At 66.2% G+C, this 133,839-nt stretch overlaps 6 protein-coding genes across 10 annotated transcripts; 1 reads left to right on the top strand and 5 right to left on the bottom strand.

Annotated features, from left to right (window-relative positions):
- Nucleotides 1–20,457: 20,457 nt before the first annotated feature.
- On the bottom strand, nucleotides 20,458–56,831 carry KCNQ2 (potassium voltage-gated channel subfamily Q member 2). 5 transcript variants are annotated; one of them, XM_062202427.1, is made up of 17 exons: nucleotides 56,536–56,831; nucleotides 43,561–43,651; nucleotides 42,700–42,826; nucleotides 42,413–42,588; nucleotides 41,941–42,066; nucleotides 39,594–39,704; nucleotides 38,940–39,035; nucleotides 38,051–38,145; nucleotides 37,068–37,097; nucleotides 35,410–35,478; nucleotides 33,194–33,223; nucleotides 27,648–27,871; nucleotides 26,808–26,916; nucleotides 26,378–26,509; nucleotides 24,491–24,598; nucleotides 21,689–21,812; nucleotides 20,458–21,162 (listed from the first exon to the last, which is right to left on the bottom strand). In XM_062202427.1, the coding sequence occupies exons 1-17, from the start codon at nucleotides 56,829–56,831 to the stop codon at nucleotides 20,458–20,460; spliced, it is 2,649 nt and encodes an 882-aa protein (XP_062058411.1). The 5 variants fall into 5 exon arrangements, with proteins under 5 accessions (XP_062058411.1, XP_062058412.1, XP_062058416.1 ...); XM_062202428.1 differs by lacking the exon at nucleotides 24,491–24,598 and adding an exon at nucleotides 30,283–30,326 and having other exon boundaries at nucleotides 27,648–27,878; XM_062202432.1 differs by lacking the exon at nucleotides 24,491–24,598 and having other exon boundaries at nucleotides 26,808–26,913; nucleotides 27,648–27,835.
- A 7,889-nt stretch (nucleotides 56,832–64,720) lies between these two features.
- Nucleotides 64,721–70,220, bottom strand: EEF1A2 (eukaryotic translation elongation factor 1 alpha 2). The gene is made up of 8 exons (XM_062202433.1): nucleotides 70,129–70,220; nucleotides 68,981–69,137; nucleotides 67,850–68,029; nucleotides 67,225–67,521; nucleotides 66,190–66,340; nucleotides 65,662–65,918; nucleotides 65,178–65,412; nucleotides 64,721–64,877 (listed from the first exon to the last, which is right to left on the bottom strand). The coding sequence occupies exons 2-8, from the start codon at nucleotides 69,122–69,124 to the stop codon at nucleotides 64,750–64,752; spliced, it is 1,392 nt and encodes a 463-aa protein (XP_062058417.1). The 5' UTR covers nucleotides 69,125–69,137; nucleotides 70,129–70,220; the 3' UTR covers nucleotides 64,721–64,749.
- Nucleotides 70,221–78,398: 8,178 nt separating this feature from the next.
- On the bottom strand, nucleotides 78,399–83,008 carry SRMS (src-related kinase lacking C-terminal regulatory tyrosine and N-terminal myristylation sites). Its single transcript, XM_062202590.1, has 8 exons — nucleotides 82,674–83,008; nucleotides 80,720–80,841; nucleotides 80,208–80,371; nucleotides 79,825–79,966; nucleotides 79,597–79,752; nucleotides 78,966–79,147; nucleotides 78,715–78,871; nucleotides 78,399–78,592 (listed from the first exon to the last, which is right to left on the bottom strand). Exons 1-8 carry the CDS (start codon nucleotides 82,997–82,999, stop codon nucleotides 78,399–78,401), a joined length of 1,443 nt encoding a protein of 480 aa, XP_062058574.1. The 5' UTR covers nucleotides 83,000–83,008.
- A 4,314-nt stretch (nucleotides 83,009–87,322) lies between these two features.
- FNDC11 (fibronectin type III domain containing 11) lies at nucleotides 87,323–88,279 on the top strand. The gene has a single exon (XM_062202591.1). The coding sequence runs from the start codon at nucleotides 87,323–87,325 to the stop codon at nucleotides 88,277–88,279; it is 957 nt and encodes a 318-aa protein (XP_062058575.1).
- A 5,174-nt stretch (nucleotides 88,280–93,453) lies between these two features.
- GMEB2 (glucocorticoid modulatory element binding protein 2) lies at nucleotides 93,454–119,792 on the bottom strand. Its single transcript, XM_062204475.1, is given in 11 exon segments — nucleotides 93,454–95,916; nucleotides 96,191–96,313; nucleotides 96,459–96,477; nucleotides 96,479–96,597; nucleotides 96,830–96,901; nucleotides 98,279–98,436; nucleotides 100,222–100,325; nucleotides 105,980–106,107; nucleotides 106,614–106,711; nucleotides 116,516–116,703; nucleotides 119,757–119,792. Coding segments are annotated over 10 exon segments (1,593 nt in total). The 5' UTR covers nucleotides 116,647–116,703; nucleotides 119,757–119,792; the 3' UTR covers nucleotides 93,454–95,275.
- Nucleotides 119,793–126,801: 7,009 nt separating this feature from the next.
- Nucleotides 126,802–132,054, bottom strand: STMN3 (stathmin 3). Its single transcript, XM_062204476.1, has 5 exons — nucleotides 132,036–132,054; nucleotides 128,485–128,580; nucleotides 128,093–128,268; nucleotides 127,383–127,574; nucleotides 126,802–126,861 (listed from the first exon to the last, which is right to left on the bottom strand). Exons 1-5 carry the CDS (start codon nucleotides 132,052–132,054, stop codon nucleotides 126,802–126,804), a joined length of 543 nt encoding a protein of 180 aa, XP_062060460.1.
- Nucleotides 132,055–133,839: the final 1,785 nt, after the last annotated feature.

The raw sequence follows: 133,839 nt of genomic DNA on the forward strand, positions 1-133,839 counted from the left end.
GCCGGGGCCTGGCTCTGCATCTGGGGAGGAGGGCTCCCGGCCAGCTGAATGGGCCTCGGCACTCAGCTCGGGCTCCACGGCCAGCTGCTGGCCTGGAGTCCACACGGCGCTGGCAGGCAGGGCTGTGGGCCAAAGCCTGGCTCTGCCCCTGCCGCTGGGGGCCTGAGCAGCTCGCTCACCTCCACAGCTGTGATGGGGGAAAGCCGCTGGCTGCTATGAGAGGCAGAAGTTGGCGCTGGCCGAGCCTCGGCACCGGCACACCTGCACCCGGTCTCTGGTAACTCCTGGCGGTCACTCTCCTCTCTCGCAGCCAGAGGTCCCTGTGCCAGTGATCTTGCCACTGCCCCGGGGGCTGCCGAGCCTTGGCCTTTTGCTCGCTGACCCAGGAGCAGAGCGCAGGCAGTAGGAGAGGACGGGAGCAGTTCCCCCCACCAAAGCAGCCACCTCTGGTCTCGTCCCTGTGGGAGAAACCCCAGCCCAGGCTCCTGGATGCAATGAGGTCCAGCTCCACCTGTCCCTGCCCACCAGGGGAGGGCTGGGCATGGATCCAGCTGGACCTGGCCGGAGGGCAGGACCCCAGGGCTCCCATCAGCCCCTCCACACGCAGGGCGCAGACCCTGGTCCCCACTCCGGGCTGCCTCAGCTTCCCGAGCTGTGCCGGAGGGCACGTGCCCAGCCCACGCGCTGGCCCTGCACCCTGCTGACAGGCTCATCTGTCTCCAGTCCAGATGCTCTCCCGTCAGTCAGAAAGGAGACCAACGGCCAACACTCCCTGGCCGGCCCCGGCGGCACCTCCCTGCCGAGCGTGGCCATGCATTCTCCCAGGCTGGGGTTGCGTGGAGCCTCCCTGCTCACGTCCAGCTCAGCCAGCTGAGCTCCCAAGAGGGGCTCCGTGAGCCTGAACGTCACCCCATCTCCACCTTCGTGACCTTCACCCCCACCCTCCTCTTCCTCTCAGGGATGCCCAGCTGGACCGGCCTCCACCTCCCTCTCTGTTCCCAGGCTGCTAGGGGCCGGCACCGTTGCTCGGTTCCGTCTCTCTCCCCGGCGCCTGGCACAGCCCTGCCGTTTGTCTGGGAGGCCTTGGACCATCTCCCGGCCGGGCGGGGACGACCGCCTGGCGTCCATTTGCAGAGTTTACTTTTTCTGGCTGCAGATAGCTCTGGCTGTGGCCTGCGGCATGCTGGGCCCCGTGACGGGCAGCTGGGCCCCATGACGGGCAGCTGGGCCCCGTGACGGACAGGAGCCAGAGGGGCCGGGGTCCTGGTGCTGTCACTCCCCAGCTGTCCTCTGCTTGGGGACCCAGTGCCCCGCAGGCCCCTCCCTGGGGAGCCCCACCCTGGGGAGGGACCAGAGCCACAGCCTGGGAGTGGGACCCCTGGGACTCCTGGGAGGGGACCCCTAGGACCCCTGGGACCCCTGGGAGTGGGACCCCTGGGACCCCTACAGGCAGGAAGGTGGTGGCCGTGGACTTGAGCTCTGGATCTGCCAGCATTCGCAGGTTTTTTTTTTTTTTGGACAAGCAGAGTGGACAGTGAGAGAGAGAAAGGTCTTCCTTCCGTTGGTTCACCCCCCAAATGGCCGCTATGGCCGGTGCGCTATCAGAAGCCAGGAGCCAGGTGCTTCTCCTGGTCTCCCATGCGGGTGCAGGGCCCAAGGACCTGGGCCGTCCTCCACTGCCCTCCCGGGCCACAGCAGAGAGCTGGTGGAAGAGGAGCAACTGGGACAGAACCAGCGCTCCAACATGGACTAGAACCCGGTGTGCCGGCGCCACAGGAGGATTAGCCCAGTGAGCCGCGGCGCCAGCCAGCGTTCGCAGGTTTGAGAGCCTCCCCAGGAGATCTCACTTCAGGAGGGTCCCAGCCCCCAGACCTCCGGGGCAGGGCAGGGGCAGGTGGAGACTGCCCAGCCCGCCCCACCAGGCCTAGCCGGGGAAGTCCCGGATGGATGAGTGGAGCCACGGGGCCTCACGGAGCCTCTGAGTTCTGCCTGTGGATGCTGGGGACCTGCACCCTTGTTCCGTGAAGCTGGTGCGCAGGGGCTGGAACTGGCTGCCACCCTGGCCAGCAGGAGCCCACGTGGTGCCTGGCCCAGGTCACTGCCCTGCCCCTGCGCACCGCCACCCAGCACACATCCTCCCAGACACCCGTAGCCCCACAGGAAATAAAGCCAAAGCAGACAGGGAGCGCTGTCCTGCAGAGCTGGGACTGCGAGAGCTCGGGCAGAGGCCGGGGGAGGACGGGAGTGGTGTTCTACCAGCCCAAGCCCAGGAGACCCAGACCCCCCCCCCCCAGCTTCTGCTGGGCCACAGGTGCCAGCCCTCCGCCATGGCTTCCACTGGGCCACAGGTGCCAGCCCTCCACCATGGCTTCCACTGGGCCACAGGTGCCCAGCCCCCGCCATGGCTTCCACTGGGCCACAGGTGCCAGCCCTCCGCCATGGCTTCCACTGGGCCACAGGTGCCAGCCCTCCGCCATGGCTTCCACTGGGCCACAGGTGCCAGCCCTCCGCCATGGCTTCCACTGGGCCACAGGTGCCCAGCCCCCGCCATGGCTTCCACTGGGCCACAGGTGCCAGCCCTCCGCCATGGCTTCCACTGGGCCACAGGTGCCAGCCCTCCGCCATGGCTTCCACTGGGCCACAGGTGCCAGCCCTCCCCTACACCTGCGCCATGCTCCGCCCACCCTCAGCACACCTGCCTACTGTCCTGGGTCAGATCTCCTGTGAAAGGCCCCCTCCCCAGAGAGGACAGGCCCCGCTGTCTGCACCCCTGTAAGGTGTCAGTCCCTGCACCTGCGTCTGCCCTAGGCCCTGAACCTGACCCCACCACCCAGGAGAGCGCCTGGCCCGGCGTGAGGACGGGGCAGCTCCTGTTAGGGAGCAGGCCCAGAGCCGGGGCGCCCATGGCCATAGTGGAGGAGTGTGCCTGTGGCCGAGCGGCTCGAGAGGCGGAGTCGAGTTTTTAAGTTAAACTCCCACCTCAGAAGCCCCCGAGCCGGGCAGGGGCTGTCCCCACCTGCTCCCACTGTATGTTTGGAAAGCGTCCCGACGCCAAGGCCCTGGACCTCTGGAGGGGCAGCTGGGCTCTGGTCAAACAGTTGGGAGTCACACATTCCCTGTCTACCCAGGTCAGCAGGTGCCTGGTCCACCCCGACCAGGTCAGCAGGTGCCTGGTCCACCCCGACCCAGGTAAGCGGGTGCCTGGTCCACCCCGACCAGGTCAGCGGGTGCCTGGTCCACCCCGACCCAGGTCAGCAGGTGCCTGGTCCACCCCGACCCAGGTCAGCAGGCGCCTGGTCCACCCCGACCCAGGTCAGCAGGCGCCTGGTCCACCCTGACCCAGGTCAGCAGGTGGCTGGTCCACCCCGACCCAGGTCAGCAGGCGCCTGGTCCACCCCGACCCAGGTCAGCAGGCGCCTGGTCCACCCCGACCCAGGTCAGCAGGCGCCTGGTCCACCCCGACCAGGTCAGCAGGTGGCTGGTCCACCCCGACCCAGGTCAGCAGGTGCCTGGTCCACCCCGACCAGGTCAGCAGGTGCCTGGTCCACCCCGACCCAGGTCAGCAGGTGCCTGGTCCACCCCGACCCAGGTAAGCGGGTGCCTGGTCCACCCCGACCAGGTCAGCGGGTGCCTGGTCCACCCCGACCCAGGTCAGCAGGCGCCTGGTCCACCCCGACCCAGGTCAGCAGGCGCCTGGTCCACCCCGACCCAGGTCAGCAGGTGCCTGGTCCACCCCGACCAGGTAAGCAGGTGCCTGGTCCACCCCGACCCAGGTCAGCAGGTGCACCTTCTGTGTCTGTTCTCTGGGCCTTGCCTGGAATCTGGGCAAGGTGAGTCCTCGTGCCTGACACCTGGAGGACATTTGGTGCTGGGCACAGAGCGGGAGGTGGGGGGGAGTGGGAGGTCCCCAGCCCAGCGAACTCAGGCTCCTTCCCCTCACTGATGGGGGTGCCGCTGCCTCCTCTCTCACCCACAGCACCCACCCTCCCGCCCGCTGTCCCTGATGTCACACTGCCACCCCCTCCCCAAGCTGCACTGGGACCCAGGCTGTGTGGCACATCAGCGCCTCCACTTCACCTCGGCTCAGTCCACACAGCCACTCCTGCCTGCCCCCCTGCTGGGGATGCCCAAGACTGTGCCCCATCTCCCTGGGCTCTGGGTGCACCGGGCGGGGTGGGGGTGCAGCGCCAGCCCCGAGACACCAGGTCTTCGTGGGACCCCGCTCCAGGCTGCACGTGCTGCCTGCAGCCTGTGGGGGGAGCTGGGGAGGGTCTCCAGGGCGGGGCACGTGTCCTTCTGCCCCCACCTCCTGCCCTGCCCCAGAGGCTCTGGGCCTGAGACAGTGAGGATGTGATGATGATGATGGTGAGGTGGTGATGGGATGAAGGTGGTGATGATGAAGGTGATGGTGGTGGTGAAGGTGGTGATGGTGGTGATGATGGTGATGAAGGTGGTGGTGATAAAGGTGGTGGTGGTGGTGGTGGTGGTAATGATGGTGATGAAGGTGATGCCAGCAGTGGTGATGGTGATGGTGGTGGCGATGGTGATGGTGATAGTGGTGGTGGTGGTGGAGGTGGAGGTGGTGATGCAGCCCCTCACACAGGGGACCCCCCTCAGACAGGAGGGGCTGGCACACGTTACCCCACCTGATGTCCCCCACCCTCGTGAGTCTCAAACTGTCCTCCTATGTTACAGGCTCACCTGGCTCCTCGGTGGCTGGGGCAGTCAGGCCCCAGGACAGCTCCTGCCCCTTGACCGTGGGCCACGTGGGACACTCGCCACGGTCACAAACCCAGCTCCATGCAGAGAGTCCTCAGAGTGGCAGAGAATGCCGTCCTCAAGGCACAGCATGACCAGGGCCAGCTCCCCCCACTGCCCCAGCGCGTGCCTGCCTGCACTGTGGACAGCACGGGAGGCTGTGGTTGGCAGGAACCAGAGTGGGAGGGAGTGGAGACCCCCGTCCCCGCCTTGATGCCCAGGGACCTCTCCGGCTACCTCTGTGTCAGCAGCACCGCCCCCGTAGGCACCTGCTTCCTAGCCAGGACGTGTGGCTACAACTCGGACTCCCCCTGCCCTCAGCGTCCAGCAGCCTCAGTTCCCCTCCTCGTCTCCCTCCTCCCTGGTGCACTGAGATCGGCAGCCTCTGCGGTCTCAGGGCCACGTGGCCTTGTCCCAGGGGTCATTCCCCTGGCTTTGGGGTCCCCTTAGCTCTGGCCTCGGTGGAATGACCAACAGGCTCTGCTGACTGCCCCCCCCCCGCCTGCGCCCCCTGCTGTCTCTGTGCCTCCCGTACCTGATGTGATTATAATGACGACGGCTGTCGATTCATCATGGGCTCGTCCAGGGGCCTGGGCTGATCGGCCAAAGCCTCTGAGCCAGCTGGGAGCTCAGCCCAGCAGATGGCAGCTGTCATGGCCAGGATGGGAACCACCAGCACCTCAGGCCTATGGGAGGAGCCCTGGGAGGAGCCTCACCTGGGAGGAGCCATGTGTGGGAGGAGCCATGTGTTGGAGGGACCTCGTGTAGGAGGAGCCATGTGTGGGAGGAGCCTCACCTGGGAGGAGCCTCGTGTGGGAGGGACCTCGTGTAGGAGGAGCCTCACCTGGGAGGAGCCTCGTGTGGGAGGAGCCATGTGTGGGAGGGACCTCATGTAGGAGGAGCCTCACCTGGGAGGAGCCTCGTGTGGGAGGAGCCATGTGTGGGAGGAGCCTCGTGTGGGAGGAGCCTGCGTGTGCGGGGGGGGGGGGGTCTCCAGCAGGAGCGGTAGGAGGAGGCAGGCCCTGCAGGCACCGCCCCCCAGAGGTCTCCCCTGCCAAGGGGGCCGGGACCCCAGGGGGAGGTAGGCCCTGCTCCATCCCCGCCCCTTGGCACCAGCGGCAGTGGCCTCACTTGGAAGACGACCCTGCAGAGGCAGCCGGGTTAACAGGGGTCATTGCTGTGACCCAGCCCGCTGCGGCTATAAATAGACTCACTTCTCCGTATCTGCAGACAGTCCTGCCGATGCTTGGCTGTCGGTCACGTGGGCAGCTGTGTCCCCACCCCTTACTGCATCCGGAAGCAGCTACAAGGGCGCTTGGTTTCCAGCCTAAAAATCCTGCGACTGTTCAGCTCCACGTCTGTCGACCATAGGTGACATTTTCCAGGGTTTGGTTTGGAGACGGCTGACCCTGGCCTGGTGCCTGGGAAACCTGTCCCCCGCTGGAGAGCCTGGTCCACTCCTGGCTCCACCTCCTGCGCAGTGCAGACCCCAGGAGGCTGGTGCTACTGCAGGAGTGAGTGCCTGGCTCCCGGCTGGGCCCCCTCTGCCCTGCGGGGACCTGGGTGAGTGCCTGGCTCCTGGCTCCGGCTTCCTGCCAGTGCAGACCCTGGCAGGCAGTGGGGATGGCTCAGGAAACCAGAGAGCCCGGAGCCCACGGCACGCAGATCTAAGGATGGGAACAAGGGGCCGCGGTGGGATGGAGAGCGGCCATGAAACGGAAGTGGGTTCTTTAACAAGGGCCACAGGCCAGTAGCCTCCGCCTAGGCTGGCCAAGGGAGACCAGCCAAGACCAGGCAGGCAGTGTCGGCAGGCTGTGTGAATGTGGTACCTGCTGTGTAGACGTGGCACCTGCTGGGTGGACCTGGTGCTGCTGTGTGGACGTGGCTCTGCTGTGTGGACTTGGCAACCACTATGGGCAGGCACCGATGTTCTCCAGTGCCAAGCCTACACCATCATTTCATCTCACCTGTGCTGGCCATGAGCCCCGCCCCACCCCGCCTGCCTGCGCTGGCCACTGTGGTCCTTCCCCGCAGACGTCTGGGCCGTGCCCTGCGCGTGAGGATGTGAGCTCGGACTGTGGCGGCTGCCTCACCCTCTTCCGAGTTCCCCGGTCTCCCCTCTTGTCTGAGTCTCCCTGCTGCTGTCCGCCTCTGGCCATCGGCTCTGCGGCCGTCTCTGGGGCTCCAGCTCACTTAACCCCTTCAGCCCCCATGGAGCTGAGCTAATTCCCGCTGTGGCCCCCAGGTCCCTGTGTTCAGGGCCAGGCAAGGCCCTGACACACGCACTGGCCTCGGGGGACCCGGTGATGTCATCCCTGCCGACAGCCGGCAGCAGCGCCTTCGGCTGCGGTTCTGGGCAGGTGCACAGCGGGCGGCCGGCGCCTTTTCCGGGGTTTCCCTCGCTGGGGAACGTCTGCTTCCGAAGGCTGTTGCCATGGACACAGGTGCCCGCTCCCCTCCTGGCCCTGGTGTTCTCTGGGGATCTGAAGTCATTCAAGCTCCTCGCGTGCCAGGTGCTCCCCCGGCTTCCTTCAGGGCCCCTTCGTGCCACGATCCGTGGCTGCCGTGGCATCTGTGGCCTCGTCTGAACTCCCGAGTCATGGCTCTGTGTCGCCGCTGGCTTCCGGAAGCTTCTGGCAGCTCCAGCCTCTCAGGAGCCTCTGCTCCTCTCCTCTCCTTCTGGTTTCCGGTGGCACAGAGTTGAGGCCTCGGGGTCTCCCAGGGCCTGAGGGGCGTCCACCCCCGGAGCTCCCTGAGGGGCGTCCACCCCCAGAGCTCCCTGTGAGGTCTTCCCACTGCCCAAGGAGCGTCCACCCCCGGAGCTCCCTGAGGGGCGTCCACCCCCAGAGCTGCCTGTGGGGTCTTCCCACTGCCCGAGGGGCGTCCACCCCCAGAGCTCCCTATGGGGTCTTCCCACTGCCCGAGGGGCGTCCACCCCCGGAGCTCCCTGTGGGGTCTTCCCACTGCCCGAGAGGCGTCCACCCCCAGAGCTGCCTGTGGGGTCTTCCCACTGCCCGAGGGGCGTCCACCCCCAGAGCTCCCTGTGGGGTCTTCCCACTGCCCGAGGGGCGTCCACTCTCGGTCTTCTTTGCGCCCCTGCTGGCCATGGGCAGTTTCCAGCCCTCGGGCCCCTCTCTCTTTGCCTGCATCCAACACCGAGTCCGCCCCGGGTCTGACTTCGGCCCCTCACCTGCAGTCCTGTCTGCCCTCCTCCTCACGGCCCCCGTCTGCTGGGCTTTCCCTGTTTGTGCTGCTTTGAGGTGGTCGCCTCCCAGCAGCAGCCATGGCTCTGAGGGTCCACCAGGCGCCCCCGTACCCCACTCCCCTGCCAACTGCGTCTCCCCTGGGGTGTGAGGGTGCAGCTGGCTCCCAGCACACAGACCTGCTAGGCTGTTTCCTGAGCTTTTCAAAATTACTCAGCTATATTTAAAAAATTCTGGAGGATTTTTATTTTCTAAATGGATCAGCATTGCTGGGTTCCCGCCAGCCTGGCCGCAAAGCCCCAGCCAGACTTCAGATCCACTCCTCCGGCAGCAGCCGGACACAGCCCTGGCCACGCCCTGCCTGGCACTCCGCCTCCCCGGAAGCAGGCTGGGCCCCCGCGGGCACTGGACACGCTTGTCGCCTGCCCCTCTCGCTGTCTCGGGTCCCGCCCTCCCCCCTCTGACGTTGCCACATTTCCCTGGGCGCATCCACCCTAGGGGAACCACGGCCCCTCCCCGGGCCCAGGGAGGGGTTCTCAGCAGCTGCCTTGTCCCCCCCCACACAGGTGGCACTTGGGGCAGGTCCAGGAGAGGGGAGATGTGGACATTCCCGCGCTCCAGGAGGCCGGTGCAGGGGTCCTCCCAGCGCCCCCTCCGCCAAGCCAGCCTCCCCCAGGGCTGGGGATGTGGGAGGGAAGGGAGCCCGGACCTCGAGCCCCTCCCTTATTTACCACTCCGTGACCTCTGCGGCCGTGTGAGGTGGGCGGGATGCCAGAGCCCCAGGCCCAGCCCTGCAACGGCGACGGCACCCGCTTCCTGCTTCAGCCTGGCCCAGCCCTGGCCACTGCGGGCTTCCGGGGAGTGAATGAGCAGACGCACGCACTCTCCCCGCCCCCACAATGAAGCTCAGAAAATTCAGCTGAAACGCTGCACGTGCTCTGACCCCAGGCTTCTGGGCCCCAGGCACTGACGCTCCATCTCCAGCTCTGTGGGGCATGGGCAGAGCCCTGGGGGCGGGTGTGGGAGGGTGCTCCTGGGAGGAGCAGCCCCACGGCCCCTGCAGGCGCCCGGCCCCAACCCAGGGTTTTCCAGGCTCCACCTGCAAGCAAGTGCAGTCCGGGGTTCCCATCACTGCAGCCTGGAGGGGCCAAAGGCTCCTCCCTGTGTCCTGCTGACCCCGGGACCCCGGGTCTCCTCCCTGTGTCCTGCTGACCCCGGGACCCCGGGTCTCCTCCCTGTGTCCTGCTGACCCCGGGACCCCGGGTCTCCTCCCTGTGTCCTGCTGACCCCGGGACCCCGGGTCTCCTCCCTGTGTCCTGCTGACCCCGGGACCCCGGGTCTCCTCCCTGTGTCCTGCTGACCCCGGGACCCCGGGTCTCCTCCCTGTGTCCTGCTGACCCTGTGACCCCGGGTCTCCTCCCTGTGTCCTGCTGACCCCATCACTTTGGGACGACATCTTGGCACTTGCCGTGTGTAGCTCCATGCACACGACCCCTCAGCACTTGGTGCCCCCCGTGTTCCTTGAACTTATGGACCCTCACATGGCAGTGGGGGTCGCTGCCCGTGCTGAGCTGGCTGCAGGTCAGGCCCTAGAGGGTCTGGAGCTTGTTTCCAAGTGGCTTCAGGCAGTGGCCCTGACCACCATCCTGGCAGGAGCCAGGGGACACTGGGCAGTGGCCACTCCTGTGAGCTTTTCTCCCCTCTTAGAAGACCCCCCACAGCATGAAATGTTGGGGTGCTGGGGCTCTGGGCTCCCCATAAACCAGCTTGCCGGGTGCTCCAGGACCACCAGGAGCAAGGCAGGCAGTGTGGGCGGGGCAGCTTGTCCACAGCCCCTCCCCCTTGGACAGTCCACCCCCAGCAGGGCGGCTTCTGGGGACAGCTGGGCTCCAGGGGGCTGGACCTGCTGCTGGCCAAGGACGTAGGCCACGGCAGGAGAGCCCCTTGCCACAGCCCTGGGCGGGCTGAGGGGCAACCTTGGGTGACCTTACCTCTCCGGCCTCCCTCTGAACTCCCCACCTGGCCCCACCCACCACATGTGTGATTCAGCTCAGAGGGGGTGCGGGGACCTGTGGGACGGCCAGGGAGCTCTGTGGGAGCACAGAGCAGGGACCCCAGGCTCGGGCACTGTCCTGGGAGGGACAGCCTCAGATGGCCCCATCTCCAAGGAGCCCTGGGCCATCAGGAGGTACCCAGTGGCTCCAGGCTGGTGGGAGGGAGGGGGACTGCCCTGAGGGAGTGGGGAAAGCTGCGGTCGAAGCAGGGAGGCCAGGCTGTGTCCTGGACTGGGCCTGGGTCCGTGCAGGGACCCTCTGAGCAGACCTCTCCCCTCAGACCCAGGCCACCTGAGGTCAGGGCTCTGCCCATCATGTTCTTAGGAAAGGCAGAGCTGCAAACCCACGCCTGCAAACTCCACACCTGGAAACCCCAGAACTACAACCTCACATCTACAACCGCCACACCTACAACCTCACACCTATAACCCCACATCTACAACCCACACCTACAACCTCACACCTACAACCACCACACCTGCAAACCCCACACCTATAAGCCCACACCTTCAACCCCATGCCTACAACCTCACACTTACAACCCCACACCTACAACCTCACACCTACAACCCCACACCTACAACTCCACATCTATAAGCCCACACCTGCAACCCCATGCCTACAACCTCACACCTACAACCCCATACCTACAACCTCACATCTAAAAACCCACACCTACAACCCCACACCTATAAGCCCACACCTGCAACCCCATGCCTACAACCTCACACTTACAACCCCACACCTACAACCTCACACCTACAGCCACCACACCTGCAAACCCACCTATAAGCCCACACCTACAACCCCACACCTACAACCTGACACCTGCAACCCCACACCTATAAGCCCACACCTGCAACCCCATGCCTACAACCTCACACAACCCCACACCTACAACCCCATACCTACAACCTCACATCTAAAAACCCACACCTACAACTCCACATCTATAAGCCCACACCTGCAACCCCACACCTACAACCTCACACTTACAACCTCACATCTACAACCCCACACCTGCAACCCCACACTTACAACTTCATACCTAAAACCCCATACCTACAACCCCACACCTGCAACCCCCACACCTACAACCCCACACTTACAACCCCACACCTACAACCCCATACCTACAACCCCACACCTGCAACCCCCACACCTACAACCCCACACTTACAACCCCACACCTACAACCTCACACTTACAACCCCACACCTACAACCCCACACTTACAACCCCACACCTATGATGCCATTCAGTCAGAGCAGGGGTGGTTCTAGGGCATAGGGAGGTCAAGGGCAGCGAGGGGAGAGGGTGTGACCCCCCTGCCAGACGACCTGGCTCCAGGCTGCTCCTGGGGCTCTGGGTCCCTGCTGTGGTCCCCAGGAGGCTGAGGGCTGCTGAGGGCCCCCTCAGGCAGAGCGGGCAGCTCCTCAGCCTCCGGGACACTCAGCGCAGTGGCCAGCTTCCGGCCAGGGAAGGACCCATCTCTGCTGAGTGCCTGCTGCCTGGACCATGGATGAGGGGCCTGGGGAAGAACACAGAGCAGAGGAACCTGTCTGCCCCCGCTGCAGAGCTACGTGACCACCAGGGCTTGGCCCCAGGGGCCCGGCGGGCTGGGGCGGGGCCTCTGTCCAGGGCTTCCCCAGAGGAGAGTTGGCTATGGGCTGCGCAACAGTGGCCAGGAGCCCCTGGGAGAAGCCGAGACATCAGGTGCTCCACGTGGGCCAAACGGACAGGCCCCACCCTGCCTCCAGTGCACAGCTCCGCTCGGAATCTTTCAATACCGCATCTCCAGACCCTCTGGGACCCCTCCCCCACCCGAACCGCCCATGTGTTTCCATAGCAACCTGTATGTGCCGATGTCCATGGTGTTTCATCGCCCATGAGCTCTGAAGCTGCAGGCCTGACTTGAATTCTTCATGAGCACAGCATAGAGGGATCCCGGAGGGGACAGGGGCGGGGCCTGGGATCCAGGCAGGGGCAGGGGACAGGGGACAAGGGCAGGGGACAGGGGCAGGGCCTGAGATCCGGGCAGGGGCAGGGGACAGGAGCAGGGGACAGAGGCAGGGCCTGGGATCTGGCCAGGGGCAGGGGACAAGGGGCAGGGGCAGGGCCTGGGATCTGGGCAGGGGGCAGGGGGCAGGGGCAGGGCCTGGGATCCGGGTGGGCAGGGGACAGGGGACAGGGAACAGGGAACAGGGGCAGTGGATGGGGGCAGGGGACGGGGGCAGGGGACAGGGGACAAGGGCAGGGGACGGGGGCAGGGGACAGGGAACAAGGGCAGGGGACAGGGGGCAGGGGCAGGGGACAGGGGACAAGGGCAGGGGACAGGGGCAGGGGACAGGGAACAAGGGCAGGGGATGGGGGCAGGGGACAGGGAACAAGGGCAGGGGATGGGGGCAGGGGCAGGGGACAGGGGACAAGGGCAGGGGACAGGGGCAGGGCCTGGGATCTGGCCAGGAGCAGGGGACAAGGGGCAGGGGCAGGGCCTGGGATCCAGGTGGGCAGGGCTGGGTGGCAGCAGCCCCCTGCCACTCTCCCCGTGCCCCAGACCTCCAGCCTGACTTTGCTCACCACAATGCATCTTGAGCAGGGTTTACATCATGTGTCAAATGGGGAAATTGAGGCCCTTCTGATTCAGCCACAGTGCGAGGGGGTCATGCTGAGGCCCCCCGGAAAACAGCACAGGAGACAGCGCCTGCTCGCAAGGGCCGTCCCGGCCACCCACCCCCACGCTGCTGCCACCCAGGAGCAGAGCAGCAGCTCAGCCCTCCCCATCCTGTCCCAGACCCCAAGGCCAGAGGCCCACCGTCTCTTCCCTCCTGCTGGACTGAGCCTGGGCAGGGAGCGTGGGGACAGATGGAGAGGTGAGGAGGAGGGGAAGGAGGTGAGGGTGGGTGCAGGGCCAGGCTGGCGCAGGTGTGACACAAATGTGCACGTGTGGTGCAGGTGTGGAGCAGGTGTCTAGGCCATCTTCCCCCTCACAGCAAGACATCCTGGCTACTGGGACTACAGAGGCCGTGGAGGGCAAGGGCCGGCCCGGGGCCTGGGTGTTGGTTTCCACACCCTGGAGCGGGGGCAGCCTAGCTTTCCTCCCCAGAGACACTGGAGCAAGCAGGTCATGCAGACCCACACAGGCGCCTTAGAACCTTCTGGAGTTTACTTGCACGAGGGCGTAAGGAGCGGGGTGCAGCCCCACCTCTTCACTCTTGCTGGTTTACCCACTCATACGTCAAACCCTCCTGCACGAGACAGAGGGGAGGCCAGGCTCCTGTGCCCTCGGGACCCCTCCCCGGTGGGCTGGGGGCGGGGCTGGAGCTGGAGGGCTGGGCCTTTGCTGAGAGCTGGGCACCGGGTGTGTGGAGCTGTCCAGGGTGCTGATCCCGCCTGCTCTGTGCTGGGCCCACCAACAGCTGCTCAGCCCACGCTCTGGGCACTGTCCACACCCCCAGCGCCTGCAGGCTCTGGCCTCCGCCCCTGGCAGGAGCAGCATCTGCCACCCCGAGCCAAAGTCAGGGCCCAGGACGGGATGTCCTAGCTGTCACTCAGACTTCCCACTGCCTCCCTGGCTGGTCAGTCCTGTGTGTCCAAGCTGTCACTCAGACTTCCCACTGCCTCCCTGGCTGGTCAGTCCTGTGTGTCCAAGCTGTCACTCAGGACTTCCCACTGCCTCCCCTGCCATCCCTGGCTGAGTTTGGAAGCAGGGCTCTCAGTCACCAGCACTGGTGAGCCTGACAGTGGAAGGAGGAGGGGCCCAGGCCCCAGTGTTGCCCCCGGGGGCTCTGACACCCTAAGCTGCGCAGACAGCAATGCCCCTCCCCCTCCCAGACTCCCAGGCAGGTGTGCAGTCCCAGCTCTGCCTCCACTACCCCATGTCCCACCTGAAACGCCAGCCAGAGGCCGGCCGGAGCAGAGCCGGGCTGGAGTCCACTGCCTTGGTAGCCTCTGATTCTCATACGGACCCCGCTCGTCACTTCAGCTCCGAAAAGCACCAGCCCCAGCCATGGGCTGCCTGCCCTTCCTGCGTGATTCCAGGGGCAGCTGCTGCCACGCCACCTCCCTGCCCCTCCCTCCGCCTGGCTGAAAGCCCGGCCTGTCTTCTCCCTCGCACCTGCCTCTTCCAGCCCAGGTGTGATCTAGGGCTGGGGGGAGCCGCTCCCCGATGGACAGCCCCCCAGACCCACGTCCTGTCCGAGGAGGGAGGCTCCTGGAAGGTGGGGCAGACCCCTGCTGAGAACCCAGAGCCCAAGACCCAGGACGCCCTCTTGTCCCCAGTGGCTGGTTGGCTCTGACTGGACGCTGTGTAAGCCGAAATGCATTTCAATTGGGCAGGAAGCTGACTGCTGTCCAGGGTGGATGACCCTCTGGCCTCCCCACACTCACGCTCCATCCAGTTGACTCCAGGGAGAGCCTGACCCAGCCTGGCCCAAGACACCAGCCGGCTCCAAGCCCCAGCGAGCTGGATGGCAGGTGGCCCTGCAGCGCCACCTGCTGGACCACTGAGAGTGGACAGGAGGACCTCTGGGTCACCTTGTGGAATGGGTCACGAGCCCGCGCAGGTGTGGGAAGCCCTGGGCAGGCCTGAGCCTGGGCGGCTTGTGGCTGCGAGCAATTCTTGCTGCCCGCAGAAGGCAGAATGCGTATCCACACCATGGGCTGCTCACAGCCCCCGCAGACCCCCACTGAGGTGAGACCACCCCCACTCCGCCCTGCTGAGGGCTCCACCTCCGGCCAGCCCGGGCCTGTGCCGTGGGTTCTACAGCCTCAGCTCTGCTTCGGGTCTCTATCACTCTGCTTCCCTGTGCAAAACCACGGAGGATCTGCTTGTTGCTGGTTTAATCATGAAACTGACACACGGTGGCTGAAACCCCACAAGCAAGGGGAGTCCCCGTCCCTGTCCCCACTGCCTGCCAGGCATGGAGCCAGGGAGACCCCGCAGCTCCTGGGTCACGAGCTTGTCCCTGTTGTCTCCAGAGACCAGCATTGAAGAAGTGGGTGCTCGGTGTTGGGGCACAGAGCTTGGCCATCCAGGAGCCACGTGGCCCCACTGGCCCTGCAGGAGCGAGTGGGCAGGTCTGAGCCTCAGGGTGCAGGCTGGCAGGCGGCTTTCCCGGGACAGTCAAGTCGCCTGTGGGGACATAGTCCTCTGGGCCATTTCAGTTGGGGACCTCAGCTGCCCCTGCAGGTCCCTCCTCCAGGTGAGTGCTGCCCTCTAGTGGACACCAGGACAGGCAAACCTTGAGCTCCCCCCGGAGCCCACTGGGACAGGGGGCCCCACCCACACAGCACCTGCTGCTGCATGGACCTCAGTCCCCCCCCAGGCTGTCCCACCCACACCTCTGCTGGGCCCCCAGCACGTGGGAGGGCCCCCAGGAGGTGTGAGCACCCAGGGGTGTCCTCAGAGTGTGGGTCACCACATGGAGCAGCGTGGGTGTGGACTCTGGGGGACGCACTTAGAGATGCCATCGCATCTCCCCACTGAGGGGGCCCAGGACGGGGGGAAGCTGAACAGGCAGGACCCCTATGTGCCCAAGTCTCTGCTGCCCTGAGGAGGGGTCTCCAGGCATCGCCCGCTGCCTGCCCGTGGCGGCCCCTCCTGCCGAGGCCCCAGGTTGCTCTGGACACAGCCTCTGCATCCCTCCTGCCCACCAGGCCAGCAAGCACCAGCCTGATCCCTCAGTGGCCCTGGGGACACAGCTGATGGGGCATGGGTGAGGGCAGGGGACATAAACTGTCCCAGAGCCCCAGGGAGGCTGAGCCCCTGGGCAGCACAGCGAGGACTCTGGGAGGGGCAGTCAGGACCCACAGCCCCTTCCCGCCTGCTCCCTGCAAATCACATCCTCACCTGCGGATGTGGGCGGAGCCAGGCTATACCTGGATCAGAGCTACAGGGCGATCAGGATGGCCTGAGTGTCTCAGGGCCACACCGACATCCACCCACCCATGGGCCAGTGGCCACCTCGTGTGTGCTGACCTGTGACGGCCACAGCCCCAGTGCCCCCGCCCTGCAGCAGTGCCAGGAAGTCCGGGAGAGGCTGCGGGGAGCAGGGGCAGGGCCAAGGGGCTTGTGTCCCAGCAAGCTCGGCAGGGCCGGGCACTGCCTCTGGGGCCCCAGCCTGGCCGAGCTCCCCATGCACCTGTGCCCAGGGCTGGGAGGTGGGGATTGCCAAGGGCAAGGGCCTCAGGCAATGAACTCAGCCTGGCCCTGGTCCCAGGGGCTCCTGCGGGACACAGGGTGGGCAAGAGTCCAGCCCCCCACCCTGCTGGGAGCTGCAGACGGGGAAGGGAGACGGCTGGCCAGCACAGACAGTGGGCAGGCGTGGGCCCACCTGGGAGGCGGCTCACTTGCCATCCATTGAAGGGCTGGCCACACCCAGGCTCCCGACCCAAGCCCCGCACAGGAAGCCCTGCGCTCGGCCAGGGCTGCGTTTCTGGCCTGCAGATGCTGTGGTCGCTGGCGATGGTGGCCCCCACCCCGAGACAGAGGTCTGGGTTCCGAGAACCATGGGGACAGCCCTCGGGCCAGCTGCCCAGAGCTGGCGTGCGACAGTGAAGAGGACACACGGCGTCCAGGTTGAATCGCTGCATTTTACTAAGTGCACAGGTGCATGGGCTTCCAACGTGGGCTTTCCAGAACATTCTGCCTCCACAGCCCCCCTTCCAGATTCACTCCGACCGGCCCCTGGTCAGCCCATCCGTGTCCAGCAAGGCAGTCTCTCAGCTGAACCAGAGGTCTCTCCCTGGCATCAATGCCCAGAACAGGGGCGTGCACGGGCTGCGGCGTGGGGGTGGGGCCACGCGGCCGGCGGTGCTGAAGGCAGGTTGTAGAGAATCTTTGGAGCGAGGACTAAGTGCAAAGACAGCAAGGCCACGGCGTCCAGGGCAGCAGCAGCCACCGCCGCGGGCACCAGGCAATGAGGCGTGGGGGCAGCGTGAGCGCTGAGCGGGCTCCAAGCAGGCAGGCGGCATGGGGGTGGCTCTGAGGCTTCTGCATGGGCTGGAGGGGGCCCACCTGGAGGCGGAGCTGGGGGTCCATGTGTGGCGGAAGCTTCCAGAGTTCTGCCCGTGTGCGTTAAGGCACCAACTTGCGAGGCCCACTGGGAGCCGGGTGCTTGGTGGCTGGGGCCAGGCACCGCCCCTCCATTCTGGACCTGACTCAGGACAGGGCCACTGGCTGGACTCAGTCTTGGGTCACCCAACCCCACACATATCCCTCCAGCCGCCTCCCCCCAGGGCTGCTCCCCCACACCCCCACAGCACAGCGAGCCTCAGCAAAGGTGGCCCCTGCCCCACACCAGGCACCTGGCTCCTTGAGGGCTCTCAGAGGGGAGAGGGGCCCCCAACACCACCGCTCCACCTCGCCAGGAAGCCCTCTCTGGTCTTTCTCCTCCTCCTGAGCACTGGGCTGACCCAGGAGCTGGCCCGAGCTGGCCAGAGCCACCCTGGGCAGTGATTCTGGCCTGCAGCCCCTACGAGGCCATTAGAACCCCACACCCAAGGCGCTCCCCACACAAGCAGCCTCCACACCACAACCCAGGGCAGCTGACTGCATGCCAGGCGAGGGTTCTGAGCCAAGGCACCAGCAGCTCTGATGGCCAGGACTCAGCCCCCTGCTGGGAGGCACAGCTGTCCCCACAGTGGTCTCCCCGTCTGGCCTGGGCCCCTCAACACTGGGGTCAAGGGCTGGGGTGATGTGGAGGAGGCCAGTCTCCAGCAGGAGCCCAGGGATGACACCCACAGCCCCTGCCCCGCAGCCACAGCCACCATCAGCTCTGGGGGCCTTCTGGAAACAGCTCAGGGACTTCTGGTGGGGTCTGAGACACCCCCTCCCCTCCCGGGCCTCCAGAGCAGCACAGGGGAGATCATCTCCAAAGCAAACGCACCAAGAACCGTGAGCTGCTGGCCAGGGATACCTCTGGGCAGGAGCCTCCACGGGGCCTCAGTGGGCTGGTCGAGGGCTGCTGTGGCCTCCCCAGGGAGGGGCCCTTGGCCACCTGCCCTGCACTGACCACCATGTGACAGGAGCAAGGGCCTGGCAGGCACTGGGTCAGGAAAAGCCAAGGGCGGACGGGTGCCCCCACTTAGGGCAGGGCCTGGGAGGCTCCTCCAGGGCAGAGCTGGACACCCACCCAGACAGGGAACCTTCCGGGTCCCGGCCGTGTCCCAGCAGAGGGAGAGGGCAGTGTGTGACCTGCAAGGGTGCCCTAGACAGCAGGGACCCAGCCCACTCCTCGACATAGAAACACCTGTGACTCCTGAAGTCATTTATTCCAGGGTTAAACGGCAGAGCGGAGGCAGGAAATCAAAGGGCAGCTGAAGCCAGGACTGTGGGGGGCGTGTGCGTGCCCGGGAGCTCACGTGTCCATGTGTGCGGCTGGATTGGCACTGTGCACATGTGCAGCTGTGTGCACATGTGTGTAATTGTGTGTGCGCTGCATGGCCTGTGTTGCACACATGTATGAGTGTGTGTGTGTGCAGCTGAGTGGGCTGTGCCCATGTCTGAGCATGAATGTGCACATGTGCAGCTGTGTGCACATGTGTGTCATTGTGTGTGCGCTGTGTGGACTGCGTTGCACACATGTATGAGTGTGTGTGTGTGTGCAGCTGAGTGGGCTGAGCCCATGTCTGAGCATGAATGTGCATATGCAGCCGTGTGCACACATGTGGAAGTGTGTGGGTGTGCACACGTGTGTGGGTGTGAGTGGACCGTGCACACGTCTGTGAGCATGCATGTGTGCACGTGTGCAGCCATGTGAGCACGTGTGTGCTGGTGGACATGTGGGGATGCATGCTCTGGCAAACATCTCGTTCTGGAAAACCTCTGCCCACAGTTGCACAGAGACCCCTGGTGGCTACTGCCCTCCTGAAGGCGGGGCCAGGGCGCCCACTGTGCTGTTCAGGCCAGGGCCAGGGCCCTTGGAGGGGCTCCCACCTTAGCACCCCAGACGTGGGGCTCCACCAGCCCCCAGAAGCCTGCCTCAATGCCGGACACGCCCACCCAGCCTCTGTCCTTGGTGTAACCTAGGCAAGACCCTTCCCACCTGACCTGCTGGGCAGCCAGGTTGGGGGCGGGAGCTCGCCTGTCCATCACCCTTGCCCCGCTGCCTCTGTGGTGGGTGGGGTGGGAGGTGGGGCCTCATCAGAGGCTCAGGGCCCAGAGCCTGGACCGGCCGAGCTGGGGGTGCGGGGGCTGCAGCCAGAGCCAGCCCTCCTGGCCCCGCCCGGGCCTCCAGCTGGAGCCTCCCTGGCTCGGGCCCTAGTCTCGACCCTATCCAGTGGGGTAGCCCCTCACGCTGTCCCACCAGGGGACTGCTCTCAGCACTACGGGAACCCGAGTGTAGAGTGGACGTGTGGGCCCGAGTGGGCAGCAGCATCCAGCCAGGGCCTCATCCCCACAGCCAGCACAGGGCGGGCGCCCAGCAGGGCCCGAGCAAGGGCTCCCCAAAGACCCCCGCGTGGCCAGGGCCTCTGACAGCCGGGGACATGGGACCCTCAATGCTGACTTCACAGTTCCCCCCAACCCCCGTGGAGTTCAGGGGTGCACGGAGCTGCCCACACAGCGAGGGCCTCGATGTTGCTCCAGACGCCGGTGCTGGGCCCACACTGCCCCTCAAAGCTGGGACTGAGGGCTCTGCTCACCGGTCCTGGGGGTCCCTAACACCCGAGAAACCAGGGGGTCACAGCCTAGAGCCGGTCAGCGAGGAGGGGTGGGGCTGGCCAACCCCCGGTGCTGGCACCTGCAGGCTTCTCCCGCTGGCCACACGTCTGTCCGGGCATCAGTGGGGGCTGAGCGAGGCGGGGCCCAGGCCAAGGACAGTGCTCACTGGCTGGGCCTCTCACAGTGCCAGCCGGAGCAGTCGGCAGAGAGAGGCCGCTGGGTGCTGTTGGCCCTCGTGCCCCAGGACGGCTCCCAGGGCTCCCCGTCAGGACACAATGTGGGGCCTCCCAAGAGAGCCTGAGGCCTCACCCCTGCCTCCACTCCAGGAGAGGGTCCTGCGCTTGCGGCAGCCCCTAAAAGACCCTCAGAACCCAGAGGGAGGGGGGAAAGACGCTGACCGGCAGCTGTCCAGCCGGCCACTGCAGGTGCGAGGGCGCTGGCACGACCACGCCTCCGTGGGGCAGTCAGGGACCGAGGGACACGCTGGCCAGGTGGTCAGGGCCAGGGCAGTCCACGCCACCCCCGCCCATCACAGCCCCCCCAGCTGCCTCCGGCCAGCAGTGCTAAAACCCAGGCCCCCTCACCCACACCCTGCCCTGGGCTCTGCTCCGGGGACCTCTCCTCCTGCTGACCGGGGCCCTGGTCCTGGCACCAGCCCCTCCTGGAAAAGCACTCCTGAGGACGGCCCCCGCCCACCCACTCCAGGCCTCCCCGAGGTTCCCAGGGTCCCTGCTCCGGCCTCCAGGGTGGCACCAGGCGGGCGGGCATGCAGGAGGCCTCATTTCCTGGGTCCAGCCCAGCCCACGTCGCCAAAGGGGCCCTCGCCGGTGGCAGAGCGTGGGGGGGGCCCGCAGGGGGTGCAGAGGTCCGAGTCCGTGTCCGACTCGCCCTCGGCGATGTAGGGCCTGACCCTGGCCCGAGGTGCCACGGCCGCAAAGCCGCCACCCAGCGCGTCCAGGTTCTCCTTGGACTGCGAGATGCTGAAGCCGCTGAAGGAGCGCTCCAGCTCCTCGTGGTCCACGGACGGGATGGAGATGGACGTGTCGCTGTCCCGCAGGCCGGCCTCGTGCGGCCTGCCGCCCGGCGCGTCCTCGTGCCTCAGGAACTCCGTGCTGGCCCGGTTGCCCCCACTGTAGGCTGACAGCGACCGCTCGTGGGCGGGGGGCGGCGGGATACGCACCAAGGAGCCGTGGTCGCCCACGGGGGACGAGCCGTGGCCCTGGCGCTGCCAGGAGGTGGAGGGCGGGGCCTGGGCGGGCGGCGCCGAGAAGTTCTTGTGGCCAGTGGAGCTGCTGGAGCGCACGATCTTGATGATACAGCCGTGCTTGTCCACCTGCTGCCGGCTGTCCTCCGGGCTGTGGTATGGTGGCGCCGGCTCCGGCTCCTTGGCCCCGAAGTAGGCTTCTGTCTCGGTCGGGGGAATGCCCATGCGCTGTGTGTAGACGCTGACCAGGAAGTCCAGCTTCTTCTCCATGGACAACACCTGCAGGGGACCGCGGGGTGGGGCTGTGCTGACTGCTCCAGGAAGGTGGCTGGGGAGGGAGCCCAGCCTCTGCTTGGAGCAGCCCCTCACCCATCCCAGACCCAAGCTGCTCAGCGTGTCGGGCCCAGCTCAGGCCCGGCTCCCAGAAGCAGACCCCCCCATCAGGGAGGGAGCTGGGGGTGGGTGAGACTGGGAGAAAGGCCAGCAGGTGCAACCTCCAGTGAGCACCGAGGCGGATAATGGCCTTGCGGGCACGACCTGCCTCACAGTCCTCCCCCCGGGACTCCATGAACCCGGCCCTCCCCACCGGGGACTCCACGAACCCGGCCCTCCCCACCGGGGACTCCACGAACCCGGCCCTCCCCCACCCTGGGGACTCCACGAACCCGGCCATGCCCCCAGAGACTCCATGAACCCGGCCTTCCCCCCCAGGGACTCCATGAACCCGGCACCCTGACCCTCGGTGCCGCGGCCGGAGGGGCCTGCAGGAGCCTGGGCTGCCCTCGCCGCCCCCACGTGCTCTCACCTGCTTCTCCACCTTGCCCAGCCGGCCCATCATGCTGGGGTCCTCAGGCAGCTCCGCCTCGGCCGGACCCTTGCCGCGGTCCTTGTCGGTGACCGCCGGGCCCCGGCCCACGATCTGGTCCACTCTACCAGGAACAGAGACCCCGCCCCCAAGCATGAGCTCGGGTGGGCATGGCTGGGCCTCACCCCCTGCTCCAGGCCCAGCGCAGAGTCCCCGGGGCAGCAGGTGTGAGGACAGGCAGACGCCCTGCCTCTGACCCTTGGGGTCCTGCTCCCTCTCCCCTATGCGCTCCGTCCAGTGGGGTCTGGCACAGTAGGAAGGATAAAGCGAGGGAGCGTCCTGGGCCACCCACCCCTCGCCCCCCTGGCGCCCCTGGCCGTCGGCGTGCTGGCCCCGGAAGCCACACTCATGCCCAGGCCCAGGCCCCGCCAGCCTGGGCTGCACCCCCACCTGATGTGCCGCCGAGACCCTCGGGGCCCTGGGGCCCGCAGCAGAACAGAAGCGGGGCAGTGAGAGCCAGAGTCCATGCACCAGGACAAGGGGACACCGCGCAGCACAGGGAACGGCAGAGCACAGACCAGAGCAGGTGAGACGGAGGTACCAACAGGGGCTGGTGTCACGGCTCTGCACACATACGTGCGTGTTCATGCACGTGTGTGTTCATGCATGTATTGTGTGCATGTTTCCGGTGCCGTGTGTGCACACACGTGTAGGCGTGTGCTTGCATGTGTGCACATGGGGTGTGCATGCAGGTGCTTGAATGTGCGCCGTGAGTGCATATGTGCTGTGTTCACACGTGTGCAGTGGACCTGCGCACATACTGTATCTGTGTGCATGGGAGTGTGTGTGCACACATGTCCTTGTGTTACGTGGGTGTATGCATCCGTGCTTGTGTTCACACTCGTGCACAGTGGGTCTACGAATGTGCGTGCATGTCGGGGTGCAGGACTGATCTGAGACCGTGGGTCCCTGTGCCAGTAAGAGGAGGGCAGCTCCTGCACCCTGGGGGCATGGCTCCCACAGATCCACACGGAAGTGGCCACATGGCCTGCGGGTCCCCTGGGGTGGATGGCCACTCGGAGACAGAGGCCCCGCAGGGAGCCTGGGGACACATGTGGCCAAGCACGCAGCCACACAGCTGATCGCCCCCCTCGGCATCGAGCCCCCCATACCGTGGCTGCCTCCTGCTGCCGGGGCTGCCCTGTCTCGGGGTGGGCAGGGCTGTTCCCTTTTTGCTGTGTGAACAGAAGAGGGGTTCAGGCTCGCGCCAGCCGCCGTGCAGCCTCGCCATGCTGTGCGGGGCTCATGCTGACACATGCATGGGGGGGGCCCTCTGGCTCCAAGCAGACGCCAGCGGCCACGAGGGGACAGGGCTCCTGGTGACCACGTGTCCACACAGTCCAGGCACAGAGGCTCAGCTCCTTCACCCCTGCCACATGACGGGCGCCTGCCCGGCCAGTCCCCGTGGGAGACCCGGCCCAGGGCCCCGCTGGAGCTGCTTCTGGGGGCTGGGAAGGGTCCTCCCCAGGACCCTGCGCCTCCCCTGCCTTTGCCTGTCCTGCCTGGTGGGGGGAGTGGATTCCCAGGCTGTCCTGCCTGGGTGGGGGATAGTGGGTGCCCCGGGCTGTCCTGACTGGTTGGGGGGGGAGTGGGTGCCCTGAGCTGTCCTGCTTGGTGGAGGGGGAGTGGGTGCCCTGAGCTGTCCTGCCTGGTCAGGGAGGAGTGGATACCGTGGGCTGTCCTGCCTGGTGGGGGGTGTGGGTTCCTAGGCTGTCCTGCCTGGGCGGGGGGTAGTGGGTGCCCCAGGCTCTCCAGCTTGGCCCTTTGCCTGGTGGGGGTAGTGAGTGCCTCAGGCTGTCCTGCCTGGTGTGGGGAGAGTGGGTGTCCTGGGCTGTTCTGCTTGGTGGGGGGGAGTGGGTGCCCCGGGCTGTCCTGCTTGGTGGGGGAGGAATGGGTGCCCCGGGCTATCCTGCCTGGTCGGAGAGGAGTGGGTGCCCTGGGCTGTCCTGCCTGGTCAGGGAGGAGTGGGTACCCTGGGTTGTGCCGCCTGATGTGGGGGGAGTGGGTGCCCTGGGCTGTCCTGCCTGGCCTTTGCATACCCCCCAGCTGCAGGTCTTCCCAGCCCACAGCCATGCCTGGAGGGACGGTGCTCCTCCTTGGGGCCCAGGGGTACACACTGGCTGAAATGCAGGTGCCCCCCGCCTGCAGCCCTGGGAGCCCTTGCGAGACCTCGAGCCATTGGCCAGTGGCCTCATGTACAGACCTGGCCGGGAGCCGTCAGACCCACCCCTCATGTCCGCACCTGCCCCGTCCCAGGGACGCATCCTCCCTGTGTCTGTGTGGGTCCAGCTCGCCCTTGACTGATGGACATGGGGGCGCAGGGGAGCAAGGAGGTCCTCGAAGTCCCACAGAGGAGACAATGTCCGCCACCCGCCCTCCCTCCTGCCATCGACGGGAGCACTCGGAACAGAGCCCCTGGGCCGGGGTCCCCTCATCTCTTCCCCGACAGTGCCAAGGCTGTGGTGAGGAGTAGCTGCGGCACCAGGCCCAGGTGCAGGGCGGCCAGTCAGCTGCCTGGGGTCCCTGGGCCGAGGGAGGGGTGTGTGGGGGGAGGGGACGGTCTCACGCATCCTCGCCGTGCGTCTGACCCTCGGGGCCGCCCTCTGCCTCTGCCCGGGAGCTGCCCGGCCCCAGCAGGCGTGGACAGTCCCGTCCCCTTGGGGAGCGCAAGGCACTGCGTCATGTGGCCTGGGCGAAGGGCTGTCCACTCCACAGAGACAAGGCGGGCGCTGGCATCCTAACCTAGGTGAGTACTGGGGTGACTCTCTCGGAGGGGCCGGGGGCCCTTTGCTGGGGTACTTCTTGTGCCGGGGAGTTGAAGGGGGCGGGGGACCCACAATCATATCTATCCTGGCAGAGTAGACAAGAAAAGAGACACCAGCAACGCATCGTAAAGCAACAGGAGCGAGTCGGCGGGGGCGGCCCGGCCGGGCCTCGGGCCGCACAGAACACGCGTGCAGCTGGGAGCAGAGTACCAGGCATGGCACGCGCGCGCTTCCCAGGGCCGGCTCACTGGTTTTGCTTTTCCAGACAGAAGGGGAAGGAAGAGGGAAGATTTAGGACGCAAGATTCTGGTGACAATACAGCGTCATGAGAGACATGGAGAGACACACGAGTCAAGGCCCTGTAGCACACTCCCATGCACACGCACGGTACACGCAAAGCACATGCACCCACATGCACAGTACCCACACACAGCACACGCACCCACACACAGCACACGCACCCACATGTACCCACACACAGCACACACAGCACCCACACAGAACACACACCCACATTCACACAAAACACGCACCCACATGCACAGTACCCACACACAGCAATGCACTAACACACAGAACACATAACCACACATAGCACACACATGCACACTCCCATGCACACGCACGGTGCACGCAAAGCACACGCACCCACATGCACAGTACCCATACACAGCACACGCACTCACACACAGCACACGCACCCACATGTACCCAAGCACAGCACCCACAGCACCCACACAGAACACACACCCACATTCACACAGAACACGCACCCACATGCACAGTACCCACACACAGCAATGCACTAACACACACAGAACACATAACCACACATAGCACACACATGCACCCACACAAAGCACACAGAACATGCACCCACACACAGCACACACACTGAACACGCACCCACATGCACAGCAGACAGAACATGCACCCACAGAGTACACGCACCCACATGCACAGCACACGTACGGACACACAGCACAGACAGAACACGCACTCACATGCACAGAACACATAGCACACGCACCAACACAGAGAACACGCACCCACATGCACAGAACACTCACCCACATGCATGGCACACACACAGCACACCACGCACCCACACACATCTAGTTGCTGCTGGGTGGGTGGAGGCTGAGCCTGGGAGGAGGCCAGATACCACCCTGGCCGCTGCCCAGAGGGACACCTTCCCCAACCTCCGCACAGCATCCCTGCAACCAGGGCTGAGGGGCTACCGACCAGCAGGTGCACGTGACCTAACAACACACGGCTCCAACACACACACGTCATACCTGTGTCTGCGTGTAACTGAAGGTGCGCGCCACTGAGCATGTGTGTGCACCTGCACATGTGGGCGGCATGAGCGTGTGCTCAGGTCCCCACACGTGTGTACAATGCACACACGTGTGACTCTGAACACAAACGAGCAGAGTCACTGATGGCCCAGCTGTTCCCAGGGCCGGGACAGGTGTCCTGCCCAGCTTCGCCTCACGTCCTGGACGAAGAGGCACCAGGTAGCACAGCTGTGGGGGGCCTTGGGCTCCCAACAGAACCCCATTCCCGACACACATGTGCACGCGCGCACATGCACATGGACGCTTGACACACAGGTGAACACAGCAAGGCAGGCGTGTGCACCACATACGCCTGAGCACACGTGTGCACCATGTGCCTGTCCACACAGTACATGCATGTGCACACATGTACGCGTGTGGGCACGCACACACACTTGCCCCCCGCAGTGCAGGTGGGGGCAGGGGAGGGATGACGGAAACACTAGAAACCACGTGGACACGGCAGAAAGCGGCCGGAAGTGGGCGTGGGCGCCCGCCCTGTCGCTGCCCCGGCCGGCCCTTGCCTGGACTGCAGGCTCTTGATGCGGGACAGCATGTCCAGGTGTCCGGCCGAGTACTGCTCAATCACGTCCATGACGTCATAGGGCCGCAGGCTCTCCTTGAACTTCCGCTTGGACACCAGGAACCGCATGACGCTGCGGGGGAGGGGCAGAGCCATGGCCACGCTCAGCGCGTGGCCACACGGGGACCCTCGTCCACCCTGGGGCCGGCAGCCTCCCGGTCACCGCACCCCCGAGGGCAGAGTCCAACACCCAGGTGGGGAATAGGGGAGGAGCCTCAGCTTTCTCCTGGCATCCGGCGGACTGCCCGCAGCGGCCACAGCCACGCCCCGTGTCCATCTGCACTTTGTCCCCGGGGTCCCGCCCTGCCCCCGGCACCCCGCAGACAGCCCGCGCCCCGTGTCCCTCCGTGCCCAGCCCCCGGGGTCCTCACCACACAGCCCGGATGCTGACTTTGAGGCCAGGCGTCAGGTCCTCGGTCACAAACTCACAGTTGCAGCTCTTGTTGTCGTCCACAGCGTCCTCCCCAGGGAGACTGGCTTCTGGGTGGAAGTAGACACGGCCGTGAGGAGCGGGGCTGAGGCTCAGACCCCACCCTCCGTCCCGCCTCCCTGCGGCCCTTGGCAGACACTGGACACAGTGGAGGTCACTCAGCCAAAATGCATGCTCTGGCACCCATGTGCCCGAAGGACGGGGCGGTTCGGAGAACACGGTGGCACTGGACAAGCAGACAGGGGAGCAGGCGGCCACAGCCGGAGCTGGGCAGGGGAAGGGGTGGCCACACTGGGCACAGGTCTTGCTCTTGGGACGTCACCAGCTGTGCTCTGACAGTGGCTGATCTCGGGGGCCGGTGCCATGGGAAGCGGGTTAAATGAGCCACACCCGCGATGCCACCTCCCATGTGGGCCACAGGTCAGGCCCAGCTGCTCCACTTCCAGTCCAGCTCCCTCCTGCCCCACGTGGGAGACCCGGATGGAGCTCCTGGCTTCAGCCTGGCCCAGCCCTGGCTGTTGTGGCCATTTGGGGAGTGAACCAGTGGGTGGAAGACCTCTCCCTCTCTGTGTCTCTTTCTTTCTCCAAAACTCTGCTTTTCAAATAAGCAAATCTTTAAAAATAAATAAAATGGTTCGTTTTACATGAATTTTATCACAGAGGACACAGACGGGACCTCCCTGCTCCAAAAGCAAACACAAGATCCTGATGCTGAGAGGGCCCCAGGCCCCGCCCCCACCCCGCCGAGGCCCCTCCCCAGCAGCCGCTCAGCCACACCCACCTTCCGAGTTCTGCCTCGAGGCAGCGCCCTTGATCCGGAAGGCCTGGCGGGCCCGGCTGCGGTCCCCGAAGCTCCAGCTCTTGGGCACTTTGCTGGGACTGTCCTCAAGGCTCTGGCCAGCACTGGGCGAGCGCCGGACGGTCTGGGCCTGGGGGGACCCCTTCCCCTTGGCGGCCGCGCCACGGGGGCTGGAGAAGACACGATCTTTCAAACTGAACTTCTGACTGCTCCCGCGGGGACCGGCAGACGGACAGACACAGAGAGACAGCAGGAGGGGTCACTCCAGAATGCCCCGGGTGTACGTGTGCCCAAGGCCAAGGCCACCCCTGCGACAGGAGGGAGACCCGGGGCCGCGAGAAACCAGCCCCCGGGGGGCTCGGAGCCACCATCGGGGAAGGAGGTACAGGCGGGGGCACAGGACAGAGGGGAAGGGCTGGCCGCTGTGTCCATCACTTCCAGCTGCCACGCGTAAACACTGAACTGCCGAGTCCCAAACGCCCGGTCCCCCCTCCAACCGCCCCCTCCCTGGAGCACCTGCTGCAAGAGGCACCAGGAGGGCACTGCCCCACCCCCACCAGAACGTGCTCACAACTCAACATCCTGGCTCGGCTCCGTTCAGGCCGCGGCCGTGATGGTCTCCCTGCCCCGTGCCCTGGCCCTGGCTGTGGGCACTGAGAAGTCCAAGGCAGGAAGCCAGAGATACTGGTTCTGGCCAGGCTGCCATTTCTGGATCCTCAGCCACTTGATGACCACAGCGACAGGTCTCATACGCCACGCTCATGGGCTCTGACGCCCCCTGGTGGCAGCGAGGGCACCGCTGCGGTCAGGAAAGCCCTGTGGCTGCTCCCTGCTCCCACTGGCGTCCCCACTATCAGCTCTCCTGAAGGGGGACCTCGCTCGTGGAGGCCACTGGACAGCTGGTTCGGCTCCAGGCAGGGCGGGTACGTGGCTGGGTGTGCCTGCCTCTCAGAGCCCTGGAGGCTCACCCGGCCACAGCGAGGGCTTGGTCCCGCTCAGCGGCCGCCAGCAGGGAGGCAGGCCCTTCAGATGTGCAGGGACGACCGGCCCACAGCACCCGGTCTCCCAGGAAGCGGCCGTGCCAAGACCATCTGTGCCAGTCAGGGTCTCGGAGGAGCCCCCGGGCATCCTGCGTCCTACAAGCACCTGGGGCAGGGGCAGTGGCTTGGAGAGGCCAGCATGGGGGTGGGGACCGGGACACCCACCCCAAGGGAAGCCTCGTTGTCTATGGAGAAGCCATGCCGGGGGCCACACCAAGGGCGGCCACGGCTTCCAGGGCTCTACCCTGCCGTGGGCTCCTCCTCACCACAGGACCAGCCCAGGGCCCTCCTGGCCGCAGTGGGCACAGCTCCAGGCCCGGTGGGAGGTTCCAGTGCCCCGAGTACTGGGTCCGACTCCCTCTCCACTCACCTCCACCTCTGGGCATGTCCAGGTAAGACAGAGTAGATGGACTCAGACCCAGGGGCAGGCTGGGGCAGAGGCCAGGAACCCATGGGTGTGGACGAGTACAAACTCACTCGGCCACACAGACGCACGGGGCCAGGAGGTGGAGCTGCACAAGGGGGCCGCACATGGACCCCCAGCTTCCAGGCCTGAGGAAGGCCGGGTCCACGGCTTCTATTCCCCAAGCACCACTGGAGGCCACAACCCGGCCCCGACAGACCTGAGGCCACCTCGGGACCCTACCCGACATGGCTGCCGGGGCCATGGCAGAGCGTACAGCCTCTGGGTTGTGGCTTTTGGACACTCAGACCCGTGGGGGGGTGTATCAAAGCAGGGACCTGCGGTTGAGCCTGGACACGTGCCTCCCACCCCTGGGCCCCCACTCAGCCTGCCTCCCAAGCCAAGGACAGAGCCGATGCACAGCGGAGTTCCCAGAGTGGCCAGGGCCTAGGTGGGCAAGGGCCATGGCCACAGCCTCCTTCCACAGGCAGGACTCTACAGTGCAGAAGCTCAGGAAGGGGGAGCCAGGGGAGCTGGGGTGGCCCCAGCCCTGGGCAGCTCAGCCTGGGCCCACAATGCACCGGGAGAGAGGGACACTCCCGAGGCTGCAGGGCAGGGCAGGGCTCAGGACGTGGACCTCTCTGGTGAGGACTCCTGCCCCTGCACCCCCACACCTCCAAACCCTCCTGGGCCCCAAGCAGACCCGGCTGTGGTCAGAAGTGCCCTGCACACAGCAGCCACACCCCGGGTGTCACCAGAGCCCACATCCCTCCCTGGGACCGCCTCTCCACTGGTAGTAGACAGCGTGTGACAGCTGTGGTGGGCAGGCGACTGACTGCGGGTCCTCCCTGCTGGAGGGGGGCCCAGGGAGGGACTGCGGAACAGGACGGAGACACAGGGACGCATGGCCTTCCCCCCTCACTCCTCAGTGCACCCCGAGCCAGGCCCACGCTGGCCAGAAACACACCCCGAAGGGCAGTCGGGCCTGAAGCCCGAGCCTCACAGCCCCAGCACCCAGCGCGGCCCCTCCCCTGCCCCACACAAGGCTCTGCTGGGCAAGGCCCCCTCCCCACACTTGAGGCTGTGGAGCTGGGGTCACCAGTGTCCCCTCGCTCGCCCGCAGGCCCTGGCGGAGGAAGGGAGGTGCTGCCGGGCACTGTCCATGGTGCCGAGTGACTGGGCAGCATCCCACAGGGACCCTGGCATGGGTGGCCTTTGCTGGGGACCAGGTGAGCCCAGGGAGCCCCAGGACGGCCGGGGACAGGGACAGGGACAGGGACACGGCGGGCTGGGCGCCGAGTGGGCTCCTGAGAAGAGGCGCCATCTTTCATGGTGTCCTGGGCCAGGACTGCTCTGGTATAACAAGCGGCTTGCAGACGCCTGGATGCAGAAGACTCTGCCAGTCCCTCTGGGGTCTCGGGGACCCCACCCTAGCACCCAGCCCCCTGGGGCACCCCAGAAAAGGCTCAGCCAGCGAGGGACGCCAGCCCTCCCCCAGCACCCTGGGGTACATTTCTGCACGTTGTTAACCAAAACCTGCAAATAAAGAAAAACTGCCAGGCTCCCCATCTCTCCTCTTCAGCAAGCAGGCCCCACCTCCTCCAGGCAGGCCCCACCCCCACCCCACCCCCGGAGCTGGGAGCTCTCGCTTCACCTGGCAGACCCTGCTGCCACCAGGCCAGGGGCCCCGGGCCCCTCCCGAGGGACCTCAGTGCCTGGGGCACTTCCTCTGCAGCCGAGGCTTCAGGGCCTGAAGGAAGGCGGCCAGCGCTAGGCCAGCGAGCTCCTGGTGCCGGCGCCGGTTCACAGAGGCCCCTCCAGGCAGGCTGTGGCATGGGAACCCCTCGCCCACCCAGGAGTTCCCAGGTGCAAACAAGCCCCACCCCCGGGACAAGAGATCCTGCTCCATGCACAGCCTCACCGCAACCACATCCCCCAAGAAGTGGCTCCCAGTGCGTGGGGAGCCCATCTCGGCCATGCAGTCCAGGGGTGGCCGCTGGGCCCCACAGGCGGCGGCGCTCACTGCCTCATGGGAGCCAAGGACCACGATTCAGGCCAGCAAGACGTACCCGGCCCCCGGCCTCCTCCCCGCCCTCCGAGGACTGCCCGGGGGGACGGGCCCAAGAGGGCAGGGCAGGGAGCCCTCTGTCACTGAGACAGCTTTGCACCGAGCGCTTGTGCCTGTGGACAGGAGAGCCCCACGGACAGCGACAAGCCAGAGCCATCACCACCAAGGGCACACCGAGTGCGCCCACCCCGCTCCTCAGCACGGAGCCCCCCACAGCCAGCCGGGGGCTCGCCACGGTGCATTGTGCCAGGACCGGGAGGCGGTCTCGGTGGCCGAGTGGGGGTCCCTGTGTCCACACCATCTGCTGGTCCAGTCCCCGCAAGGCAGGGAGTTCCCATGGGACCCGTAGAGCCTGGGGGACCGGGGTGCCCTGGGAAGCCAGCCCCACGCCCCGTGCTCCATGGAACCGGCCATCCCACTACAGCCACAATGGACAGAACCACTTCCTGTGCACCTACTGGGTGCTGGGTGCTGGAGCGAGGGCCGTGACTGCCCACGGGGGACAGAAACCTCCGGGAACAGAAGGGAGGAGACCGCCCTCAGCCCGTGGACCAGGCCCAGGCCCCCACCCCTCAGCTGTACACCAGGCGGCAGGGCAAGGGCACGGGGAGGCACAGGTGGGCGGGGCCACTGGACACCAGGGAGAGACAGAGGAGTGGGGGGCAGGGAGCAGGGGAGCCACGGAACATACCGGAGAGCCGGGGCCCGTGGGTCCTCACCTGGAGTCCTGCTTCCAGGGTCAGCCTCTCATCCCCAAAGACAGAGCAGACGAGAGAGGGGCCCGAGAAGGGCAGTGACAGTGATTAAAAGCACTTGGGGGCAGCAAGATTTCCCAGAGGGGGCAGGAGAGGGAGAGAGAGAGAGAGAGAGGCTGAGACGAGGGTCGTCGAGGGGCAGCCCCGGCGACAGCAGCGAGGGCGAGACCGCCAGCAGCCGGCCAGGGCGGGCAGAGGAGCCTCCATCCCGCCGGGCGCTAGAGGCCGCCTCTGTCCACCCTTCGGTCCAGCTGGCTCCTGGGTCGTGAAGTGAGAGTCGGGAGAGGCCACTCGCTTGGGCCCCTGGCCAGCCGCGCTGGGCACCCCTGCCCCATGTCACCGCGGCGCCTCCCCAGGGCCGACTCCCAGCCACACTGCACTGGCCGACCCACGCCTGGCCCCCGGCTCAGCTTCCTCAGCTGCTCTGCAGGTCTCGTTCTAACTGCTGCTCAGCTTCTGAGCCACCGGCCACCGGCCCCGCCAAGGGGCTGGGGACAGGGCATGTCCCCCACGCTGGGGCAGCCCCTGAAGCCCTGGTCGGCCAGGCCCCTCCACCCCGGGAGGCCCTGGCAGGCCGGGTCAGGCCGGATGTGGGGGACCTGTGGCTCACAGGCGCTCGCGAGCCCAGCAGGGAGTTTGTGAACGACCTTGGTTCTCCTTGGCCAGGCGAGCAGCAGGTCCCACCTTTGCCCCACGCCAGGGCCGGCCCCGTGGCCCCCACACGGGGGTCCCGGCCTTCCCCTGCCTGAGCAAGCAGAGCCGGGGGCCAGCAGGCACACAGGGAGCGAGAAGCAGGTTCAGCACCTGGCCAGCACCTTGGCTGGGGGAAGGGCCATCCCCACCTCCCCAGGAGCACAGGGGCCCCTGAACCTCGCCACAGAGATGCTCAACAACCCAGATCCTCTGCTAGGGGTGCTGGCAGGCCCTGGACGCTCCCATGCCCGCCCCAGACTGGCAGCCGCCCACCCACAGGAGTCTGCCGGGCTCGGCAGTGCCTGCAGGGACAGCCCCCTTGGAAACCTCTGCCTGGGGGGCTGGGTCCTGGCCAGGTGGGGAGCCTCCCAGAAGCCCCCAGGTGGGCCCAAAGCGCAGGGTGGCGGCCGTGAGCGAGGGAGTGACGTAGGGACCCTGGGCGCCCCAGGGAGCACGCCCAGAGCCCCCACCGCAGCCCCGCCCCGAGACAGGCGCTGCACACAGAGCAAGACGGGACGCTGTGCAAACACACCCACGCCAGAGGCAGCGGGAGGCAGCAGGGCACTGACCTTGGCGACGGCTCGGGCTGAGGCTCCTTCCTTCAAAGAGAAGAGACGAGAGAGTTAGCACCGGGTCGGGCGCCCCTCCCCCAGTGCCAGCCCCACCCCTTCTGAGGGAGGCGCAGGCCCCACCACGTGAGGTTTGTGCTCAGAATCCCAGTGCAGGCTCCAGCTTCCTGCCCGTGTGCACCCTGGAGGCGGCGGGGATGCTCAGGTAGCTGGGTCCCTGCCACCTGCGTGGGAGACTGGGCTGCGAGCCCCGGCCTGGCCTGGCCCGCCCCCGCACCGCCCCCGGGCCCGCCCCGGCCCCACCCCGCCCAGCCGCAGCTACTGCAGACATCTGGGGAGTGGCCCAGCAGAGGGCAGTTCTGTGTCCGTCTCCCTGCCTGTCTCCCTGCCTCTCAATTACACAGATAACCAGGCTCTGCCGAGAGCTCGCTCTGCGGAGGCCGGCGGCACCCCAGCCCTTCGTGACCTCATGGATTTCCCCATTCTGGCTGATTTTGCACCAGGAGCTGAGTCGGCCACGAGTCCATCGGTCAGGTCCCCCAAGGCCAGTCTGCCTGGCCTCGTTCTGCCCGGCCCCTGCTGGGCCTGGGGTGGACTGCTCCTGCCAGTCCCCTGTGTATGACGAAGACTGGCGGCCGGGCCCCTGCCTGGCTCTCGCTGAGGGGCTGGGGGCGGGGGTGGTGCTGCAGGTGAGCCGCGCAGAGGCCCTGGGGGCTGTGTCCACGGACGTCCCCGTGCCAAGTGGGCTCTTGGGCGCCGCTCCAGACCTGCTGCACAAGCCCTGGCTGCGTGGGCGTGTGCACAGGCAAGCATGTGGCTGCTCTGTGAACCGCGGCCACCTTGGCCCCCTGGCCCTCTGCTGGGCAGGGTCCCTCCCTCCCCTCAGAGCAGCTCTCTCTGGGGAGAGCCCAGAGCAGGACACAGGGGCAGCGGCTCCCCCGCCAGCCCTGGCCTTGGGCACAGCTCTGGGCCCTGTCCAGGGCCCTGCACTTCACCCTCACTGGTTTCTGGGAAGCCTGGCAGATGCCCCAGGCCTGGGCCTCCTCCAGCTGCCGGGGGCCGGGGCAGCTGGGCTCCGCGCTGCTCCTTCGTTTCTCCCTGGCTCTCGTCTGTCTGACGAGCACAGGGGCTGGGCTTGGGGCCCACCTGGAGAACTTAGGACAACCTCAGCCCCACATCCTTAACTGCACGACCTCCGTGAAGACCACCCCCAAGCTCTCAAGTCCCGGTTTCTCCCTCTGCTCTAGAATTCACCGCCAACAACAGGAAGTCGGTCGCTGGGAAAGCAGCCGAGCTGCCACTCACCAACCCACACCCACCAAGGGAGCACCCACGGCTCCCGGAGTCCTTGCCAGAAGCACCCTGCCCCCCAGCCTCCCCCGCCAGCCTCTGCCACCGCCTCCCAGACCATGCTACCCAAGACAACGGATTCTTGACCAGCCCTGGAGGCCAGAGGTCTGAGCCCCGCCCCTCCCAGCCCCCAGGGCTCCAGGTGACCCCAGGTGGCAGCAGGTGCTCTCCGCCTCCATCTCCCTGGGGCTTCCCCCATGTGCACTCCACACCTGTCTCTCCTGGCAAGGACCTGGGACCTGGACTTGGGGTCCACCCAGGCAATCTGGGGGGCTTTCCTCTTGAGATCAGGCACAGGTTCCAGAGCACAGAGCTTTCTCTGGGGGGCAGGGACCACCCTCCTGCCTGCCGGTCTGCAGAGACGCCATGGTGCCCTCAGCACAGGACCACGGGACGCTCACTCTCCAACCTCCCACTGAGCAGACCAGTCCTGCTGCACCCCCATGTCTGTACCTCCCAAGTCTGTACCCCATGTCTGCTCCCCATCACTACACCCCCATGCCTGCACCCCCATGTCTGTACCCCATGTCTGTACCCCCGTGTCTGCACTCCCCATGTCTGTACCCCATCACTACACCCCCATCACTGCACCCCCATGTCTGTACCCCATGTCTGTATCCCCCGTGTCTGCACTCCCCATGTCTGTACCCCGTGTCTGCACTCCCCACTCCCCATGTCTGCACCCCTGTGTCTGTACCAGCCACTCCAGGTCAAAGATTTCGTGACAAAAGGAGAGCCAGCAGCCCGTGGCTCCCGCTCCCAGGTCCCTGTCCCTCCCAGCCAGCGGCCCCCCAGAGAAGGGTCCTGGCCAGGTGAGCAGAGGCAGAAGCACGAGCAGGCTGGCTGGGCCCGGAGGCCCGGCTGACCTGAAGGCGAGCCCGGACTTGCTCTTGAGGTTCCTCAGCAGCTCCAGCTGGTTGAGTGGCGGGATCAGCCTGGGCGAGAGGAGGCGGCCGTGAGCATCCACCCCATACATGCGGGCACGGTGTGGCCCCTGACCCCGGCAGCCAGGGACGGCAGTGAGCAGCAGCGCCAGGGCCCCCGAGCAGAAAGGGGACCACCGAGCCGCCCCACACAGCCAGGGTCCCCGGCCCTCCCTGCAGGCAGCCCCACCTGTGCCCAACATCTGATGGTGCCACAGCCACGGCGGCAAGACCAGAGACAGGGCCCGGGGCCCCAGCCCTCCCCGGAAGATGAGGCTGTGAGTCCCCTACCCAGGTGCGCGCCACCCTCCACCCCGCCCACCCGCCCTCTGCACCTTCACTGCCAGGCCCCACCCCTGCCCGCTCCACCCCTCTTCAACCCCTCAGCTCCCTGAAGGTGCCACCCACAGCCCCGAGCACCCCCAGCCTCGAGAGGCGCCCCTCCTCGCACCCCCTCCACTCCTCTCGGCCCCCACCCCGCCCAGCATCCTGGCCATGCCCCTGCTCAAATACTTGGTGGCCCCTAAGAGCAGGGCTGCTGGCTCCAGAGGGCCTCTGTCACACCCAGCTGCACTCCTGGCTCTGACCTCCCCTGCCCCTCCACCTGCCCAGAGGGCGGCCCCCCGGCCTGCGTGCCCCTAAGCAGGCTGAGCAGGGCCCACACCTGGCCCCATGGGACCCTCTGCAGGCCCCACAGACCTGTGAGCCCACCCCCACCTGCTTACCCCCAGGGCTGCCCACCTCCCAGGGGTCAAGCAGGACACAGGCAGTGGGTTAGTGAGCCGGCGCCACGCCGAGCAGAACCCCAGGTGGGCGGAGTCTGCCCAGGAGCTCAGCAACCTCCCCATCCCCACCCGACAGCTCCCTGCCCCGCCCACACAGGCCTGGGTTAGACAACATCAGAGCCGGACGGGCACCATGCCTGGACACTCAGGGCAGCAGGGGCCGACGTGGGGGCCAGGGAGGGCATAGACACGGGGACAGCCACAGGGTCAGACGCAGGGGACACAGACGCGGGGTCAGATGTGGGGGTGGGGCCTTGGCAGGGCCAGACACAGCCCCGGTCACCGGGGTGGTGGTGGAGGGCGAGGAGAACGTGCCACACTGGGGCTCTGTGGGCACTGGGGCCTGACCGTGGCACTGCAGGAGCCGACAGGGCCTGAGACAGGCCTCCCATGGGCAGCCTGGTGGGGGGAGGTGCTGGGTGCACAGCAGGAGCGTGCTGGGTGGGGGTCACTCGGGGAGGAGCCCACGAGGGCTGGACAAGGTCAGCCACAGCCACGCCCATCCCACGGTGCCCAGGGCTGGGCTCCAGTCGAAGCTCCTGGCACCCTCCGGAGCCAGGCCCCAGTATGGCCTGGACAGCTGCCCAGTGGACACCAGTGGAGCAACGGGACTCCCCTCCCTGCTGCTGGGCAGCTGGGGGCCCCAGTGCGGGGGGCTGAGGTCAGGGAACGAAACAGGAAGCGGGACTGGGGGAGGGGGGAGGCACAGGGACCAGGGGAGGACACGGGGTGGGGGGGAACCAGACGCTGGCCGGGTGCAGGGCCACGCCCAGACCACAAGGACCACACACAGCTTCCGGCCCATGCAGCTCCTACCTGGAGGCCCCGTAGGTTTGAGCTTGCGAGCTTTACAAGGGGGGAGCGGGGATTGTGGAGAACGGGATAAGAAAAAGAAAATGGAAAAGAGCGGGGGGGGGGGGGGAGGACAACAGAACAAAGAGAATTAGCTCCGGGTTGGCCAGGCCAGGGGCGCTGTGCCCAGGCCCCGGGCGGGGTCTCCCAGGAGGTGGGGGGTGCAGGATGCTGGGTGGGGGGAGAGTGGCCCCCACCTTTGCCCCAGGTGACAGTGCACGGAGGCATACAGGTGGGGGTTCTGAGGCCATGGCCCTCAGACGACCTCCCCACCTGCTCCGCACCTGGGACAGGTAAGGGGAGTCCCTGGTCTGAGAAGTCGGACCCAGCCCCACACGCCCCAGAACAGGGCAAGGAGGCGGCCTGCTGCGCCCTCAGGGGCTCTGGGCCCTGGACACAGCCCCAGTGTGTGCTCCGTGGGCCTCGGCCCCTGTCCCCGGCCTCAGCCTGGCCCAGCCCAGTTGTGTCACATCCGCCGGCTACTGCGGAAACAGCCAGAAACAGCTGGGGGCTCTGAGCAGGGGCTGTGCCCACGGCCCGGGGCTGCTCTGCCTGCTCCCCCAGGGAGGCTCTGCTGTGTACCCCAGGTTCCTCTGCCTGCACCCCCAGGCTGCTCCGCCCCAATCCCCAGGTCTCTGGGTCCTGGCTGGAACCTGGCCGCTCCCCTGTGCCTGCGGGTCCACCAGGCCGTTACCTGGTCCAGGCCCTCGGGGGCGGGGCTTGTCTTCACGCTCACCACACCCACAGCCAGGGACAGAAAGCAAAGGGGCGGGAAAATGAGGATGAAAAACGAAACGCTACAAAACAAAGAACAAAATTAATACCCGGAAATGAGGCACACACAGCTCCTCTGTGAAAAATGCATTTCAAAGAAAAAAGAACCAAAAATCAACAAAGCGAAAACTGAGCGATGACCAGAGGCGGGGTCCAGGCAGCGGCGGCGGTACCTGTACATGGGCACGGTCACCGTGCGCTCGTAGTACTGCCAGGTCGAGTGCAGGTCCGTGCGCGACAGGTTGGTGGCATAGAACCTCCAGGCCGACTGAGGGACACAAGGCCCAGGAGAGGGTCAGCGGGGCCTGGGCACGCAGGGCAGGGGCCGCCGCACCCCCAGGACAGCCGCAGGGTCCACCCACAGGGCCGGGCTCCGGCTGCCTCCCGTGCAATCTCCCCCACACACATGAGCCTCATCCGTGCCCAGGGCGGCTCCTCCAGCTGCCGGGGCTGAGTGAGGGGCGGCCAGCAGCAGCCGGCTGCTGTCCTGCTGGTCATCTCCTGCCCCGCCCAGCACCGCTTTGCAACTGGGTCACCCAGGCCTCTGGCCCCTCCAGGCCTGGGGCGGCTCAGACCCCGGGCAGGTCAGCTGCCCCCAGAGGAAGGCGCTTGTGGGGGAGGGGCAGCCAGGTCCCCCCCCCCCTCTCTCATTTCCATGGAGATGACAAAATCCATGGGCAGAAAGTGCAGGCTGGACACAGGGCCAAGACCACGTGCACCAAGGCCCCAGTCAGCGAGGACAGGAGAGCCCAGGGCCTCTAGCCAGCAGGAGACCCTACGAGAGGCCTGGTGGGTGTGGCCGAGGGTTCCAGGCCTCGGGACACCCCAGCCAGGCCAGCCCCACCCCTTCGACACCCGGCTGAGCGCAGCGCAGGCCGGCACAGTGCCTGCCGCCCAGAGCCTGCTCACCACCTGGGGGCCCCTGTGCTGGGGGCCGTGGGGATGGGGCTGCTGCTGTCCCCCCACCCGGTGTCTGAGGTCTCCCAGCAGACTGAGACCTCCTTGCCGCACAGGGACAGGGCGTGGCCCCGAGAGGACAGGCAGGCCCCAGTGCCGGCTCACCTGGATCAGGCCAGCGGCCGGGTTCCGCCTCTTCTCGAAGTGCTTCTGCCGGTGCTGCTCCTGCACCTTCAGGGCAAAGCCGGAGCCCAAGATGCCCTGCGAGGGGCAGGGTCAGCCCAGGCCCAGGGCCACCCGCCGCAGCCCAGCCCGCACCAGGCCCCTGGGCACCGCCTTCCTGCGCCCCCAGGCCGTGGGACCAGGCTGGGTACCCCTCGGGCATGGTCAAGGAGGAGCCTCCAGTCACAGAAGCGCTGTGTGAGCCGGTGGAAGGAGCCCCTGGAGGCCACAGCCCCCCGCCCCGCCCTGCTGCAGACAGGGACCCGAGTGAGCCTTGGGTCCCCTGGAGACCTGGCAGTGCCTGGGCGGAGCCACCAGGGACCAATAGCCGAGTGGGAAGGCAGATGTGGGGAGGCCTGGGGGCCTGGGGGCCAGGAGACCAACCCCAGGGCACGGCTTCTCAGGCAGCCCCTGCTCGGGCTCTGTGGGGAGGGGGCCTCCTGCACCGCAGCAGACCCTGCTGGGGAGCCCCTCCTCTCACTGCTCTCCCAGGGGGACCCGACCAGCAAGGGCGGCTGTGGCCACCCTGGGAGCCTGCACGACCCCCGGGAGAACCAGAGGCCCCCACCCCAAGGGTGGGAGGGACCCAGGACTCACTGCAGGCAGCGCGAAGAAGGAGACCCCGATGAGGGTGAAGGTGGCGGCCAACAGCCTCCCGTTCCAGGTCTGGGGGTACTTGTCCCCGTAGCCGATGGTGGTCAGGGTGATCTAGGGACAGCGCATACTGGTCATGTGGCCAGGCCCGCAGTGGCCACCACGGAGACCCATGACCCTCAGCCAGTCTGCTCCATCGCCCAGGGCCCACACGAGGCTCGGTGGCTGACCTTCAGGGCACCTGGACTCCACCTGGGCCCTGGGCTGGGGCAGATAAAGGCCACCCGCTCCCTGCTGTCCACACGAGGTTCCATGAGGCCAGGGTCAGCGCCGGCCACCTTCACCCCTACAACACCACCGGACCCCCACGTCCCCTCCCCTGCATACTGGAGGGGTGGTCACCCCGAGGGCCAGGGGAGCAATGACACAAATCCCACCGGGGGGCAGAAGTAAGGGGAAGTCCCCCCAACCCAAGGGCTGGGGTCGAGCCTGCGACAGCTCCGAGGTGGGGTGGGGGCCCAGGAGAGGCAGCAAGGCCGGAGAGACCTGGAGGGCGGAGGTGGGGCCGCACCAGGGCCGGCCGAGGCCAGAGAAGCAGCTCGGGGACACCTGGCTGGGAGGTGCGGGGAGGCTAGCAGAGGCAGACAGGAGGTGACCGCGGAGGGGCAGGAGGTGGACGCCCCCCAGAGAGGAGTGTGGGGGCTCTCAGGTCCCTCGGGAGGTCCTGGGACCCTGATCTCTCAGACACATGAGGCCAGGATGGGCCTCCCTGCTGACCCACAGGAGCTGAAGCAGCTCCCCAAGGGTCTGGTGGCGAGCAGGGCCCAGGTGGACAGGTCTCCAGGACCGGACGATGGGCACAGGAGGAGGCAGGGAAGTCGGGCGTCAGGCACAGCCCCTCACCCAGACAGACCCTGCCAACTAGAACTGAGCACGCAGGAGACTGGCCACAGGCAGCAGGTGAGGCCAGGGAGACCCCTCTGACCACAGAACCTCCCCTTGGCTGGGATCCCAGCACGACCTGGGTCACCCACTCCTCTCCACCCAAACATCTATTCTGAGGACGCAAAACCCTAATCCGCTGCCGTGCCCCCCAAAACCTCAAGTCTGACAGCAAAGGAGACCAAAAGGTGGGGTGATGGGAGAGGCAGATGGGGCCAGGGGTCAGCCTGTGTGGATGGGAGAGGCAGATGGGGCCAGGAGTCGGCCTGCGTGGACAGGAGCCAGGGAACCCCATGGCACCTGAGCTGTGTCCCTGGAAATCTGCACCAGCCTGGACAGCCCCACCCCAGTCACGAGTGCACCCACTTCTGCACCTGCTCCCTCAAACCAGGAAGACCCCAGACTGAGGAAGTCAGGGCCACAGCCAGGGCAGGCCCAGCTGGGGAGGGTGAGGGGTGGGACCCCCAGTCCTGGGACCACAGCTTTGGGGGACTCGGAAGGGGCCAGCAGAACGTGGACAACGAGGGTCACTGTGTTGGGCACTCCAGCGCGGCCTGCTCTCTGTGACCCAGAGATGACCCCGAAGAAAGCCGGAGTGGGCATGGCGGGGCAGAGTGTGCCATGGGGGGCAGAGTGTGCCACGGAGGGGGGGCAGTGGGCCTTGGGAGGGACAGAGGGCTATGGGGGGAGAGTGGGCCGTGGCGGGGTTGGAGTGGGCGGTGGCGGGGTTAGAGTGGGCAGTGGCAGGGCAGAGTGTGCCACAGTGGGGCAGAGTGGGCCGTGGGAGGGGGCAGAGTGTGCCACAGGGGGGCAGTGGGCCATGGTGGGGACAGTGGGCCGTGGTGGGGAGAGTGGGCCGTGGCGCAGTTGGAGTGGGCCGTGGCGGGGAGAGTGGGCCCACTCTGAACAACAGGGCAGCAAGGCCTTCTCAGAAACCCTGAGCAAAGCACAGATGCTGGGGTCCACAGGTGCAAGGGCAGGGGCTGGGCCGGGAGCTGGTGGCCCTGAGTGGGGGCTACAGCCTGGAAGGTGAAGCCTGGGGGAGCCAGAGAGGCCCTGCCCATGAGGAGCTGGACTGGGGCCAGGACAGGGGCAGCTGCAACGCCACAGGGGCCCCCAGGACGGAGCTGACTCCACCCAGGCCCCTGCTCCAAGTGCTGCCCTTCCCCTGTCTTGGTCCTGCACCCCTGGCCCCTCTCTTCTTGTCCAGTCCTGCGTGAAGCAGGCGCAGTGGGTGAGGGGCACGGTTAGTGCGGCGGGGGAAGAGGACCCCACGGCCTCCCCCACCGAGGTGAACCGCAGCCAGCACAGCCATTGTGGCCAGGGGTGGGCAGGATCCCCCAGTGGACCGAGCAGGCAGAGCAGGGTGGGTGGCAGGAGGGCGGGGGAGTGAGGGCAGTGGACTCACCAGGCCCCACCAGAGCGCGTCCGCGTAGGTGTCAAAGTGGTCATTCTCCCCCTTCTCGGCCAGGTACACCAGGAACGAGGCCAGGATCAGGCAGAGAAAGCCGATGTACCAGGCGGTGACCAGCTCCTGCCCGGCAGGTGCACAGCTGGCGTCAGCACACCCAGCAGCTGGCCAGTGCCCTGCCTGCCCGCTAGGAAGGAGATGCCCAGCATGGCTGCACCCCACATCCACGGCGTCCAGGGAGGGATGGGAGTCCCTCCCCCCGCTGCCTGTCCTGAGATGACTCAGGCAGCAAGTGGGGAAGGGGCTGCGTGGGCAAGCAGAGCCCACCCGGGGCGGCCTCAGCACAGCCAGACCGGGCAGGACCCTGGGGCAGGGACGAGGCGGAGTCTGCACTCGGGCTGGGCGCGGGCAGAGCGCCACGGAGTGGGCGTGAGGCCAGGCACCCCCGGCCCACCCCAGGACCCCTCACCTTGCTGTGGGCGTAGACCACGGAGCCCAGCAGCTTCCAGGTGCCGCCCCTGCGGTCCATACGGATCATGCGCAGGATCTGCAGGAACCGCAGGCTGCGCAGCGCCGAGGTGGCGAAGACGTTGCCCTGGGAGCCGGCGGCCAGCACCGCGATGGAGGCGACGAGCACCATGATGTCTGCGGACGGCGAGGGCGCGGCTGGGCCATGGCCGGGGCCAGGACGGACCCCCGCCTCCCCTCCTCCGGAAGCCGCCGTCCCCGCGTGCTGACGCCCCCGCCGGGACTCACCAATCACACAGAACGGCTTTCGGGCAAACTTGAGCCGCCCCCTCCAGCCGCGGTACCGGCAGCAGCAGCCAGCGGCCCAGATCCGCACAAAGTACTCCACGCCGAACACCACGATGGTCACGATTTCCTGCAGGGAGGGAGCCGCTGGCGCCACGAGCAGGGACGGGGCCACGGCGCCCGGAGCCTCAGAGGACCTGCTCAGCCCCCCCCCCCAACTCAGCCTCCGTGAACGGGGCGGGGCCTGTGCCAGGCTGGGCTGAGGGTCCGGGTGGCAAGGGCACCACCTTCTGAGCACATGCAGGACAGGGGGCAGGTGGGCAGGGGCGGGGCTTTCTGGTGGCCCTGAGGGGCCATTTCCCGTTACCAACAGCAACACCAAAATCACACTCCCGTTGCCATGGCGCCCACACAGGGAGCTGCTGTGAGCATCACAGCCCTGCCCCAGGCTCCCACCTCTACAGGGAGCACCCCCAGACCCTGGGGGAGGGGAAGGCGGGGCCAGAGTGGAGGGTGGGGTTGTTGTGTGGTGTGACATCACCAGGAAGAGGGGATGCGGCTCTCAGGTGCTGTAACATCACAGGGAAGGGAGGGGGAGCGATGACATCATGGGGAAGGGAGGGCGGGGCTGCCAGGGCTGTGACATCACCAGGGAGGCGGGGCTGAGTTACTCGCCCACTGGGTGGCTGGGGCTAGCCTGGTACTGAGGGTTTTGGGGGGAGGGGAGGCTGCTGGGAAGGGGCTAGGGGCCACTGTGGGGGGCCGCTGGGTCAGCACAGCCTCCTTGTGCGCAGGGCCTGGTGGTGCGAGGGGGTCCGTGCCCCAGGACCACCCTGGGCCCTGGAGGTGGGGGCGGGGGCTCACCAGGATGTAGAGGGCGCCCTCGGAGCTCTTCTCGTACTCCTTGATGGTGGAGAAGACGGACAGCACGAGGCAAGAGAAGACCAGGAGGAACCTGGGGGCGGGGAGGGGCTCTCAGGGCCGGCGCCAGGCACGGGGACCCCAAGGACGCACTGTCCCCACCCCCTCTGCTGTCAGCCCTGAGGGCCCCGGCTTAGCCACATCCCCAGGACTGGGGCAGAACGGGAGCCCTGTGTCCGCCCTGCCCAGGGCACAGAGCTCCACCCCCGTGCTGGCCTTGTCCTGGAGGGCAGCAGGCTCGGGTTCGCATCCGGCAGGAGCCTCGTTGTCCGCCAGTCTCTCCTCCCCCCACCCTTCACCATCCTCTACTGAGCCCAGGTCCCGCCAGAGTGCTCCCCGGCGCCCTGGCTCCTGCGGGCCTGCAGTGGGCTCGGCTGCCTGCCCCGCCCCAGGGAGCCGCAGAGGGAAGCAGGACCTCGTCCCACCCACGGTGCGCCCCGGGCGGCCGGAGCTGGCCGGAGTGCAGGGCGAGGAGGCCAGGGCTGCGCTGGCTGGAAAACCTGCGTCATCCACAGGAGTTGACCTGGGATGCGACAGGGACAGGTCCAGGCGGTCAGGGAGTCCTCCCAAGTGCTCCCTGTGGCAGCGTCGGCCAGTGTCCACACCAGCCTGCCCCACCGTCCTGCTCTGGGCTCCTGTCCTGGAGTTCGACAACGGAGCCTGCCCCTGCCCTGGGGTCACCAGAGGCAGACCCTCCCCGACTCACAGAACCTCCCTTCGCCCCGCCCAGCCCTGACCCAGCCTGTTCTCCCTCACTCTGGCCCTGCCCACAGTCCACCTGTCCTGCCTGCTGGCCCCGCCCACCCACGGCCCAGCTGACCTCCCTCCTGCTGGCCCCGCCCACCCATGGTCCAGCCTGCCACCCTGCCTGCTGGCCCCGCCCACTCATAAGGTGGAATGTTCCCCAGACCCCCCCCCCAGCAGGTCTGGGCACTGACCATGATTAGGGGGGCCCCCCAACCCAGGTGACTTGAGCCCCTGGGCAGCCACAGTGGACAGAACACGCCCACCTCACTCCCCACAGTGGGCTCTCGATCTGGGACCTGGGTTGTGTGGGGGACACAGGAGCCCACCCTAGACCTTTGTGGGAACAACCACTGGGCGGCTGCGGGACTGGGGGCTGGAAGAGGCTTAAAGACAAAACGTGAGGCTCACAAAACGTGCGCCCCGGACACAGCGGGGCCCGGAGCCTCCTCCTTGGGTGACGTCACGCCAGCCCTGCTTGAGACACGCTGTGGTCACTTCCTGTTCCCTCCATGACCCCTCCCCGGGCAGACGAGCCAGCGAGGGAGGGGGGACAGACCCCAGGCACAAGGAGCTATCGGGACCAAGTGAAAGGTCAGGACCCCCCAAAGGCTGTGGCAGTAAGGGCCTGGAGGGACCTGGGGGGCGGCCTCTGCGCCCCCACCTGAGCCCTGGGCGTGGGGGGAATGCAACTCAGCAGGACAGCACGCCCCCTCCCGCCCCCAGCAGGTCCCCCACAGCCCACCAACACTCAGCCGGCTGCACCCATCTCTGCCGATCTGCGGGGTCCCCGCTGCACCCAGCGTCCACCGACTGAACACACAGCCACATCTGATTCCTGCCCAGCCACTGGGTGCCACGAACCTGACCGGCACCAGTGAGCGAGGACACGGGGCCCTGGCAGCAGGACCGGCTGACTCAGCAGTTGGGGCGGACGCGCCCTGATCAGCGCCCACGGACAGGGCCGTGGGGAGGCGGGGAGCAGGCGCCGCCCTCGCCCCCAGCAGGTCCCATCCACGCCACTAGCAGGAACCGGGGCTCCTGTGCCAGCAAGGACGTCAGGGCCGGCCCCGCCCGAGGCCCCAGCCTGGGAGCAGGTGGCGTCAGGGTCCCTGCAGGCCGAGGCTGAGGGCCCAGGGCTGTGCGGGAACCGACTCGAGCCCACGACATCCGCAGCTGGACAGCCTGGCCCCGTACCACACCCCTCCCTCGTCTCCCCAGCTCCCCGGGGCCGCCGCGCCTGCGCCCACAACGGCTGACTCGGGGTCTCTCCCTTTCTGGCCGGCGTCCAGCACCCAGGGCCCAGGGAGGCGCCGCCTGCTTGCTGACCACCTCCAGCCCCAACGCAGGCCAGCAGCTGAGGGTCCCCTGATGCTGTCGCCCGAGCTTCCCGGCCCTGGGCGGAGGCGCTGGCAGCGCCCGCTGGCACAGACTGAACACCGCAAAGAAACGGTCACATTTCAAACTGCAATTAATTTCCTTCGCTCATTAGGCGATTTATTCAATTACCCGGCCCTGAGCACCGGCGACCGCCCCGCGCCTTCTGCTCTGACTCCCGGCTGCCTGCTGGTGTCTTCTCTGACGCGGTCAGTGGGCAGGGAGCGGGGTGGACAGGGGCTTCCCGGCCTCAGGTCGGGGCCCAGGAGGACTGGGCGGTGGCGATTTTGGGTCAGGACACAGCAAGGGCACCAAAGCTTGGCTCAGTAGCGTGGACAGGCAGACCTGGCAGGCTTCCCGGAGGAGGCGTCCACAGGGCAGGACCCTCAGGGGAGGGGAGGGGTGTGGCTGGGAAGACCAGCTCCTCCCACCAGGAAGGCACGCCTGCAAACTAGGAAAGAACCAAGGTCCCACGATGACCAGGCCCTGTCAGACAGGCATCCCAGAACATTCCGGAAACTGGAGACAGGCTTCGTGTGGACGAGGCCGAGACGTTCCCGTCGGAGCCGTGGAGCACCCTGGAAGGTCCGGCTGCGGCCTCAGAGCCGAGCTTCATTTTCCACTTTTGGGAGAGACGGCTCCACACGCAGGAGCACTCAGGGGGCTGGGGGCTGGGAGACTTGGGGGGACACATCGGGAAGAGTGCTTGGGAAAGACGAGGTGTCCGGGGCTGGCGGTGTCGCACAGTGAGTAAAACCGTCACCTGCAGTGCTGGCATCCCATATGGACCCCGGTTCCAGTCCCGGCTGCTCCACTTCTGATCCAGCTCTCTACTGTGGCCTGGGAAAGCAGTAGAAGATGCCCAAGACCTTGGCCCCTGCACCCACGTGGGAGGCCCGGAAGAAGCTCCTGGCTCCTGGCTTCCTATCAGCTCAGCTACAACCATTGCAGCCATCTGGGAAGTGAACGAGTGGATAGAAGACACCTCTCTCTCTCTCTCTCTCTCTCTCCCCTGCCTCTCTCTATGCCTCTCTCTAACTCTGCCTTTCAAATAAATACATAAATCTTAAAAAAATAGACAAGGCGTCTGTGCCCAGAGTCGGGGTGGTGCGCGGGGCTCTGCCCCCCACTCAGATCAAGCGAGAAACAGACCACCTGAAAAGCCAGAGGTTCCGTCTGCCCCCTGGGACCTCCCACCTGGGCCCCGTCCCAGGACCCCCACCACAGGGCCAGGGACAGCCTGGGTGCTCAGAGGGCCGAGTGTCCAGGGGCCTTCGGCTCGGCCCGACCCCCACGGGCCCCGACCTGGCCAGGGGGGCAGGTGAGGAACAGGAGCTCCGGGCCACAGAGCCACGGCCACCCGCTCTGGGCAGGAGAGGCCAGGCAGGGCAGCCAGCAAAAGCCGATTATGATACCAATCCCTGGAGATGTCGCCAAAGACACAGGCACAGTCCTGGGGCCCAGATGGGGAGGCGGGGACCTGGGACAGTCCGGGCCACGGCTGTTGCGTGGGGAACGGGCACTGGGAGCCACTGAGTCCCACACATACAGCCACGTCCAGTGGCAAGAGGGACCACAGGGAGGGCGGAGGCCACTCTGCAGGGCCTGAGCTCCAAGCAGAGCCAGGGTCCCCTAAAGAGTGGGGCTGGGGCTGGGGAAGGGGCGTGGGTGCTGTGGGCACACAGTGGCCAGAGCCCCATCAGGCCAGAAGCACCCCCAGGGGCCGCAGGAGGGTGTGGGGGTGCACCCCGTGTGCCTGTCCTTGCCCTCGAGGGAGCCCCCAGGGACAGACGCCTGCTGTCCCCACCCCACCATCCCTGAGCAGGCCGCTGGCCCCTCGCGCCGGATTCACTCACCAGGTCGGGCCTGCAGCGGCTGCTGCCCGGACACCACCTTCTGTGACCAGGGACTGCGGGCCAGGCTGACCCACCTCCTGTCACAGGTATGATGAGAACTGTGATGGGGATGGCAGGGTGGGCGGGCACTCGGCCCCAGCCCCCCGCTCTCAGACACCACGCCCCCCAGGCCAGCCGTGTCTCCGTCCTGCTCAGGTACAGGGGTCACGGAGCCTGAGTGGGCAGCAGCACCCCTCTTCCATGGCAGGGGACCCCCCAACACAATCGCAGCTCCCAGGGCCCCGGTGAGCGTGCGGCCAGCAGGAGGCCGAGGTAGGCGCCTCTGGCCCAGAGCCACAACCAGGCTCCCGGGGGACTCCCGCCCCCTCGTCCCTGTCCATTAGGGCCAGCGGACGCCGCAGCCTGGAATCTAATTTCGCCACCTAATGAACTGCGGTGCTGGCCGCGTCCAGCCTCAGGAGTGAAGAAGGTGACGCTGAGGCCGCTCTGGGCAGGACCCCCACCCAGAGCAGCCACGGGAGAGCCCACTGGGTCTGGGAGGGAGCAGAGCCGCGCCATGTCCAGCCTGGGCCCGGGCCCCCTCCCCAGAACTGGGTCCAGCCTCAGTGGTCTCCAGCCCACGGCAGCTGTGGGGGCCACATACCTGGCGTGCCGAGTCCACCTCAGGCCCAACTTCGTGTCGCTGGCACCCACCAGAGCCCAAGGCTATGTCCCCACTGCAGGCTCGGCTCCTGGGACCTCCAGGACGGGTCTGGGCCGGCCAGAGCCCACCCTTCCCGCCTGCCACCAGGCCCCCACGCAGCCCCTCGAATGCCCAGGAGGAAAGGTGCTCTCAGCGCCCCCGGCCACGATGGGGCTGCACGTCACTCCGATCTCACCCCTTGGACCCCCACCCCGCAGAGTTCCCCAGCACTGAGGAGTGGGCGGCCCTTCCCCCAGGCTGAGATCCCCGGAGACAGGCAGCTGCATAAGCCAATCGACTCCCGCTTGGTGTCTGACGCCACAAGTGTCTCCCACAGGTGCAAAGCCCAGCAGGTGCGCTGGGAAGAGTGCTCCCAGTGCCGCGACCCCCATGACGGCAGCCCCTCCCGAGGCCCGCGGCCCCCACCTGGGGCCCTCCCGGACTCGCCTCTGCCACCGAGGACCCCTCCACAGCCGCCGTGGCACCCCCAGAGGCACAGGAAGGCGTCCACACCCTCATCTCAGTTCCAGAAGCAGAGAACCACGGCGGAGACCACAGCCAGTGTGATCCAGGCCCTGGTCAGGCGGCTCCTGACTCCAGCCACCTCCCCCTCCCGCCTGCCTCTCAGCCTGAGCCACCCTCCTTGCCCCAGCCAGCGTGTCACGGGGCCACGGCCCTCCCACCCCAGCAGGTGGGCACATGCACACTGCAGGAAGCCCAGTGCCGCGTCACTCCACCAGGGTAAAATGACAGACAGGGGGCCTGGGGGTGGGGGCGGGGCCTGAGGGTCGCAGCCCACGGGGAAGGGTGTTACAGAGGCTCAGCACCATGGCACATGAGAATGTAACGGCCATGGCGGGGGGTGAGGTGGACGACGCCTCGCTGTCCAGCGCCCGTGTGTGGCTTTGTGCCCTGGGTTGTCTAATGGGAGGGAGTGCAGGTAGGAACCGCCCAAGGCCAGCCCCACGGCCACCCTCTATGGTCAGAGGCGGGGCCTCTGGGGGTCCCCCCAGTTTGTCAGGATGAGCTTGGGCACCAAAGGGGGAGGGCCTTTCTGACCCTGAACTGGGGAGCCCCTTCCATCCAGGACCCACCTCCACCGCCCCAGGGCTCCCCTGCCACCCGGGTCCACCCCCGCCCGCCTCCTGCCCCCGTGGCTCATATCCCAGCATGCCCAGCTCCCAGCAGCCCCAGGAAGCACAAAGCCCGGTGCACATGGATGAGGGGTCGGCATGGACGGCCGCCCACCGGAGGTGCCCCATGCTCCCTGCTGCGCCCCAGCCCGCCCAGTGTCCAGGGCTCTCCTGACCCGGCCTGGGAAGACTCCAGGCTCACAAGCACAGCCAGGCCTGGCTTGCCGCCACTTAGGTCAGCGCCTCACTGGGCCCACAGCTCGCAGCCCTCCCCCTGCCAGCCGGCCGGACGCACAGGAGAGGCAGAGCGGGGACAGGGCCCCCTGGTCACCCCCTCACTCGCAGGCAGGACAGGGCCCAGGGTCAGCACAGTGAGCTGGCCAGCCTCCTGCGTGTGCACATGTGCACGGCAGCTGGGGGAGGGGAGAACACAGCCAGCGCCGGCGCCTGCACTCCCGGGAAGAACGAGGCTCTTTTCTGTGTGTCCAGCATGTCCTAATCCCTCTCCACGGCCATGTCCTATCTCTGCAGCCAGAAAAATCAGGAACCACAGCTGAGCATCTCCAGGCAGCATGGCAGGGCCGTGTGTGGAGCCGCCACGGCCCGCGGCTCCCCTGGAGCAGCACAGCCTGCCCCTGCCAGACCCTGCACCCTCCCTGCCACGGCCAGCCTCGGGGACCAGATCACCACGGATGGGGAGGAGGGAGGTCCCAGGTCCCTGCCCAAACCCGTCAGGGCCTCCCAAACACCAGCGTCTTCCCCCCGGTGGCCAGGGACACCCACACCTCCCGTTCTCTGGGGGCCTGGGCTGGTGCCAACCTCAGAACCGCAGGAGGGGCCCCTGGCCCACGGGAGGAGACAGCGAGCTCGTGTTCAGGACCACGGCCAGCACCCCGCCTTTGCCTCTCCATATCCCAATCCCATGTCCTGGGGACCCCCTCCCCGTGGGTCAAGAGTCCAGCCCCTGGGCCAGGCCTCCCTGCAGGTCCGGCAGACACCCGAGCAGCAAGAGCCCCAGCCCCCTCCTGCCCCGCCTGTCAGCACCCCAACTCTGCCCCAGAGACAGCCAGGGACCCTGAGCCCCACTCCTCTGCCCCTTGGTCTGAGACTCACAGCTTCCGGGAATGTGTCCCCCACTTCTGGGAATGTGTCCCCCAGACCTGCACACGCTCGCTGCAATGCTGGTGATGACAAAACCCCAGGGCACCTCAGGCCCCAGTCACCAAGGCCCAGAGCCACACGGGCCCAGGAACGGACAGCACCCATGGCCGGCCGGGGCCACACCAGACTGGAGGAAGCCAGGCAGGGGACGTGGAGTATTTTCCCTAAATGTTATACAGTCCAGAGTTTTCCATTGTGTGTGCACGACTGAACATGGGGTGTGTCTGCATGTGTGTGTGCATGTACACGTGTGAACGTGTGTGTGCTGTGTGCAGGTGCACTGTGAACGTGTGCTGTACGCGGCACAGGTGTGTGCGGGTGCACTGTGTGGTGCGCTTGTGGATTGCATGTGGATTTGATCTATTCCAGGAGGAGGGCTAAGGGCACCGCACCCCCTTGCTGCCGCCCCACTGACCGGCCTGTCCCCACGCCACAGCGCTGACCCTCCCCGGGGTTCAGCCTCTGTGCCCCCAGCAGCCCCTGAGCCCTGCACCGGCCCTCTGCACCCACTCTCAGGTGGAAACGCGCAGCCCTAACCCTCTGCACCCTGGCCTTCGCCCACTCGGGCTTGAAGAGCTCCAGCGCCTACAGAGGAGCAGCACCCTGCCACAGGCTGCTGACCCCCAGGCTAAGAGCTGTGGAGGGGGCAGAGCCAGACGGGACCGAGGCCGGTCCACCCCGCCTGCAGACCGGGAGGCGGCGAGCGGGGACACTCCCTGGGCAGGCCAGAGGTGAAGGGACACTGGGCGAGACTGACAACCACTCTTCCATGATTTGCAAAATTGTTCCCAGGGATCCAAACGTGAACAAATAAATGCAGACCTAACTGTGCTGCTGCCAGCACCCAGCAGAGGCTGCGAGGGCCAGTGCTGGCCGCCTGTGCAGTGGCCCACCCTCCCCCCAACTCCTCTGCCAGATGCTGCCAGGGCGGTCCTGGCTCTGCCCTCCGGCGTCCACCCCCATGGCCAACCCAGGCCCCGCTGGGGAAGTGGCCAGGAGGGCCGGCCGAAGAGTCCCCGCAGCCCGGGGCGCAGACCTGGGCCACACTCCTCAGCCCCTCCCCTCGCTTGGGGTCTGGACACTGAACAACAAAAGCACTTGACGCCTTGTGAGGACCGGTCACTTCCGGGTCACTTCCCCAAGCCCTCATCCCACACACAGCAGGGGTCGCCTCGCCCCTTCCCATGGGGACCCCTTTCCGAGACCAGCACCCCCCCAGTGATGCATGGCCCCACACAAAGCACAGCCTGGGCCAGCGGTGGACACCAGGAGGGCACAGGCTGGAGCCCCTGGGCACCTGCACAGAGAGAGGGAAGAGCCTGGCACTGACAGTGTGCCGGGAGTGGGGCAAAGGTGAGTCTTCTAGAACAGTCTCTGGGCCCATCGCAGGTCTGCACGTGCCTCTTCTTTCCACCTCAGAGCCCACCAAGCAGTGCCGGCCTTTGGGGGCAGGCTGGACAGGGGCCCCTGGTCTCGTCCCGGACGGCGCCCCTCCTGGGCACGGCCTGCAGCATGGCCACAAGACGACGCTCTGGGAGCAGTCAGCAAACTGCAGCCAGAAGCAGCGCCGGGGCAGCAGAGGACCTGCCTGACCGGGGGGCAGCGCCGGGCCGTGGCCGGGGACAGCAGAGGCCCTGCTTGACCGGGGGGCGCAGCGCCGGGCCGTGGCCAGGGGCAGCGCCAGACTGTGGCCAGAGACAGTGCCGGGCCGTGGCCGGGGGCAGCGCCAGACTGTGGCCAGAGACAGTGCCGGGCCGTGGCCGGGGACAGCGCCAGACTGTGGCCAGAGACAGTGCCAGGCCGTGGCCAGGGACAGCAGAGGACCTGCCTGACCGGGGGGCAGCGCCGGGCCGTGGCCAGGGGCAGCGCCAGACTGTGGCCAGAGACAGTGCCGGGCCGTGGCCGAGGACAGCGCCAGACTGTGGCCAGAGACAGTGCCAGGCCGTGGCCGGGGACAGCAGAGGACCTGCCTGACCGGGGGGGGCAGCGCCAGACTGTGGCCAGAGACAGTGCCGGGCCGTGGCCAGAGACAGTGCCGGGCCGTGGCCGGGGGCAGCGCCAGACTGTGGCCAGAGACAGTGCCAGGCCGTGGCCAGGGACAGCAGAGGCCCTGCCTGACCGGGGGGCAGCGCCGGGCCGTGGCCGGGGACAGCAGAGGCCCTGCCTGTTGCATCAGAACCGCGGCTGCTCCTCACAGAGACAGGACTGGCCGGGGCAGGGGGCTGAGGGACCTGTCCTAGGCAGGACCGGCCCGAGCCTCGTGGCCGTCCCCACTCTATCACTGTGCTAGCCTCACAGTGGCCAGGACCCCACCCATGATGCAGGAACATGGCATGTGCCACGCACAGGGGCTGGCAAGTCCATGACACCACAACCAGGAGGTGAGACACAGAAGAGGATCAGGACCCCGGAGCTGCTGGGCGCAGCAGGATGCCAGCCAGAGCCGTGGGGTCCAAACTGCCTGGACACCAGCCCCAGCAGGGGCCTCAATTCAGGTGACACACCTGCCGGGGGAGCAGAGGACACACCTCAGAGCTGCCTAGAATGTGCACCTGCGAGGTGCTCTGTGGGCGCCGTGCGCGGCAGCAGGCCCTATGCCATGGCCCCTCGCCAGGGCGGCTCAGGCTTCATCCCCTTCTCACAGGGCAGCGTGGCCAGCATAGGGCCCACCCCCACCCTCCTTGAACGGGGCACGTGGCTCTCACTGGACCCTTCAAAGCCGCAGCCTGGCCCTGCCCGCTCCAACCTCAGCGGACACTCAGAGGGTCCAGATCACAGCTGCCTCTCCCCAGGCCCACCGCCTGCACCTCAGCCAGGCCCTGCTGGCGGCACCGTCCGTAAAGTTTCCCAGAGTTCCCTGTGGCCTGGACTCAGCTCTGGACACAGCACCCTGCGGGCTGAGCCAGTGGCCCTGGTGGGCGTGCATGTCCCCAGTCAGGCCTGGGGGTCCCTTTATCCACAGAGCAAGTGGGGACTGTGCCGTCCACAGATCCCCGCACCACACGCAGCTCCGCTCCTGGGCCCAGGGCTCTGTCAGCACCACAGCCTGGCGCCCGGGCCTGGCTGTGGCCAGCAGCATCCACGTCAGGCCTCGAGGCCAGAGCAGCTGAGGTGGGGCGCCTCTGACCCCCGGGGACACTGACCTGAGCATCTCACTTGTACTGATTCCTAACACCCTGGGCGGACGACCTGTCCCTCGGCCGCCTGGGCCTCCTCTGGGGCCCGCAGAGCGCTCGGAGGCCGACTCTGCAGTGTCACTGGACACAGCGCCACAGCCACCGTGTCATTCCCAAGCAGCTCCAGGATGGGGCGGCCAGCCCCAGAACCCTGTCTCCCTGGAAACCCCTCTCTCCGTGGCGCCCTCACCTGCTGGGACGTTCCCACACGGCTCTCCCATGCCCTCCCCTGGGAGGACACTGCCTGCCCAGAGGACTGGGGGCAGCACTGGAAAGAAGGCTCGGACACGAGGTCCAAATACCAGACGCTGGTCCTTCGAGACGCAGCCAGGCCAAGGACGGGAGCGGCCGACATGTGGTGCCAAGGCCCTGCCCCCCAGGCAGCCATCCCGCCCCCAGATCAGTCTGGGAGGGGAGGCGAGGGTGGGGGGGCCCAGGGCGGCACAGGGCCACACGGACAAGCCCCGGACTCCCACCCTTGCTGCTACAAGGGGGACGGCACCTGGCCACACAGCCCCAGCCACAGGCCCAACTGGGGAGGAAGGGGCCCTGGTGACCCCAGGAGCCAAGTCCCCAGGATGCTGCCTTCCGACACCAGAGTTCCACCTGGACTCTTCCAAGTGCAGGCTCAGTCCCGCCACTGGACACGCCCGGACAGTGTGCAGGCAGGCGACCTGCACCCCCACCTCCTCCCCAGGCACAGGACACCCTGCTCGGCCAGCATCCCCTTCAGTAGAGCCAGGGCAAAGCTCCAGCGAGAGACCAGCACACAGCAGGAGCTGTGTGCTCAGCGTGGCGCCCCCTCTCGGCCCTGACTTGAGATGTTGAGGTCTTGCGAGAGCAGCTGCCAGGCTATGGCCCTGGGCACGTGGCCGGCTCTGGTCGTCGGCTCTGGTCCAGTACACGGTCAGCCCCAGCTGTGCGCAGTTGTATGCACCAGATTCAGACTCTAACAGGCCCTCCCCACGCAGCGCTCGTGGGAGGAGCCCCCAGGACACAGCCGCAGGCAGTCTGGGGGCCCCCTGGGGTGCACGCCCTCTTTGGGAGGGGCTCCTCCAAGCAGTTTCTGCCCAGGCAGCTGCTACCGCTACCCCTACCTCTGCCTCCAGGTCTGGCCAAGCCGCCCAGGCAGAGGGGGTGAGGCTGTGGCCTGCAGGGAGGGGCACCCACAGACAGAGCCCCTGCAGCCCTGGGCCCAGCTGACACCTCACGGTCTGGCCCAGTGACTTCTCAGAACCCAAGCTTTGGTGGCAAAGAGCAGAAGGGACAAGGACCGGGAGACCCCACTCTGTCCAAACCCAAGGCCTCCCTTCCACTGGGAGCCTGGCCCCCCAGCCCCAGGCCCACAGGAAGGGCTCAATCTTGCTTAATTAAGGAGCTGGTGCACAAGCTCGGACCAGGATGCCTAGGGCAGCCTCGCACTGGGCACCGGGGGCAGCTGGGGAGGAATGACAATGCCAACAGGTGCCTGGGTCCCCAGACCAGACTGTACCCACCTACAGACAGAGAGACCCAGGCCCAGACTCAGGGTCCAAGGCAGAGACCCCGTTGTGAGCACCCCACCCCCAGTTCAAGCCACCTGCTGGGCGCTGGGAGCCCAGGGGAGCCTACAGCAAAGGGTGGAGCTTCCTGGGAAGTGGGGTCTCGCCCCCCCAGTTCCCACACACTGCAGGGGCGGGAGCTGCTCCACAGCCTGGAGACGTGAAACCCAGCCTGGGACGCTGGACAGGAGGCAGGAACTCCACTTGGCCAGGGAGTGCTCCTGACCAACAGGCGAACCCCCCCAGCCATGGACACGGCCCAGAGCAGGCAAACCATGGGTGGCACTGGCCCAGGACGACCCTGGACAGCCAGGCCATGGGGGTGGGCCCTGTCCCCTTCAGGCCCCGGAAGTCACCTCAGGCCACGGCCGCTGGCCACAGTAGGGTCCATCGGGGTCCCTTGTGGGCCAGGCAGGGACGTGATGGTGGCCACAGATGGCCTCAGGGACAACAGGCCCCTCCCAGGACCCCGGTTCTCCCACCCTGCCTGGGGAGGGGGCCTTGGGCCTCTGCCTGGGGGAGTCTCAGGAGAAGCCCCTCCCTCGCTGCGCAGGAAGGGACCCCAGGTGGCCTGGCTCTGCCCTCTGAGCCTCTTCACCCGATCCCCAATCCTCCCTGGTCACACTGGCCGGGCACACGCGTGGGCGCTCGCCCCTCCCCCAGGCCCCCCGCCCGAGCCGCTTCCCTCGCTCCCATCCTAAAATGCCTCTGCCACACAAAATGGCCGGGTCTGCGCTCGCGTCCCCGTGCAGCCGGGACGGGGAGCAGACGCCCGGCCCTGGGGGCGGCCGCGCTCGCGCTCGCGCGGGGACCCCAGGAGGCGGCAGCAGCCCAGCACCGGGCCTGGGACTGCGGCGGCCTGGCGGGTCCCGGGCGGGCTGCGCCAGGAGGTGTCCGGCCGGGGAGGGGGCGCACAGGGAGGGCGCAGGCACCTAGGGGGCGGGCCCGTGTCGGGGCCGGGGGCGGGGTTGTGCCGGGGGCCCCCTGCTCCCCTACCCTCCGCGAAGACCCGAGCTGGAGGCCCAGAGGACGGCGGGGGAAGGTCACTCGGCCGGGGAGGCCCAGCCTCGGGGGCCCGAGAGCCCAGCCGCGGCCGCGCCGGCCTCCCCGCCCCCTCCCCGGCCGCCCTTTGTTCGGCGCCGCGGCCGCGGGGAGGGGAGTCTCGCGAGGAGGGGGCGGGGGCGCGCGCACCCCGACCGCGACGGCTGCGGGCTCCGCCACCGCCCGCCCGGCGGGCCCCGCACTCACACGTAGGCGTGGTAGATGAACGCCCAGCCGCGCGGCCGCTCCAGCACGTTGTACAGGAAATTCTGCAGCTTGCGGTACAGGGCGTTGCGCTTCGGGGGCTTCCCAGCGCCCGCGCCGCCCGCGCGCGGCTTGCTAAGGATGCTGCCTCGCTTGGGCGCCTCGGAGCCGGCGATGAGCAGCGCGCCGTCGCGGCTGGAGTCGGGCGCGCCGGGGTCCAGCCCCACGAAGCCCACCTTGAGCTTCTTGTCTCCGCCCGGGCCGGGGTAGACGCCGCCGTTGCGCGACTTCTGCACCATGGTGCCGGCGGCGCCCGGCGAGCGGGTCAGCGCGGGCGGCGCGCTGGGGGCGGCGCGCGCCCCAGCCCAGGCCCCCGGCCCCGGAGCCGCATGGCCGAGGCGGCGGCGGCGGCGGCGGCGGCGGCGGCGGCGGCGGCGGCTCCGCGCTCCTGCCGGCCCGGGCCGCGCGCGGGGACGCTGCGGCCACCTCGCTCGGCGCGCGCCTCGGCGCCCGGCCCGCGGCTCCGCCCGGCGTCTCGCCCCGCCCCCGTTAACCCCTGCGGCGCCGCGGCCGGGGAAGGAGGGCCGCCCGGCCGGCCAGGGCCCCGAGACCGGCTCCTCCGCGCCTCCGAGCAGTGGATGCACAGGCGCGGAAGTCCAACGTGGTCACCTCTGAGGGGGGCGGGGCCGGGCGAGGGGACTGGCCAGGATCGCTGTCCGTCCTTCCCCGCGGACAGTACCCCACCTAGGCCCCAGGGGTACAGGCCCTTGCCAAGTGCCGTCAAGGCTCAGGAGTGCGCCCTCATGCCCTTGGTGTTGGGGGGCCAGGGTCTTAGCGCCGCCACAGCCCCCGCGGTGTAGGGGAGCCCTGACCTGGAGAAGGGGTTCCAGGGGAAGGGGCAGGGCAGTCAGGTGAGGCCAGAACTGGCCTCGGATGTTTCGGGGGAGGAGGAGGGGCAGTCGGTCCGGAAGGCAGTGCCACCGCTCAGGGCAGAGGCGGCAGGTGGGAGCGGATGTCCTGAGGGAGAGTGGACAGAGGCAGGGTCCTGGGAGATGGCCCCTTGCCCTGTGGCAAGTCTCCCAGACCTGCACGGTGCCTGCCCTCTGCACACACCCCCCCCATCCTTCCTAATATACCTGGCCACAGGTGGCAGGTGCTGCGCCCGCCCACACTCCGCCCCTTCCCAGCCTCCCCTGCAGTACAGGCCCCACAAGGCCTCTAACAGCTGCCCCACCCTGCAAGGTGACATGATGGTGACACGCCAGACCTGGGAGCCAGAGGCTAGGAGGGCCCATGCTGGCACTGGGCTAGCTGGTCAGCTACCCAGACGCCGGTTCTTCACATGCACACACGCGTGGCACACGGGACCACCCTGGGGCACACCCTGGTCCTCCCCACCTGCACTGCCAGCGCCGGGGGGCCTGCCCGGCTCCCAGCCTCCTATGCCAGACCCAGATAAGGGACGAGGCGCCAACCCAGTCCGTTCCGGGGGAGGGGCGGACCTCAATGTGCCCTCACCCCCTGCACCAGGCCCCGGCTCTGCTCATCTAACCAGGGGTGACCCTCGTTCAGCCTCGTGCTTGCTCCACAGAAAACCCCAAAATGCAGCCCCTCCTCAAACGCTGCGCCATTTCACCCTGCTGAGGGTGGGGTCAGCTCACGGAGGACGAAGGAGGAGCTGGGCAGGTGCACGAGCTCTGAGCTGGACCTACGTGGGGGGAGACACCCGGCTCACTTCCTGTCTCACAGAGAAGGGGACACAGCCCTGAAGTCTTGGGGAGCCCTCAGCTGCAGCCACAAACCCCTCGCTCCAGCAGGAGCTCCGGAGCCGGCCAGGCTTCGCTCCACAGCCCTCCCTGCTCCAAGTACGGCACGGCAGCCGTGTCCCCCTCGGCTCTGGAAACGGGTCTTGCACGGCTCTGAAAATCTTTGCTTCCCCTGCTCCGTGTCCTTTCGGCAAGCTAGCTCATGCATCATTTATGTTTGAAACTGGCGTCGCACACGCCGGTGAAGCCGTCTGAGGACCCGCGTGTCCCCACCCAGCCCTGCGTCCCAGGGGAAGGCGGCACCAGTTAGGGTGCGCTCCACGCAGGAGCAGGAACTCCACGTTTCCACAGCAGACAGGAAGAGACCGCAGGCTCAAGCCATCTTTGCCAAGACTGCGTCGACAGGATTCCAAAGAGCAAGAGTGGAAAAATTCCAGCTCCCGCGGGGAGATGCGGGCGGCATGGCCAGGCCGGGCGCTGTCCCTTCAGCACCTCTGGCCCTGGCTCTCAGCAGGAACCTCCTGGCATAGGCAGCCCAGGGCATGGGCCCCTGCACCGTGTGGGCTGCTGCCATACAAGGGCCAGCTCCGAGTTCCCACACGTCCCCCCGCCACGGGGGACGCTGACCTGCTTCCGCGCCCGGCTCCCTAGAACCTGTGTCTGCTTCCCAGGCTCCTGGAGTCCAGCAATGATGGGGCCCCTGGCCGGCGGAGGCTGTGGCTGCTGGGGGTAGCGGGTCAAGTCAGGCACATCTGGGTTTTTGCCTGTGGGGAACCCACACAGGGCAGACCCTCCCCATAACGGTGCGGGTCCAGAGGTGGGCTTAGCACCCTGCCTCTCCCAGAAACAGCCACACTGCTGGGTCAGCCTCTGGTCTCACAGACACAGAGCTCGTGGGAGGGGACAGGGCAAGGCAATGGCCTCCACGGGGCCCCCCTGCAGGCGAGGAAGGCAGGGGGGCGGTGGCGAGGGGCGCAGTGGGGAGCAGCCTGACCCCAGCTTTGTGGAGCCCCTGCTAGCACCCAGGTCACGTGCGCGGCACTTGTGTCCAGGAGCAGCAGCCACTGGCACAGGTGGACACGGGGAGGCAGCGCGTCCTGGACCACCGGGGCCGGCTCCTCCCAGCAGAGGAGCAGGGAGCACCTTCCGGAAGACTGATGGCCCCGCCGGAGCCCAGCCGGGAGAGCAGACTCGGTTGGGGGAGGTGAGAAGAGACAGGTTCCCAGTCCCCACACTGGAGATGGGGCCCCGCCCCCAGGGGACGGAGGAAGGGAGGGGAGACTTCAGAGACACAGCATCGATTTCCTTAAACATCTTACTCTAACGTCTATTGACTGCAGTCAATAAAAATTTAATTTGCTGTTTTTTAAAAGGTCCAGAGCTCTCAGCGAGCTTCCCAACCCCGGGTAAACCAGCCAATTGCCCTGCAGACCAGGCTGGTGTGCTCGCCGTGCAGCCGGGCTGCAGGCTGGGGATGCACGGGCTGGTGAGGTCCAGGAAGCTCAGGGGCAGCAGCTGCCAGCGCCCTCCCTGCCCAGTGCTGTGCCACCGGGGCCCCACGTGTCGGCATTCCTGGCCCACGATTTCACAGGTGACACCCACACACCCCTGCAGACACCTCTGGACAGTGCAGGAGCTTTGACAATCGTCCCCATTCTGTAGCAAAGAGCCCTAGATGACCAGGCCCTGCCGTGGATCTACCCCAGCCATGCTGCCCTGGCCAAGCCTGTCCTCAATTCAGCCTACATGCTGGGGATGTGGCCCTGCCAATAGTTCTCGGAGCAGCCGGACCTCACCCTGGCCACCTCCACGTCCCCTGCACGGCGAGCACTGGGGCTGCTCTCTGGGGGCTCTGCCTCCGTCCCCCCCCAATCTGAGGGGCCAGTGCAGACTCGCTGCCCTGCTCACCAAGTGACTGAAGGGCCGCTTGGACCTACACTTGGGTGTAGCTCAGAGCCTCCAGCCAGATGGCCCTCCAGGACTGGCCTGGGCCTGCCAGGGTGGACGCGAGGGACATGGGCAGTGCGAGCTGGCAGAGCCGTCTGCCGCCTGCCCTGCCGGGCCCGTCAGCATCAGAACCCTGGCTGCCCGCCCGCTGCCAGCCTGGGCCTTCTTCAGTGACTTGCCGGGCCAGATGTCCAGCAGGCTCTGGACAGAGCTGTCCAGCCTAGGGCTGACCCCAGGGGCTGTCAGGGTTCTCACCCCACCACCCTGTCACCAGAACAAGGCCACCAAATGCTCGCTGCCAGTGGTTCAGGAAGGCAGCAGGGCCCAGGACCCCTCCCCTCCCACAGCGTCCCCCACGCCCAACCTCCTGACACCCACGGGCACCTCTGAGCCCAGGACCTCCCACAACGTTCCCCAGGCCCACCTCCTGACACCCAGGGGCACCTCTGAGCCTGGTACCTGCAGTAGGGCCCAGGACCCCTCCCCTCCCACAGCGTCCCCCACACCCAACCTCCTGACACCCACGGGCACCTCTGAGCCCAGGACCTCCCACAACGTTCCCCAGGCCCACCTCCTGACACCCAAGGGCACCTCTGAGCCTGGCACCTGCAGTAGGGCCCAGGACCCCTCCCCTCCCACAGTGTCCCCCAGGCCCACCTCCTGACACCCACGGGCACCTCTGAGCCTGGCACCTGGACACCCAGCTGCCCCAAAACCTGCTGGGCTCGGAATGATGTGTCCCTCCCCCACATGCTGAAACCCAAACCCAAGTGCAGGGGTTGGGAGGTGGGGTTTTGTGGGAGGAGCCCTAGGTGCAGAGCTGCCCTTGGGATTAGCACTCTGGGCAGCAGGGGGCGGGAACGAAGCCAGCTGCAGGCTGGAACTGGCAGCCCCATCTTGAGTCTGGCCTTCCAAACCACGGGTCCCGCCCCCCCGCACCACGGGCCCCGCCCCCTAGAGCTCAGCGTGCCCCTCCCCCTGCACCACGTGCCCCTCCCTCCTGCACCACATGCCCCTCCCCACTAGAGCTCAGTGTGCCCCTCCCCCTGCACCACGTGCCCCCGCTCCCTAGAGCTCAGCGTGCCCCTCCCCCCTGCACCACGGGCACCACCCCCCACCACTATCTGCTCTTGGACAGAGCCAGCTGCCCCAGCAATGCCCACATCCCAGACTCAGTCCTGGCTCCAGCCAAAGCACAGGCAGAGTCATTTGTGTACATACCCACGTACAAATGCACATGCAGACCCTACACAGATACACGTGCACAAATATGCACATACGTGCGTCCATGCATGCATGGTCTACGCACACACATGCACGTGGGTGCACCGGCACTGCCCACCCACACCCCAGCCAGCCGTGCACAGCTCGAGGCCCAGGGCCTGCACTAACACTGCGTGCCCACAGCGCGCTGATTCCCCCAGACCCAGAAGGCAGTCGCACCCCAGGGGGGCCTGACCTGCACAGGGCCCACGTGCAGAAGCCGCTGTGCACAGCCAGGCTGGTCACTGCCGGGACACCCAACCTCCTGGCCACCCTGGGAGCCCGGAGAGGGGGAAGCTCCTGCCCACCTGGGTCACGCAAGGGCACCGGGAGCCCCAGGGACGTGGGGGTGGCGGACGGCGCAGATTCGGCCAGCACAGCAGGGCCTCTCAGGGCCTCATCAATTTTTCAGAGGCGTCCAAAGTACAGAGTGAAGCTGCCGTCGGGAGTCCTGGCAGATCCTGCTTTAATTATTCACCAGCCCCGTGCAGGGCGCAGTGTCCCTTGGCCCCGACCCCCACGCTTGACCGCAGGGCCCAGCAGCGGCCAGGCAGGCCCCCTTTTCTGGCCCGGGTGCCCCAGCAGGCATGGGCAGCACCCGTGTCCTGAGGCCCCCAGTTCCTCCACCCAGCCCCAGGGTGCTGTTGGTACTGAGTGCCCCAAGCCCAGCCACCGACACATCCAAGTGACCCACAGGGCTCCTTGTGGTGATGTCCAGTGGCAGTCCTGGGTCTGCTGGACTGGAGCCCCTTCCCCAGGTCCTCTCCCCCACCTGCCTGCAAGGGCAAGGGCCACCCCCCACTGCCCCCCAGCTCCCTCCTGCCCCAAGTCTCAGCATCCATTTCAGCCCCTGGTGGACAGCATCAAAGCCTTGGAAGGGCCCTGGTTGCTGCCCACTCACTGCCCAGTCCCTGCCCTGTCACTGCCCAGTCACTACCCACTCACTACCCGGTCACTACCCACTCACTACCCGGTCACTACCCACTCACTGCCTGGTCACTGCCCACTCACTACCTGGTCACTGCCCACTCACTGCCCAGTCCCTACCCTGTCACTGCCCCATCACTTCCCACTCACTACTCACTACGTGGTCACTGCCCACTCACTGCCCACTCACTACCTGGTCACTGACCACTCACTGACCACTCACTACCTGGTCACTACCCGGTCACTGCCCACTCATTGCCCACTCACTGCCCACTCACTGCCCGGTCACTGCCAGCACTACAGGTTCCCTCCTTCAGCCCTGGTGATGAGGCCTGGGGCAGGTGCCCTCTGACCCCGTGCAGGACTCAAACCCACACCTTGTCCACCCACCGCCCCCGAGCTGCGATCCCAAGGCGTGGTCCAGCCACTCGGGTCACCGGCGCCCTGCAGAGGCCTCGCAGGCAGCACGGTCCGCACCGCACCAGGTCCCCAGAGACGCAGACGGCCGATGCTGCTCCCTGGATCTGTCACTCCTTCCCCCACGGTCCCCTCACGGCTCCAACCAAAGGCACGAGACCCCCCAAGCACCCCCAGCCCCTCCCCTCCCAGCACGGGCGCCCCAGGAACTCCCCAGAGCTGGCCGTGGGTGGACCGAGTGGCACCCCCGCCTGGTAGACCCTAAGGGGTCGCCGCGTGTGCTGCCCCCAGACGGTGGCCGCTGGCCACTCAGCCCACATCTCCGCCTCCCAAGACCCCCTCCTGACCCAGGCACAGGGACGCAGCAAGGCCCCCTCCACTCAGAGACCCTCCCCAGAGTCGCCCACTACAGCAGTGACCCCTGCTGGCGAGCCTGGGTCCTGGCAACCCAGGGGTCCCTGCGGCTGTCCACTGCACCCCCCACCCCAGCAGCGTGGGTGACCAGGGGCCAGAGGGGCCAGCATTTGCAGCCAGGTCCGAGGCAGGGGAAGGGCAGGGCGACCGTCACTCTCCTCTCTCAAGCTGGCAAGAGTTCTTGAGCTCAGCCCTAACCAACCAGGGTGACCCCAGGGGGCAGCTGGGCTGCGAGGTCCCACAGGTGCCTTCTGTCGGCTGGGGGCCCAGGGAGGGGCGGGGGACCAGGGCTCAGCAGGAGCGCCTGGTGCCCAGGTGGACTTCAGATAAAGGAGAATGTTTCCTGAGAACCGTCCCGAATGCTCTACACTGAAAACCGCGGTGTCTCTGCGGCCCAGGGCTGACCAGTCTGTGCTCATCTGCCGATCCTGCTGCCCTCCCAGGGGGCCGTGGGCCACCACCGTCCCCCACCCCGGGGGCAATGGAGCCCCCAGACCACACTGCTCCTCCACCCCAGTTTCCAGGGGTCCACCACCACATGGGGGCGGGCAAGGACACAGAAGCCCCCAAGGATGTCCAGGACTGTGACCCCACCCACCCCAGAACTGCCTGTCACTCAGGATGCACCACCCCTGGGGCGGGGGCACCCCTGGACTGTGGCTGTGGCAAGAAAGGGGGTGCAAACGCCATCGGGGTGAGGGTCGTGCGGATCCCTGGAGCAGAGGGAGAGCTGGCCCGCAGTGTGCAGACGGGAGGGGAGGGGTGACGCGGTGACGCGGACCCCAGCGGCTGACCCCCGGACGCGGAGGGAGCCACACCGCCGTCCTCACGCGAGCACCTGCCGCTGACCAAGGTCCTGGCGAGCCTGGCCTCCCAAGAACCTGGGCCACAGCCTCGGGGGCGGGAGCCCCCAGGCGGCGCAGGGGGCTTCCAGACCAGGGCACCTGCGGCGGGGGCCTCAGGCCGACCCCCAGCCCTGAGCCCCTACACTGCGGGCCGAGGCGTTGGCTCTGCGTCCTGGGCTCCCCGGGGAGGCCCCCCAGCCCCTCACGGCCTCCGCGGGAGGACACTGTACTGACACCTGCCCGCTCGCCCCGCGCGGTGGGCCGGGGCCCCGGCGCCCTCCCCCCAGCAGCAGGCGCACACGGCTCGGGGGCTCGGTTTATTGGAAACACGGGCACGGGGCGGGGGCGCGGGCGCGAAGCCGGGGCGGCGGCGCTTTCCGCTTGAAGAACTTCCACTGGACCTTGATGGCGAGCATCCAGTCGCTGACCGACAGCCGCCGACAAGCGGAGGTGCAGACGTGCGCCTGGCGGGGGCGCGCGGCGCCGGGGCCGCGCCGGGGCGGGGCCGGGGGCGGGGCCGGGGGGCGGGGCGGGGCGCGCGGCCGGGGCGGGGCCGGGGGGCGGGGGCGCGGCCGCGGCGGGGGCGGGGGCGGGGGCGCGGCGCCGCCGGCGGGGGCCGCGCCGCGGGCGCCCGCGCTTCACTTGCCCGCCTTCTGCGCCTTCTGCGCGGACTTGGTGACCTTGCCGGCGCCGCCGCTCTTCTTCTCCACGTTCTTGATGACGCCCACGGCCACCGTCTGCCGCATGTCGCGGACGGCGAAACGGCCTGAGGAGGACGCTCGTCACGGGCCAGCGGCGGGGAGGCAGCGCGCAAGCGCACTGGGCGCCCGGCCCCGCCCCCGCTGCCCCGCCTCGCCCTCGGGCCCCGCCCCTCCTGCAGACCCCGCCCGCCGGCCCCTCCCCGCCTTCGGGCCCCGCCCCTCCTGCAGACCCCGCCCGCCGGCCCCGCCCCGCCCCAGCGAGCACGTGCGCCGCGCCCCAGGCCACGGGCTGGACACGCCTGGCCGCACGCGTGGCGCAGGGCTCGCCCGGTGGGCGGTTCCGACCGGAGCCCAGCGGCGCTCACCGAGGGGCGGGTACTGGGAGAAGCTCTCCACACACATGGGCTTCCCGGGCACCATCTCCACGATGGCCGCGTCCCCGGACTTGAGGGACTTGGGGTTGTCCTCCAGCTTCTTGCCCGAGCGCCGGTCGATCTTCTCCTTGAGCTCGGCGAACTTGCAGGCGATGTGGGCCGTGTGGCAGTCGATGACCGGCGAGTAGCCGGCGCTGATCTGGCCGGGGTGGTTCAATATGATGACCTGCGGGCGGAGCGGCCGGCGGCGGTCAGGCTGCAGCCCGAGTGCCCGCCGCGGAGGAAGCTCGGGTTGCGGGGGACCCACGCAGGGCCCTCCTCGGGGGTTAGCAAAGCGCGGGGGACCGTGGGGGGCCGGCCGCCCCTGCCCCGGGCCCGGCAGAACCGGGGCAGACACTAGGCCCGGCCTCGGTCCCGCGCTCCATGGGGAGCTGCGAGTGGATGAACGCCCACCCCACCCGCCCCGGCCGCCGACCTGGGAGGTGAACTGCGCGGCCTCCTGCGGCGGGTCGGACTTGCTGTCCCCGCACACGTTGCCCCGCCGGATGTCCTTCACGGACACGTTCTTGACGTTGAAGCCCACGTTGTCCCCGGGCAGCGCCTCGCTCAGCGCCTCGTGGTGCATCTCCACCGACTTCACCTCCGTGGTGATGTTCACGGGGGCGAAGGTCACCACCATGCCGGGCCGCAGGATGCCAGTCTCCACACGGCCCACGGGCACCGTGCCAATGCCTGCGCCGGGAAGAGGGGGCTCAAGGGAGCCGCCGTGCGCGGGAGGGGCTGTCGCCCTGCAGGGACCGCTCCCCTCTCGGAGGACCCCTGCCTGGGGCTCTGCTGACCCCCCCCTCTCCCACAGAGCAGCTGTGTGCTTGCTGGGCAGGTGCTGGGGCCTCCCAGGGCGGCTGGAGGTGAGACCCCCCCACACCCGCACACAGAGCCGCCTGTGTGCCTGGCACAGCCTCCAGCTGGGAGTTGGGGGCGGGGCTTGGCCAGGCTCGCTCACCGCCAATCTTGTACACGTCCTGCAGGGGCAGGCGCAGTGGCTTGTCCGTGGGGCGCGTGGGGGGCAGGATGGTGTCCAGCGCCTCGAGCAGGGACACGCCGCTGGCATTCCCCTCCTTCCGCTCCACTTTCCAGCCCTTGAACCACGGCATCTGGCCAGGAGGCACGCGGACAGAAGGAAGCGTGAGAGAGCCCCTGCAGCCGCCCCGGGGAGCGGTGACCGTGGGCCCTGCCCCCCCACCTCCAGGAATCAGGGTGGCCGGGGGAGGGGCTGGCAGATGCAAAGCCCTCCCCTCCACCCCCAGCCCAGCCAGCTCCTCCCACCTCCAGTCCTGGCCATCAGGTCCTGGGCAAGACAAATGACCAGAGTGGGAGGGGCAGAGTCAGGCCGGCAATGAACCCATCCAGCCGCAGCCACGCCCACAGCCTCCCAGCCGCTGCCCTCTGCCTCCCGTGGCACTGTCCACCCCACTCCCCACTGTCCTTTGCCTCCACAGCCGAATCAGACCCCAGGGCCAGCAGAAAGCTCTGCGCAGGTGAGTGGGGGCGGCCCTGAGGGCTGCGGCCTCCAGAGAGGGGGTGGGGTCTGCCCCACTCTGTCCCCAGCCCTGGGGCTCTGGGCTCCACGCTGCTCCCAGGGGCCCCGGCTGCACACTCTCCGCCTGCAGTGGGCAGCGGCAGGCCGTCCAGCTGAGCCTGCGGTCCCCTGGGGCTTGATCGAGCCTAGGAGCAGGTCTCGGCTCCAAAGCCATCGCCTCGGGCCAAGTCAGAGCCCAGCTGACCGGCGGAGAGGCAGTCCTGAGCCCTGCTGGCCTGCTGCTTCCCAGACCCAACCCTACTCTAACCCTCTGCCCCTACCAGAGTCCAGGAACAGGACACTGGCCTGGGGGAGACCATGAGAACCCCCACAGGGCACCTGGAGGCCAAGCAGGTGAGCCTGAGCCCAGCGGCCACGGCCTCCTGGCCAGAGAAGGGGCCCCAGCTATCGTGGGACCCCCGAGGAGGACGGACCCCGCCAGCACCCGGCGGCACTCACGTTGGGGGAGGGCTCCAGCATGTTGTCCCCGTGCCAGCCCGAGATGGGCACGAAGGGCACGGTGGCCGGGTTGTAGCCGATCTTCTTGATGTAGGCGCTGACCTCCTTGACGATCTCGTCGTAGCGCTTCTCACTGTAGGCCGGCTCCGTGGAGTCCATCTTGTTGACACCCACGATGAGCTGCTTCACGCCCAGCGTGTAGGCCAACAGCGCGTGCTCCCGCGTCTGCCCATTCTTGGAGATGCCGGCCTCAAACTCGCCCACGCCCGCGGCCACGATGAGCACCGCGCAGTCCGCCTGGGGCAGGCCCAGCACTGTGAGCCCCAGCCCGCGGGAGCAGAGCTGGGGTGGGCAATCGCTGGCCCCAAGCCCTGGGGCCCCGCCCCACCATCAGCGCCTGTGGCCCTGTCCCTCGCTGCAGGGGCCGAGTGTGTGGCCTCCTGGGTGCTGCCCGGCTCTCTGCCTGCCCGGGCCCACTGCCGTGTCACCCACACCTTGCTGTTCCTGTCCCGGCCTCCACAGCTGCTGGGGGGTCATCCCGGGTCCCCACCTGTTCCCCCGCAGCTGGCTGGGGCCAAGAGGGGGAGCAGGGGAGGAGCCCCCTCCACACCCCCGCCCCACCCACCTGGGATGTGCCCGTGATCATGTTCTTGATGAAGTCGCGGTGGCCGGGCGCGTCGATGATGGTGATGTAGTACTTGGTGGTCTCGAACTTCCAGAGGGAGATGTCGATGGTGATGCCTCGCTCCCGCTCGGCCTTCAGCTTGTCCAGCACCCAGGCGTACTTGAAGGAGCCTTTCCCCATCTGCAGGCAGGACCCAGGGCCCGGAGGTCACACCCAGCCCAGGGTGGAGCCTGGGCCGGGGAAACAGGGGTCCCCTCAGTCCTCCCTGCAGCAGTTCACATGTCCACCAGCAGGTGGCGTGAGGGCCCGGGAGCCGACCCCCAAGGAGGCCGTCAGGATTAATCCACTCCCAGGGTGGGGGCCCCTCATCTGAGGTCGGTGACACCCCCAGACCCTGGGTCACCCAGAGGCACCGCACTGGGTGTCGGCTGCCAAATCAGTAGCCCCTCTGTCATTTAAAAACAGAAAAAAATCTTGGGAAATTTCCAGCTCTTTCCACGGCCTGTGAGGCTCCGCCTCCTCTTCTCGCCTCCCAGGGGAGCTGGGCCGGGTGCAGCTGGCAAGCACCTGGGAGACCCCCACAGCCTAGGCCAGGGCTGCAGCTTGAGGTGCAGGTGCTGTCCAGCCGGGCCGGGCTCTGGCAGGAGGGCTGCCCACCCAGGGCTGAGCCGGCACCGGGAAACGTGCGGGCAGGGAGGCTGCGGCTCAGAGCACCCCTCCCCCCCCAGGGGCCCAGCCCAGGCTCTGCCGCACACAGTGTCTCCCAGAGCCGGGGGTGGGGACCGGGGCCACGGCCCACCCGCAGGTCTCAGCCAGGAAAGAGGCAAGGTCAGCTGAGGGCCGTCCTCCTGGACACGCGGCCCTAACAGGTCAGTAGGAGAGCGCGGAGCGCTCGGCCGCCTGCCCGTCATCCCGCTATTAATAGCAGCTGTGCCTGGCCAGGCCCCGGGACAAGTGAGGGCAGTGCCACCTCCAGCCCCAGCCTCTGCCCTGGGGGCAAGGAGAGGGCTCCGGAACCCTCTGTGGACCCCTGCAGGGCAGGCCCGCCCCTCCCCAACAGGGACCTGGCAGCTGAGGCCGCCCTGGCCCCTCCCTGGGTCCTCAGGGGGCGCTGCTGGGGCCCGGGCTCACCTCGGCCGCCTCCTTTTCAAACTTCTCGATGGTCCTCTTGTCGATGCCCCCGCACTTGTAGATGAGGTGGCCGGTGGTGGTGGACTTGCCCGAGTCCACATGGCCGATGACCACGATGTTGATGTGCGTCTTCTCCTTGCCCATTCTGCCGGGGGCTCTGCCAGGGAGGGGGTGGCTCAGGGAAGAGCCCCCAGCCCCCACCTGGGCCTGCCCCAGCTGAGCCCCCGCCCCCGCCCCCGTCTGCCGCAGCCCCCGCCCCTGCTCCTTGCAAAGCCCCCACCTGGAAGACAAGGGGCACCGCGCCTGGGAGCCCAGGACCAGTGCAGCCCGGTGATGAGTCACCCTGCCGGCCCCCCAGCCGCCGCAGGGCCAGGGACAAGCGCCCCGCCCCCACCTGCTGGAGAGGCGGTCAGTGCGCCATCTTCCGTCGTCCCTGCCCGGGGGCTGGCACAGGGGACGCAGGCCCCATGTGGTGCCTGGCTAGGGACTCCTCCAGACATCAGACAGCCCCCAGGGGACAGACAGCAGGGCCGGAGGGGGTCCCTGCTCCAGCTGGGGTGGGGGGAGGCTCCCGCCAGCCAGCTCAGCGGCCGGGCACCCTGGGCTCTCCCCTTCCCTCTGGTCCAGAATCTGGGGTTCAGCGCCTGCCCATCCTGGAGGTCAAGGAGAATCCCCCCACACCACTGCTGACCCCAGAGGCCAGGAGGCTGGGGGAGGGGAAGACAGAGGCTGCGGCACCCTGGGGGTGGGAACACCGGCCAGGGCCCTGGAAAAGCTCCCTTCTTGTCCTCCCCAGACTGCCCCGCACCGGCACAGGCCAGACCGCCCCCACCCCCGACAGCTCGCTGCGACCCTCCCCAAACCCGCAGGGCCCTGGCGGCCCAAGGTCACGGCGGCTGGGCGGCATAGCCCCCCGGAGCCGCCGCCTTGCACACCAGAGCGCTTCGGTCCCCTCCCCACCGGCCGCCCGCAGGGACCGACCCGGGCACGGGGGTCGGCCACAGACCCAGCCCCAGCCCCAGCCGAGCGGCGGGGCGTCGCCAGGCGCACGGAGCGGCTCCGCTCTGCGCCCCGGGCCGGTCCCCGGGGAGGGGTCCCTCGGCGAAAAGCCGGGCCTGGGGCGGGCCCCGGAGGCCGAACGTCCTTACCCGGAGCCGAGGTCTCAGCCAGAGGGACTGGCGGCGCCGGCGCCGGCGGTTTTATGTCTCCGGGAGGGGTCCACCTATTGACGGTGCGGGCGCAATGCACCGCGCCCTGCAGTACGGCAATGCGGCGCGCGCGGGCGGGCGCAGCCGGGGCGAGCCCAGGGGCGCGCGGGAGCGGGCGCGCGGGAGGTGGGGGGAGGCGGGGGGAGGGAGCGAGCACCAGCGATGGAGGGAGAGCGCGGGATGCGGCGAGGCGGCGGGGGATGGGTACCGGGACATAGACAGAGACCCTGGCTGACACCGCGGCGGGGCGGGGGAGGGTGGGGGGGGGGGGCCGCGGCCTCTGGGCAGATGGAGGCCCGGATGGGCGGGCACAGCAGAGCAGGAGCCTGCAGGTGAGGAGGGGACGGGCAGGTGAGCAGGCCTGAAACAAGCCCAAGTCCTGGTCTGTGTCCCAGTCGGGGTGGGGGCGCTCCAGGCCTGGCCTCAAGAGCCTGTGTAGGTGCAGCCCCTCTGGGTGGGACCCTGCCCACAGCAGGCCCCTGAGGCCCCGGGAGGAGCCTCTGTCCCCGGCTCCCGGCTGCTCCCAGCACCCACTCACATCGGTGACAGTTGTGGGGCAGAGTGGGCTTTGGGGAAACAGCCACAGCCCCGAGTCCTAAGGGAGCCAGCCCCCAGCCCACGGCCTCCCCTGGTGAGCCAAGCCCTTGCTTGCTGGCTTCAGAGGGCCTCCTGCTGGAAGGGAGAGTCCCTGAGGATGGACAGCTCCCGGGCTCCAGGCGGGGGACCTGGCAGCCGCAGATGCTGTGCAAATCACGGTGGGGGCCTCTCGCTAGCCCCTGCCCTCGCCACGTCCCCAGACTTTGCTCCCCTGCTGCCCCCCCACCCGACTCAGGCCTTGGTCTGCAGGGTCTGGGGGGAGGAGGGGTGGATGCCAACAGTGTGGGGAGTGAGCCCTCTGCCTGTTCCCTTGGCCGGCGGGATCCCCTGGGGCTGGCCAGGGGCGGCACCAGGTGGGGGCCCCTGCACCTGCTACTGGGGTGATGCCTGTGGCTGGCCGCGGTGAGGACAGTCGGGGTGGGGCCCTCCTGGGGGCTGCCCCTGTGTTTGCAGACCGCGAGTCCAGGGACCCCTGACCCCACGGCCAGGGATGCACAGGAGAGGCAGGCAGGGCCTCTGGGATGACCCAGCACTTCCAGGCGCTGCTGATACGGTCAAACAGGAGCCAGGACTTAAAAATAAAAGCCTGGCTAGAAAACACCAGCCCCTCCTCCCCAGCTGGTCTCTATATTTAATGCCTCCCCGCCTGCGTGGGGGCGGGGCCAGCACGCAGAGGCCAGCTTGCTGCGGGCGCTGCGATTGGCTAAGGCTGGGGGCTCAGATGCGAGGTCCCCGCCTCCCCTCAGGGGGCAGCCCGCAGCCTGGAGCGTGAGCGAGCCGAGCTGCCGCCCTTGCGGAGCGTCTCCGCTCGGGATTCACAGAGCTTGGTCTGGGTCGGGTAATCACCCTGCACGGTGACCCAGCAACAGTACCAGGTAGCTGCTGGTACTGGAAGTACTGAGCAGCCAGCACCACGGAGACTCAATACTGACCTCTGGATGCTGACCACCACCAGCGTCCCCCGTGGAGAGCTGTGGCTGTGGCTGGAGTGTGTCCCCCAGACCTCCTGTGGTGGGCGGGGGGGTGGAGCCAGCTGCTGTGAATAGGCCTGGGGAGGGGGCTCCCTCACTGCCCCTCTGCCTCCCCCAGGGGCTGGTGCAGCACAGGCCCTGCCCGCTGCCAGACCCCTACCTTGAGCTCCCCAGCCCTGGATCTAGACAAGGGCAGACTGAGACCAACACCGAGCAGGGCCTGGGGGTCCGGGGCGCTCAGTACCCTGAGAGCACATCACAGGCTCCCAGTAGCCCCAGCCACGCCCGGTCACTGGCCCTGGTCACTGGCCCTGGTCACTGGCCCTGGTCGCCTGTCCTGGTCACTGATCTGGGTCACTGGCCCTGGTCAGTCACTGGTCCTGGTCAGCGGTCCTGGCCCAGGTAGCAGACACAGGGAGGGGGCGATGGGAGAAGAGGTGAGTTCAGCCCACCAGGGCTGCTCCTGGGAGCAGGACAGGAGGAAGAGGCACAGGCCCCGCCCACCTCAGCCCCCTCCCATACCAGGCTCATTCACAAGTCCCTTGGGCAGGCCCCCTCTTTGGCTGGGGTTTCACAAGCCTGGGGCAGGAAGATCCGGCTAAAATTAACCATTATCAAGCCGTCAGCCCTGGAAATAAACCTGCCTCCCATTGGCTGCTGGTGACGTCACTGGTGGGTTAATAATAGTCTGTGAATTCATAACCACCTGTGCTCGCCTTCCTGCGCAGGGCAGGTGGGGACCGGCACCCAGGATGACCGTGGCCGGCTCGAGAGAGCCCAGACAGGCATGGGGCAGCGTGGTAGGGCTGGGGGGTGCCCTTTGGCCTCAGGCTGACCCCCACCCTGGCCTTGGCTGCGGGTGGCCTTCTGATCCCAAGCATGAGTGATCCAGGCACTGGGGGGGGGGGGGCACCCTTGTCTGCAGGGTCCTGGACGGCCACCAGGACAGGGTCTTCCCTGCGGCCACTCTCAGTGCGGCTGGGGGCGGTTTGGGGGCGGCCAGGCCACTCCCCCTGGACCCCTGAGGCTGGGCAGGGCCCCCCTGGGAAGCCAGCAGGAAGATGCCAGGGCCACCGCAGGACCCAGTTTCCAGGCAGCCTGGCAGGGAGCTGTTGCCATGGCAACAGGCTCCTCCCTCCCCAAGGGCAGGCTTGCCAGGTCCAAGCAGCAGAGGCACAGCAGGGGCCCGGAACTTCCTCTCCTGGCCACCAGGGGAGCCAGAGGCCCGAGTTCTGGCCTGGGCGGGTGGAGGAGGTGCGGTCGGGGCCTCCTGGAGCCCCCAAGGCTGGGAAGCCACACTGGAGGCAGGAGTCACCGACCAGGGAGGGGAAGAGTCAGCATTTTGACCCCACGACAGGGCAGCCCCTGGGGCCGGGGCAGGGACGCTGTACCCACCAGCGCCCCAGAGAACCCGAGGTCAGCGTCCTCTGCCCTGTGCAGTGGGCAGCCAGGGTGGATCAGGAGCCATGCCTTCCACAGCTGGGGCCAATGTGAGACAGGGAGGGCCCCACTGGCAGCAGAGAGCAGAGCCCCACACACCATGGGCACCACTGCCCCTCCCTATGGACACTAGCACCCTGCCCCTCTCCCTGGACACCACTGCCCTGCCCTCCCCCGTGGACAGCACTGTCCTGCCCCTGCCCCGCCGCCTCCCCCAGGCCTCCCTCTCCTCCATAGCGGACCCCAGGTGCTGGGTGGGCAGAGACATTGCCCTGGGGCCCAGGAGCTCCTGTGCAGGGGGCGCTCAGGCAGCAAGGGATGGCCAAGGCCCCTGAGTCTCGGAGGAGGCCACCAGTGCCCACGGCACTCTCCTCACCTAGCGGCGACCCGGAGCCCCTGCCCACCTGCCCACCTGCCCAGAAGCGACCCCCACACCTGGAGAGAGCACCTTTGCACTTTTATGATTTTTTTTAAAGATTTATTCATTATTTGAAAGGCAGAGTGACAGAGTCAGAGATCTTCCACCCTCTGGGTCCCTCCCCAGATGGCCGCAACGGCCAGGGCAGGGCCAGGCCGAAGCCAGGAGCCTGAAGCTTCTTCCAGGTCTCCCATGTGGGTGCAGGGCCGAGCACTCGGCCGTCACTGCTGCCCCCCAGGCTGGGAGCAGGGAGCGGAGCAGCGGGGCTGAGCCTGCGCTCCCACGTGGACTGCACCTCCACGCCAGCCCCGGCCTTGGCCTCTCGGAGGAGCCTGGCTTTGAATCCACTTGGAGAAAAAGCTCATGAGACGCACGCGTGCTCCGTGTCCAGGGTGCATTTTATTCCAAGAAGCCAGACAGCGGCCCCAGGCCCCACCAAGGCCGCTCAGAGCCAGTTCCCATCACTGCCCAGGCCTGGGGCGAGGCCTCTGCTCCAGGGTTAGGGCTGCAGCGTGTGTCACAGGGCACAGGCGTGGCGGGGCGTGTGGCCTGGGCTACCTGACTGCAGAATCACACGTGCCCGCACGTCGCACTTCTCTGCATTTTCTGGAATCTTTCCAGGAGCCACTGGAGCCGGTCGCTTCTCAGCCAGCGATGGCCATGCAGTGTGCACTTCCTTCTTCCTGCGTTGTTGTGGCCTCCAGCACGCCTGGGTCCCTGGCATTGCTGGGTGCCCCACCTGCTCACCCCACACCAGGCCCACAGGGGCCCCGGGGCCTGAACTCCTGACAGTGTACACAGGCTCCCCTGGGACACCACAGCCACCCACAGCCCCATCACGGCTGGGATCTCCGACCGCTGTGTGTGTAGGGACTGGACAGGGACCTCGGTGGGGACAGGGACTGGACAGGGACCTCGGTGGGGACAGGGACTGGACAGGAACCTTGGTGAGGCCGAGCCACAGGACAGGCGCTGGGCCTTGTGGTCCAGAAGCTGGGGCAGGTTGGGGAAGGACACCGCCTCGGTCAGTGGCAGCCGATCCCGTGTGCTGCCAGAGCCTGTAGCACGCCCACACGTGAGGCAGGGGAGACCGTGCAGGCAGGGGCCACCCCACCCCACCCCACCCCACCCTGGCTGGCCGTGGCCTGCGCCACACAGATCCTGGGCAGGATGGGGGATGGGGACCTGTGCAGAGGGCACCTCCCGGAGGGGAGGCTGCAGCCGGGCTGCCCAGGACTGCCCCCAACGGTGAGCCAGACGGAGCCCACCACGTGGCTGGGAGCGGCCGGGGCCGAAGGGCCAAGCAAGGCTGGGGAGGACTTCTCCCTGGCCCTGATCAGGAAGGCACCCGGTGCCCTGCCACAGCCTGCAGGCATGAGACGCAGCCCAAGGACCACCTGCTGCCCCCACGCCGACTCCCACCCCACGACACCTGCACCCACTGAGGCTGTGTCACCCGTGCCCATCCCCAGCCCTGAAGGTCCCTAACGAATGAGTGCTGATGCCAGGAGAGGTGGACGTGGCCCAGGCACTGCCCACCACCCTGCCCTGGGTGACCTCCATCCGTGGCCAGAGCCCCTCCCACGTGTGGGGAACCCCAGCCCCCGACAGAGCACGGACACACTGGCTGGGGCAGGGTCTGAGCAGCAGGGCTCCTGCACACACTCACACACACGCGTGTGCTCATGACACTCACATGTGCTCACACACAAGCACACAGCCTACACTCACACACCTGAGGGGGGGCCCTTGCAGGTGTCGACAGGAACAAGGTCCCTGGGGAGCTGAGGGTCGTGGGAGGGGCTGGTGCTGTTGAGGGCGGAGGCACAGAGCAGGGCCTGGGGGGCACCTCCCCTCTCCCTGGAGGGCCCCGTCCCCTCCTCTGCCACACGCAGGCAGGCAGGCAGCAGAGTGGACTCCAGTCCTGGGAGCCGCCTGCCTGGCCAGAACCCGCAGGAGGGGAGCAGGGGTGAGGCCCGGGGCAGGGAGTGCCCCAGACACCTGGGGTTGGTTTGGGAGACTTCCTGGAGGAGGAGGCCTCCCTGGCTGGGGGAGGCGTGGCCCAGGGACCCTTGGCTGAAGGGACACTGCCCTCCCCGGCACAGACACGAGGGGGCGTCCAAAGACCGCAAGTGGGGCCAGGCCTCCACACCCCCCCCATCCCCACCCCCGCCCACAGCTCAGAGCCTCTGCCCCTCCACTCGGCCTAGTGCCCCAATCCCTGCTGGGACCCCCATGGCCTCCGCTGACCCTGCCCCATCCACCCTGGGCTGGACCAGCGGCCACAGGCAGGAGGGGCGAGGGCAAGCAGGGGTGGAACCTGGAGTTCAAGGGTGAGCTCAGCGGGGGGGATGCAGCCAAAGGCACGGCTCCTTGAGGGTCTGCACAAACTCCAGGACCCCTCTGGGCCGGGATTTCTGAATTTTCACCAAAACAACGTTTAACTCCGTTTTCCACCCACGCAACTGAACCTTTTTGCCAAAACCAGGAATGATGGTGGCATCCCTGGCTTCCCTGAGGGGCTGCCCAGCAGGGCAGGTTCTGTGGCAGCCCCAGGGTGGGGTGGGGAGTAGCAGGTGCACCTGTGTGGGAGTCTCCGAGCCACACCAGGGAGCAGCAAAGGCCCTGCCCCCACGGTCTCAAACCTGCCCAGCTCCCAGCTGACGCGCCCAGGACCACACCAGCCCATGCTTCACCACCCAGCCTGCACCGTCACGCCCCCGGCCGTGCCCACCCAGCCTGCACCATCCCCCCCACCCCAGCCTGCACTGTCCCCCCCCCAGCCGTGCCCACCCCAGCCTGCACTGTCCCCCCCGGCTGTGCCCACCCCAGCCTGCACCGTCCCCTCACTCCCCCCCAGCCATGCCCACCCCAGCCTGCACCATCCCCCCACGCCCCCCCAGCCATGCCCACCCCAGCCTGCACCGTCCCCTCACTCCCCCCCAGCCATGCCCACCCCAGCCTGCACCATCCCCCCCGGCTGTGCCCACCCCAGCCTGCACCGTCCCCTCACTCCCCCCCAGCCATGTCCACCCCAGCCTGCACTGTCCCCCCCAGCCTGCACCATCCCCCCACGCCCCCCCAGCCATGCCCACCCCAGCCTGCACTGTCCCCCCTGGCCATGCCCACCCCAGCCTGCACTGTCCCCCCCCAGCCGTGCCCACCCCAGCCTGCACTGTCCCCTCACTCCCCCCAAGCCGTGCCCACCCCAGCCTGCACCATCCCCCCACTCCCCCCCAGCCATGTCCACCCCAGCCTGCACCATCCCCCCCGGCTGTGCCCACCCCAGCCTGCACTGTCCCCCCCCCAGCCGTGCCCACCCCAGCCTGCACTGTCCCCCCCCAGCCGTGCCCACCCCAGCCTGCACTGTCCCCTCACTCCCCCCCAGCCGTGCCCACCCCAGCCTGCACCATCCCCCCACCTCCTGGCCATGCCCACCCCAGCCTGCACCATCCCCCCACGCCCCCCCAGCCATGCTCACCCCAGCCTGCACTGTCCCCCCCAGCTGTGCCCACCCCAGCCTGCACCGTCCCCTCACTCCCCCCCAGCCATGTCCACCCCAGCCTGCACCATCCCCCCCGGCTGTGCCCACCCCAGCCTGTACCGTCCCCACCCCTGCTCTGGACTCAAGGCAGCCCCACCCCCCAGCAGCACAGAGTGGGGACTTCAGTGCCCGGTGTGCTGGGCAAGTCCCCAGACTCACAAGGCCAGTCAAGGTCTCACCTTCCAGGCCCAGGTGCCAGAGCCAGACCCAGGCTCCACCCACACCCCCAGCCCTGCTGTCCCTGGGGGTCAGAGCTATCCCCGTGCCTGGACACCACCATCCAAGGCCTGGACACCATCCAAGCTGCTGCTGCCTCTGCCTTTAACACCCACCCCTAGAAGCCCCCGCCCCCATCTCTGAGAAGTTCCTGCCTCCACCTCTCTCTGGAGCCCTGGCCTGCCTGCCCCTGCTCTGAGTGGGAGAGGCCTCTCCTTTACTTAGGGGTCCCTGCTGTGCCTGCCCTCGCCAGGGTCCGAGCAGGTGGGCGATGTCTCCTGGTAATCCACCCCCAAGAGCCACACCCTATGGGGCCCAGCTGCCAACCTGTGGCTCCCGAGGGGTGGGGGTCTCAGGGGACCCTGTGCAGACCCCGCCCCCATGTGGTCCCCCTGGGGCCCCCAGCCACTGGTTTGTCTCAGGGTGTCCATCTCTGCCCCATGCAGCAGCTCCGAGCAGTGACCCCTGGGCGCTGCACCCACACTGTCACCCCTGCCCAGGCCTGCTCAGGGCCCTTCTTCCTCCCAGGCTGAGGAGGGCCTGGCAGGCCGCCTGCCCCCAGGGACAGCTCCGGCCACCTGATCCTGCCCAGGGGTCTCGGCGGCACTGGTGCTCCCAGTGCCCCCAGCTCTGGGCTCCAGGTTGGGGGGCAGGGGTGTGACTGGTGACTGTGTGTGTGTCTCCACCAGTGTGCATTTATTGAGCCCTGGTGTGCACAGGTGGCTGGATGGTGCCTCCCCTGACACGTGCAGGGCACACACGTGTGGGGCCAGTGCTGCTGGGACGCGGGCACAGCGCCCCCCTGAGTCTCCACCCACCCTCTCTCTGCACAGGGTTCCAGGGCCACAGGACACACCAGCCACCTGCTATCCGCGGTGTTAGAGCCTGCACGTGAGTGTACATGCATGTTCATGCCAGCATGTGAGGATCAGGCCACGGTTTCCAGCTGTGCAGTGCCCCTGCCCCGGCCCGAAGCGACTTTGTCCTGGGCGGGACACCTCTGCAGGCAGGAGCAGCGTCCAGGTCAGGCGAGGGCCGGGAGCAGGCGTCTGTGGACAGCGGTCAGCTGCTCCCACAGCAGGGCGAACGCGGGCCGCTCCTCGGGGCCATCCCTCCAGCACCCCAGCATGAGCAGGTACACCTCCGCTGGGCAGGCGGCCGGGCGCGGCAGCCGGTACCCCCGCGCCAGCTGCTGCAGCGTCTCCTGGTTGGTCATCCCTGGGGAGGGCGCCCGTGAGGGGCGGGCCAGTGACTCCCAGGGCAGGGTGTGCCCTTTCCTGGCTGCCCTCCCCCCTGGCTACCCTCCCCCCCAGCGGCCCTCCCCCAGGACTGCCTGGCACCTTCGTAGGGACACTGGCCATAGGCGAACACCTCGTAGAGCAGGACACCAAAGGACCAGACATCAGACTTCTGGGAGAAGATGCGGAAATTGGCTGCTTCAGGCGCCGTCCACTTGACAGGGATCTTGGAGCCGCTGCTTGGGGAGTAGACGTCGTCCTGGGGACGGGGGGAGGGCAGGTGGGTGGGGGGCGGAAAGAGCGTCTCCCCCTCCCTGCTGTCCACCACCCTCGGTCCTGGAGCACCTGCTGACCTTGAGCAGCCGAGCCAGGCCAAAGTCGGCCACCTTGCAGCTGAGGTCGTCACCCACCAGCACGTTCCTGGCGGCCAGGTCCCGGTGCACAACGCGCTGCTGCTCCAGGTAGCTCATGCCCTCGGCCACCTGGCAGGCGAAGCCCAGCAGGAGGGGCAGGCCCAGGGCCCGGCCCTCGGGGCCTGTGGGGGCAAAGGCGCAGAGGCCGAGGGCTGCAGGGCGTGGGGCCGCTGGCCAGGGAGGCAGAGTGGGCAGTGCCATCCCACCTCCCGGCCGGGGTGAGGGCAGCTCCACCTGCTCCGGGGTGGCGGCCAGTGAGCAAGTAGGATGAAGGGGCTCTGGCACCTGCCACTGGGGCCTTTGGCAGAGACCAGAGGGGGGATGGGAGCCCTGGGGCTGGGCTGGGCCCAGGGGCTGGTGACCCAGCTGGGACACCCCCACACACTGCCTGGACTGCAGACCCAGCCCTGGAACCCAAAGGCTCCAACGGCTCCAGAAAAAGCCCAGGCCTGGCCCAGCCCCCAGCCCCCAGCCCTCCTTTGGCCCAGCCTGGACAAAGGTCAGCAGCCAGGGCAGAGACCCCCAGGCCCCACGGGGAAGGGCAGTGAGGACGCTGGGGGCGGGCACTCACCGGCCAGGAGGGCCTGCAGGCTGCCCCGGCTCATGAGCTCGGTGACGATGAAGACGGGCTCCCCGCTGCACACGGCCAGCAGCCGGATGAGCCGCTCGTGCCGCAGGCCCTTGAGCACCTCCATCTCCTTGGCCAGGTCGGTCAGCTTCATGGCTGCTGCAGGAGACCAGGCCGCTCCAGGACCACCCAGGGCCTCCGAGGGGCCCCGGGGACGGGGCGGGGCCTCACCTGCCTTGACGACCTTGACCGCCACGGGCGCGGAGCCCAGCCACAGGCCTTCCCACACCTCCCCAAAGCAGCCTTCACCCAGCTTCCTCCGCAGAGCGAACTCCCAGCGAGGCCGCTCCCACGGGTCCTGCTGCTCGGGCCCCTGCAGAGAGGGGCGCTCAGTGCCCGCCTGGGGTGGGGCAGGGCAAAGGGGGCGGGGCCAAGAGCTGCAGGGGCCCCGTGCTGTGCTCGCCCAGCCCATGTCCACAAACACTCATTACTGTCCCAGGGGACGTCATTATGAGACCGGAGTGACAGGTCCCCGCTTTGCCTCCAGGCTCTCCCTGCCGGCCGGCTCCGGGCTCCTGGGGCAGCCTGCAGGTGGCAGGGGCGCAGGGGCCTACCGGGGGCAGGCAGGGCTGCAGCAGGGGGTTGTGGATCAGCCTCCAGTTGGCCTTGTAGTAGTTGAGCAGCGCCTCCAGGCTGGGGAAGAGCCGGCCTTCCTGCAGGTAGAGGCCCCCGGGCACACGGCAGATGCGGTAATGGCAGACTCTGGCCTTGGCCCGGACTGGGGGGAGGGGAAGGAGGGGGCCTCAGTTGCAGCCTGGCCCAGACCCCACCCCACCCCAACCTGACGGCAGCCATGGCCCTCCCCAGGCATCTGGTCCAGATCTGGCCTTGGGGACACTGAGGTGGTCAGCCCTGGGGCTGGGGGTGAGAAGAGCCCCAGGTGGCTTTGCTGCTGCCCATGTGCATACAGTAGGCGCTTCCTAGCCGCTCGTGGGAGGAATGAGCCCCTGACCCCGTGCACGAGCGGGTGGATGAGCAAGTGAGAGAATGCAGGCAGCGGGCAGCTGCGCGGGACTGGGCTGGGCGTGAGCCGGGTCAGCGTCGTCTGCCCGGTGGGGCTGGGCACCTGACAGTGAGTAGCCGCCGGGGCTGCTCTCGCTGGGTCTGATGAGGTAGGCCCCGGGCGCGTTGGCAGGGGACAGCAGCAGCTGCTGGGCCTGGGTCCGGGTGATCCCACGGAAGAACCAGCTGCAAGGGCAGGAACCGGCTCACCTCATGGCACAGCCCACGTAGGCGGAGCCCCAGCTGCTGCCTCCCAGCGCCCGCCCCAAGCTCCTTGCTCAGCCCCAGGAAGCTGGGCGAAGGCTGCTCTGGGGAGGTGTGGGAAGGCCTGCGGCTGGGCTCTCGGGGAGGCAGGGCAGGACCAGGGCTGCTGCGCTCCGCAGGTGAGCAGCCGAGCCACTCACCTCGGCCGTAGTGTGCAGGGACCTCCACCTCCCTGCTCATCACGTGATCACCAGCCCTGGCCACAGGCTGGACCCTCCAAGCGTGAGCCCTGTGGGAGGTCCACAGGGAACTGGGGACCTGGACAAGCTGCCCCCAGAGCTGCTGGGCTGCCGATGTGGCTGTGCAGGGTCATGGGTACCCCCTGAGTGGGCACGGCCCTCTCTCCTTGAGAGGCCAGCTGGAGACTGGCACAAGCAGGTCCTGGTCCTGGGGTGGCCGGGGAAGGACACAAGCAGGCGAACCGGGCAGGGGCAGTGCTGGGCATTGGCGGGTCGAGTCAGGGGACATCCAGGACACAGCCAGAGCCTGGACTGGATCATCCAGTGGCCATGGGGCCCCCTGAGACAAGACTGCCCAGCTCTGTCCACTGCAGCCGGGGTCCACCAGCAGGGAGGGGAGGTCCACTCGGGGCTCCCTTCCCAGGGTGCCGGGACCCTGGCGGATGCAGGCTGGGCCCCGGGCACATCCTGCGTGGTGGGGGATGTGGCTGGGTCTCCCCTGGGGCATGGGGTGCTAATGACACAGGAATGGCGCCAGCCCTTTCATCTCTAGGCCCAGGCAAACAGTCATTAGCTCCGGGAGCAGCAGCCCTGCCCTGTCCTTCCCAGCGGCCTCCGACGAGCTGCTCACCGAGGGCACCTCCGGTGCCCCCTCCCCTCAGAGTGGCGGCTCAGCACCCCACTAGGGAGAGCAAGGGGGCAGGCGTTGGGTAAGGGTCCCCGGCCGGCTGTGTCTGAGCAGGGAGTGTCCCCAGGAGGGGGCCTGAGCAGGCGGAGACCTGATGCTCGACTGAGGGAGGCAGGCCTGGGGCTCAGGCCTGGCTGGACGCCAAGAGCCAGGGTGGCTGCCCGCACCACTGCCTTCCAGCCGGTCCTGCCCACCGTGCTCCCATCGCACGGCTCAGCCCCGCGTGCTGGTGCCGGGCGAGGCGTCTGTGCCCCAGGGAGGCCCCCAGGTGCCGGGTCATCACCAGAGGGGCTGGCACGGAGGGGAGAGGCGGGGCGGGCTCTGCAGTGTCCACCACCCTGCGGGCTGTGCCGGAAGCTGGCACACCTGCCATGCTGCAGAATCTGTCTGAACCAAGAGGTCACCTCCTCCGAGGAGCCGCCCGGGAAAGCCCAGGCCCTCCCTCTGCAAACAGCCAGGTACCTGTCCTGGCCCCAGCCCCAGGGGTCCCGGGTGCCGTCAGGGGACAGTGACACTCCCCCCTCATCTGTGCCTACTCCACCGACAGAGCAGCCTTGCAGGCCAGGGCTACATCCGCCCCGCACCTGGACCCAGCTCAGGTGCCCAGGAAAGCGTGGACAGGTGAACCCACGGCTCACCGGGCTTCTCCGTCCCGCACTGCGGGAGCCTGAGCCTCTGCCTCCCCCCTGCGGCCCCCAGCCTCTCCCTCCAGCGACTCTCAGGGGACACCTGACTGGACCCCCGGCTGGGGTCATCAAGGCTGGGCGCCGGGCCTGTGGGTGCAGTCTGGGCCACGCCTGTCCCACAGATCCGCGCCTGCCTGCGGGAAAGAACGAAGCAACCGAGGCACGAACCAGCCGCTCCCCAGCCCCGGACTCGCTACTCACGGTTGGTCCGAGCGCAGCTCCGGGGCGGCCGCGGCGCCCTGGGCGAGGGGCAACGGCCCAGAGCTGGGCTGGCCCGAGAGCCTGGGGGCCGGCACGTAGTCGCCGTCCTGGCGGGGCGCGCAGGCCCGGCCCCCGCGGCCGCCGTTCAGCTCCGCGGCGCTGCGCGCTGGGGACTCGGGAGTCGCACGCGGCGCTGGGGGCCGGGCCGGCTCAGCGGCAGGGGGCTCGGGCGTGAGCCCCGCGCCCTCGTCGGGCTCGCTTGCCGGCCAGATCTTGTCCCAGAAGCAAGACAGGAAGGCCAGCCGCTGCCTGAGAAAGGGCTCCATGCGGCCGGGGCGCGGCGGGCCGCGCTGGGGACCGGGTCCGTGGGCGGCCTGGGATTCGGACCGTCCCCCGAGGGCCGAGACACCGGATGGGCCGGTCGGACGCGGGGCAGCGAGGCGCACAGCCCAGGCAGTGTCTGGCCCTCAGCCTCGGGCCGCACGGACAGCCTCCTCTCCAGGACCCAGCGGGGTCTCCTGCCCTGACCCGGACCCAGGCCGGGGGCACTCGAGGGAGGGGCCGCAGGGGCGGGGCCTGGGAGGGCCGGGGGCGGGGCCGGGGCGGGGTCGCCGCGCTCTCCTCCCCCGCCCGGCTGCGGGCCACCGACTGCAGTCTGCTTGGCGACAAAAACGTCTCTTTATTTTAATTTTGCATTCATTCACTTATCTGAGAGACAGAGCTCCCCCCTCACCCACGGGTTCATTTCCCAAATGCCCCCAAGGACCGGGGCTGGGCACGGTTGGAGGCCAGGGGCTGGAACTCTGCCACGTGAGTCTCCCCATGCCTGCCTGCCAGAGCCATCGCGGAGGCTTTGCGGGGTGTGCGTCGGCAGGACGCTGGAACCGGCAGCAGAGCCGGGACGCACACCCAGGCCCGGGACCGGGCGTGGGTATCCCAAGCGGCCCCAGGACCATCTGAATGGCGGCCAAATCTTGCTCCTCAGACTCCTGTGCAGGGCAGAGGGCAGACCCCCACCCGGCAGAGGCACACAGCACTCCGGGGCTCAGCCGAGGCGGCACCGAGGCAACCCAGACCGGTGCTCCGGGGACGATGCAAAATGCCCCCTGGGCCACTCCGGGCCAGCAGATGCCCAGTGGCCAGTGCAGAGAGGCGCGGCTCTGGACTGCTGGCCTCCCAGCTCCAGGCAGGCTGTGGGCTGTGGAGCATCCTACTGGGCGTGGAGTTCAGGCAGAGAGGGGAGAACCATGGGAGGGGAGGCCACCAGCCAGCGTGGGTTCTGCCCGCATCTGTAGCCTTGACTGCCCCCCCCCCCGGGAAGCTGGCCGTCCCCCCTGGGAGTGGGCACTCCCAGTGCTGACCACAGTGGGGTCAGGCCCTCGAGGCCCTAGGCACTCAGCACCAGCTGCAGCTGGAGCCCAGGCCAGCCCTGAGCCACCCTCTCTGCCCCACACCTGGTCCCCAGGTCTCTCGAGAACATGGGGACCCGGCATGGTGGATGTCCAACCTTGCCCGTAGCCGAGGCCCCATGGTGGGGGTGGGAGCCCCCTCCTCCTGAGATGCAGCAGCGAGGCTCCCCCCACCCCCAGTCGGACAGGAACACTCTCCAACAGGAAACCAGACCAGGCAGTTGCCGTGCGTCTGGGCGTCCAGGCCGGGGCTGTTCCACTTCGCTCCCTGCCAACGCCAGGTAAGGCATCGAGAATGACCCATGGCCCTGCCACCCATGTGGGAGACCTGGATGGAGTTCCTGGCTCCTGGCTTTGGCCTGGGAAGTGAATCAGAGGATGGAAAACCTAGGTGTACCCCCACCACCCCCACACACCCTGCCTCTCCCTCTATCGTTTGCCTTTCTAATTAATCTTTTTAAAAGAATGTCCCCTGAAAAAGACCCATTTGGGGGCCCCAGAGTCCCCTACCCCAAGGAGGGAGGCCTGGAGCGATGGAATCGGGCCTCCTGCTGGACTGCCCAGCGGCACCCCTCCCACCCCCAGCTCCGACTGCCCAGCCCCTCCTGAGCCCTTCCCCCACCCCAGTACCCGCAGTCCCCCCACGCCCCAGGTGAAGGCCCCACTGCCCTGTGCCTCCGGCTGGGCTCCGGCCAGACTCCTCCCTGCCTCACCTCCTCCTGTGATGCCACGGAGACACCACCGCAGCCTCAGCCCCACGGCGGCCCCAACCACGGAGACAGCCCCGGGCGGGGGCGCAGAGGGACCGGCCGGCGGCCCTGGCTGGGAACCCGTCCCTGACGGTGGGCCTTTCTGTGGCTTGTCTCCCCGGCTTCCACGGAGCCTGCCGCGCCCCAAGGACACCAGGGACCGGACGCTGTGAGGAGGGGGCTTCCTGGGTATGAGGCTGAGGCTGGCAACCGTGCTCCTGGGTTCTGGGGAGTCAGACACGGCGGGGGGCGGGCTGTGGGGCCGGGAGGAGGTCAGGTCCGCCAGCCCCTTCCCCGCGGGCTGCAGCTTGGAGTGGGGTCTCCCCCCACCCAGGCCCAGGAATGGGTGTGATCTACCGAGCCCTTCTGAGCGCCCAGGCTGGGTGGCGGACAAGGGGCAGTCACACACCCCCAGCCCCGCTTCCAGGTCTGCTCTGGCTTGGGGTGGGGTATAGGCCTACAGGGGTCCAGCCCGGAGCCCCCTTCCAAGGCTGGGATCACAGTCAGGAATGGGGGAGGGAGGGTGGGAGTTGAGCCACTTAGCTCTCGGCAGGGGAGGCCGCGGGTGGGAAGGGGCTCCCTGCTCCTCCTCCTTCCTGCGCAAGGTGGCTGAGGCGGACCGCTGGGCGCAGACCCGAGCTGGGCACTCCGGAGGTCCCGAGCGCGCTCGTACACACGCACGGGACACAAGGGCCCAAGGACCCCTCGGAGGAGCCCCTGCAGAGCGGGCCCTCCCGCCAGGGTCACCCCGGTTCGCAGGTCGCTCCCTCCCCAAGTCCGCCGAGGTCGCGCTTGTGGGCGTCGAGCAGGAGCCCCTGCCCCTAACCTGGGCGCGTAGGGGAAGCGCGGTGCGCCGACGGACGCCCAAGGAGGTCTCCGCCCAAAGGGGTTCTCCGCCCAAGGGGCCCCCAGCCTCGGCTGGCTCAGCCCAGCTTTCGGACCCGCGGCTCGGGCCTCCTAGGAAGGGCGCGGACCCGACCCCGCGCTCCCTAGCGACGGAAGCGAAGACCCTGGGTCCTGCAGTCCCGTGGAGCCGGTGGGCGGGTTCTGCGCCCGCCAGTCCGCGCCCCGCCCCTCAGGTCCCTGGCTTCCCCCGCCCCTCCGCGGGCGGAGTCTCCCGGCACCCCGCCCCCCACCTGGCGTCACAAGGGCCCGTGGTCTCCTGGCAACCCACTGGCCGGCAGGTGCGAGGCTGGGTCCCCCCCTCGCGCACTGGGCAAGTGGCTGAGCAGCTGGGCTTCGCGACGCAGGGCAAGTGTGCTCAGCCTGGACGGCGCTGGGACGGCAGAGGAGGCGGGGGGTGGGGGGTTAGACGGGCGGGAGGAGGCGGCCTGTGGCAGTTAGGCGAGGGCGAGGGTGGGGTCTGGGGAGGAGGCGCTCCCAGCAGCCTTGCCCAGCCAGCCCAGGTTCTCTTCCGCGGAGGGAAACGTGTAGGGTGGCCTCAGGCCTGGGCGCTGGGTTCTGGCTTCAGCTTGTCCTCCCCGAGATGCCCCCGTGGTCCCGGCAGCCTGTTCTAGATCCTTGCCCCAGAAAGGTCACCGCCAGCAGGTGGCAGGCACTGCTCCCCCCCACCAGCACCTGTGTGGCCTGGGCGAGCTCCTGGGGGTCGGTCTCTCCCTTGTAACTCGCCCAACCAGCCAGGGGTCGCAGCCTGAGGTTCCCCGGCCTGAAGCCCGTGGCCCAGCTCAGGGGGTTGCTTCAGCCCTGGGGGCCCCGGGCCCAGGGTGGCACCTGGATGCCGGGCTGCAGGGCCAGCCCCCCGCTGGGCCAGGGACCACAGCTGCACCAGCCTCTCCCGCTGACTCCCAGGGCTGGCACCCTGGGCCTGGGGACAGGGAGGACGGGGCAGGCTGTGGGGCTGGGCGTGGTGGCTGGGTTCCAACCCTGGACAAGAGCAAGCCACCAAGAGATTTAGCCTCAGGCCCCCACCTGTGAGACGAGGGATAGGTCTGCCCCTTGTGGGACCTTCGGTCACTGGACCCCAGCACCCGGAGAGCAGCAAGCCTGAGTGTTCTCAGAGTGGGGGCCTGGACCCCTCCTCCTGCACCCGCCCCACCTGCCTCTGGCTGAGCCCTTGTCCCTCTGCACTGTAAGCGATGAGGCGTTGGGGTGCCCAGGGAGAACCCATGGGGAGAATGTTCCCCAGGTGCCCCCCCGGGGGGCCCATGCTTCTCGGGACCAAGGGTGACGCTACCCTGCCTCAGATCAGGGCCTCATGGCTGGGCAGCGGCCATTGCAGCCTCCACAGCCCACTCTAAGCCCCATGTCATCCCCACGGGAGACAGCCGGCCCCTTGGCACGCGCTGTCGTCCAGCCCTGTGTCTGGCTGCTGGGTCCGCCAGGCAGCCCTCCCCAGACTGACGTGGGGGACAGAAGTCCGAGTCGAGGGGTGCGGGCCCAGGGCCACCCCCTCGCTCGCTGAGGCCGCCCATGTGTGCGGCCTGGTGGCGGCTCACCGGCGGCCCTCCGCCCCCTCCCCCAGCTCCCAGCCATGAACTTCCAGGTGAGGGGTCTGGGCCTGGACAAGATGAAGCTGGACAGCCCGCAGTCCTGCCTGGACCAGGAGGAGGTGGAGGAGGCCGAGGAGGCCGAGGACCAGCAGCTGCTGGAGCCCGAGGCCTGGAGGACCTACGTGGAACGCCGCAACGCCCTGCGGGAGTTCCTGGCCTCGGACCTGAGCCCGCACCTGCTCAAGCGCCACCATGCGCGCGTGCAGCTGCTCCGGAAGTGCTCCTACTACATCGAGGTCCTCCCCAAGCACCTGGCCCTGGGCGACCAGAACCCGCTGGTGCTGCCCAGCGCCATGTTCCAGCTCATCGACCCCTGGAAGTTCCAGCGCATGAAGAAGGTAGGGACGGCGCAGACCAAGATCCAGCTGCTGCTGCTCGGCGACCTGCTGGAGCAGCTGGACCGCGGCCGCGCCGTGCTGGACGCCCTGCTCGAGTCGCCCGACCCGCGGCCCTTCCTGGCCGGCTGGGCGCTGGTGGAGCAGCGGCTGACGGACCTGTCAGCCACCATGGACAGCTTCCTGGCCATCATGGTGCCCGGGCGCCTGCACATTAAGCACCGCCTGGTGTCCGACATCGGGGCCACCAAGATCCCCCACATCCGGCTCATGCTGAGCACCAAGACGCCGGTCATGTTCGACCGCAAGGAGTCGGTGGCCCACCAGGACTGGGCCAGCCTGCGCTGGTTCGTCACCCTGCAGCCCGCGGCGCCCGAGCAGTTCGAGCTGCGCTTCAAGCTGCTGGAGCCGCGGACGCAGCAGGAGTGCACGCACTGCGGCGTGATCCCCGTGGCCGCCTGCGCCTTCGACGTCCGCAACCTGCTGCCCAGCCGCTCCTACAGGTTCACCATCAAGAGGGCCGAGAGCTACACGCTGGTGTACGAGCCCTGGCGGGACAGCCTCACCCTGCACACCAAGCCGGGCCCCCAGTCGGCCGGGTGAGCCGCACCCTCCACAGATGATTTTCTAGTATTTATCCACTAATAAAGACGAGTATAAATGCAGAGAGCCTGGGGGCCGAACCCCTGCCGGGGATGAGGGCGGCCTCAGCCCGATCCGCACTTCCGCCTCCCCGTCCCCTCCACGGAACCGGAACCAGAACCGAGCCCTGGCCGTCTTCCTTCCTTCCTTCCTTTTTTGAATTTGAGAGACAGACAGATCTCTCCCAACTGTTGACTTGCTCCCTGAATGCCCACAACAGCCAGGACTGCACCAGGCCAGAGCTGGGAGCCAGACACCCGGCAGGGACCCATGTCCCTGGGCTGCTGCCCCCCACTGCCCCCGGCCCCCACTGCCCCAGCCCCCTCCCCCGGCAGACCTCAGCACACCGGAAGGGGGCGGAGCTCTGTTACAGGTCTGTGCCTGGTCTTGTGCTGTGACTTGTAAAAGCTGCCAACATCACACAGGCCCGCCTCCTGGCTCCGACAACTGGACCTGGGAGGGGATCGGACCTGCTCCTCTGGTCAGTGGGGGGGGGGGGGGGCGGGCGGGGCAGGTGCCCTGGCAGTCTTCCTGCCTGGGCCATCTGTCCCACGGCTCAGGACTGATGGCTGGGACTGGCAGAAGCAGAGCCGTCTCTGAGGGAGGCCTTTGGCCGCCGGCTGGGCTGTGGCCCCTCCCAGCAGCAGACACTGGCACCAGGAGTGCCCTGAGCCCTGGGGGTTCCCTTGCTGCCCCCACACTTCCCAGCAACAGCCACCCTGAGAGCCCCCTAGGAGAGCGTCCTAGGAGAAGCCACATGGAGGAATCCGTGCACCTGCCCCTGGCCGCCAGCAGCGGGGGAGGAGGTGCTCAGATGTGAGGGCGGGAGCCAGGGGGCCTCCTTCATCCTCCCCCAGCCCTGAGCCCACACCTCCTGAGCCTGGCTGTGTTCCCTCGGGATCCACAAGGCCCGGAAACTTCCTGAGCCTGCTCAGTCCCCACTGGTCCCGGCTGCGGCCAGCGCGCGTGGACACAGCTCAGCAGCTGGCGGCAACACCTGCGCCCTGGGCTCTGCCCCGGCACACCAGGAGCTTGCCGCTCTGCAGCCTGTGTCCTTTCAGGGTGTGGGGATGGCCCAAGGCCTTCTGGGAGCCGGTGAGGGGTGCCTGTCCTGGCAATGGAGCCGCCATCCAGCCGTGGTCTCCGTGCAGGTGGCCAGCTGGGCCTGCCTCCCTGGAGAGGGCTTCGTGCTGGGAGTGGGGCAGGTGCAATGCTGGGGTCAGCTTCCAGCTGGGGGCTGCTGGGTGCTGTGACCAGGAACTCAGCCACAGCACCCAGCACACTGTCCCTGTCCAGCTCGTGGACAGGCACTGGGGGCCCTGGATCTCCTCGGCTGCCTCCCATAGGACAACGAGGGGTCCAAGCAGACCACGGAAGGCACGAGGTGCAGGCTGACCGGGCACCGCCCTTCTACGTGGAGACCAAGAGGCAGATGGCGAGGCACGTCCAGCACACGGTGCCTTGTAGGCAGGACTCCATGTCCAGTGCCCCATTGCTGGCTTGAAGCTGGCCACGTCAGCCTCCTGCACGGTCCCCTGAAACCACAGAGAGCACCCTGGGGGCCCACAGTGCAGGCCAGGATGCTGTGCAGTGCCCTCTGTGGCCAGCGGCCGGCCAGGCTCCTCACAGTGTGTCTGCAGTGCGTCAGTGCTGGGGACATCCTCCCCTCCCATGCTCCATTGCGTGGGAATGTGCCTGAAACTTTCTTGCCTAAGGGGCTTGAACAACCTGTTGTTAAGCAAAAGAACATTCTGTGGTAACACTGCAGTGAGTAAACATCCTGCTACCCTCCCTATTTGTGCAACTGTATCTTTTTTTTTTTTTGACAGGCAGAGTGGATAGTGAGAGACAGAGAGAAAGGTCTTCCTTTTTGCCGTTGGTTCACCCTCCAAAGGCCGCTGCGGCCGGCGCATCATGCTGATCCGAAGGCAGGAGCCAGGTGCTTCCTCCTGGTCTCCCATGGGGTGCAGGGCCCAAGGACTTGGGCCATCCTCCACTGCACTCCCGGGCCACAGCAGAGAGCTGGCCTGGAAGAGGGGCAACCGGGATAGAATCCGGCACCCCGACCGGGACTAGAACCCGGTGTGCCGGCGCCGCAAGGTGGAGGATTAGCCTGTTAAGCCACGGCGCCGGCCTGTGCAACTGTATCTTAAGCCTGTATCCTGCCACCTGGCCTCCTGCCTGGACAGTTCCCCCTTCCCACCCCCTTCCGAACCCCCCGCTGAGTCCCTTGTAGGATATATAAACCGTGTGTAAAAAAGTTTGCAGCTTGAAGAGAACTCTCGTCTTGCTGCCTTCCGTCTCCTGTCCCCCATTCCTCCCTCTAGGTCCTTGGCCCTAGTCTCCTGTCCCCCATTCCTCCCTCTAGGTCCTTGGCCCTAGTCTCCTGTCCCCCATTCCTCCCTCTAGGTCCTTGGCCCTAGTCTCCTGTCCCCCATTCCTCCCTCTAGGTCCTTGGCCCTAGTCTCCTGTCCCCCATTCCTCCCTCTAGGTCCTTGGCCCTAGTCTCCTGTCCCCCATTCCTCCCTCTAGGTCCTTGGCCCTAGTCTCCTGTCCCCCATTCCTCCCTCTAGGTCCTTGGCCCTAGTCTCCTGTCCCCCATTCCTCCCTCTAGGTCCTTGGCCCTAGTCTCCTGTCCCCCATTCCTCCCTCTAGGTCCTTGGCCCTAGTCTCCTGTCCCCCATTCCTCCCTCTAGGTCCTTGGCCCTAGTCTCCTGTCCCCCATTCCTCCCTCTAGGTCCTTGGCCCTAGTCTCCTGTCCCCCATTCCTCCCTCTAGGTCCTTGGCCCTAGTCTCCTGTCCCCCATTCCTCCCTCTAGGTCCTTGGCCCTAGTCTCCTGTCCCCCATTCCTCCCTCTAGGTCCTTGGCCCTAGTCTCCTGTCCCCCATTCCTCCCTCTAGGTCCTTGGCCCTAGTCTCCTGTCCCCCATTCCTCCCTCTAGGTCCTTGGCCCTAGTCTCCTGTCCCCCATTCCTCCCTCTAGGTCCTTGGCCCTAGTTTCCTGTCCCTCATTCCTCCCTCTAGGTCCTTGGCCCTAGTTGACGTCCCGCGGGACGGGACACCTCAGCCATGAAGGCTGGGTCTGTACTGCAGGCCAAGGACCCAGAGGCCCTGCTCCCAGCCCGTGGCCTCAACAGGTGGTTCCAGGGTGATGGCCAGCAGGCAGCACCTCTGCATGAAGCCCACCCAGAAGGGCGGGAGCACGGGTCCTTCAGCCCAGTGTGACCAAGCTGCCGACAGGGACCGGGACACGGGGTCGCACTCTTGCAGCCCTGCAGCGGCCCCCATTTTAAAAAGTGAATATTCAAAAGAGGGCGGGGTTTGGGGCCATTTCCATGCCCTTTGTAGGAGAGATGGGAGGTGCCACCGTATCAGGAGCAGGGTGGGAGTGGGCGTGCCCCTATGGTAATTGTATTACAATGACATTATAATGACCTAAAGGACATGGGAGGGGACACATCCTGCAGCCATACTGAGGGCTTCCAGCCAGCAAGGGTGCCAAGTTCCCACCATTGAGGGACAGGGGGCGGGGCCACCTGGAGGGGTGGGGCCCCACAGCACACAGAAAGGGGAGGGAGCTGCCAGACCTCAGCTCCTGTCCCTCTCTGCCCACAACAGTGACCACAGCCACAGCTCGAGCCGCCAGACACAGGTGCCCTGGGCAAATTCACTGTGGCCTGTGCCCAGAGAAGTGAAAACACTTCTTTGTTTTTTTTTGTTTTTTTTTTTTTATTTACTTGCAAGGCTGTTACAAAGAGGGAGAGAGAGAACGGGAAGAGATCTGGTTCACTTCCCAGAGAACCGCCATGGGAGCCTGGAGCCCATCTGTCTCCCCCGTGGGCGGCAGGGCCCCAGTCCTGAGCCCCTTCCCAGGTGCACTGGCAGGAAGCTGCGTCGCAAGTGCAGCAGCCGGGACTTGCTTGTGTCACAGGCAGCGGCTTGACCCGTGGCTCCCCAGTGCCGGCCTCCAAAATGCATCTTCCTGGGTGATGAGCCTGACTGGGAGGGTGACCTCACACAGACACACACACCTGCAGGTTCACAGGGCCACACAGTGGAAACTGATGCCATCCCCAGGGGCAGACGGACAAACCCTAAGGCATCGGGGAAGAACCAGAACACGAGTGACACACACCAGGCTGCAGGGCGCCGGCCACCTGCCCAGTGAGAGCGGCCAGGCGCGAGCACCGGACACTCAGGACAGAGCAGCCGTTGCAAAGCCCGGGCCGGCAGCTGCAAGGGGCCCCCACTGAGTGCTACCCCGCGGCCCCCGACCTGCCCCGGCCTGCGGCTCATCAGGCTCTGTGAACCTGCGCCGAAGCAGTGGTCAAGAACAGAGGAAGGGGCAGGGGTCATGGCGCAGCCCCTGTCCAAGTCCCAGCTGCTCCCCTTCAGTCCAGTTTCCTGCTAACACACCCGGGAAGCCACAGAAGATGGGGCCCTTCCGCCACCTGGGAGACGGGATGGCGTGGCCCTCGGCCCACACCGAGGAGCTGGGTCTGCCTGTGGAGCTGAGCTCAGATGAGGGAGACGTGGCCAGCTCCACCCCAAGAGTCTGAGCTGCTGGCCCTCCCTGGAGATGGCCCCAGCCCTCGGTGGGTGCTGCTGGACGAGCCGCTGCTCAAGCAGGCACAAGGCTGCTCGCAGTCGACTGCTGCCCTGCAGCAGCGTGCACACACCCTCCACCACACCCCCAGACGCTGGCCCCGCACCCCAACCTGGAGCATCTGTCCTCCAACACCGAGCAACCCTCAGCACCAGGTCATCTTGTCAGCAACCCCAGCGCACAGGCAGCCACGTCCACCTGCAACCACGTCCACCTGTCCACCTCCAACCACATCATAGCAGCCACGGCCACCTGTCCTCCTCCAGCCACGTCACAGCAACCCCAGCGCGCGGGCAGCCACGTCTGCCTGTCCTCCAGCGACCACGTCACAGCAGCCTGAAAGCACAGCCACGATCCACCTGTCGCCCCCAGCAATCACCATACGCTCAGGAGGGAACAAGGAACCAAAGGGCCCGGGCCCCAGAGCTCACTGCCCTGGAGACGTGTGGGGCACTGCCCACTGTGGGTTTGATGGATTCCCTTCACCGCCAGTCATCACGAGACAGGAAGTTATGAAAAACGTGTTTATTTTAAATCAAAGTACCAAGCAGATACTTGCAAACAACGTACAGAACAGAGCTCCCACGCCATGCCCAGGGTGCCCGTGACAGGCACCGACACACTCTCCCCTCTGTGCCAAGACCAAACCCAACCCCACGTCCTCAGAAAGCCAGGCAGAGCGGCCAGGCGGGGGGTGCTAGCCTTCCTGTCTCTCCAGGTCCCTCCTCCAGCGGGGGCTCCAAGCCCCTGCCAAGAACGGCTTGAAGGCCGAGCTGCAGGCAGGGACGCCCCACGTGGGTCGGGACTGCCCCTGAAGCTGCCTCGTGGCTGTTCTGTATGGCTCTGAAATGGTCAGCTCTCAGTGGACAAAAGGGGCACGGGCAGGAAGGAACCCAGCCTTGCTCTTAAAAAGAAAGAAAATAGACCCCGGCCACGGCAGTCCAGCTGCAGACTGCAGGCCCCTGGCTCCCAGCTCGGACGTGGTTCACTATGGTCTGAGCTGGGGGGCAGGGACTGCCGGGCAGTACCACCTGCCACTCACCGCCCACTGGGTGCCCACAGGGCCACACGGCTGCATGTAACAGGACTCACAACTCGAGTAAAAACGAGTGTAAAAAAGGAGTATGCATACAAACAGGTAAACAGCACGCTGGGCCGGGCGGCTCCGGCCGCGCGAGCACTGACCTAACAGAGGAAGGGCAGGGCCTGCGGCCGGACTCCAGAGCAGGGCCAGCACGGCTGGTCAGCCAGGTCCCCTCAAGGCAGCAAAGTGGGGCAGCAGCCCCTTAGGACACAGGAACCGGCAGGAGCGTCCCAGGACACACCCTGAGCTCCCTGCTCCTGGAAGTCTGGCCCCGGGGCTTGGGCCTGGAGGGCACCCCCCGCCCAGCCTGGTCTTCCTCCTGAGTCCAAACCAGACCCACAAGCAGCCCAGGACAGCCCCTCAAGGCCAGGTCCCAGGTGCCCCCTCTGCCAGCCCTGACCTGCTGCTGTCCCCCCACCCCGAGCAGCTCCCACACCCCAGGGCTCCCTCAGGACAGGGAGCTGGGCGGGGCTCAGGGCACTGAGGGCTGCTCTCCGGAGCGCCTCGTCCTCCTGACGCGGCCCCACCCAGAGCTCTGACTCCTGGGGGGCAGCTGCGGGCAGGGTGCCGCCCAGGACGCCCTGCACCTGGGCAAGTACATGCATCGGTACCGCAGGCCTCTTCCCAGAGCCCCCTGGGGAAGCCGAGGCACTCGGCACTGTTTGGTTGAAAATGCTGTAAACCTGACTCTTCCTGGAAGCCTACCGAGCAGCTCCCTCAACGCCACCGCGGGACATGCGCGGCCTCGGTCCCCTGAGCACCCGGGCCTGCGCCCCAGCCCCAGCGCACGCTCCCACGAGGGCGGAGAACGGGGCGCAGCCACACTAACCCTACAGAAAACTGTGGGAAGAAGCCAAATCCATAGGATCCATGGGTTTCCACACTTGGGTACGGTCCCCAAGACGTGTGTAGTAATGTCCCCCAGGCTCTGACCCCAGGGGCCAGGCGGGGGCGCAGGCACCAGGGCCGCACCAGCACCCGCTCCTGCTCGTTGTCCTCCAGCGGCTCCCAGGGAAGCCCAGCGTGAGCAACAGGTGGACAGCACATTTCCCAAGAGCAGGGGGAGGGAGGTTCGGGTCTGGAGACCAGCGGTCCAGGCTGCGCCGCCCCTGACCCTCTTCTCTTTGCCGCGTTCTGGCGATCTCTCTCTTTGGTTCAGCCCACGTGACCCACCTGGGCTGAGCCAGCCCCGTGGCCTCTGCCGTCCGTCTGTGGCCTGAGGAGAGGCAGCCAGCTCTGTTCCCCGAGGGCCCCGCCCTCCTGCTGGCTACTTCTGCTCGTGGTCCTCTGCCACGGCGGCCACCTCAATGGTGGCCGTGTGCTCCTCGGGCCCTGGGGCGGCCCCCGTGGGCACTGTCACGATCGTGCTGCCCCCAGGTGAGGCCTGGGCCACGTTCTGCAGGGTGGGGCCGAGGCCAGGCAGCGTGAGCAGCTGTAGCGGGCTGACCACCTTCAGCACTGTGCTGCCGTCCTGCATGGCCGCCGTGCTCAGCACGGTGAGGCTGGAGGCGTCCGGGTGGATCTCCACGGTGCTGGGGAAGGTGGGGCCCGAGGAGGCCAGGACCGTGTATCCGCCCAGGAGCGGGGAGGCTGGGGAGCTGGCAGGGGGCGCCTGGGAGGAGCCTTTGCCCAGGACAGCAGGCGGCAGGGTGGACACCACTTTGCCAAGCGGCACGCTGGTCAGCTGGGACACGGGCACGCCTGTGCCAAGTGCGATCTGTGCGGACTGAGTGAGCACCTGCGAGGCCATGGCGGCCGGGCCGGATGTGGCCCGTGCGAGCCGGGGCCGCTTCATGGGGGGCGGCAGGGACACCGGGGTCAGCGTCATGAGCACGTTGCTGAGGTGCTGTGACTTGTGCTTGAGCTCCCGGGCACGGCGGCGGTGCTCGTCACACTGCTGCTCCAGGGCTGCAGAGGGGACAGGGACACGGGGTCACCACGGGGACAGGGACATGCACCATCACCAGGCAGCTGTGAGCTGTGGCTGCCACGTGAGCTGCCCTACGCAGCAACCCCCGACAAGCTGTGACCATGCCGCAGCAGAGGTCACACAGGAGCACCCACCCCCCCGCCCCGGCCTGACTGCGGCGAGGGCTCCACGAGGGGCTGCACCGGGCCAGGGCCGCTCTTCCCACTCCTCTTCTTCCTCTGTGCCTAAACAGCCACTGGGCTCCGTGCGCACCTGCCAGGTCGCGGGCGTACTGCTCCCGGGAGCGGTCCATCTGGCACTTGTGGCTGGCCAGGACCTTCTTCACCAGGTCCAGCATGCCAAAGTTCTGCACGATGTTGTTGAGTAGCACGGCGTCTGCGAGGCAGCACATGGTGAGGAGGGGCGTCCCCAGCCGTCCCCACGGGCCGCGCCCCCAGGCTGGGCCAGTTCCTCGGCTCTGGCTCAACAGAAGCCTAAGGAGCTCGCCCGGCAGCCCCGCGCCTCGGTGGAGGCCCCTCACCTCGGAGCTGCAGGGGGGGGGTCCTGGACGCGCTGCTGCAGGCCCTTCATGGTCTCTACCAGCTCCTGGTGGAACTCCTGGATGACCTCGTCCAGCAGGCCCGCGTCCTTCAGCCCCCGCCAGAAGGCAAACGTGTCGTCTGTGTGGGGAGAGGGCGGGGCACAGTGCGTCACTGCGCGGGCATGGCTCCAGGTGTCAGCGCACAGCCCAGCCACCGTGGGGTGCCTGCCAAGCCCGGTCACAGACAGAGCCTGACCACGGAGACGGCTTCCAGCCCACAGGGGCCACCTGGAACCTGGGAGCCCTGCGGAGGCTGTGGCAGGTGCTGGCCCACTGCCCAGCCTCCACACTCAGCGCCCACAGGGCCGTACCTGCAATGGCCGTGGTCCAGTCCCCAGGGTCCTCGCAGGTCTCTATGGTGATGGTAGCAGGGGAGCCGTTCACTGCAACCAAAACACAACGGCGGTGAGCGCTGCCCGAGGCCCTCGGGGCCGGCCGCCTGCTGACGCTCGCTCTGGATCCCCTCGCAGTGGGCATGGAGCTGCCCAAGGGTTGCAGCTCAACAGTCCGGATGCGGTCTCCACAAGCACCCTCAGCCCAGGGCCTGCGGGTGCAGCTGTGTCAACGAGCCCTGTGGTTCGCCGTGGCCGTGCCTCTGACCTACAGTCCTCGTGACCTGACTGTGCTAATGGAGATTCAGAGATGGCTCCGCAAATCTGGGGCTCCTCCTGGGCCTGCCCCACCCCCACCATCCTAACCACTAGGAGAGCACGGCCTGCTCTGGCTCGTCCTTGGAGTCCACTTCCTGCCCGCCACGACACAGGAGCCTGCAGTGCCCACGTGGTCACCGTGGACACTCCGGTGAGGGCCTCACACACTCTTCTCAGACACAAACGCAGACGTGGCGTGTGCTCTGCTGTTTCTCCACATCCCGCTGGCCAACGCTGCTCCACACTCACCTGCATCATCTGGCCTGGCCCCCAGGCCTGCACCGACCACACGAGCCCGGAGCTCTCTGTGACTTAAGGCTGAAGGAAGAGCCAAACCCAGACCTGGCAGGCAGGGCCCAGGAGAGCTGGCCCTGTCGGTGCTCACGCATCTGCAGGCCACTCAGGGCCAGCCACAGACAGGGCCTGAGGATCAGCCAGGAGGCCTGACCGCCTGTGGTGTGGAACCACGAGAAGTCCGACAGTGGACGCCCTGTGGCCACGGACCAGTCAGGGCCCGCTGGCCTGCATGCCCCTGGGTCTCTCGGGTGCCTGGAGTGGACACCAGGATGGACAGGGGAGAACCCCAAGGCTCTGTCCCCACTAGGGACAGAGAAAAGCCTCACCACTGACCCGCCTGGTCAGTGACAAGCACAGCCCTGACCACACAGTACACTGACGCCATGGAGTGACAGCTCAGGGACAGGCCATCCCAATGCCCCAGGAGCCCTAACCACACAGTACACGGACGCCAGCTTTAACAAGGAATTTCTCTATTTAGGAAGCTCGAGAATGTGGACGCCTGTTCCATCTGCAGCCACGGATGTCAACACAGACCACACCCCGAACGGCCACCCGCGGGCCCACGTGGGCACATTGCAGGGCCGTGCACACACCAGGCAGCCTTGTGGGGGGGCTGGGGGCAGGTTAGGGTCTTCCTCTCGTCATTCCTTAGCCTTCTCGATGTGTGACTATTTTATAATAAACGCGGCTCTAAGATGCAAGTCCCTCGACTTGACTCGGCTGGACGACACGGACACCTGGGAAGACTGCCTCTGCGAGGACGGAGCAGGGGTCGGGGGTCGCGTGCCAGGGCAGGACCCGCACACCTACCGTCAGCCGTGGCGGGCGTGAGCGGGATGTACTCCGCAGACGTGGGGCTGCTCAGGGACACGCGGGCCCCCGAGAGGTCGATCTTGGTGCTGCGGCAGGTGTTGGAGCAGACTTTGTCGTGCTGGTAGAAGTCCAGCTCCCCCGAGTCCATGATCTTCCTGTGGCAGGACACGGGGACGGGACCCACGTGAGGTGGAGGCCCCAGATGCTGCACCCAGCAACCCTGACCAGAGCTGGTCACCAGGGCCAGGGCCAGGGCCAGCAGAGGGACTCACTGGGGCCATCTCTCCCTGAACATAAAGCCCTGGGAACCCTCTGCAGACGGCTCTGACTGCAGGAAGGACGTGGACACTGGCCAGTGGGTCGACCACACTGACCAAGGGTAACACGGCCCACCCACTTCGTGAGGAAGGTGAGAAATCATTTCCGGAAGAAGCCTGTCCTCCTGTGGGCATGGACAGGAAAGGACACTGAGCAAACCCAGAGACGCTCCCGCTGTGGCCCCTGCTGTCCTCAGCCACGCCCCGGGGCCCCTCCCGCCTCTCCCCGAGCTCCTGGATCTAAGCTCAGCACCAATCTGCCAACCTGCTCTGAGCCAGGAAGAGGGACGAGGCTTTGGCCTCGCTCGGCCTCCCAGCAGTGCCACACCACAGGGCTCCCACCAGCCACTCTGACAACACTAAGGCAGGATTGGGGGGTTGGGCAGTGTATCTGCCCAGGAACAAAGAGGCCAGGCCGATGCTACCTTCCCGGCCCCCAGACTGCTCAGGGCTAAGAATGCGTGCCAGGACGGCCACTCAGCAGCCAGGCGCTCTGCACACACAGCTCAGAGGAGGAGGAGGAGAAGGTCAGAATGAAGAATCGCCCTGGGGCCGGCGCCGTGGCGCACTTCGTTATCCTCCACCTGTGGCGCCGGCATCCCACATGGGCACCAGTTCAAGTCCCGGTTGCTCCTCTTCCAGGCCGGGAGGGCAGTGGAGGATGGCCCAGGTGCTTGGGCTCTGCACCTGCATGGGAGTCCAGGAGAAGCACCTGGCTCCTGGCTTCGGATTGGCGCAGCGTCGGCCGTAGCGGCCATGTGGGGAGTGAACCAATGGAAAGAAGACCTTTCTCTCTATCCCTATCTCACTGTAACTCTACCTGTCAAATAAGTAAATAAATAAAAATCTTTTTTTTAAATAGAACAACCGCCTCGGGCACAGCCGGGGTTTGCGCCAGCTCCACGCCCGATCCCAGCCTCCTGCTGAAGTGAGGACTCAGCCACCTGGGCCCTAACGCCCCTGGGGAGCCCAGCGGGGTCCGGGCTCCTGACTTCAGCCTGGCTCGGCCCACGGTTGTGGGCACTGGGGAGTGAGCCAGCTCACGGAAGAGCTCTCTCTCTCTCACGGTCTATAACTCTACCTGTAAAACAAACAAACAAACAAACAAAAAACCAAAAAAACTATCCCCTTATCAAAAAAATGAGAAACAAACAAAAAATAAAACCGAAAAAATATAGCACCAGAAGCTATGCCCATAGACTAACCCTGGCACACACCCTTAACTCCTGACTTGAAAGAGCCCCCAGTGTCTCTGGGTGAAGAGCTGGGCTGACAAAGGCTCCAGGAGTCCGCTCAGGCCTGGACGCAGGGCTGCGGGGCGTGCATGGGGAAGGACGCTGCCCGGTGCAGACACCTGCAGCCCACACTGCAATACCCGGTTCAATCCCCAGTTCCTGCCAGTGTAGACCCTGGGAGGCAGCAGGTGATGGCTCAAGTCGCTGGACCTCTGCTACCACTCAGGACACCAGCCTTAGCCTGGCGCAGCCCTGCCCCTGAGTGCACCCGGGGAGCGAAGCAGCAGGAGAAACCCCCGTCCGTCCCTGTCCCTGCTTCTCCAGCGAACACCACGGCGCGCCGTGCACTGTGCCGTGTGTGCCTGGAGCGGGGACGGCCGCGGCCCACCTGAGCATGATGCCGTTCATGCGGATGGCCCTCTTCCAGTCCTTCAGCGTGGACTTGCCCGCCAGGTGCACAAACTCCTTTGGGCTGATCACGTGCTCGTCGTACTGTGGAGGGAAACACAGCAGTGCAGGGCAGGCTGCGGCGGAGCCACGGCTCACCCCCCCCCCCCGCCTGATGCCACGTGGCGTTCATGGTGGGGAAGAGGACCATAGCGTGGCTGGAGGGCCTGCCTGCCCAAGCCACAGGTTCTGGGCTTGTCAGCTGCCCGCCGTGGGGCCTCAAAGCACCTGGGAAGGCATATCGCCCACTCCACCTCGCTAAACAAGCAATGCTGGGACTGACAGAGGCTGTGAACCTGCTGCGGCGGGCGTGCTCGCAACACACGCGCTCTGCGCTCATGGCATCTGCGGCCTGCAGAGCGCTCCCTCCACACGGCACCCTGGGCCTCAGCAGTGGGGTCACAGCTGGGGTGACCACCTCAGGCAACTCCTGGGGAGCACTGTCAGGGGGACATGGTCTCCCCGTTTCCTGTGGAGGGGGCGTGGTCTCCGTGTTCCTGTGGTGGGGCGTGGTCTCCATGGTTCCTGTGAAGGGGTCGTGGTCTCCGTGGCTCCTGTGGAGGGGTCGTGGTCTCCGTGGCTCCTGTGGAAGGGGTGTGGTCTCCATGGTTCCTGTGAAGGGGTCGTGGTCTCCGTGGTTCCTGTGGAAGGGGCGTGGTCTCCATGGTTCCTGTGGAGGGTTGTGGTCTCCGTGGTTCCTGTGGAAGGGATGTGGTCTCCGTGGTTCCTGTGGAGGGGGTGTGGTCTCCGTGGTTCCTGTGGAGGGGTTGTGGTCTCCGTGGTTCCTGTGAAGGGGTCGTGGTCTCCGTGGTTCCTGTGGAAGGGGTGTGGTCTCCATGGTTCCTGTGAAGGGGTCGTGGTCTCCGTGGTTCCTGTGGAAGGGGCGTGGTCTCCATGGTTCCTGTGGAGGGTTGTGGTCTCCGTGGTTCCTGTGGAAGGGGTGTGGTCTCCGTGGTTCCTGTGGAGGGGTTGTGGTCTCCGTGGTTCCTGTGAAGGGGTCGTGGTCTCCATGGTTCCTGTGGAGGGTTGTGGTCTCCGTGGCTCCTGTGGAGGGGACGTGGTCTCCATGGCTCCTGTGGAGGGGATGTGATCTCCCCGTTCCCTGTAAAGGGACGTGGTCTCCGTTTCCTGTGGAGGGATGTGGTCTCCCCGTTTCCTGTGCAGGGGGTGTGGTCTCCGTTTCCTGTGGAGGGGACGTGGTCTCTGTGGCTCCTGTGGAGGGGTTGTGGTCTCCGTGGTTCCTGTGGAGGGGGTGTGGTCTCCGTTTCCTGTGCAGGGGGTGTGGTCTCCGTTTCCTGTGGAGGGGACGTGGTCTCCGTGGTTCCTGTGGAGGGGACGTGGTCTCTGTGGCTCCTGTGGAGGGGTCGTGGTCTCCATGGTTCCTGTGGAGGGGGTGTGGTCTCCATGGTTCCTGTGGAGGGTTGTGGTCTCCGTGGTTCCTGTGGAGGGGGTGTGGTCTCCGTGGTTCCTGTGGAGGGGGTGTGGTCTCCCCGTTTCCTGTGGAGGGGTTGTGGTCTCCGTGGTTCCTGTGGAGGGGGCGTGGTCTCCGTGTTCCTGTGGTGGGGCGTGGTCTCCATGGTTCCTGTGAAGGGGTCGTGGTCTCCGTGGCTCCTGTGGAGGGGTCGTGGTCTCCGTGGTTCCTGTGGAAGGGGTGTGGTCTCCATGGTTCCTGTGGAGGGTTGTGGTCTCCGTGGTTCCTGTGGAGGGGGTGTGGTCTCCGTGGTTCCTGTGGAGGGGGTGTGGTCTCCCCGTTTCCTGTGGAGGGGTTGTGGTCTCCGTGGCTCCTGTGGAGGGGTCGTGGTCTCCATGGTTCCTGTGGAGGGGGTGTGGTCTCCGTGGCTCCTGTGGAGGGGATGTGATCTCCCCGTTCCCTGTAAAGGGACGTGGTCTCCGTTTCCTGTGGAGGGATGTGGTCTCCCCGTTCCCTGTAAAGGGACGTGGTCTCCGTTTCCTGTGGAGGGATGTGGTCTCCCCGTTTCCTGTGCAGGGGGTGTGGTCTCCGTGGTTCCTGTGGAGGGGACGTGGTCTCTGTGGCTCCTGTGGAGGGGTCGTGGTCTCCATGGTTCCTGTGGAGGGGGTGTGGTCTCCGTGGTTCCTGTGGAGGGGACGTGGTCTCTGTGGCTCCTGTGGAGGGGTCGTGGTCTCCATGGTTCCTGTGGAGGGGGTGTGGTCTCCGTGGCTCCTGTGAAGGGGGTGTGGTCTCCCCATTTCCTATAAAGGGGGGACATGGTCTCCATTTCCTGTGGAGGGGATGTGGTCTCGTTTCCTGTGGAGGGGACGTGGTCTCCGTGGTTCCTGTGGAAGGGGCATGGTCTCCCTGTTTCCTGTGGAGGGGGTGTTGTCTCTCCTGGTTTTCGAAGCAGTGGCATTACACAGAGAGAGGGACAGAGGGATCTTCCGTCAAACTGGTTTGTTCCTCAAATGGTTGTTGACAGCCAGGCTGAGCTGATCTGAAGGCAGGAACCAGGAGCTTCTTCTGGGTCTCCCATATGGGTGCAGGGGCCCAAGGACTTGAGCAGTCTTCCACTGCCTTCCCAGGAGCATTAGCAGGGAGCTGGATCTGAAGTGGAGCAGCCAGTCGTCCATCTGGAACACCAGCACCCCAGGTGGTGGCCCTGCCCATCATGCCACAGTGCTGGCCCGTGCTGGCCATTCCACCTCATGGTTTGGGACATCTGCACGCCACAACAGGCCTGTGTTCAACTCCCAGGCTCCGCTCCCAACTGCAGCCCCCTGCAAATGCAGACCTCGGGAGGCAGCAGTGACAGCCCAGGCACTCAGGTCCCTGCCACTCACATGAAAAACCAGGACTGAGTTCCTGGATCCCAGCTTTGGTCCAGCCCAGCCCCAGCGGCTGTAGTCATCTGGGGAGTGAATCCACGGAGCGGTGTGTCTGTCTGCCTCGCACATAAAATTTTTAAAGGTTTATTTTATTTGAAAGGCCTTACAGAGATGGAGGAAAGGGGAGAAGAAGAAGAGATGGAGGGGAAAGGGGGAGACAGAGAGAGAGAGAGGTCTTCCATCTTCTGGTTTATTCTCCAAACGGCTACAACAGCCAGAGCTGGGCTGGACTGAGCCAGGAGCCCGGAGTTCCATCTGTGTCTCCCACGCTGGGGCAGGGCCCAAGCACTCAGCCATCTTCCACCGCTTTCCCAGGCCATCAGCGGGAGCTGAACTGGAAGTGGAGCAGCTGGGGCTTGAACAAGTGCTCATTTGGGAAGCCAGCACCGCATGTGGCAGCTCAACCCACCAGCCCCAACACTGGCTCCTCAGAGAATATCAGAACAGACATGTGGCACAATGCGCTAAGCTGCCACGTGGGACATCCCCACCCCAAACTGGAGTGCCTGGCTGGGGTCCCAGCTACTCCACTTCTGCTCCACCAGCCCCAACACTGGCTCCTCAGAGAATATCAGAACAGACATGTGGCACAATGCGCTAAGCTGCCACGTGGGACATCCCCACCCCAAACTGGAGTGCCTGGCTGGGGTCCCAGCTACTCCACTTCTGCTCCAGCGTCCTGCTCATGCTCACCCGGAGGCAGCAGGTGATGGCTCAAGTATTTGGGTCCCTGCCACCCCTGTGGGAGGCCCGATGGGGTTCTGGGCTCTTGGCTTTGGCTTGGTCCAACCCTGGACTTTTGGGGATTTGGGAGTGAATTGGTGCAAGGAAGATCTCCACCTGTTTCAATCTCTCCCACTGTTGTCTTTCAAATAAAATTAAAATTTAATTTTAAAAAGGAAAAATGGGGCCAGTGCTGTGGTGTAGTAGGCTAAGCCTCTGCCTGCAGTGCCGGCAGCCCATATGGGCACCGGTTCAAGTCCTGGCTGCTCCACTTCCGACCCAGCTCCCTGTTATAGCCTGGGAAAGCAGAAGATGGCCTAAGTCCTTGGGCTCCTGCACTCGGTGGGAGACCTGGAAGAAGCTCCTGGCTTCAGATCAGCTCAGCTCCGCCTGTTGTGGTCCTCTGGGGAGTGAATCAGCAGGTGGAAGATCTCTCTATCTGTAACTCTACCTCTCAAATAAATAAATCTTTAAAGAGGAAAAAAAGTAGGCATCCTTCAGCAACGACCGGGGGTAGCCAATGTCCACGTCCAGCCCAGTCTTCAGGACGACTTGCTGTGCAGTCATTCCCTCTCGGCACAGGGAGGACCGAGCTCCCCCACTCGCGTCCACAGGGGCTCCAGGGGCGCACAGGCTGCTGGCCTGCCTCAGGGCCGTCTGTCCATGCTCAGCCGTTTCAGGATCTCTGTCCCTGCTGCTCTAGGATTTCACCGACGCCATCAACAGCAAACTTCACTTGGCTTCTAACTTCCGACTGGACACCACTCTAGATACCCCAAGAGCTACAAGGCACGCCTAAGCAGCCCTTACACCCTCTTCCTCTTCCCAAACCCAGCAGCAGCTCTGCCTGCCCTCCTGCCCCTGGCCCTCCACCTGGACACATGGTCACTCCTGAGCTACCTGGCACGAGGGTCACTGGGGCCCAGGAGCACCTTGAGCTCCCCAAGAACGAGGTTCTTACACGGCTGAGAACAGTTCACCATCACGGCCACAGCCACTCCTTCTGACGCGGGACCTGGCCCACGAGAGGGGCTCCTGGCACCAGAGCAGCTTGCTGGACACTCTGCAGCATGCGCGCGGGCATCAGGTCTTCAGTGAGCAGGGCAGGCGACAGCACTGGACGGGAGCACCACAGAACTGAGAACTCCGCTCCCATCAGAGTCCTCGGCGGGGCCACGGGATTTAGGAGCCAGACCGCAGCGACCACAGGCGCAGCTGGCTTCTCCCTGCACGGAGCGCACACGGTCCGTCTTTGTCTCTGTGGGCTGTGATGCGTGACGTTCATCATTTCGCCCGTGCTGAGCTGCACTGGCCAGGTGTCCGGCGGGGTGGCTGCGCTCAGCCCCTTCTGTCCTCGTGGCTCAGACGTGTCAGACCTCCTCTCACCTCGGGGCTGTTTTCCAGCTAAGTCCTTCAGTCCCGGCCTGCTGCAACCCACCTGCTGGTGCCGACCTCGCTCTGGCTGTGCCCCCACGCTTCCCCCTTGCTCAGGCCTCGGCCTTGACACAAATCACACGTCAGCATGTTGCAGTCTGCGCCCGAGGTTCCTGCGGCCTGACTCGCTGTCCACCATGGCTGGCTGTCTGCCGAGAGCTGCTCCTGCCCTTGGAATGTCGTGGAAACCGCCTGGACCTTAAGACGGACTCAGAGGCTGCTCACACCGTGCTGGGCTGCCGGCAGTGAGCCCTTCCAGGGGCCGCGGTGAGGCTGCTGCACGTGACCAGTAGCCCCCGGGAGTGCCACCTTCAGAGGGATGGTCCCACCCTAGGGGCCCTGGATCCCAGCCCTGCAAGGCAGGAAACGCCCACACCTCCCACAGTGGGCAGGCCACGGTGTAAAAGCTCCCAGTCCTACCCTCACTGGGGCCTTCCTTGGGCCTCAAGACATTGCCTCGGGCGCCTGCTGAAGGAGGCACCTGTAAGACTGCACTGTCAGCTGTTTCCACGTGGCGGGGCCCGGGTCCCTTTCCTCATCTCACGCCCTGCCACTGACCACGTTCTCAAACCACCCTGGTCACCCCGTGGCTGGACGTCGCAGCCCCAGCAGGCAGAGCTGCTTCTTGGCACCACCAGCTTCACCATGGTCACAGAGCTCCTCGTCCCCCGAGGCCTGCCCCCATCTGCCTCGCCCCTCACCTGAACACACTTCACGTTGATGCCAGGACACACGAACTTCCTCCAGATGAGGTTGGCCCTGCTGTCCCCGCAGGTGATGGGGTACACGATCTCGGCCTCCACGTTCTCCCCCTCTTCGGCCATCTTCACTTCTCACCAGCACAATGACAGCGAAAGGCAGAAAGAACGTCAGTTACAACTCGGCAGGTACCTCGGGCACATGGCTGCCAACCCAAGAGTGGGCAGGGGACCTGCTCCCCTTCTGGGCCACAGTTCAGGTAAACACACAGGGAGACCTGATGGGTGACGGTCACCACGGGTCAGTGGCACAGTGGAGACCAATTCACACTTCACGTGGAAGAAAAGCCAGGGGAAATTAAGGTTTTAGAAAGATTCTAGGGTCTTAATCTAAATGCGTGTTGTATAAAACTTTCCCACCATGCACCAACGATTGTAATAAATACTGATGGGCAAAGCCACAGGTGCAGAACCAGTGAGGAAAAACCAAAAGGAGGAGGCGCTGCCAGGTTCAGGACTCAGGGTCAGAGGCAGAGCTGTCGGAGCTGTCACAGGGGGACCCCCGGTGGGCACGCGGCTCGGGAACTTAATCACAGTGGCAGGCCCGTCTCGCCCGGCCCGGCTGCAGGCTTCCTACCTAATACGGCTTCCTTGAGCTGGGAGGAGGCTGTGAAGGCAGCGGCAGCCGCGGCGGCGGCATTCTCCGTCTCCATGTTATCTTCCGCCAGGTCCCCCCTGGAATGTGCGAGAAACACAGAGAAAAGCATCAGAACCTCCGAGGGTGAAAGCCTCTGTGGAGCTGGCTGTTAGGTTCCTGACCCACCCACGAGCCGCAGGAGTCGCAGGGGCCGCAGGGGCCACAGGGGCAGGCTGACGGCAGCCGTGACGCTGCCCTCCCGAGAGCACCCACACTCCGCTCTCTGCTCGCTCACGGCTGTGTCTCCTGGGCCGGGAACAGTACATGCAAGGGAGGGCACACCCTGGACTCGGGGAAGCGGGAATTCCAAACCTCCACTCCTTTAATAATACCGTCTATTTCCACGACAATGACTGTGTGTTCACAGAAATAGTCAGAATACAGGAAACTTTAGAAGAAAAAAAATTCCCATAGCCTAACCTCATCTTACACAAAAATAAATTATAAAAAAAAATCAAAATGTAAAGATAAAACATGACACCAAAAAAGTGTTAAAGAATTTTCAAAAAGTGGTTTCAGGGACCCGTGCTGCAGTGGGTTAAGACTCGGCCGGTGATGTCAGAATCCCATATGGGCACTGGTTCAAGCCCCAGCTGCTCGGCTTCCAATCCAGCTCTCTGATAAGACATCTAGGAAAACAGCAGAAGATGGCCCAAGTGCTTGGGCTCTGCACCTCCATGGAATTGCTGAATGGAGCTCCTGGCTCCTGAATTTGGCTCAGTTCTAGCCATTGCAGTTATCTGGGGAAGAAACCAGCAGATGGAAGATCTTTAAAAAAAAAAGTTTCAAGGTGGTAAAGTGGTTTTTTTAAATAAATAAGAAAAATGATTTGCTCTAAGAAAATACAAACCTCCAGGATGAGGGGAAAACAATATGAACCTTTTTAGAAAAAGATTCACTTGGCCGGCGCCGCAGCTCACCAGGCTAATCCTCCGCCTGCGGCGTGGGCACCCCGGGTTCTAGTCCTGGTTAGGGCGCCAGATTCTGTCCCGGTTGCCCCTCTTCCAGGCCAGCTCTCTGCTGTGGCCTGGGAAGGCAGTAGAGGATGGCCCAAGTGCTTGGGCCCTGCACCCGCATGGGAGACCAGGAGGAAGCACCTGGCTCCTAGCTTCGGATTGGCGCAGCACTGGCTGTAGTGACCATTTGGGGGATGAACCAATGGAAGGAAGACCTTTCTCTCTGTCTCTCTCACTGTCTAACTCTGCCTGTCCAAAAAAAAAAAAAAAAAAAAAAGATTCACTTATTTGAAATAGAGTTATAGAGAGACACAGAGACAGAGAATCTTCCTGTCACTGGTTCACTCCCCAAATGGCTGTAATGGCCAGGGCTGGGCCAGGCAGAGCCAGGAGCTTCCTCTGAGTCTCCCACGTGGGTGCAGGGGCCCAAGCCCTTGGGCCGTCTTCCACGGCTTTCCCAGGTTGTTAGCAGGGAGCTGGACCCGAATCGGCAGCCATGTGGGACACCGGCACCAAACCACAGCACCAGGCCCTGAGCTTGTTCTTCAGGCCCTCCTAGGGAGAGGAAACGCTGACAACACAGAAGTGAGCTTCCTGCTGTCACCTGGAGAGGCCCGCAGACCACCACCACCTGATGGGAAGACAGCCAAAGGCCACTCAGAGGCCTGGGGGAGGCCAGGGGCAGATGCTGCAAATAAGCTCCGGCGAGGGACCCCCACCAGTGGCCAGCACTGCACAGGAAGCAGCGTGGGAGAGGAGGGCCGCGCTCAGGCTGGGCTGAGGCCCATGAGGGCTGTGGCCGTGGTCCTGCCCGGTGCCCAGCACCCGCAGGGCTCCCACACGTGCCTGCCGCTGGGAACCGCTGGAAGCAGGAAACTGTTTTACCTCTGGAACTAAGAGGGGCGGCTTGGCGCTTGGGGCGGTCTGAGAGGGACCCAGTGCACCCCCAGTGTGCTCACCCAGGAAGGCACCTGCCGCATTCCCCTGCCTCCCGTCAGGCTCCAGGCCTCATCAACAGCACAACATGGGCATTCTCAACAGAGGCCTGATGGGTGCTGACGTCTCCGACAGGGCCACGGGGACCCAGGCAGAGGCGGTGGGAGCCCGTGACGGCACCTGTTCTGGAGAAGCCAGCCCTGGGGAGCTGATTCTGTAAATGCTGGGGCCGGGGCGGCTGGTGCAGGGCTGAGCGCGGGGCCTGGGGCCCTCCCGAGTTTCCTCCCGCTGCAGGGCTAAAGGCAGGGAAACCCTTTGGGCCTTTAAGCAGCAGAGGGACTTGGTCAGATTTGTGTTTTACTCCAGGAGAGTGGAAGACGGATTCCAGGGGCAGGAAACTGAGCCGGGAAAGCAGGGGCAGGTGCAAGTGTGGACCTCAGCAGACGGATTCCAGGGGCAGGAAACTGAGCCGGGAAAGCAGGGGCAGGTGCGAGTGTGGACCTCAGCAGACGGATTCCAGGGGCAGGAAACTGAGCCGGGAAAGCAGGGGCAGGTGCAAGTGTGGACCTCAGCAGCAGAGGGTCCGCCACCCTGCAGACTTGCTGGCCCGGGAGAGGGGAGCAGAGCAGCACAGGGGCCAGTGAATCGGGGTGACTGTGGGATACTCACTGGCACCCAGTTTGGAGATTTGGCCAAGGTACAGCCAGCACACAGATGTGACTGGACCCCATGGCCAGCTCATGGAGGTGACAGGAACCCACTGTTCTTTTGTACTTCCTCTGGTCACTGCCCCACAAGTTGCCACTGCCCCAACTCAGTCTGCTGCTCCTGCACTTACGACAGACCAAACCACTGCCCACGTCCACTCTCAGGTCTGGCCCTCTGCGAGGTTCATGTTGCTGTGAGCATCAGCCTGCCCTCCTGGGAGAGGAAGCAGCTCTGCACACCTGGCAGGGGCAGGCCCACCCAGCAGGGAGTGGGCGGGAAGGCAGGGATCCCGGGAAAGGTAGGCATCGGCGACGCGAGATGTCTCGAGCCCCAGCAGGCCTCCAGAGTCAGGGAGTCCACAGTGACAAAGGCAGCGTGGGCATCGACACACGGCTGCAAACACCTGGAAGTGCCAGAGCCTCCTGGGAAGGATCACGGGCACTGGGGCTGCGGACAGGAGAGGCAGTGGACGCAGGGGCTTGGTCAGAGGGGTCAGGAAGAGAACGGTGGCCATGGGGACTGCAAAGGCAGTGCTCAGGCCCCTCTTGGCCTCTGGCACCCGCACGTCTCACAGCAGGCCTTCGGCAGCAAGTTCCGCGGGGCCTGCCCTTGGAGGGCCTCACTGCCACAGCTCAGAGGGCAGGCCCCAAGCAGCATGTGCAGAGCCAGGACTCCTGCCCATCCCCGGGCGGCATGTGCAGAGCCAGGACTCCTGCCTGTCCCCAGGCACCTGAACATGCAGCCCCAGTCTCTAACCTTTATTTCACCTAAGCTGGGTCCAAAAGAGGCCTGACTAAAAATGCAAGCCTGGGGGCCAGCGCTGTGGCATAGCAGGTAAAGCTCCACCTGCAGTGCCGGCATCCCATATGGGTGCTGGTTCGAGTCCCGGCAGTTCCACTTCCAATCCAGCTCTCTGCTATGGCCTGGAAAAGCAGTGGAAGATGGTCCAAGTCCTTGGGCCCCTGCACCCACATGGGAGATCCGGACGAAGCTCCAGGCTCCTGGCTTCAGATTGGCCCAGCTCTGGCCGTTGCAGCCATCTGGGTAGTGAACCACCAGATGGAAGACCTCTCTCTCGCTCTCTCTCTCTCTGCCTCTGCCTGTCTGCCTTTCAAATAATAAATAAATCTTTTAAAAAAAAAAATGCAAACATGGAGTCCAGCTTCGGGCAATTCTCCCACAAGGGACAAAACAAAGTGGAGCCGTGTCTGTCCCTCCAGCCAGAACCGAGGAGCAGACCAGCAACACGGGCACCACCACAAGACAGCCACAGACAGGGTCTGGGGTGGAAGGAGTCACAGGCCACCAGGCAAAGCCCACTCCAGGTCAGGAGCAAGTATGGGGCCAGCATCCTTGAAAGTTGGCCTAAGGCCACTGGAGGCTGCACAGCCCAGGACAGGGCTCCCCACCCGCGCTTCTCCACACTGACCACTGCACAGCCTGCCCACAGCACCTGCAGCCACAGAGATCCTCTGCAAGACGACGCCCACGCAACTTCCAGCTCTTGGGCGAGCTAATTAATTGGCATTCGCGGCTGGAAAATGTCCACTTCAACTAAAGTCAATGCTTGCATGCATTCTTGCTGTGGCCCCACCTGGGACCAGCGTGAGGGGCACTCCCACGCCCACCAGGTCTCCAGCCAGAAGAGCAGCACATCCCACAGAGTAATTCACTAGCTCCTCCCCCAAACTTTTTAAAAACACAGCAGGAGTAAATCTCAAGTCAACCGCAGACCCCTCCGGGCACACCTGCTGCAGGACCACACCCTGCACCTCCACGGCTGGGTGACTTCCTGCCCCAGGCCTCTGGCCTTGTCCACCAGCTGGAACTTCTGTCCTGTAGGTGTCCTGGAGGCCGGCCACATGTGGGGAGCTCCAGGTGCTAACAACCCAGGACAGAGGGAGCTCCAGACCCTGGGGAGGTCCAGCAGCTAGGCCCCTACCAATTATTCATCACAAGAAATGATGCACGAGTTTGTCTTGGTCTGATTCCTGGGCGATCTAGGCTTGGGGTGTGGTCCAGGGTGTGGGGTGTGGTATGGTCTGGGTCTTGGGTGTGCTCTGGATCTGGGGTATGGTCCAGGTCTGGGTCCAGGATGGGGTGGGGTCCAGGTCCAGGGTGTGGTCTAGGTCTGGGTGTAGGGTGGGGCATAGTCTGGGTCCAGGGTGTGGGGTATGGTATGGTCTGGGGTGGGGGTCTGGGTCTTGGGTGTGGTCTGGATCTGGGGTATGGTCCAGGTCTGGGTCCAGGATGGGGTGGGGTGTGGTCTGGGGTCTGGGTCTGGAGTGGGTGTGATCTGGGGTCTGGTCCAGGTCCGGGGTGTGGTCCGAGTCTGAGTCTGGTCCTGGTGTGGGGTGGGTGTGGTCTGGGGTGGGGTTAGGGTCTGGGTCTGGGTGTGGTGTGGTCTGGGGTCTGGTCCGGGTCCCAGGCTGTCTGCTGCGCAGTGAAAGAAGGACGCAGAGAGTGCCAGCGTAGGTGCTGACATCATACACCTGAGAGGTGTGACTCTGCCTCTGGGACTGGGAGAGGCGGAAGCTGAGGCGGGGGCTGGGACGGGCAGGGAACGGCTACAGGGCTGGGGAGGGGCCCCGGGGCCAGGCTGGTCAGAGCTGGCAGGACTCCGCCTCGATGACCGGTGGCGGTCCCAGCGGCCTCGGCAGAGTGCAGGGTGCCAGGCGGCTCCCTGGGTGCTGATGACAGAGCTCTCCCCGGCTTCTCAGTTGGCAGAGAAATGGCTCAGGGTGCAGACAAACCAAGGGCGTGGCTCTGAGAGCCTCTGCTCAAACTGTGCCACGGGGAACCCAGGGCCCCTGGCCCTGAAAGCAGTGAGGGCTGCCTGAGGGCCATGATGTGGTTCTGAGCGGGGCAGTGCCGTGCCCACCCGCCCTGCGCGCCTCGCACACCGCACAGTTCACTCTCGGGGCTCTTTAGCCTCCTCCGCACCTGACCAGGGGGCCCAGGCAGCCCCCCGCCCGAGGCTGCTGCCAGCTGGGAGGGAGACAGGGTTGGGGGCGGCGTATCTGTGCCAGAGGGCAGGGTGGGGGTGCAGGGATGACCAGCACTGCTGGCCCCTCTCCTCTCAAGGGGCAGAGGGTCAGCTCCACCTGAATTCTGGGCTCTGCTGTGAGGTCAGAGGGTCCCCTAGAGACGTGACTGGACACCATGGGACACAAGCAGAGAGGAGGCACGTCACAGGAAAGGATCCGGGCCCCCACTGGCCGAGGCACACTGTCCCTGGGAACCATTGCCCACCTCCAGAAACACGACCAAGGTCCCTAGGGCCAGCAGGGTCAGCAGAACCAGTGGCCAGCGGACAGGATGGCGAGAACTTCGATAGCCTCAGGCCGCGGCGAGGGGCTCCTCGTGTGCTGGAGGGAGCAGACAGCATTGGATGCAGCAAGCAGGGCCGGCACCAGGGGCTTCTTCCTCCTCTCCCCGCTCTCAACGCACGACAAACTCTCACCACAGAAAAACAACTCACACGCGGTTCACGGCGAAGCCAAGAGCCACGAGCCGCGTTCTTAATAACGATGACAGGTGCACAGATTTGGGAGGGCTCTGGGATGCCACTGCCACCAGCTGGCCAGAGGCTAGGGACAGCTCAGAGCTACAGCCGAGACAACAGTGTGGGGGAGGGGAGGCATGTCCAGGAGATTTCTGTGACTTTTCAATAAAAACGTACGTAATGTTGAAACAACACATTTCAAAGGTGGCCTCAGAGGGCCTGTGCAGGTCTGAAACCTGGGAGGTCTTGGTGGAAGAGGAGGGGGCACCCCAGCCTCAGGCTCACGGCTGCTGGAAGCACCCCCTTGAGAAAGCTGTCCAGAGAACCCAACAGATAGACAGGTCCGAGAGTGGACCCCCGCAGAGCAGCCAGCCCGAGGCAGAGGCCGCATGAAGACCACCAGGCCCACGGATCTGGGCTTGGACAGTTCAGTCAGGAAGGAGTTTAAGGGTGAGCTGAAATCAAGAAGGGACAAAAATGTATCAGTAAGAGATCATCTAAACCAGATCCCACAGCAGTGGCACGTGTGGCCACTCCCACAGTCCACATCCACGTCCACGTCCCAGGGACACTCAGCCAAGCCACAAGTGCTTTCTACATGTGCACGCCATTTCACAGTGAAGAGGTTTACAGAAGGAAGTATGTGGGCTGGCACTGTGGCACCACAGGTTAGGCTGCCGCCAGCAGTGCCGGCATCCACATCAGAGTGCCGGCTAGAATCCTGGCTGCTCCACTTCCCATCCAGCTCCCTGCTACTGCACCTGGGAAAGCAGCAGAGGTTGGCCCAACACAAGGGCACCTGCCACCCTGTGGGAGACCCACATGGAGTTCCTGCTTCCTGGCTTCAGCCTGGCCCAGCCTGTCTGCTCAGCCCCCTGCAGAGTGAACCAACAGAGGGAAGATCTCTTTATCCCTTTTTTTCCTGTTGCTCTGCATTTCAGATAACTAAATCTTTAAAAAATAAAAGGAAAGGGGCCGTGTTGTGGTGTAGCAGGTAAAGCCCCTCCTGCAATACCGGCATCCCATATGCCACCAGTTCCTGCAGGCCTGGGAAAACCAGCAGACGGCTTGAGTGACAGAGACCCTGCTACGCAAGTGGGAGGCCTGGGTGAAGTAGAAAGTTTCTGGCTCCTGGCTTCTGCCTGGCCTGGCCCAGCCCTAGCAGCCATCTGGGGAACGAACCAGCGGAGGGAAGATAGATCTCCTTCTCTCTCTCTTTCAGATAAATACATAAATTTTAAAAAGGACAGGAGAATCTGTGTTCACAGCGAAACCCAACACCCAGCAGGGTGCATCATGAACCGGAGCGCTCCGCACACTCCCAAGTCTTCACTCCTGCGAGGCTCTTGTATTTCTGCTCATCAGTGCTTTCTGCATTTCCACCAAATACATTTTACAGTCATCAGTGAATTACTTTTGTGGCACACCAAACACACACATCCAAGTCTACCCTTCATGCACTTCCACAAGAACCACTCATGGGGATGATTTTTTTTTTTTAAAGATTTTAGCGGCCGGCATCGTGGTGTAGCAGCTAAAGCTGCCCCCATGATGCCACCATCCCATATGGGCGCTGGTTTGTGTCCTGGCTGCTCCTCTTCCAACTCAGATCCCTGCTAATGAAACTGGGAAAGCGGCAGAAGACGGCCCCAGTGCTTGGGCCCTGCACCCATGTGGCTCCTGGCCTCTGCCTGGCCCAGCCCTGAACCAGCGAATGGAAGATCTCCCTCTCTGCTTCTCCCCTAACTCTGCCTCTCATGTAAATAGAAAACAATATAATTTTAAAAATATTTGAAGAGTTCCAAAGACAGGGAGGGAGAGACAGAGACAGAGACAGAGAGCTCTTCCACTGCTTTCCCAGGCACACCAGCAGGGAGCTGTCGGAGCTGAAGCAGCCAGGTTTCAAACCGGTGCCATAGGCAGCTTTACCTGCTGTGCCACGACACCGGCCCCTGAAGGGGACAATCTTTAAACATGCAAACACGCAGTGCAAGACCAGCACGGCTTCCCAGTAGCCAGGCTTCCAACGCTGGGCAGTGCAGGGCAGAGAGGGGAGGCACCGGCTTGATTTATACCCCAAGTTCCCGAATCTAGGGCCCTGCTACTGCAAGCGGGGATGAGGGCAAACAAAAGGAAGCCTCAGCTGCAAGCCAGGAAGTGAGCCCACACCTGCCCGCACAGAAGGCAGCAACCCAGCCCCACGGGGCAGGAGACCCTCAGAGGCCCAGGCAGGCCAAGTGTCCTACGGGAGCCCTGGCCTGAACCACGCTGAAGGCCTGACCCCAAAGTGATTGTAACTGGAGACGTCCTTGTTCTGTTTTTCGAGAGGGAGAGAGACAGAGAGCTCCCACCTGCTCACAAGGGTCCTGGGCCGCACAGGGCTGAAGCTGGGGACCTCACTGGCACCCGTGGGTGCACACCAGCAGGAAGCTGGAATCAGAAGCAGAGCCAGACTCAGACACCTGACGCAGGACGTGGACGCCTGCCCCTGGAGAGGGGCTCAGCGGGGTGACCAGGGTGCACAAAGCTCCTCCTCCACCCTCCCTTGCTGACACACAAGGGCGGGGGGAGAAGTCGGCCCCCTCCCCCACCAACCCTGACCCTGTCAGATGTGATCTGGGCCTGCAGCCTCCAGAACCGTGAGAGACAAGGAGCGCCGCCGACTGCCCAGCCTGCGGCACCGTGAGGGTCCAAGCCCGCTGACACAGGCCATGGAAACCGCAGCATCAGGTTCCCTCACCCACAGTGACGGCCACGGCGCTGGGTCTCTGCGGGGAGGTCTCCAACATGCAGACCACCCCCCAGGAGCTGCATAGGGGCAGGGGATGCAAAATTGACCCTGGGCTGTCAGGCCTTTCTGACCAAGGGTCACCCTGCCACACACTGCACGGTCAGCCCTCGGACTCAACCCACCGCCATCATCGCTTGCCTGCACGGGGCGTGTGTAGACATGTTTCTGATCCAGAACACAGCAAGCTATGCGGACAGCGTGCCAGGTGACGCAGAGACTCACCCCCACCCCCAGTGTGTGCCAACACGAGCCCGCGTCCCACAGGCACGGCTGTGTCCTGTCACTGAGAGAGAGCACCGGAGAGCACACAGGTGCCCACAGAGGCTCCAGGGTCCTTCCTGCAGACATGCTCGTGGCCGTGACATCACGCAAGCCAGATGAGGAAGCCCAGAGCTGGGCCCACGCTGCCTGCAGGGCGAGGAGAGGCTGGAGGCTGCTGGGCAAAGGAACACAGCGGAGCCCAGGACGAGGCCCGGCCCCCAGCAGCCCCTGGCCACACAGACCCCAGCCGTCAGCCTCGGGGCTGGCCCCCAGCCTAGGACCCTCCTCTCCCAAGTTCTCCAAAAGCGAGACCCTGCCAGGCTCAGCCGCACAGTGAAAAGCTGCCGGAGGACGGCGGCCCGCCCTGGCCCGCAGCAGGGAAATGGCTCAGCCCCCTCCCGGCAGCCCCACCATGCCCCCTGCCGACGTCTGCCCGAGAAATGAGGAAGACAACGGTCTCTGGAGGAATGTCGGGAAAAGTCCATTTCTGACAAAACGTCACGGAGCGCGCACCGCGTGTCAGACGGAAACCCTGTGGCCACGCCGACGTGGGAGCAGCCAAGCGGGGTCCTCCCTCATGCTGAGCCCACCCTCAGTCGCTGAAAGAAACGACGCAGCCTGCCCCTTCGGCCCACCATGCCCCAGGCCAAGCAGCCCTGTGAGCAGGCCGGGGCGCGGTTCTCACCCGTGAGGGGCCAAGTTGGTTGTCACCAGCACAGTCTTCACCTCCTCCACACCGCTGCCGTCCACCGCGGTGTCGGGCGTGGTCACGACCACCACCTCCTCCATGTGGACGCTCACGTCCGGGGTGGCCATGGCACAGCCGCAGCGGAACCCCGAGGCCAGCAGGTCACTCCTCCAGGGCCCCAAGACCTGGGTGAGACAAAGCAGGGCAGAAGGTCATAGGGTGGCCGCCAGCGGCAGCGCAGGGCCCCGGGCAAGCGCGCCGTGGAGAAGCTCCAAAGACCCACCTGCGCATCCCAGCCCGCCACACTGACGTCCGGCAGCAGCCCCCCGGGGCCAGCCTGGCTCCGACTCCAGCCCCCAGTGCACAAGCAGAACCAAGCGCTGCTCGCTCCAGGGAGCTGAGGACAGGACGGGTGGGAAGCAGGACATGGAGGTCAGCTTCCCGTCCCCCTTCCTCTCCATAATCCTGGCGAGAACTCAGTACCGGGTGCTGGGCACCCACAGGGCCCTAAGAAGCCCTCTCCCCGGTGGGAAACCCATGCACGAGAGGGGAGGGAGAGAGGGAGGGAAATGCCCTGTGCTTGCTAGCTCTGCCCTCAGGCAGGCCAAGAGCCTGCTGCGCCCACACCACGGATCAGGTGCTGGCCTAGGAGTTACAACTGACACTACCCCCCCAGTCGGGGGCCGGGGCCTGGGCCTGGGTCCCGGCTCTGCTTCCATCCGGCTTCCTGCTGGTGGCTTGGGAGGCAGCCGGTGAGCGTGCAGTTCCTGGGCCCCTGCACCCACGTGGGAGACCTGGGTGATGCTCCTGGCTCAAGCCTGGCCCAGTCTGGCTTTCACAGACATCTGGGCAGCAGTGAACCAGTAGATGGAAGATCTCTCTCTGTCTCTACCTCTCTCTGCCTCTGTCAAACACATAAATCTACCAAAACAAAACAAAAAAAGCAGGCAAAGAACTTAAGAGGAAACATTTCTCCAAAGCATGTGACTGGCCAAGGCTCAGGAAAGCGTTCAGACGCCCCTCGCACCACCAGCAACTGCCGTAGCGGGCGTGGAGAAGTCGTGGGCAGGAAGTGAGACAGGGACCAGCACTGTGGCAGGGGGTTAACCCACACCTGTGCCGCCGGCATCCCACATGGGCACCGATTCAAGTCCCCGCTGCTCCACTTCCCACCCAGCTCCCTGATAATGGCCTGGGAACAGAGTGGAAGATGGCCTGAGTGCTTGGGTCCCTGCACCCACCTGGGAGAGCCAGAAGCGGCTCCTGGCTCCTGCTTGGCCCAGCCCCCGCTGTTGTGGCCATCTGGGGAGTGAACCAGCAGATAAAAGACCTCTACCTCTGCCTTTCAAATAAACAAATCTTAAGGAAAAAAAAAGGATACCACGGTGAAGTCCCTAAAACAATGGAAATCAGACAAAGCAGCAGAGGAGCTGGGGGGAGGAGCCACTGTCCAGGGCAGGCAGAAGGTTCTGGAAACAGTGGTGATAATTCCACAACACTGAGAATGTACTAACTGCTGCTGTACACTTTAAAGATGGTTTTCCCACAATAAAAAATGTGCTAGTGCTATTACAGCACAACCACCCGTTCAGCCCAGATGTTACAAGCCTCAAAGCCAGAAAACAAAAACTGGCTACAAGAGAAACTTTTTAAAAAGATTTTATTTGAAAGGAGAATTACAGAGGGAAGAGCTGGTTCACGCCCCAGCAGGAGCTGGGCCAGACGGAAGCCAGGAGCCCAGAGGTTCTCCCGGGTCTCCCACAGGGGTGCAGGGGCCAGAGCACTTGGGGCGTCCTCTGCTGCCCTAGGCCACAGCAGGGAGCTGGATCCCCAGTGAGCAGCTGGAGTTAAACCGGCACCCATAGGGGGTGCTGGTGCTGCAGGCCCCAGAACTTACTTATCACCATGATTAACACGCAAACGACATCACCGGTGCCAAGTGCTGTACCCACTCAGTGTCCAAGGGCAGGAGCAGCGTCCCTGCGCACCTGGCGTGCCTCAGTCACGGGGTCACGAGGGAAGCCCCCCTGGGGAGGCACCCACACCCCAGCCAGGCCTGCACACTGAGCCGGAGTCCAGCTCACCAACCAGTCCCAGCGCGAGGCAGCACCTGGACGCTGAGTGTCAGGGAGAGCAGGGGCCCTCAGGCCACCTGCAGACCCCCGGGCTGGGTCTCCAGACTGCTCAGGGTGAGGGGCGGGGCTGCCGGCCAGGGCCCCCACACCAGTCTCCTGCTGGAGAGCTGGGAGCCACTGGCCAGACCCTGGTCCTGCGAGGCCAGCGCTGGGGGCCTGTGCCCCCGACACGGAGGCCATGGCAGGCGGGGCCAAGGAGCCAAACGGAACTCACACGCTGCTCCTGCTGCACGGGATGTGAAGTGAGGGGTGGCCCGTCCCCTAAAACCAGGAAATGTCCTCCAAAAATCCCAGCCACTCGCGCCCAACACCCGGCAGGACGGGGCCGCCCCTCCCTCCGGGCCCACGAGGGTCTCAAGGGCTCTGCGGAGGCTTCAGCCCGAGAGCTGCCCCAAGCCCCAGGCCGGAAGGCGGACACAGCGTGTCCCACCGCGGCCGGCAGGACCCAGGCCCAGGGACGCCGGCCGCTCTGGGTTTTCTGCACCGGACAACTCTGGTGTCCAAAGAGCGGGGGCTCAGCGGGCTCCCCCGGCCGCGACCCACTCGCTCCAGAGCCCAAGCCGCCCACGGAAGCCAGGCTCCCCCGGCGGCGGGCCTCCCGCACCACGACCCGGCCCGACTCGGGCCTCGAGCCGACTTTGGGGCGGGATCCGCAACACCAAGACTAAGGTGTGCGTGCTCCGGGCGTGAGGCCTGGCAGCGCGACTTCCTCCGGCAAACCCGCAGCGGGCGGCGCGGGTCGCGGCCCCGACCCTGGCGGCGTCGCACGAACACGCCCGGCCCCGCCCGGGCCCGCGCCCCCGACCCGGCCGGGGCTGCGCCGAGGCCGGAGCGCGGCGCCGCCCACGCGGCCTCCCCGCCGCCAACATGGAGGCCGGAAGCGCCGCCGCCCTCGCGCCGCCGCCTCCGCCCGCGCCCTCGCGCGCCCGCCCGCCTGACGCCGCCGCCGCGCCGACGCCGCCGCCCGCGCGCCGCCGCCCCTCCCCCGGCTCCCCTCCCCCCGCCGTAACGTCCTGACGCTCCGCAGGGACCCCTGACTGGACGGCGGCGCGCGAGCGGAGCGGCCTCGCCGCGGGGGGCCGCGGGCGCGCCGCGCCGCTTACCTGGGGCCGCGCCGGGCCTGCTCGGGCGCCCGGCGGGGGCGGCGGCGGCGGCGGCGGCAGCGGCGGCGGAGGCGGCGGCCGCGGGCTTCGCTCCTTGTTGGGGATTCGGCGGCGACGGCGGCGGCGGCGCGGGCGCGCGCTTCCTAGTGACGCAGGCGACGGGGACGCGCACGCCCTGGGCCGGGCGGGCCCTGCGATCTATTTGGCGCCGGGCGGGCGGTGTTGAGAAATAAGGCCCGGCGGCCCTCAGGCGCGCATGCGCTGGCCGACGGCGAGGGCGGTGCGGGCCGGACCTGCTGGCCGGCGCGGCCCAGCTGCTGGCGCGCTCTGCCTGCGTGTGGGCGTGGGGGGCGCCGGGGCCGTCCTGCGTGGAGGCCGCGGGCCTCCGGGGCGTTTGCGGTGCGTGTGCCCGGCCCCGCGGGGCGGCCTGAGCGGGATCGGAGCCCCCGGTAAGCCCCGCAGAGGCAGCGGCCCCGGCGGACAGCGGTCGCTGGGCGGAGGGAGAGGCCGCCCGCGCAGGGGTCAGCGGCCGGGGCGGACGCGGCGGCTGCGGCTCGTTTGTCAGACTTATTTACGGGAAGCAGAGCTCCTCCTGTGCTGGTGCACCCCCCGAGCCTCGCACGGGCCCCCTGCTGCTGCTGCTGCTCCGGGCGCTTAAGGGGGGCGCGGGGCGTAAGTGCGGCAGCCGGGACTGGAATTGGCTGGGGTGTGGCGGCGCCGTCGTGGGCGTGGGCTTCACCTGCTGGAGGCTCGGCCCCGCCCGGTGGGAACGTAGGAGAACGTGGAAGATGGACGCTGCGGGCGGGTCCGCACGGTCTCCAGCCGAGGGCTCCGGGGTCAGAGGTCCGGCCCGAGTCCCCTGGGCTACAGTGAGGAGCCGGCAGGGCTGCGGCCTTTGGAGGCTCCGGGAGCAGGTGTGTTTCGTTCGGCGTCCCGCGGCCATGCCCAGGCGCCACCCCCTCCAGAACCCTCGCGATTAACCCGGAGGTCTCACCAAGACTCGAGAAAGAACAGCTTCGTTTTATTTGAAAGGCAGACAGCTCCAGCATCCTCTGCTTCGCTCCCCAGATGCCAGCTACAGCCAGGGCTGGGCCAGGCCAACCCCGTGGGGACAGGGCCACCGCCTGCTGCCTCCCAGGGTGCGCGTTTCCGAAGCCCGGGACGTGGGCGCCCAGCAGCCTGCCCTGCACGCGCGGACCGCGGGTCAGAACTCGGGAACCCTGGGCGATAACCCACAGCCCTGGCCCTAGCCCAGTCGTGAGAGGTGGTTGAGAAAACAGCGGGAGCAGGTCTGGGAGACGAGGGGGCGCGAACCGCTGAGTGCCCCTGTGCCGAGGTCCTGCAGGGAGCGAGCGCGGGAGGGCTGGGCCGCCGCTCACCGGGACTCCTGTGCTTTGTCCCAGAGCTCAAATGCCTGCATCAGCTGGGGCTGGCCGGGCCAGAGCTGGGAGCCGGGAGTCGGTCCAGGTCTCCTGTAAGGGTGGGGAAGTGGTCCTCCGCGCGGCTTGAATACGGGGACTCTGGAGTGGGGCCTGCGTCTTTCCTGCCCCGGCACGGAGTCCCCGGCTGTGGAGGCCGCCTGCTCGCCTCCCGGGCCTTGCCCTGTGCGGCTGCGGCCAGGGCTGCCGCAGACCGTGCAGCCCGAGCAGGTGTCTCGTGCCCGGTACCTCGACCTGACCTGCAGGACGGAGCTCTCAGTGCTGGGGTCGGTCGCCAGCTCCGGGGGGATGGTGACGGAACTCTGGAGCACCCAGTGGGTGTCTGGAGAGTTGGTTGCTGTTAAGAAAAAGACCACATTTGGTGCCAGCGAGCTCAGGAAGCCCTCCCAGTTCGAGGGTTAGAATGGGGGGAGTTGAGATTCCCAGGAAGAATTAGAAGCACGCCTCCGTGAGCCGCACGTGATGAGGCTGGCCGTGGTGGTAACCGGTGCCCTGAGCGCTGAGCCCCGCTCTCCGAGCCGCCCCCACCGACAGCACCAGCCACAAGGAGGAGCCGCTCTATCAGAATTCTCTGCCTGCATGATTGGGAGGCCGGATTTTTTTTTTCATTTACCTCAATAATTTCCACTCAGGAGGGATGTGGTTTAGGGGTAGGCGCGGGGGTCCCCACCTGCGATGCTGGCGCCTGTGTCAGCACTGTCTGAGTGCCGGCTTCCTGGGGAGGCAGCACGTGAGCCCAGGTGGGGACTGGGATGGAGCTCCTGGCTCAGACCTGGGCCACCTGGGGAGAACCAGCAGATGGAAGATCTGCCTCTCCCTCTCTCTCTCTGCCTTTCAAATAAATAAACTTTCTTTTTTTTTAATTTCTGTTCCCGGCTGGCGCTGTGGCTCAATAGGCTAATCCACTGCCTGCGGCGCCAGCACACCGGGTTCTAGTCCCGGTCGGGGCACTGATCCTGTCCCGGTTGCCCCTCTTCCAGGCCAGCTCTCTGCTGTGGCCCGGGAGTGCAGTGGAGGATGGCCCAAGTGCTTGGGCCCTGCACCCCATGGGAGACCAGGAGAAGCACCTGGCTCCTGGCTTCGGATCAGCGCGGTGCGCCTGCCGCAGCAGCCATTGGAGGGTGAACCAATGGAAAAGGAAGACCTTTCTCTCTCTCTCTCTCACTGTCCACTCTGCCTGTCCAAAAAAAAAAAAAAAAATTTCTGTTCCTACATAATAGGGTTATTTTAAATTTTTTTCTTGAAATTTCTAGTGTTAGTTTAGTGTGGCCTTTGGTAGCCTCTGCAAGCTGTATGATTTAAGGGGGTCCCTGAAGCCAAACGGTGAGGAAATCTCCCTCAGAAGTTTGGTCGTTGCCAGTGCTGGTGTGCCCAGGGCAGGGCCAGGCCGGAGCTGGGAGCCCTATCTGGGTCTCCCACAGGGGTGCAGGGGCCTGGTACTCGTGTCGGCAGGGAGCTGGATCCCAAGCCGAGCAGCTGCCCCTGCAGTGGGGCTGGGGTTTGTGACACAGCAGGTGGGACACGCACGTGCCAGGGCGCCGTGCCTGGTCGACTCCCAGCTCTGCTTCCAATGCAGCTTCCCGCTCCTGTACAGCTTGGGAGGCGGCAGGCATGGCTGAAGTCCCTGGGTCCCTGCCACCACCTGAGAGACCCAGAGGGAGTCCCAGGCTCCTGACCTCAGCCTGACCCACTCTGGTTGTCACAGGCGGGCAGGGAGTGAACAGCACGCGGAAGATCTCTGCCTTTCAAATTTCAAGGGGTCGGCATCCCATGTGGGCGCCACTTCAAGTCCCAACTGCCCCTCTTCCGATCCAGCTCTCTGTTATGGCCTGGAAAAGCAGAAGAAGATGGCCCGGGTCCTTGGGCCCTGCACCCTCACGGGAGACCAGGAAGAAGCACCTAGTTCCTGGCTTCGGATTGGCGCAGCTCCAGCCATTTCAGCATCGTTAAAGATCATTGCTGGCCTCTGTAGCGAGAGGGCCTGGGGATGAGCGCGTGATTACAACGTTGAACGCACAGACGACTGTTACTATTCAGAAGGTCCCGACTGTACAGTGTTTGGACCGGCAGCTTTGCCGTGACGCAGAGGGGCGTGTTCTGTAGAAACCGTGCTTTGAATTTAGGTCGTTGCCGAGCTGGTGATGGGTGGCTCAGGCCCCAGAGTGAACATCAAGACCCCAGCTCAGTGGATTACCCAGGGATTCAGCGCGTTATTGAGGTGAGCTGCGTGTCAGGTGGCCCTGCCCAGCCGAGGGCCAACACATGTGTTCTTAGCGTGTTTAAGGTGGGCCGGGTGAAGTCTGACCCTCAGGGAACTGGGATGTGTGGTTTTGATGGAGGATGTTTCCATTGGGGGGGGTCTGTCAGGAGCAGCCGAGCCCGCAGGTGGTGGTCTCAGCCGTGACGTGTCCCCCAGTACGTGGCCTCGATGCACTGCACAGTCTGCAGGGGGATGAGTGCAGACAGTCACGTCGGCCAGGGCAGGCCCCCACCCCAGTCCCCATTGTCCACCAGGGCGAGGCTGCCGTGAGCCGGGCAGCACCAGTGGCTCCAGTGTCCAGTCAGGGTGCAGAGGTGCTGAGCTCTCTGGGGTCCCTGACTTCGGAGGGCTCCACCCACCACTCCTGAGTGTTTTCTCGGCCCACCCCACGTCCACTCTGGACGTCCGGCAGTGGACCTAGGGAACTGCTGGGCAGCAAAATGGTTTTTCTTCAGCAAAAGGAGACGCCAAGTTCCCTCAGCCTCCCCCACTTTGAAATAAATGTTAATGCAGACAACACTAGGAGAGGGGCTGGCGACGCTGCTGCCTGCAGCACCAGCATCCATACGGGTGCTGATCGGAGTCCCCACTGATGGCCTGGGGAAGCAGCAGCAGAGGGCCCAAGTGCCTGGGCCCTGCACCCACATGAGAGACCTGGAAGAAGCTCCAGGCCCCCAACTTTGGCCCAGCTCAGCCCTGGCCGACAGGGCCATCTGGGACGTGAACCAGCAGATGGAAGAGCTCTCTTTTCCTCTATGTAACAGACTTTCAAATAAAAATCTTAAAAAAACAAAAAACCTTGAGACACAGTGTGTGTTTTGAGCCACTCCTGGGGTTGTCGAATGGCTCCCCTGTACCTGTGACGGCTCCCGTGTGCCCATGATGGCCCCGGTGTACCTGTGACAGCCCCGGTGTACCTGCGACGTCTCCTGTGTACCTGTGACAGCCCTGGTGTACCTGTGACGTCTCCTGTGTACCTGTGACGTCTCCTGTGTACCTGTGACAGCCCCAGTGTACCTGCGACGGCTCCTGTGTACCTGTGACAGCCCCAGTGTACCTGCGACGGCTCCTGTGTACCTGTGACAGCCCCAGTGTACCTGCGACGGCTCCTGTGTACCTGTGACAGCCCCAGTGTACCTGCGACAGCCCCAGTGTACCTGTGACGTCTCCTGTGTACCTGCGACAGCCCCAGTGTACCTGCGACGGCTCCTGTGTACCTGCGACAGCCCCAGTGTACCTGCGACGGCTCCTGTGTACCTGTGACAGCCCCAGTGTACCTGCGACGGCCCCAGTACCTGCGACGGCTCCTGTGTACCTGTGACAGCCCCAGTGTACCTGTGACGTCTCCTGTGTACCTGCGACAGCCCCAGTGTACCTGCGACAGCTCCTGTGTACCTGCGACAGCCCCAGTGTACCTGCGACGGCTCCTGTGTACCTGTGACAGCCCCAGTGTACCTGCAACGGCTCCTGTGTACCTGTGACAGCCCCAGTGTACCTGCGACGGCCCCAGTACCTGCGACGGCTCCTGTGTAGATGCTGACAGCTGAAACAACTCCAAGGCCCACCCACGGTTTCCTTGTTCAGGAAAAGTGACCACTCTGGGAATAACTCCACCCACCTGAACGGGAGGCTCCAATGGGGACTGTCACAAACCCTGTTAGCCCCTGGGGAATGAAGAAGGCGTGGCCTGGGTCAGCCTGGGCTTCCGAGAGTCCCAGGGCCCAGGTGTGCTTGTCTGGGTGTGCAGGTGACCGTGCCCAGGACGCAGGCACACAGGGCCCCTGTGTCTCCGTCCTTCACATGGGCACCTCAGGACGGGAGGAGGGGTGTCAGGCCCAGGACTACGCAGGGGAGGGAAAGCCGGCTCTAGGTTGTGGACCCGGCACTTGTCCAGGGCCTGAGCTGGGCACCGTGGACGTCCATCCTCAGCCTCCTCCATCTGTGCGGCGTTGCTGGGGGCAGTGAACAGCCCCAGGGTGAGTGGGGGGTCCCCAGAGCTGTGGTCCCCCATCCAGGAGGACCCACAGCCCTGAGGCTGAAGCCTGAGATGCAGACCCAGCTCCTGGGCCGTCAGGAAGCTCCTCGGGACGGCCCCACCGCCCTCCAGTCCTGGGCAAGTGGGCTTGTGTGTCCACCTGCTGGTCGGTCCCACTGCCGGGGAACAGCTCACAGCTGCGGGAGCCGCGCCTGGCTTCTGCAGACCCCGGGCTCAGGACCGGTTCCTGGGACACCTCTGCCTCTCGCTTTGATTGTTCACTGGGTTTGGTTTTTAGGTTCACGTGGGTGAGGAGGCGTGCCACACCAGACTGTGGCTGCCACGGGAGGAGGGGCTCCCCAGGAGCCTGCCTGGGGGTGCAGGGAGGGGCAGGGGTCCCCTCAGAGCCCCCCCAACTGCCCCGGGAGATGCCTCCTGTGGGTCTTCTCTGAGGTGGAAGCTGAGGGCAGTGGGGCTGTGTACACCTGGTTTTGGGGACCCTGGGTCATGAAGAAACCAGTACTGTGTCCCCCATGCTGCACACCAAGCCGGTCAGTAGGGACCCTGGTGAGGGGGCCCCCCGCCCAGGCAGGTTGACCATCAAAGACCGGCTCTGGGGGACCTGGAGACCCCAGGGCTGAACAGAGGGAAGGGGCTCAACCCAGCAGGTGGTGTGGGAGAGACCAGGCCCCTCTGTTGATGAACTGGGGCTGCACCCTGACCTCTGCCCTGGCGGGGTCCTGGACTCTCCCAGGGCTCCCTGGGGAGGACGTGCAGAGGGCAGACTCCAGGGGCTCTGAGGGTGGGTCTTTTGGGGCCTGTGCGCAGCTGGGGGGGGGGGGGCTCTGTCCTCACACAGGTGCTCAGAGGGTAAGCAGGGGGTGTCCATGCTGCCCACCGGCTTCTGGACTGTCCTTGGTGGAGCGCCCACTCCCCAGCAGACTCAGGCTGGGCCACAGCGCACTGTGCCCCCAGCCTCTGTGCTGTGACCTCAGGTTCTCAGGCCAGGTGGTCTCAGAAGACCTGGGTGCGGCCCACCCCCCAGTACCAGAAAGCTCCATGGAGCACAGGCGCCCCAGCCCATGCTACCCTCACCCCGTTCGTGCCCCTTCCCCACAAAGACAAGCGGGCATGGCTGCCCTTGCCTGTTCACCGGCGCCGATCGGACAGCCGAGCACGCACACACCCGGGCCACTGTTTATTGAGGATCACCAAGAGGGCACCCAGCTGCCGCGTGGCGTGCTCAGTGCCTCGCCACGAGGCTGGACAGCTCAGAGTGTGGCAGAGAGGGAAGCCAGGGAGAGGGGGCAGGGGAGGGGCAGTGACCACAGCCCCCCGCGTCGGGCTCGGGGTCCGGCGCCCCGCGTCCGCTTAGCCAGACATCTCCTCACGCTGCTCCTTGTTCCTGCGCACTTCGGCCGCGTGCAGCTCCTGCGGGGACAGGCGGGGCACGAGGGGGCTGGGCGGCACCTAAGCCAGGTGTGCAGGCTGCACCCCAGGCCCTCGGCCTCCTGGGCTGGTGGGGGTGGGGCGCGAGGCTGGGGCGCCCCTACCTGTAGCGCTTCCCGGGATGCACCTGTTACTGAATGTCCGCACTCACCACGGCGGGTGTCCACCGCATCCTTGCGGGCTGCATTCCCGCACCGAAGGAGGCGCCTGCGACTGCGCCTCGGGCCCCTCGCCTCGCCCAGCTCGAGATCCCGCCCTGGCCCCAAGCCCCGCCCCAGGGCAGGCTCCGCCCCAGCTCCACCCCAGGGCCGGCTCCGTCCCGCGGGGCTCCGCCCCTGCCCCGCCCCAGGGCCGGCTCCGTCCCGCGGGGCTCCGCCCCCAGCCCCGCCCCATGGTGGGCTCCGCCCCTCAGGGCCGGCTCCGTCCCACAGGGCTCCGCCCCAGCCCCGCCCCAGGGCCGGCTCCGTCCCGCGGGGCTCCGCCCCCAGCCCCGCCCCGCTCACTTTCTCGCGCAGGCGCTCTCGCAGCGCCGCCAGGTGCGCCTCGCGGATCTCCTTGCTGAGCTCCATCTTGTGGTTGAGCTTCTCGCCCGCCAGGCGGCTGAAGTTGCTGCTCTCCTCCTGCGCCTTGTGCAGCACCTCGCGCTGGTGCTCGCGCCGCTCCGCCAGCTGCTTCAGCACCTGCGCCTCCTGCGTCTGCGCGGGCGCGGCGGCGGCGTGAGTCCCGGGGCGCCGGGGGCCCCCCGCAGACATCGCCCGTCCCCCACCCCGGCCTTCGCTCCTGCAGGGTCCGCCCCGGGCGCCGCGTCGGAGCGGATCCAGGGAGGCGCTCGCGGGGGTGCAGGGGTCCCAGGGCTGCCCGGTGAGCGCGGGAGGACCGCCCGAGACCCCGGCTGCGGGGCCCTCTGCTGAGCCCCAGAGGCCTGGGTGGAACCGTCGCGCCCGCGCGGGGCCCGGAGCCCAGTTCTCCGGGGCTGCTGCTCGGCGTTGGCCCGTGGGAGGCCTCGCCGTCCTGCCTCGCTGCCCCCAAGGATGCCCGCCCAGGGCCCTCTGGGCACCCCGCCCGGCCCCTGCTGCCCCTCGGGAAGAGGTCCGAGCCGGCAGCAGTCCTGTCCGCCCCAGACTCGCGCCCTGACCACGGGGACTGGGGGCGCCTAGCGTCTCAGGGCCCTGGCCGCCTGCATCAGAGCCAGGGTGGGCGGGGGGCGCCTTGCCTTCCGCCTCTCCTCAGCTGCCTCCAGCCGCTTCTGCAGCTCCTCCAGCGAGGTGTCCTTCCTCTTGGGGGGGGAGGAGAGCACAGGGCTCTCAGGGGACAGGTCGGAAGGGGACTTGAGGATGACCTCGAAGCTCTGGCCAGAGGCCCGCTTGTCCAGCTGCTTCACTTCCATGTCTGCGGGGCAAGACCAGAGGGGACCTCAGGAGGCCTGGCCCAAGGATGGGGTGGGCTAAGAGGTGTGCTCCCCGCATAGCCCCCCCCCCCAGGCCTGAGACCCCAGGACTGCCCCATCCCCGGCCAGGCCAGGGGGTTCAGAGAAGCCAGGAGAGGCAAGGGTCGAGGCGAGGGCAGGCCCTGGGCGAGCAGGGCGGCAGCAGCCAGGACACTCACCCCCATACTGGTAGATGGTGTTGGGGTGCGGCCGCGGGGAGAAGCAGGAGCAGATGAGGGACAGCACGGACAGCTCCTTCATCTTCTCCCTGTAGGCTGTGGGCGTGGCCAGGGTGAGCTGGTGCCTCTGTCCCCCAGGATCCCCCTGCTGGTCTCGCTGCCATCCCTGCCTCTGCTGGGCCCCTGGGGACACGGGGGTCTCTCCTGCCTCTGCCCCCCACCCAGTTTTCTCAGCATTTCTGCCTGTCTCACATTGCTGCATCCCCAGTGTCCCCCCTGCCTACCAGTGTCTGTGTCCTCCCCAAATTCCCGAGTTGGAATCCTGACCCCTAGGTGATGCCTGGGGCAGGGAGTGGGCTGTGAGGTGCAGCCTCATGAGTGGGGTCAGTGCCCCTGCACAAGGGACCCCTATGAGGACACCAAAAGCAGGTGCCACCTCTGAACCGGGAAGAGGGCCCTCACCGGACGCCGAATCGGCTGGTGCTTCTTTATCTGAGACTCCCAGCCTTCAGAGCTGAGACCCGTGGATGTGCCTGCAGGACTGGGACACGGCGTCCGCCCGCCGGGCCCCGGGTCTCTGCTCTGCCTGACTCCCCGTGTCTCTGATTCTCCATCTCAGGGTCTGCCTCCTGCCTCTCACTGGCCGGCTCAGACAGACAGCAGGAACCCACAGGAGGGAAGGTTCTGCGAGGCAGGCCTGGGTGAAGCCCGCAGGCCCCTGCCGGTAGCGGGCCCAATGGAGAGAAACGGGCAGGCCACACTCCCTGGGGCCCGGAGGCGGGAGCTGTCCATTCAGCACCACAGCCGCCCTCCGGCCTTTCAGAAGAGGAGGTGGGGTGGGCCTGACAACTGCCGCTGAGGAGGGGGAGGGCCATCCACAGTGGACGTGTTGGCCCAAGTCCTGGGAGCCAGTCACCCCAAACGCTGACCGTGTGCTCTTCCCACCATTCCAGAAGCTTCCAAAGATGAGACTCAGACCCATGGCCTCCTCGCCGTGTGGAGGGGCAGGCACAGCTCTCCTGGACACTGCAGGAGGAGGGAGTCTGGCCTCCCCGGCAGGGAAAGCAGGCAGCAGGCCAGGGGCCGTGGAGGCTGGGACAGGCGTCTGGACAAATGGACCCAGCGTCACAGAAGATGAAGCTTTTAAAATCACGTCACGTGCGACTGGAAGCCTGCCGATGTGCACACGGAACACAGGGCAGGCTTGACCAAGCCCCTCAGGGGAGCCAGGTCCTGCCGCTGCCAGGGTGGACGCTGTCCCTACCCGACCGCCATCTCCCGGAGGCCTAGGCTCTCTGGAGAGAGCATCACCAGGTCCCGGGGAGAGCTTCGGCAGGAAAGATCAAACTCTGGTCTTGGTCACGGAGGGAGGTGCAAGGGGGAGCAATGGGGGGGCCTCACAGGAGGCTTCGGCCTGGCTTGTCGAGGTTCATGTTTTCAGAAGCAAGCTCTGTTCATCTATTACTCGTGCTGTAAAAGTTAATGACACAGAGAAGCGGGGGGAGTACACCCCAGGATGGGATGGCAGAGGCTGAGAGTGTAGGAGCCAGCTGTTCCCAGCAGCAGCTCAGGAGACCTCCGGGAGGTGGCAGCCCTGCCGTGGGGGCCCGCAAGAGGGAGTCTGGGTGGGCCAGACACAGGAAGGGGGCACGGAGCCCTCCAGGTGTCACACAACCAGCACCCAGCTCCCTCCCCCAACGAGCCCTTCCAGGCCCAGAACCTGGGACCTGAGTGCTGCTCCCAGGCCCTGCCTGGCTGGCTGCAGGTTCATCACAGGGGAAGGGGTCCCCTGCCAGGTAGCTGCCACTGCCCACACAGGAGCCGGCCGCCATTCAGGGAAGAGGGACGGGGCTGTTGACACGTCAGGGCTCTCTTGGCTCATGGCCGAGGGCACGAGTGTCCGCAGTTCCAGACTCGGGCCGGCTCAGAGTCCCATGCCCATCAGGGGATCCCCTGGCTTTGCTCTTTGCAAGCTGAGGGCCCAGGAGGAGCTTCCTCCGGAAGATGGGTCCCCCAGGGAGGAAGTGCGGGGGAGGCCTGCTCTGTGGCATGGCTGCAGGGGCGCCTGGAGGAGGCAGGGCAGCAAGTGAGGAGGTGGCCGTCTGGACAGCCTGAGCAAGGGCTGGTGGGGAATGGGCCCAGCTGGCTGCAGTGTGCGGCAGGCAGCTCCACCTGTATGTCCGGGGCCAGAGGAACTTGAAGGACACGCCCGTGACCGTGAGGGGAGGAGGACAAGACCCACGCTGGCTCTCCTTGGACATAGCTTGAGGCAGGGGAGCCCCACCAGGGCCCTGAGGCCCCCCTGCCCCACAGAGCCCCTCTTCTTCCCTTCCTCCCTCCTCTCCGGCCCACCAGGTGGTGGTTAGGGCCTCAAAAGCAGGCATAAGGGAAAGGCATCAGGTCAGTGCCCACTGCACCCTCTTCCCAGTGGAACCTAGGCCCTGGGCGCCCCTTTTTCTGGACGGGAGGAAGAGGGGCTCAGAGAGGGCAAGCAGCCCACAACAGCCCTAGCCTGTTTGTGCCCCAGGGAGGCTGCTCAGGGACTGGGCCTCCACCCCTTCTCCTGCAGAGACTTCGGGGGGGGGGGTCCATCTAGACCTGGGAGGGCAGGGGCACAGATGCCCCCTCACCCCTGCTGACAGACACCTGGCTGCCCCTTGCTGGCCAGAGGCGCCTGAGACAGAGCTGGGAGCAGAGCACACGGGGAAACCCTGGTTGAATCTGCCTTCCTCTGGCAGGAAAGCCTGGGGATGTGGGTGCTGGGCAGGGAGAGGGCACCCCCTCTCAGCAAGGACCCGGCCAAGTGCCTTTCCTTAACCATCTTTCTGCACTCAGAGCGAGTCCCAGGGCGCTGTCCTCCCATGTCCATCCAGATGGAAATGTGTGGACACTGAGTATCAGCCAGGACCTCCCTATGTGGGGAGCAGAGGGGCAGCGGGCCAGAGAAGGGACGGAGCTAAGGGCCAGAGCTGCCCTGGGGGCAGGGGCCTGCGGCTGGGGGCTGGGGGAGGGAGCGGCCCAGGCCCACCGGGTGGGGGAGGCGTGGCCGCTGGTGGCAGGGCGGGGTCCACGTGGGGATGGTGAGAAACGCGCCAGCTGGGGAGAGGGGCAGCAGCGACGGCCCCGTGCCCTCGGACGCTGGATGGCGTGGACGAAGGGCGTCCCACGCGGGCGGGGAGGGGTGGGGCTGCTGCCTAGGGCTGTGGGTGGGCCCTGGTCCCACGATGTGCAGGAGGGATGCCTTCCGCAGCCGCCGCTCCCCCCTCGGAATCCCGCGGCGCCGAAGACGCGGCCAGAACGATGGTCCCCTCGCCACCCTCCCACCAAGCTCCCGCCACCCACGGGCGCTCCGCGGCCCGGGCGGGGGCTCCTGCAGGGGTTTCCCCCCCGCCCCCTCCCCGCGAAGGCGCGGTCGGACCGAGGTCTGAGGTCGTCCGGCGCTGTCGCGAGGTCGGCCCCGCCTGGCGACGCGCAGGGTCTGGGAAGGAGAACCGAGGCGGTCCCCGAGCCTGCGCCAGGCGGGACCGCCCCGGGAAGCCCGCGGCGCCTACCGGACATGGTGCTGGCCATGGTGCTGGCGGCGGCGGGCGCTGCTGCGGCCGGAGAGACGCGGGCGGCGGCCGGGGCTGCAGTCGGAATTGCTGCAGTGCCGGGGGGAGGAGCAGCGCGGCGGCGGCGGGAGGCGGAGGGAGGGAGGGAGGGAGGCGGAGGGAGAGAGGGAGAGAGAGAGACAGCCAGAGGGAGGGAGGGAGAGAGGGAGGCGGAGAGGGAGGGAGGGAGAGAGAGGGAGAGAGACAGAGACAGAGAGGGAGAGGTGGAGAGAGGGAGAGGTGGAGAGAGAGAGAGGGAGGGAGAGAGAGAGGGAGGGAGGGAGGGAGGGAGGCGGAGGGAGAGAGAGAGAGAGAGAGAGTCAGCCAGAGAGAGAGAGAGAGAGGGAGGGAGGGAGAGAGGGAGGCGGAGAGGGAGGGAGGGAGAGAGAGGGAGAGAGAGAGAGGGAGGGAGGGAGGGAGGCGGAGGGAGAGAGGGAGAGAGAGAGAGAGGGAGGCGGAGAGGGAGAGACAGAGAGAGAAAGGGAGAGGGAGGGATAAGATGGGAGAGGGAGAGAGGGAGGGAAAGAGGGAGAAAGAGGGAGGGAGGGAGAGAATGGGGGAGAGGAGGGAGGGAGGGAAAGAGGAAAAAGGAGAGGGAGAAAGGGGAGAGAGAAGGGGGGAGAGGGAGAGCGGGGAGCCCAGGAGGTGGGAGACCCACAGCCGGGACTCCCTGCTCCCTTCCCCCACCCCCAGCTCTGTGCTGCTTGAGTGGGTGGTGGGCCCAAGCCCCAGGATGGCGCAGCTGGGGCAGGGCAAACTGGGCTGGAGGCCCTGGTCTCTGCCCAAAGTAATAGATGCCTTCAACAGCCCATGATTGGGCTGAGAAGGGGGTGGAAGAGGTGCTGAGGCCCTGGACAAGGGCCTGGAAGAGATACGGGCAGTGCCAGCTGGAGCTGGCTGGAGCCAGCTGGAGCTGACTGGAGCTGGCTGGAGCTGGGTGTTTGCATTTGGTGCTTGGGGCCCTGCCCTGCCCCCACCCCAGAACCCCCAGGGACACAACCTGCAGACACAGGACCTGCGCAGGAGCTCCTGGCTGCAGCCTGGTCCAGCCCTGGCTGTTGTGGGCTTTTGGGAGCTCTCTGTGTCTGTCTTACTCTGCCTATCAAAGAAATGATGCAGGTTAATATGTCAAAGATAAGCTTATTTTTAAAAACAATAACAGCAGGGCTCTCTCTGGCTAGCCAAACATTTGGGAGGGATTCAAAGCAAGGAAATGTTCTTTGCTGCTGAGATGAGAGACAGGAGAGCAGCTCCCAGCCAACGCCAGCAGACAAGGGGACGCCAGTCCCAGGCCACAAGGGAGTGGCTGCCAGCAGCGGGACCTTGGGAGCAAGTGTTTTTAAAGATTTATTTTATTTATTTGAAAGGCAGAGTGACAGAGAGAGGGAGACAGAGTGAGAGAGATCTTCCACCCACTGGTTCACTCCCCAAATGGTCTCAGGAGCTTTCTCCAGGTCCCCCACGAGGGTACAGGAGCCCAAGCACCTGGGCCATCCTCTGCTGCTTTCCCAGGTGCATTAGCAGGGAGCTGGGTCAGACGTGGAGCAGCTGGGACTTGAACCAGCACCCATGTGGGATGCCAGTGCTGCAGGTGGCAGCATGTTACCAACGTGGCCAGCCCACGGAAGCAGGTTTGTCCCCAGATACCTCAGCTCAGGTTACAGCTTGGTTCTAGCCTTGGCATGCTCAGAACTGTGAGCTAATAAATGGTGGGGCTTTCAATCTTTTTAAAGATTTATTTATTTGAAAGGCGGGGTGGTAGGGA

The sequence above is a fragment of the Lepus europaeus genome, chromosome 10 (genome assembly GCF_033115175.1).
Source record: "Lepus europaeus isolate LE1 chromosome 10, mLepTim1.pri, whole genome shotgun sequence".
Classification (NCBI taxonomy): domain Eukaryota; kingdom Metazoa; phylum Chordata; class Mammalia; order Lagomorpha; family Leporidae; genus Lepus; species Lepus europaeus.

Bases quoted from the DNA above. Each gene is read 5' to 3' on its own strand.
- KCNQ2 (XM_062202427.1), bottom strand. From the start codon at position 56,831: ATGGTGCAGAAGTCGCGCAACGGCGGCGTCTACCCCGGCCCGGGCGGA. The intron at 42,589-42,699 runs GTGAGTCCCGGC...CGCCGTCCGCAG, and splicing joins AAAGCCGTTCTGTGTGATTG to ACATCATGGTGCTCGTCGCC. The intron at 26,917-27,647 runs GTGGGTGTGGCT...ACTTCCACCCAG, and splicing joins CTCGAGGCAGAACTCGGAAG to AAGCCAGTCTCCCTGGGGAG.
- EEF1A2 (XM_062202433.1), bottom strand. From the start codon at position 69,124: ATGGGCAAGGAGAAGACGCACATCAACATCGTGGTCATCGGCCATGTG. The intron at 67,522-67,849 runs GTGGGTGGGGCG...GGCCTGCCCCAG, and splicing joins TGATCACGGGCACATCCCAG to GCGGACTGCGCGGTGCTCAT. The intron at 65,919-66,189 runs GTGAGCGAGCCT...TTCCCGGCGCAG, and splicing joins GGACGTGTACAAGATTGGCG to GCATTGGCACGGTGCCCGTG.
- SRMS (XM_062202590.1), bottom strand. From the start codon at position 82,999: ATGGAGCCCTTTCTCAGGCAGCGGCTGGCCTTCCTGTCTTGCTTCTGG. The intron at 79,967-80,207 runs GTAGGCCCCTGC...CCCTCTCTGCAG, and splicing joins TGCAGCCCTGCCTGCCCCCG to GGGCCCGAGCAGCAGGACCC. The intron at 78,593-78,714 runs GTGCCAGGCAGT...CGCCCTCCCCAG, and splicing joins TGGCCAGTGTCCCTACGAAG to GGATGACCAACCAGGAGACG.
- FNDC11 (XM_062202591.1), top strand. From the start codon at position 87,323: ATGAACTTCCAGGTGAGGGGTCTGGGCCTGGACAAGATGAAGCTGGAC.
- STMN3 (XM_062204476.1), bottom strand. The intron at 127,575-128,092 runs GCAAGGCGCCCC...GCGCCCGCGCAG, and splicing joins CAGCTGAGGAGAGGCGGAAG to ACGCAGGAGGCGCAGGTGCT. The intron at 126,862-127,382 runs GTGAGCGGGGCG...CTGTCCCCGCAG, and splicing joins GAGAGCGCCTGCGCGAGAAA to GAGCTGCACGCGGCCGAAGT.